This window comes from Pipra filicauda, unplaced genomic scaffold, assembly GCF_003945595.2.
Source record: "Pipra filicauda isolate LSUMZ 115617 unplaced genomic scaffold, ASM394559v2 scaffold132_size2486313_pilon, whole genome shotgun sequence".
In the NCBI taxonomy this organism is placed as follows: domain Eukaryota; kingdom Metazoa; phylum Chordata; class Aves; order Passeriformes; family Pipridae; genus Pipra; species Pipra filicauda.
The window spans coordinates 233,259-362,742 of record NW_024103796.1 but is presented as its reverse complement, the minus strand read 5'-3'; the positions used below and the strand labels follow the sequence as shown (position 1 = coordinate 362,742).

The window sequence follows — 129,484 nt, the reverse complement described above, 5'->3', positions numbered from 1 at the left end:
GCCCAGAAACCCTCATTAGTGACATGGAAGGTGACAAAGGGCACCCTCAGTGAGTTCCCCAGTGACACCAAACTGCTGTGAGCAGCTGATGTGCTGGAGGGCAGGACTGGCATTTGGAAGGACCCTTCCCCGGGATAGTCTGAGGAACTTGGCTGATGTGACCCCCTGGGACAGTAAAACACCAGCCTGGTGTCAGGAACACTAAGCCTCCATGCAGCAGCTCTGCAGAAGGGGATATGGGGCTGTCAGTGGACAAGAAGTTGAATAGGACTCAAGCTGAGCCCATGTGCAAAGAACATCACCCACCTACTGCAATGTGTTGGCAAGAGTGTCCTGAACAGGCCAAGAGAAGTTGTAACTCCCTTCTGCTTGGATCTTCTGAGAGCACATCTGGACACTGTGTCCAGCTTTGTGCTTCACAGGACAAGAAAGACACTGGAATGATGGAGTGAGTCCAGCAATTCCACCAAGGTGATGGGACAAAACAGGAGGCCAAGGTTGGGCAGAGTTGGGAACAACCTGGTCTGTGGAAGGTGTCCCTGCCCGTAGCAGGGAGTTAGAATTAGATGGTTTTTAAGGTCCGTTCTAGGACTGAAGGAGTGCATGATGTGAAGGGGGAGGATGAGAGCACCAGAACTGCTGAACCTGGAGGCCTTGGAAACATCCATATCTGTAACTACCTAAGGCATGGTGTAGGTCTGGTGTAGAGAGAGCCAGACTTCCCAGAAATGCTGGGCAGAGCACTAAGACATGGCAGATACAAGTGGCAGCATGAAAAATGCCATTTTGGTATTAGGAAAAAAAAATATTCATGATGATGATGATGGGAGACTGGGGTGTTAGAGGTGGAGGAACAGCCAACCCTGAGAATGTTCAAAATTCAGCCAAAAAATCTGATCTACTGAACCTGGCTGTGAGTGTGTGGTTGGACCAGAGAATCTCAAAAGTCCCTTTCAGCCTAGTTTATTCTGTGGTTTAGCAAAGGCAGCTTCTCCAAACGTTCTTGCACTCTCCTTGGCTCAGGTTCATGTACTATTTGAGATCCAGCTTAGTGCCAGTTTAATGTGATCCATCTTTTGCAGGCATTCGAACTGTTCCATCATCAGAGATGTTTCCTGGGATCTGATAGAATTCTCCACCTTTAATTATTTTAACCTTATTAGCTCTTCCCTTTTGTGATCACTGGATTCTCTTCTAAGAAAATTAAATATTCATTGATACATGTGAGACAGGTCTTAATAAATAATTTTTTTTCTTTTTCTGGGGTTTTGGATGATTTTTGGTGGGATTTGGAGGGGGAGTAGTTTTCTATTAGTTTGTCGTGGGTTTTTTTGAAAGAATGGACTGCTTTTTCTTTATTTGGGTCCATATCCCTTTGAAACAAGTCATTCTTCAAAGCACAGCAATCCAAGTTGCATTTCCAGGTACAGCCTCCAATGCAAAGGACTACACTGCACTTAACCTGGGTAATAAAGAAGCCCAGCTTTCTGGAGGATAAGAATTAGTCTCAGGGATAAGATTCACCTACAGCAGATCTCTCTGCTATTGCAGATATATTATCTAATTAGTCTTTCAGCCATCAACCACAGGTGGGAGAAAAAAAATCTGCAGAAATTGCTAAAAAGTGGGGTTTTTTTTCAATGTTTCTTGCTTTTAAAAGCATTTATTCTGTTGACAGTGGCTCTAGAGTGGATACATGGGTCTCCATGGGTTTAAATTACGAACTTGCGTCTCTTCAACATGAGATAAAACACAGTTGAGAAACATTATTACTTTACCAAGAGTCACACTCTTGGCAAATAGCAAATAACAGGTGCATTTATGAGGCCGAAGAGGAAAGCTCATGGCATCAGCAGAAGTTCAGAGGACAGGGTCTGAGCCATGAAGATCTGGTAACAGGATCAGGATGTCAGACCGGACAGACCTTGCTGGGAGTGGGTCCTCAGCTCCACACTTTGTTCAAACACCTGAGTGATGTCATTTGCTTTCTGTTTAGGAGGACAGTTGTACATGAGTTCAACATAATAAAACACGATGATGGACAGCACGTGGAGCATCTCTCAGGTTCTCTTAGGCTGCCCAGGGAAGTGGTGGAATCACCATCCCTTGAAATTTTCAAGGGATGTGGTACCTGGGGACATGGTTTAGTGGTTGACTTGGCAGTGCTGGGTGAATGGTTGGACTCGATGATCTCAGAGGTCTTTTCCAACCTTAACAATTCTATGATCCTTGGTGAGAGGGAGAGAGACAGGGACATGGTGATGCCTGTTTTTTATCCCTTCCCTTACACACCCTGTTGTCTCCCATCAGTCAGTTCTCAGAGTTCCTCAGTGTAATTGTACTGTGACAGCTCCCCTGGGATGCTGATAAATCCAGTGTGACTATAAAACATCCACTCACTGCAGGGAGCAGAGAAGCCCAGAGTGCTGGTTTTCATTTCCTAAAGAAAGGTAGGATTTGTCTTTCCTAAAATGAAACCAAGGGCTTGAGAAACCGAGGCAGAGAGGCCATTTCTGCCACATGCTGTTCAACACCCAGCTGTGGTCTATTGAGGCAACAACCCTGAATCACAGAATCATTTAGGTTGGAGAAGACCTCCAAGATCATCAGGTCCAACCTGTGACCCATCCCCACCTTGTCACCCAGCCCAGAGCACTGAGTGCCACGCCCAGTCGTTCCTTGAACACCTTCAGGGATGAGGACTCCACCACCTCCCTGGGCAGCCCCTTCCAGTGCTTAAAAACCTTTTCCATGAAAAAAATTCAACAGCCACATCTGAGTGTTTCAGACTGTGTGTAGCTGAGCTCCAGAAACAGGTCAGAAACACCCCTAGAATCTGAGGACTAAGCTGTTGTTTCTGATGGTAGCCAGGCACTTCCCAATAATATTGTTATAAAGATCCTGGGTTTTACGTGATCAGCATTGCCCTTTACTCACATTTCTGGCAATATCAGGGAAAATAACCCTGAGTTTCCTTTTGAGGTGAAGCTTGAAGTTTTATGTCCAACCTGATCTGCATGTTTGTGCCAGGAAACTGATAAACAGATGTGCTGTTTATCTTCTCTCTGATGACCAGTGATAGAACTCGAGGGAAGGGCATGAAGTTGTGTCAGGGGAGATTTAGGTTGGGTATCAGGAAAAGGTTCTTCCTCCAGAGGGTGGTTGGGCACTGAACAGGCTCCCCAGGGCAGCAGTCACGGCCCCAAGGCTGCCAGAGCTCAAGGAGTGTTTGGACAATGCTCTCAGGGACAGGGTGGGATTCTGGAGTTGTCTGTGCAGTCTGTGATTCTATGATTCTATTTCTCACATCAGACAGGGGAGACAGCACAGCAAGAATGGTTTGCCAAACTCAAACCTAGAACTGACACAATTGATTACACAAAAGGAACATGATGACAGGAAGAGATGTGTATCACAGGGATTAGGCCCGGGTTGAGCAGATGTTAACAATCCTTTTGTTTCCTCATGAGGACTGTCTGGTATTTCTGTGCCTTGCTTACATGATCACAGCCACACAAGGTGACTCCTCCACCTCCCACATCTCATTCCAGGGCTGTTTCCATCTCCAAGGAGGAAACTCAGACACTCAAGTAGTTGAGTTGAGATTTCCTAGGCTGGCTAACTCATATGCATCCATTGTCCTGAACAACCCAAGCTTTGCTTCCACGTCTTCCTCTCTGTGAAGGGGAACAAAGAAAGAGGCTGAGCAAAGTTCAGCATCCAGGAAGACAAACCAGCTGATTAGAGTGAGCAGCTGAAGAACTAGGAATATGCACAAAAATTAGGATCTGAGGCAAGACATGCCTAAAAACTGACACCCAAAGGCCAATTGCTGAGAGGTGAACCAAGAAAGACACCATGAGCTTTGAAGAGGTTTCAATGGGCAGTGGATGGATCTGGATTTGGCAGCTCAGAAGAACCTCATCACAGGTTCCAGCAACTGCAGGTGTTGGAATCTTTTTTTTTTCCCAGTTTCCATGCAAACCCTTTTTCCTCAGGACACCACCCAACTCTGCAAACTTCAGGGCATGGACCTCCTGAGCTCAGTGTGGGGTTATCCGTGTGTACAACGACATTTGCATCCTAGTTTTCCATTCATTGGAAGGCACAAGTAAATTTCCTCTACACCACCATCATTTCCCTGTTTTACAGTTGTAATAAAACATTTACTTGAGATTATTAAACCCTTGATATGCAACATTTGCTTCTTCCCTCAGTACAGATCTCATTTTTATTATGTTGTCAACATTTCTAGGCCCCTTTATACCATTTCTCTTTCCTTTCTGATGCCCTCAGCTCCTTACAAATGATAACCAATTTTGATTTTCATTGATGTGCCTTTTACAGTCTTAAAATACAGTAAATCAAAACAGGTTTCTCCACACTTCAACATGTATATTCTTTCTCACTTTTTCAGTGTTTATTACTGAATCTGTGGCCAGCACTTATTCAACCAACAATGTCTCTTTTTAAAATAATTTCAAATAATTTTCCAAGCCAAATTAAGCACTGTGTCAAATCTGATAACAGTAGAAGTCAAGTTTCTCTGGCATCGTTTGTTTCTTCGGCCTTTTCTCTACAATTCTGGTGCCATCCAACTGTGCATTTATTGTGCCTTAACATTTGCTCCATTGTATTAGAAGACATAATGTCTCACCTGGAGTGACTCTCTCCTTCTGGCCTTGAGTTATCAGTGATATTATCTCAGTCCTTTCTCTTTTATTCATCCCAGTTATCATCTTTGGGAAGTGATACACTTGGTTTCTCAGTTCATTCTCTGACATCCGACTTGTCAACACGATCAGCAAAGCTGATCTCTCTTCTTTCCATTTTTTTTCCAAGGATTCCTTCATTTGTTCTTTACCCATTACATTTTTTTTATATAGTGACTTCCTTCCTCACTTTAAATCCTGTCCAAACTACTCTTATAATTTTCTTCTTTAGGATAGGTTTTCTTGGTGGTTTTTTTTTTTTAAGGTGTTCAATAACTCGGCCAACTTTGAATTATTGTCCTCCTTTTAAAATTATTAATAATCCTGCTTTTTCCGCTACTTTTGCTTCATCCCCAAGATTTACATCCTTCCAACTTTTACTTGCTTTTGATTTAAGTTCATGTCAGCAGAACTCTGACCTCTCATCAAGGGCAGCACTGCTAATCCTGGTACCCCGGCCAAAGTCTAAATGTGGTGTTTTCTGCAATTTTCGCTTGCCTACACTTTTCACACAATGAGCTGTTCTTTCTTTTCCCATCTATTGAATCCCAGTGCCAGACTCTTGGATCAGATGAGCCAGCAGGACTCACAGGAGCTCCCAGGATCTCTTGGGATCAGCGCTTGCCGAACACCTGCTCCGTTCGGGCACTGGGCAGGAGCAGAAAGGACAATGCTTTCCCTCCTCCCCCAGCTGGGGGACAATGGTGGGTATTTCCTACACACACCCTCCTTCCCAGATGTTTTGGGGCTGTTCTGGAAGAACAAAGTGTTCAGCTGGGGTAGTACAGTCAGGTGGCCCCACAACTGCTCAACCCCCGACGGGGTTAGAGGGATCATGCGCAGCCAGGGAGGAGTGACGAGGATCAGCCAGTGCCTGGATATACCATGTGACACATCAATCCTAGCTGGGCAGGATACTTCAGGCTGGTTGTGGATGTCTGTAATGTCTCTGCTTGAGACAGTCACTTAAGCCCTCCTTCAGAGGCACCAGAAAAATAAAGCTCATTTAAAGCACATTTCATTCCAACCCCCTGCCATGGGCTGGGACACCCTCCACTAGCCCAGGTTGATCCAAGCCCTGTCCAACCTGGCCTTGGACACTTCCAGGGATCCAGGGGCAGCCACAGCTTCCCTGGGCAACCCGTGCCAGGGCCTCACCACCCTCCCAGCCAGGAATTCCTTCCCAATATCCCATCTAACCCTGTCCTCTGGCACTGGGAAGCCATTTCCCCTTGTCCTGTCCCTCCATCCCTTGTCCAAAGTCCCTCTCCAGCTCTTTAGGAGCCCCTTTAGGCTCTGGAAAGGGCTCTCAGGTCTCCCTGGAGCCTTCTCTTCTCCAGGTGAACACCCCCAGCTCTCCCAGCCTGGCTCCAGAGCAGAGGGGCTCCAGCGCTCAAAGCATCTCCGTGGCCTCCTCTGGACTCTCTCCAACAGCTCCACATTCTTAAACCTTAACTAGATGTCTCAAATGAACTGTATCTTAAAACTATTATTTCTTTTCCACTATCTGGGAAAAAAGCTCAAGGTGATGAACACAGACAGTGACAATAAGGCTGTTTCATCAGATGTGTCTCATTCCTTGTGACCTGGCTCTAAATTACCAAAAATGAAGACTTCAAGGGGAATCTCCTTGCTGACCTTTCAAATAGAATTTTTAAAAATATTTTTTAAAAACTGGTGTGGAAAAAATGCCAAAAAGGAATATCTGAAATACGGAAAAGAGAAAACCAACCAAACAAAGAAAACCAAAACCAAAGTCAAAAAGGAAAAAAAAAAGGCATTGCATTTTCTCCTGGGCTGACCCTTCAAATAGCATTCCTTTGATCGTTTTGAGAGATGAGAAAGTTAAAAAAAACAAAATTGAAATTAAATGAAAAATTTTGCTTTGCCTTAACTACTCTTTCCAAGGCAGCTAAAACTGAGACACTCAAAACTTCATGCACAGAATGGTTGATTTCCTTTAAAAGATTCCACATTTGAACTTGACATTTAAAAAACCCCAACCAGCTAAAAAAAGCCACCTCCTGCCCCTCCGCTACGTGAGCTGCAGTTGAGATCCAGCTCTCCTTCACAGCAACGGACACCACATTTTTTAGACTCATTTTGCTTTGCTGCCTTCGCCCCACACCTGATCTGAGTGTCCTGGTACTTCTTCCTCATCCTCGCCCTCTCTCCTGGTGACATCATTCTCTACACTCATGGTAGCAGCTGTTACTCTCCATTGCTGGGTGTCTCCTGTCCTTCCTGAGCTCTTTCCCAGCAGTTCTGACAACAGAACCACAGAATAGTTGGGGTTGGAAAGGACCTCTGACCATCATCCAGTCCAACCTCTCCGCCAGGGCAGGGTGACCTGGAACAGGTGACCCAGGAAAGCATCCAGGTGGGTTTGCAATGTCCCCAGAGAGGGAGACTCCACGAAATCCCTGAGCAGCCTTTTCTCATGGCTAAAAGAACACCTCCTTATCTCCCACCACAAACTCCTCCTCTTGCTGTGAATGACCCACACTCACATGACACTCAAACTCACCAGCCTACATGTCCTTCACACCAAACACCCACATCTGGATTGCTGCCAGATCTTACAGATTCTTGACTGCAATTGCTCCAAACTCTGCTGCCATCCCTTCCTGCTAAAACACTTGTTTCTGTGTTAGCTTATCTCAGCCTTTATAAACTTTACCAGCTTTCACAATATTAGGCAAGGACTATTCAAAATCCTGTCTGTAAATTCTTCTGCAGTCACAGAATCACAGGATCATTTAGGTTGGAAGAGGCCTCCAAGGTCATCAGGTCAAACCTGTGACCAATCCCCACCTTGTCACCCAGCCCAGAGCATTGAGTGCCATATCCAGGCATTCCTTGGACACTTCCAGGGATGGGGACCCCACCACCCCCCTGGGCAGCACCTTCCAATACTTAACCACCTGCTTTTTTTCATGTTTTCACATTTGCCTTTACCAACCTCAACAGATCTGAAGATCTCTTTTCTTGCTCCTGCCTCTCCTGAAGATTAAAGGTTGGTCAGTCCAGCTAACACCTCTCAATCCATGGAGCAAGAAGTGTTTATATACTCTGGGAACAGGCAACAAGTGAAAGTTTAGGGAGAGATTCAGTCCTACTTGCTGCCTTCCCTGGCTTCACACCCACCCTAAAAACATCAGTTTCTGAAATATGTAGGAGTTAATTCAAAGCTTATATAACACCACAGGGATCACTCGGCTCTTCACTACCACCACTTCCCAGCTTACATCTGATCCTGACCTGGATTCAACCGTGAACACTGTTCCATTTGTCCTGTCTCTCACTCAAAGGCAGATGTGATAAGAAATAGTAAGATTATTTATTAAGGAGCTTTGCATGCCTTTGAGGAAGCTTAAAGTGATAGTGTGTTGAAATGGGTAAGTGAATCCCCAACAAAACTGGAATAGGTCTGGAAAAGTACTGCAGAATACACCTGGAATTATCTGCACTGATTTTTTTTTCCATGGATTGGCCAAGTGCCACATTTTTCTGACTTCAGTGTTCACTTTGCCTGAACTTTAATGGCAAGGGCATGTGCCAAACGTGCTTGTGGGCTTGCTGAGGTGTTCGTGGAGGACAAGTCAGAACTCCCTCCCTGAGAGGCCTTGTGGCCAGATCTCAGTGACATGAGGTTGGCTTGTGCAGCCAAGAAATGAGGATGACACCAGGTGACTAAGCCTGGTCAGCTAATGCAGAAAGAATGCAAAATGCAAAAAAACCCTGTGAGCAGTTTGTATGGGACAGTTCCAAATAAACTTTGAGGCAGCTCTGAATGTTCCCACAAGTAGGACCAAAAAATTCCACCAAACTGGTGTAATTTATTGAGCCAAGTTACTCGGTGGCTCTCAGTTGCAGCCTATGTTTAGGATAGATCTCATTCTTAGGTGTACTTTTAGTACCAGAGGTTAAAGTAAATATGTTTCTTTCTAGTAAGGTTAGATCAAATATTCTACATTTATAATCACAGAAGCATTTACGTTGGAAAAGCCCTCTAAAATCACTGAGTCCAACCATCTCCCAGCACTGCCAAGGCCAGAACTCACTCATGTCCCCAAGTGCCACATCTACATGTCTTTTAAATCCCTCCAGGGATGGGGACTCCACCACTGCCCTGGGCAGCTGTGCCAGGGATAGACAACCCTTTGAGGGAAGAAATAATTCACAACATCCAATCTAAACCTACCCTGGAACAATGTGAGACACTTTCCTCATCTTACTGCTTGTTCCTCAGGAGAAGAGACCAACCTTCACATGGCTTCACCCTCCTGTCAGGGAGTTGCAGAGAGTGAGAAGGTCCCCCCTGAGCCTGCTTTTCTCCAGGCTGAGCCCCCCCAGATCCCTCAGCCACTCCTGGTATTCCAGACCCTTCATCAACTTAGAACTCTGCAGGTTATTTTTATTACCTGCCAGAGCCCCATTGCTTTCTGGGCTCTGGGACTTTCTCTGCTCTTCTGCCACTCCAAGTGCTACCCGGTAGAGAAGCTGGAGGTTAACTGGCCCCTGTACACATGATTCCATAAGGCATCAGAGCTCCACTGACAGCACCCGGCTAAAAGGTCTAAAAAATACATTTTTTTAAGGAGTTGAACTGGCACGACGTGGCTCTGGGACCTGCACCAAGTGTGTTGATCAAGCAGATATGATTTCTACAGATTTATTGCTCCTTTGGGTTCCAACAGTGCTCTGAGGCTGCTGTGAGGTGGCTGATGGTAAATGCACAGGTTGGGACACGGACAGCACCAGCCCAGACCTGCTGGCAGGAACAGCCTCACCCACCACCATGCTGGGATCAGGCAGGTGAGCACAGAGAGGTCACCTCTGCTCTCTGGGGGCTGTAATGTGAGCCAGTCTCTCTTAGCTGGGGAATATCCAGGTTGTCCTGCACGTGTCGTCACCAGATCAAAGAAACATAGAGTGGTTTTGGTTGGAAGTGACCTAAAAGATCATCTCAATCCACTCCCTGCCATGGGCAGGGACACCTTCACTAGCTTGAGTTGCTCCAAGCCTCGTCCAACCCGGCCTTGGACACTTCCAGGGATGGGGTAGCCACAGTTTCTCTGGGCAACCTGTGCCAGTTCTTGACCATCGCAGTTGAGAATTTATTCCTCATCTCCAGTCTAAATGTACCATCCTTTATCTTAAAGCCATTCCCCCTTGTCCTGTCCCTCCAGGCCCTTGTCCAAAGTCCCTCTCTGCAGCTCTCTTGGAGCCCTTCTAGGCACTGAAAGGGGTCCTATGGTCTCCCCAAAGCCTTCACTTCTCCAGGCTATCCAAGCTATCCATTCTCCAGCTATCCAAGCCTGTCTCCTTCCAAGCACCTTTTGGATGATGAGTCCCAGCACATGACACGGAGGGTGGGTTCAAAGGAGGCAGCTTGGGAAGACTTCAGAGCTTAGACTCTCTCCATCCCACAGTTGTGGAGGCACAAACCTAAGTGATAGTCACAGAATTACAGAATGGTTTGGGTTGGAAGGGACCTTAAAGACCATCCAGTTCCAACCCCTTGCTATGGGCAGGGACACCTTCCACCATCGCAGATTGCTCCAAACCCCATCCAGCCTGGTCTTGAACACTTCCAGGGATGGGGCTGCCACAACTTCCCCAGTTTCCAGAGCATAAGAAAGAAGAGACAGACAAATCCCAAAAGGAAAACTGAGGTTCTGACAGATCAAGTGAGTTGCCTGGTACTGCTTATTTGGTCATTGGGACAGAGCCTTTGTCTCCTTGGTCCTGATACTGTGATTTACACTTGTTTATTAAAATAAAGAGAAAGGGACAAAGGCAAAGTCTGACACAAGTGCATTGTTTCTGGGTGAGCTGCTCCCAAACAGGCACGGGAGGATTTGCCATCTCCAGAGCCTACCTCTCCTGCTAAGCCCTTAAGTACAGGCAGGATCTTTCTCACGCAATCCAGGGCACCAACGTCAGCGGAAACACCCAAAAAAGTAAGGCAACAAACTCACTCCCATGGCCTGCAGGAGGAGGGAGGCTGAGGGTAACTTTGGGCAACCACAGGCCTGCAGGATAACGACGATTCTGAGAGGTTTTGGAGACAAGGAGCAGGATGATTGAGCGGTTGGTGAGATGAAGGAGGGAGAAAACAAAATATTGAAAGCACTAAATACACATTGCTTGGCCAACCAATGCCTCAGGGAAAATAAAAGAGTTGGCAGGCAGGAGGGAGCCAAGAGCCAAGGAAAAAGTAGGATCTCCATTGTTAAAAACTCTCAGCCCTTGCAAATGAACAGTGAGCAATGACTGTGTTCCACGAGCCAGGAGACAAATCAGGCTGAGGAGAAGCTGAGGAGTGTGGGCACTACACAAAGAGATGAAATCCAGTCCTTTCGGAAATATTTCTGGCTCCAGCTGCACCTGGGTCTTGATTTTTTCCTGTGTTTTTCATTCTCTACATGATCAGAAATCTTAAGGTGCTAATTCTTCTTCTCAAGCGTGCAGAGGAACAGCTTAATGTAGAGCAAGGGGGTAAAAATAGATGTGATGGGATAAAACTGATGAAAGGACAAGGGAGGTCATTTAGATTGGAATAATCTTCAAGTGAAGTAGCAAAGCCCCCTCCCACAGGTTACTTAAAACTAGACTGGGTGGGGAAAAAAAGGTTGTTTTTCTTTCTTTCTTTTTTTTTTTTTTTTTTTTAAGAAAGAGTAGACTTTGGGGTAAAAGGATTGCACTGAGAAATGAAGAGATTAAGAGATCCACTGTTTATCTCTCCAAATGATTTTTAATATATTAAACCCACCTAAGCCTTATAAATGTCATTTTATACTTAAACGTGCAGTTTGTCCCTCTTCTACATTAATGGGCAAAAATTAACAGTGACAATTGAGAGCAATAAAACTCATCTATTGGCCAATTATTCATGTTTCTCCAAAGCACAGTAAGAATACAGCCATGATTACGTGGAAATGAATTAAAAGAGATCAGAAAGAGACTTATTGGAGCTCCAAAGGAGAGCCAAGGGAGACCCAGTGAAGCAGGAGTCAAAAAAACCCCCACAAGCAAAAAACCAGCAAGGGATGGAAACATTATCTTGTGCCCTTGGTTACTCTAAGGAGCAATTTGGGGGAGCAGAAGATAAATACCAATCAATCACCATCACAACCAGTAATTCATAGTGATTACAGACAGGCCAAGAACTTCCTGTATTTCAGATGTTCAAAAGCAAATACAAATCTTGATCCAAACAGTAGAAGAGTCACAGGGATGCAGAAATTCCCAGATCAGGAGTATGGCCACCAGACAAGATTTTTCCGTACTAGACAGAAGGATAGGTGGGTTTTTAGCAGAGGCAACTGTATATTCCAGGCTCCTCTCTTCAAAGGCTCGGTGGGATGCTGCCCTGTGACCTCCTGGTGAATTTATCAGTACTCCCTTTTCCTCCTGTATTCATTCAATTCCTACAGACATTTGGTCCTGACATGAGTTTCTTAACATGATGTATAAAGACCATAAATGAAAGAACAGGAGCTAGAGGATGAAATTCAATTCCATGTTGTATTCAAGGAGTCACATTTGATGATCTAAATGACCCTTATGTTATCAACTCTCTCTTCAGCCCAAGAAATGAATTCATTTTTTTATAGTAATTCACTGAAGAACTGTCACGGGTTAATGACCTGAGGGTTGTGTTGCCCAAAAAATACAATCTCCCTCTTCCAGCTTGTGCTTAGAGAGACTGAGGGGCTGCCAACAAAAGAAAAAGAAAGAGGAGGCGGGGGGGAGAGGCCTTGTGGTTATTCAGATCTTACAGAAAAAAATCGGAGCAGAAACACTGGGTTAGACTCCAGTTGGGATTGTGGTGACAGTCACAACTCTCCCATCAGCGACCAGTGTTGGAGCAAGCCTGAGACCAGCCTGGCTCCCTGCCTGCTTAAAACAGACAGGAGTCCCCTCTCCCTGCACAGGAACACATATCTGCTTATGGGATTGACCCACTCAATCTCCTGCTGGCCCTAAATAGAGCAGAGAATTTAAGTGGCCGCAGCAAGTTATATGAGGAAAGCTGGAATCCAGCTCTGCTCAGAAAGGAAACCTGTTTGCTTGGAAAATGCCTCAGTAGGGATGGACCCAGAGCCCACTGCAAAGCCTCCCAGGAAAACACAAACACAGCCCCTGGAAACCTTCCAGGGATAACACCTGCATTGCTCAACAGAGCAAAGTAGAGCCACCAGCTATGGCTTGTTCCCATCAGCAACCTTCCCCTACAAGCATAACTCCTATTTATCACAGGCACCTTTTTCTCCCACATGACCATTGACACCTCAATTTCCCAGTAAGAAATGAAGAAAAAAGGATGACAGAGCTACTGAAAAAACACAAGCAATGATTAGACTTCCTCCACACTCCAGTACCTCCCTTGTTACTCCTTTTCCCAGTATTGATTTAAAAAGTTTATAGAGGGACAGAGAGAAGAAGATTTCACTCACCACAGCAAAGGTAATCCAGGTACATCGCTTTGCCCAGGTCAATAATCCATCCCAGCTCAGGCCTTCCTTGAGCACTGACAGTGGAGATCAAAAGCCAAAAGCAGAGAAATATCCCTGGTTTACGTTCCTCACCCTACAAGGGAAGGATGGAACACTTCTGCTCACCCTCTGCTACACAGGGAGATGGGCCCCCACCTCCCTTCCTAAAACTTTACATCTCTCCCCTTCTTGCAGCTTTCCCCTCTGTAAGGTGCTCCCATGCTCCAGCACTTCTCCAGGAAACAAAGCAAACAGGCTCCTCTGCCAAGGGGAGCTGCTTGGAATGGGATTAGGATGAGCAGAAAGGAGCTTAGAGCCGGGCAGCATCTGCGGTGACGATGATTAACTAATGAGGTTTTAAAGATTTTTTTTTCCTCTTGTTCATCCTGCAGGTTTGATGACGGAGAATTTTGCATCAGTGTTTGCATCGTGGTCTCTGCTGCTTTCCCAGCCTGATCCAGTGCCTCCTGCTCCTCCTCTGTACATGTATTCCAGCCAGGAATGTATTCCACCAGGAGCTGGAGCAAAGGAAGAAAGCTGGCTCCTGGTGGCAAAGGCTTTCTTGCTTTGTCTGATCACAAAGCCCATGTTTTAAGTCTTCAGCCCCTGCTATGCAGTAATTAAATTAGACTAAATGATTGAAAAACCTCCTCCAACCTGAAAAAAAAAACCCTCATGGATAGCAAAAAGAAAAACTCAGAACCCTGAACAAATTTTCACATATTCCATCAGAGGATCTTAAAGTGTACCTAGAAATTATAAGGAGTGATAAAAATCACAACCCCAGAGAGGTGAGGGGAAATGTTATTCATCCTTTATTGGTTGGACAAGAGGCATCTTCAAATTCTGGTATTTTTTCCACAGTCAAACCAGGTACAGACCCCAAATGTCCTAATGCTGAGATCAGCACCCTCACCCCAGACCTGGCCTCCTTGCCAAAAGACTCTCATGTTTTCTTATATAAAAATGCTGCCAGACCTGCAAATTGTCTGTCCTCTGCAGTCCCTGTCAATGATCATTCACCACCAAACTTTCCAGCTTAGGCTCCATCCCCATTTCCTCAGCCAGGCTTCCTTTGGGTTACACCAAGAACATGTGGGGATGAAGGTGCCTGGTCGATTGTCACCCCAAACTTGTGCTGGGGCACGGCATGGGTGGAAATATCTGACCAAATGTAGGGGTCTACACTACAGGCCCTGTGTCAGCAGCCTACACTCCCTGCTCAGCATGTTCCTTGGGACACAGATCCTCACATCCTGTCGCTGACATCAGAAACAGGTCAGCTGATTCAACCTCAAAAGTGCCTTAGGCTCTCCAGGGAATAAGTGAAGTGTGAGATGTTAGCTCAGATGCTGACCTCAACCTCATAGACATCTGGAATTACACGAGAGGGTTGCCCACTCCTGTCACATATTGTACATGAAGATAAGCACTTCCAAAATCTTTCTGTATCCTAAAGTGAAAACTAACAGAATAACTATCATAGAATCCTAGAATGGTGTGGGTTGGAAGGGACCTTAAAGACCATCTTGTTCCAACCCCTTGCCATGGGGTAGACTAGACCAGGTCTCAGCCATCTAAGAATTGCTACTATTATTTCGGTGTTGATGAGGAATCCTAATTGCAAATATGGCTTATGTTTTGCCAACAAAAACTTTGGTGATGCCCACATTTTTCTCCTCAGTTAACAAGGTCAGATTCCTTCCCATCTCACCTTGGATGCAGATCAGCTTCAGCCCAGGAGAGTGAGAGCCAGTAAATCTCCAAGAGGGGTTCCATGCTCTGGGACAACTGAGCCTAACTTAGGTTTGTGCTGAAATTGTACTACCCCCCTTGGAAGTACTTTTATTTTCTTTTAGGGAGGGAAAAAATTAGGAAATAAATCTGCAAATTTTGGAATCTCACCTGGGGGAAGACAAGCACCTCTGGGATCTTCGCTTTAGAATGAGCTGAACCATTTTCCAGGCTCTGATGACTGTGCCTCATCCAAGAGGAACAACATCATGTGCTAAACACAGTAGAGACATAAACAACTCCATGTATCTGAGTTTACACAATGAATCTTATCACCCCACATGAGCTGTGGCCTTAAATAAGAACTCCCAGAAATTATTACTTACTTTCAGGTGCTTCTGTGTCTTCTACATGAAGAGAAACAGAGAGAGACCTCAATCAGCTCTGAAATATCCTTAAAGTGACTATTGCCCCATTGAGGACAGACCTGGGGCTGTTTGCAGTGTATTATTGAATGGTTATAACTGGAGAAAAATCTAATTCTGCGTGATTTGCCCAAAATAACACTCCAAAAGACAAGGCCACATGAAGAATGGTGTAAAAAGATTTTTCCCTTTGTGGGTTGCCCTCCTTCCTCACCCCGTCCCATCCGAGACTTAAATCACATCGGCAGCCGAAAACGGGTCTGAGAATTCCCCATTCCAAGTGTGAGAATTCCCACACGTTTCAGGCTGTAACTTCAAGCAGGTGTCATGTTAAATCTCCCAGGGGATTGTTTGCTGTTTATCATCAGAACGGGGGAATCTCCCCAGCTTTACCTCATGCAGTGGCCTCAGCAGTTAAAGCTGCACATGATCGGCTTGACCTCACGCTGCCGTTGTTGACTGGGGGCTTTTTTCCAAGAGAAGATTACACAGAGTTGCTCAGAGTGGGATTTCCAGCATTTTTCTCCTCCGAGATAGTCTTAATAATTAATTGTTTATTACAATTAATTGCATTTTGGCAGCCTCCCTGGCCTATTTTACCTGTAAATCTCTGTGTAACTTCAAGGCATTAATGAAAATAAACTCACCTGCAAAGGTGGCTGAGGATTTTTTGTTTTTCTTAAGTGTTAAAGGAGAGTGAAGGGGGAAAAGGCATTTTGGAAAATGTGCCAGGCTTGGAAAAACTCCTGCTGGGAACATTATTCAGATTCAAGGCTGAATCCTAGTTAAATCTACAGGGGAGAGAACACACCTGGAGTGGAAAACTATTAACTCAGACTCAGGCCTTTTTAATAAATTAAAGCTGTGGGTCCTCACTCCACATCACAGAGGCTGTTCTGACTCTGTTTCATTCCCAAATAAAGAGTTCCATAAGGTCTTCAGCCCAAAAGCAGCAATGATCATCTGCATGGACAGTGAGAGAGAGGCAGATGGAAAAGCACATTGAAGGTGACATCACAGCAGGTCATGCAACAAGCCCAGGGTCCCCTTTCCTAATCCCCTCCTCCATTAATAAACACCTATTGCCTCTCAGCGAGAAATTTAGCAGAAGACAGGAGAAATTTGCTGACTGACAGACAGGGAGAACCTTGGAGTATTATTAACACCTGTTTCTAATCCATTATTTTAAAGATTTTATGCTTAACAGCTGAAATTGCCAGGGGTGTCAGGTCTCACTCAGAAAATCTGAGTACAGCACAACTGGGGTTACTGTGGGCAAATCACTTACTCTCTGCTCACAAAGGAATAGAAGGGCAGCACCTCATTTCCAGGAGGTGCTTGGCCTCCCCCTATGTTTTCCCCTCCTGAATAGGAAGTTTTCTCTGTATAGAGTTATTTTACATATAGTGAAAGGATCTCAACCCTGACCTCCCACAGGTATTCAAGAGCTATTCATCAAGAGGTAATTGTGCTGCCCAAGAGAACAGAATGAGCATAGACCTCCCTGTCTCAGTTATCAGTTTCTCTCTCCCAAAATAATTCCCAGAACTAATGATGCTTATCACCCCCAGTGTGTTTGGTGATATGTCAATACTGTACAATTTTAGCCAGACTGTACTTAAGGATGGTTTGCTCTGATGAGTCCAACAGTGGATGACCAACTTCTAGGACAACTATGAAGCCTGGGTGTTGTCAAGACTATCCTGAGCTGGGTGAAGACATCCCTACTCATTGCAGGGGTTGGTCTAGATGACCTTTAAAGGTCCCTTCCAAATCAAATCATTCCATGATCCTATTCTATATATTCTATATGTAAGGAGAGTCTAGAAACTTAGGAAATACAGGTGCAGGCAGATGTCTGTCCTAGGTACAGCACTGAGACTGAATTTATTTCTTGGCCAAATCTCCCTTCCTCACTGAACACACATCCCACTTCAGCATTGCAGGATCACTTGAGAAAGCTCTCCATTTGCTCTGGAGTTTTGTAAAAATAGAAACACCTGAAAATCAAACAAGCCCGGAAACCCTGTCCTGTCCTGAAATTCAGCTGTAAAAATAAATGCATTAAAATATAAGGATAGTGAAAAAAGGGTGGTTGGGCACAGGCTCCCCAGGGAAGTGGGCACAGCCTCAGGGCTGCCAGAGCTCAAGGAGTGTTTGGACAATGCTCTCTGGCACATGGTGGGATTGTTGGGGTGTTCTGGGCAGGGCCAGGGATTGGACTGGATGATCCTTGTGAGTCTCTTCCAACTCTGGGTGTTCTATGATTCTATGAAGTTACTCAGTTAGCCTCTGCTCATTTTCCTACAAAGGCTCTGGTTTCCCACTGCTGGGGGTGGTGGAGGAGTTTAATGTTCAGCACCTGAAGGGATTGTCACTTTATCAATCCACGACAGGCAGAGAAAAAAAAAAAATTAAACTGTTAAAAAGGCAGAGGTGAAGTCAAGCACATTGGATGAAGTTTATTACAATGGTGTTGCTACTCCTGAGGTGGGAAACACCTTTCTGAAATCAGGTCACAGGCAGTGGCTACGCTGCCCAACAGCACCAGAAAGACCAGACCCATCAAGGTGGAGAGTGGTGAGGCCAAAACCACAGGTCGCAAAACACCAACTGCCTTGGGGGCGTTTGACTGACAGGATGGTGAGATCCCCTTGCTTTGGTCCATTACAGAGGTCAGAGGTGGCTGTGGGAGGCTCGAGCATCTCCCCAGACCTCACCTTCTGCCTCGGCCCCTCTTTAAGACCAACCCTATGACCACAGCAGGAGGTCTGAGCAGGACCCTCCAGCAGCAGCAGCAGCTCTTCTGGGTGAACCAAAAAGAGAGCTGGAGCTCTGCCAGGCTTTGCTGTGCTTATCTCAGCTGGAAAGCAGCCTCTGATGTACCTTCAGAGGTTCATCTCGTGGTGCTGAGACACGACCAGCAGATGCACAGGGTGATAGCCAACCCCCCTGCCCTCACCACGCTCTCTGGGAGGTGGGCTCTGAGATTAGGATCTCATGTTGCTGTTGGGAGGCAGCTGAAGTACCACAAGCCTTGCCGGGCTGAAGAGAAGCTCTCTGGCCTTACAACAGTTGCACCTGCCGTGGTCAGGGTTTTCAGAACTGGGTTTTTCACCTCTCGAGGATGCAGAAAGCAATGGGTGTGGTGCAGAACAAAAGTATAAGAGATGAGAGACCTTTTGGACTAATCCCCTTGTACCCAAAATCAGTATAAGAGAGAACTAAATGCCTTAGATGCCAAGGCATTATTGTATTAGCACTAAGAGCATTAGGGACTTGATTAGTTCTGCAACCTCACCACCCACCACGTCACCATGGCTTTAAAGGGCTCCATCCTGGCCAGGTCATGGTGCCTTCCAGCAGTCATTCCTCACCTTGTAGAATCATAGAATCGTGGAATGGTTTTGTTTGGAAAGGACCTTACAGATCATCCAGTTCCAAATCCCTGCCAGAGGCAGGGACACCTGCCACTGTCCCAGGTTGCTCCAAGCCCTGTCCAACCTGGCCTTGGACACTTGCAGGGATGGGGCAGCCACAGCTTCTCTGGGCAACCTGTGCCAGGACCTCACCACCCTCCCAGGGAAGAATTTTTTCCCAATATTCCATCTAACCCTACCCTCTGGCAGTGGGAAGCCATTCCCCCTTGTCTTGTCCCTCCATCCCTTGTCCCAAGTCCTTCTCCATCTTTCCTGTAGGTTCCCTTCAAGTACTGGAAGGCCTCAATTAGGTCACCCCTAACCTGCAGATTTACTAAAGTACAGCCACGTGCCAGGAACAGGCTTGATGTCCCCTGTTCTCCTCAGGTGATACAATCTCTCAGCAGGAAACAGCTGCTTTGCAAGCAGTTTTGGCTGATTCCTGTAGTCATACCACAATACTTCTACTCTTGAGATCTTGCCTTTAGCCCAGAAGTAGTTTCTGCAAAGCAGAGCTTTCCATGGCTAGTTTTTTTCCACATATTCAGCTGCACTGGCTTGAATTCACTCAGCCAAGCTGAGGGTATTTGCAGAGTAAATGCAGATCTTCCTCAGGAAAGATATTTGCTGGGAAGAATTCAGGCCATGCAGACAGGGAGAAACTGAGGGGAAAACATCCCCTGTGGAAATCTCTCTATTCTTAGGAGTGATGAATCTTCCCTAAATCTGAACCTGAAGAGTTGGCCCATCATATCAGCACCCCAGGAAATCTCTCCCCTTCATCCCAGGAGCTGTTTGTTACTTTGAACACTTTAAACTCCAAAACACGGTGAGGGAATTGATGAGGCTGAATAGGACACCAAAACCTCCAGTGCTCTCCTGGCTGTGCCACAGACTCGGGAAGCTCTGGCACATCCTCTGCAACTGGGAGATGGACTTTTATTCCACCTCACCTGGTTGGCAGCTGTGGTTAAATCAGAGGATGTAGGAACTGAACACACCAGGCAGCCTTTGGGTGGTTGCTGGAGCATGTCCTGTCACATGAAAGGGATTGTCACACAAAAGACCACAGGAGCAGCTGTCCTGATGGACACAGGGGCTGGGAAGGGAGAGGCACAGAAAGGTGGATGATAAGCTCAGACTTCTGATAAAACCACCACAGGTTGTTTGGTTTAGAGAGGAGGGGTGATGATAACCGGGATTTGCTCACTCCAACACTTTCATGCATCACTTTTTGGGAAGCAATGCAAGACTGGAAGGTGACAGCTTTACCAGGAAACCAGTGCTTCTAGTGATTTTCTGGTCCTGAGGACAATTGTCAGGAAATGTCCACAGTATTAAAGTTCCTCCACAACAAGGTCAGTGCTTCCTAATTGTGTGTGGGACCAGGGATGGCCTTTGGTACCTGTTATCCCCCGATCTGGGCCAGAATGGGACCGAGCTCTCTGTGTAACAGAGTGTACAGACCAGTTACCCCAGTGCCTGTGTCCCACTGCTCATTAATTTGTTCTTCTCAGCATAATCACTTTGTTGGATTCAGAGAGAAGAAAAAGCTGGAGACTTAAAGGGTGGAGAGGGTTGAACCTTGAGGAAGAGGAAATCTGGCTATGGCCAGGATCTCAAGTGCCAGAGGGGATGTGAATCAGGGCAGAGACGCTTCCCCAGGGAAATGACACTGCCTGTAAACTGGAGGTTCCTTGCCTACCCACCACCCAAGTTTGGTCTTCTCGGAAAAACTCTCAGGGGATGAGATTTAATCACAATTCTGAGACTTGGGACACTCGACACCTCCAGGGAAAGTGGTCTGGATTTTTCCTGGCCTTGCTGAAAAGGGAAACGCCCTAAAACTCCCCAACATTGCAGTGTGCACCATGTGTCCTTTTGGGATACAAAATCCACCCTCTCAACTATTTCGCTGAACTTCTGCTCTTCTCAGGCCCTCTTTCTTCCTTTTCTTGCATCCATTTTGCTTTCACCTTCAGGGATGAGTTTAATTTCTTTCTCCCTAGAAGTAGCCAACAGTGGGATCCAACAGTTTTCTAATGGGGCACCAGATCTTGGCTCTGGCTTCCCAAAAGCCTCTTGCAGAGCTCAAAGACCCCTCACAACCACAAAAGTAGCTATTGTAGAGGGATGGGGTGCCAGGTCTTCTGGGATATCCCAGGATGGAAGCCCTGCAAACAAATTTGAGATCTTTAGTGCTTTGCCCACCTGGATGACCTGGAAAACAGTAGTGAGGAAGATGGAGAAGTCTCTCGAGGAAATGGAGGACTGAGCTTGTGTGGTCCAGAATGAGCTGTTTGGCCACTGTGTCTCCCAAGGTGGGGGGAAGCAGGGAGAGGAGACCAACATCCCAAGACCAGCAGGAGAAAAAATAACCCAGATGGTGGACTTTTGATGCACAGTTTTCATCTGAGCACTCATCTGAGATGTTACACCTACAGCATGATGGCTAATGGAGCACATCCTGACTGTGGGATGGCCTCAGCTCAGATCCCTTTTGGGCCCAGCACCAGCAGTCTCCTCTAGCCCATCATGAGCCCCAGACTTGGGCTCCCTACAACAGCACCATCTGATCTCTGCAGCCTGGTCATCCCCAGGTTCATCCCACATATACTTAAGACCTTCCCAAGGGCTCTAAGTAAGGCCTTTCACAACCTCTGGGTCTTCCCTGCCTATATATAAGCAAATTCATTTAATTAAAAATTATACATCACATTGTCCTCTCTGCATCTCCTCCAACAGTTGTTTCTTCACCTCGTGAAAATCAAGCCACCATAAAAAAAAAATCTGAATTTTAAAAATAAAGTTTCCTCATCGTGATAGAAACCGACAATCAAAGCAATTTGAGCAGTACACAGATATTTGTATGTAATTATCTTCTTGTCTTTGTAATAAATATGATCAGAGAAAATAAAGATTCAAAGTCTGGCATTTCTAGGTGGTTTCTGAGAACTTGGAAGCCGAGCAAAGTTGCTTTAAGTTGATAAACCAGAAAAATCTGGGTCCTACTTCTTCCAGAGCAAGGTAACTGTCCCAAAGAGATGAAGTTTAACCTGTATATTTTGAAACTTGCCATTCTTTCATTTGGAGTTTCTTATTCTGCTTGTTTAGATTGAAATTAATCTACTTCAACTGAGATCAAGCCCTTGTGCACAGAAAGGGAATGAGTCTGTACTTACCTGTCAACCTGACACAACCAATTAAACAGGTGCATGCAAAATAAAGGAAAAGATGCCTCCAGAGGGGGTTTATGTTAAGAGTGTGGGATGGTTGGCTCAAAATCCAGGCCATGTTAGGTGGATGTCCATGGCAGGGTGGTTGGACTAGATGGTCTTCAAGGTTCCTTCCAACCCGTACCATTCTGTGTTGTTTTAGAGAGGGAGTTCAATTTAAATCATGTGTAAACACAGTCAGAAGAGTCCATGGTGTGCTGAGAGTTGCCCCAGGCTGGGAGAAGCCCAGGAGGGAAGGGTTTGTTGGAGCTGTGGTTGCTGGGGACACCGGGAGCAGTCATGCTCTGCTGTGCTCTGGGAGCGCAGCCTGGCAGAACGAGTCTGGTGGGGTTGCTGGTGTGACTGGTATGAAATCATGCCCTCACCCTGCCTCCCAGTGAGCTGCTGAAGAGCTTCCCTGTTTTGTAACAGAGATGACAACATCCTTCTGTCCCCTGCCAAGCAGGGATCCGAGTGCTGCAGGTAAACATACCTGTGGTCCCGAGGCCGGCAGGGAGGAGGGATCTGCCCACAGCTCCTGCTGACGTGGGGTGAGGTGCTGCTTACCTCTGTGGACCCATGGTTTGATGTAAGTGGCTCTACTGAACACATACACACTCAGGACATGGAGGTGTGTGAGGATTTGCTCCTGTGTAAGCCTGGCCCAAGGGGCGACTCTTTAGCTCTGACAACACGGCTTAGACCTCAGGTCCTGGGTTCTGCCCAGACCTTTTCCTTGTGCTGCCTTTGTCCCAGCCTTTCCAAGGTATATTTACACCACATCAGAAGCAAAAAGTTAAATAAAAAACTGAGACTTTGGTTCTTTGTATGGCAGCAAAAAAATACTAGTACTGACTTTACTTGTATCTCATATTGCTTTGGGCTTATATATGTTCTTGGGCATCAGGTCTAGATAGAGATTCCTCACCAAAGTGGTATTAATCTAATCAGATTAAACTGGAGAGAGCTACTATGGCTTTACACCATTGGAATGAATTCAAAATTCAACCCCTCGCTTGACTGATTATTCTATTCATGCTGGGCATGAAAATCTGGTCAGGAGTGAGAAATTGGCTCTACTGAATGGAGTTTGCAGAAACCTGGCTATACCACTGCTGGAAACACCAATGCAGATGGATTCCTCCCAGTGAACAAGGGGAGCCTTTACATTTTTCCTCTTCTCCATTTGCTAAGCCTCCCCCTGCTGCAGTAGACATGTCAGCTCCTTGTCCAGCTCTGAGTCTTCACTGAAGTGACCCCAATTCTTTAATGAGAAGATTCTTAATGGAGCATTTCCCACCCACTTCCAGCAGTGGAGTCCCCTGAGGATCATCAGGAACACACTGGTAAACATAAGGAATAAATCAAAGTGTGTCTGAGCCTGTGTATGGATAACCAGAGCACTCCCCTGAGCCACTGGGAACTTTGGCTACTGCAAAAAACAGTGTCAAATCCCTGGCACGGTTTCAGCATGATCTTGCACCACTCTGAGGAACAAATCCCAGGTGTGGATCGGGAGCCAGCACAGGTCCACCCTATTTCAAAGGCTGAATTTGACACTACGGACACGTCCCAACCTCATCAGGTGAATGAAGTTGCAGAGAACGGACAAGGAAATGTTTAATTTATAGATATAGCAATAAACTTCTTTTATGTTGCCTCTGCTGGTTGTGGCTTTGTTGAATAATAATATCTTAGATACAGACAGACATGAGCACCTCGAGGGCTTCACCCTGCAAGATCCCCAATTTGCATTGTGTTAGTGGTTTCAGAGCAGGTAAAACCCATTCAGTCGTTCGGTACTTTGAAGTATCTGCATTGTTATGGCCATTTATAAACATCATCTTCAGTTGGTTTCTTTCTCTCCTGCACTTGCTGCCAAGGCATAAATCAGAGTTAATACTTCCCTTGTTTGCCTATGAGATAACTGTGGCTTCACACTGCTGGGTGTGCCCCTTGTGTACCCAGCAGAGCTCTCCAGGGTGATGGGCAGCCTCCTCTGCCTGGGGAGCTTGGTGGGAACTTCCTTAAAGCTTCCCTTACCTCCAGTGTTGCCTCCAGAACACCTGCAGCTCGAGGCTTGTCCAGGTTCCTCACAGAATCAGGAGGTGAGGCAGTTCAGGAGGGACCTCAGGAGGTCTCTGATCCAACCTCCCCATTCAAAGTCAGATCCAAGTTCAAAGTTATATTGCTCTGGGTCATACTCAGCAATGTTTTGAGTATCTCCAGGAAAAGACCCCAACATCTCTGGGTACCCTCTCCAGATTTTTATTCTCTTCATGGTGGATTTCCCCTGTCCCCGTCCCCTGATGTCTGACTGGGATTTCTATTCTCCCAACTAAAGTCAATTGTCTCTTTATCTTTCACTTGGAGCACCCAGGGAGATTCTGACTCCACCTTCTCTATACCCTCCCATTAGCCGAAGGCAGCAATAAGATACCCCTTAGGCATCCCAGATCCCTCTGCTTCTAAATCCTGTCCTTTATCTCCCCAAACACATTGGTGACTTTCTGCCCAACTCTCTCCAGTTTGTCAACCTTCTCCTTGTGTAAAAGCTTAAAACTGAGAAGCCCCAAACCAGATACAGTATTCTGGATGTGTCTCACATGTAGCAAAGGCTTCCATAAAAAGAAAGAAAAGTTTTTTATTACACTACTGCGCTGTTCCATTACACTCTATTGCACTCCAGAAGGTATAATGAGGATTCTTCTCCTCTTGGAGTATTTTACATCCATCTCCTTGGAATTTTGAAATTCTTTCTTACTTCAATTGATGCATGTAAGGCAGGAATCAGATCTAAGCTAAAAGGGAGGCGAGGATGATCCCTTTCTCCTTCATGTTTTCATGGAGAATGAGAAGAACAAAGCAAGTGATGAGAGAAACCAGTAGCAAAGCCCCATCAACCCAGTTCAGCAGGAGATGTCCACAAAACAGCTGGGTGAAAAAACATCTCCTGCACTGAATGGAAAGGGAAGAGGGAATGGTATTACAGCACCAGGATATTTTGCATGATATGCTTTTGGTTTCACATCACACTCAACTTTTGGAGGTGGGAGATAAAGGTTTGTGCTGATGCTGGAGTAAACTTGTGCCCACCGGGATTTTTAGGATACCTCTGAAACAAAGTTAAGATGCCACTAATTTATAACTTGAGACAACTGGTGCCTGCACCTAAAAAAGTACTTGGATCCTCTACCCCATCAAACCATCAGATTGAAGGTGCAGAGCAGAGCTGAAGGGAATGTCCCAGACTGGATCAGCCCCTGCACAGGGAAACCAGAGAGATTAGATATTTTGGTGCTTACAAAGCTGTTTAATCATGAGATAACACACAGCCTATTCACACAAATTAGGGTGGGTCCCGTTTGCATAATGTTGATTTCAGAGTTGAATTAATCTCACAGACAACTTGTTTCTGCTGCAGGTTTTATCCATTCAGCACATTCGATATGGGATCAGGTCTCAGGCTGATGAAACTGTCACAGGGTGAATTTTGAGAGGGAGGAAAGAGAAAAAGGGAAGAACAACCAGAAAGGTAGATGGGCTTTACTGTCATAATTGCTCCTGGATTGCTGGGTTAAGGTAGAATTTAACCAAGGCTTTGTAACTTCACAGGGATCTTTGCTTCTTGCTGACCTTCCTAATCAGATGATGCTTAATAATCATTCATCCCTTATTTGTTTTACAAATAATACCACCTCAGTCATGGATCAAACATCCCCCCCCTCCAACCCTCCTGTGCTTCTTGCCCTCTTGATCTTACAATCCATACAAAAATGTGTCCATTCAGTACTTTCCCAACACTACACTGGAGCAGGGCACCGACTTTCAAGCATTCCCTTTGAAATAAAAATCTATTCAGGACATCCACTGCTTCTTGACAAATTAATTAAATTTTAATTAAACATCACTAAGAAGCTAAATTTCCCTTTGCAGTCAGCTGGGTCAGGAAGGGCCATGGGGCATTCTGACGGAGTTGCAGCTTTTCTTAGCTTTCCAAGGGGAGGGATCTGTGCTGATTCATTCACAATCAGCCCACTGAATAATGCATGACATGCTAATGACAGTCCAAAGTCCTGAGAAGGAGGCAGAATGTACTTCTAAAACTCCTTTCTTCTTGAGAGGAGGTGGGGAGAGGGGAATAATAATAAAAAAAAAAAAATCATTCAGTTTAGGAAGACAGGATGGAAATCATGGAAAACACAGCCTTGAGGACTTCGTGATTTCCTGACAAATATCTGCAGGCACTTTTTTTTTTTGGATGTTTCAGAAAGTGCCTTCTGGGCTCTCACTCTGTTACTACATTTTCTCCCACCTAATACTTGAAAATAAATCCTGAGGCAGCTTTTGCTGTCACACATTCCCCAAAAAACACAGGGACCAGTCAGGGATGCAACTGGAGATGCGGGATACTGAGAGAGAGAGAGAGAGCAGAACCTCTGGGGGGTCAGGAGCAAGGAAAATTGGGGTTGGAGGGTTCTGACAGGACTTGTTCCTATATTACCTTTACAAGCCTAGAAACTGTCCCTGATCAGAAAGGTTTTTTAACAGAAACCCTGAGTTTAGTGGCTGTAGCCACAGTGTATGGCTTTGGAATTTTAAGCCATACTAAATTATTTCATATTCAGAGAGCAGGAAGGCTCCTCCTGCCCTGTCCCAGTGCAGGACATCTCCAGTGAGGAGACAGAGGAGCAAAGTCAGGTGAAGCACAAGAAGCACTGAGCTTTCCAGCAGCCAATGTCTGAACTGGGATGAAAAAGCAAATGACTGAGTAGTGGAAACACAGTTTTCTGGTTCCTTTCCTGATCTGTATTGTCTTTCCGGAAAGAAAAGGCAGAATGAATTGTCTCTGGGATGGAGCTCATTGAGCTGTGTCTAGTTCTGGGGTCTTCAGCACAGGAAAGACATGGAGCTGTTGGAGCGAGTCCAGAGGAGGCCACGGAGATGCTCCCAGGGCTGGAGCCCCTCTGCTCTGGAGCCAGGTTGGGAGAGCTGGGGGGGTTCACCTGGAGAAGGTTCCAGGGAGACCTGAGAGCCCCTTCCAGTGCCTAAAGGGGCTCCAGGAGAACTGGAGAGGGACTTTGAACAAGGGATGGAGGGACAGGATAAGGGGAAATGGCTTCCCACTGCCAGAGGACAGGGTTAGATGGGATATTGGGAAGGAATTGTTGGCTGGGAGGGTGGTGAGGCCCTGGCAGAGGTTGCCCAGAGAAGCTGTGGCTGCCCCATCCCTGGGAGTGTCCAAGGCCAGGTTGGACAGGGCTTGGAACCACCTGGGCTAGTGGAAGGTGTCCCTGCCCATGGCAGGGGGTGGGGAGAGATGATCTTTACTGTCCGTTCACACCCAAACCATTCTGGGATTCCGTGACTCTGTGATAGGGCCTCACTCCAGCCACATCCTGCTTTCATGGAGTGCAATTGTTAACTCAGTATTTCAGCTTCCCGGATCCCCTCTTTTTGAAGCGCTTGGGGTGAAGGACTTTTGAGAACAGACTGATGGGGAGTGGTTGAGGGAGCTGGGGGGGCTCAGCCTGGAGAAAAGGAGGCTCAGGGGGGACCTTCTCACTTTCCACAACTCCCTGAGAGGAGGGTGGAGCCAGGTGGGGGTCAATCTCTGCTCCCAGGGAACAAGGGACAGGACAAGAAGAAACAGCCTCAAGTTGCACCAGGGGAGATTTGGTTGGATATTGGGAAAAATGTCTTCACAGAAAGGGTTGTCCAGCCCTGGCTCAGGCTGCCATGCTCTTCATGTATTGTTGGGATTCACTGAACTGTAGGAAACACTCTGGAGCCAGCTAAACCCAAACTCACTGTTCTTGCTTCCCTTTATACCTTCTGGAGAACACAATTCAAGAATGGAAATACAATTCCAGAATGGAGTAGAAATAAAATAAAACTGTTACAAAGGACAAGTTCTCTTATTTTAAAATGCAGGAATAAATTACTCTGACCACATCTGGAGGTTCTCAGTCCTCCTCTTTGTCTAGAGGAAACTTAACTCAGTCTTGGATTTTTAGGCTATGCTTCTTCCATCAAACTATGGAATTCCAAGGTCCCGGTGTTAGGGCATTGTTGTCCACTCTGACGGACAGCAAAGGCACTGGAATGGGTTTTTCTTGGCCAACCAGCACTGACCCGGGTGATCCCTGTGCACATTTTGAGAGTTTACACTGATTAGGGAGATTCCCAATTAACATTGTAGGTGTACCATGCTAAAAAGATTAATATTATGGTTATTTGGGCAGGGAATGAGCATAGTAATATCATAGAATCATGGAATCATAGACTCATAGAATGGTTTGGGTTGGAAGGGCCTTATAGATCATGCAATTGCAACTCCCCTGCTATGGACAGGGATATACGAGAATATTTAGATAACTAATAGAGATAAAACTCAGAGTGCTTTAATTTAGTTGGGATAAACAGCACCCTACATTTTAGTGTGTGATCACAGAATCCATAGAATATGAAGGCTGGAAAAGACCTCTAAGATCGAGTCCAACCATGATCCTAAGAGGGATGCTGAGGTTTATCCTGCCATTTTCACTACAAGGGCATTCACCAATGCTGCGCACAAATTAGAAGCAGTGAGTGGATCTCTGGCCTTCAAATACTCATGAATAATATCACTCCTTGTCTACCGAGGAATGTGTGCAAAGCTGCAGGATTTGAGACTTACATATTGCCAGTTTTTCACTGTATAATTGCACAAAGGCTGCAAACTCCACTTTCACACATGAACCTATAATTGCAAAAGGCTGGAGAGTGGTAGTCAGGCACTTTGCACAATAATAACCTGTTCCTCTTCATCTCACAGGATCCCTGAAAGATTTTTCATGCCTAGGCAGGATGAGGCGTACACAGTCAGCTCCTGGTCTCACCCCCTATCCCCATTCCCAAGCCATGACTCATTTTTGGACATCCAGCCTGAAGAAAGTCCGGGAGATGTGGCTCCAAGTGAAATCAGTGGGCATCAGGCTCCACATCCTCATGTAATTAAGCTCTGTCAGATATTCCCCACCAAAAAGTCATCAAGGGAATGTTGTGCTTAATCACCACATCAGTTTATCCAACAGTGTTTCTCCTCAGTTCCCCAACGGGCTTGGCTGTGCTTTTGCCATGTGTTTGCATGGATCTTCCCATGCAAAAAAATTATCTGCTAGCCAGATAATTCCATGCTAACAGTTTTGTGTCCCAAGGCTCAGCCTATTGCTACAGGCACTTCTCCCTGAAGACACCAAGCTCTCTCCAACTCATTAATGTCACCTTGGAGGAAACTAAAACCAGCGTGTGATCACCAGCTCTTTAGGAATTTGCAGAGAATAAGGATATTTCCAGATCCCTTAAGAGAGGAATTATCATCCTGGTACTGCTGACAGGTTACACAGAGCTCACTGAGGCAAAGAGACGCCCACACCTGATTTTTAGGAATATTCCCTAATTCTGTAGATGTCATTTTGCAGCTTGGCTGAAAGGGACAGGTAAAACCAGCAGTTTGAGAATCTGAATTGTTCTCTCGGTTTAGGTTTTCGTCATTCTTTCCTCAACAAAACATTGCCTTTCTGAAAACAAATAATTTCTTATAAGAATCCTAATTCTTTAGAGGGAAAATTTGTTTTCTTTGTTTAGGTTTATCTTTGTTTAACTGAGAATAGTAATCTATCAATCTTAAATATTTTACTTTTAGTCAATAAATATTAAATATTTATTTGTATTTATATTAATAAATTTAGTTCCATTTACTTATATTAATAAGTATTAAATATTTTACTTTTAGTCAATTAAAGGCATTCACCTGAATATAATTAATGTTGAAGTCGAGGGGGTTTAAATTACAAAATCACAGAATCATTTGGGTTGAAAAGGATCTTCAAAGATCATCCAGTCCAACCACTAAAATTAGGAGGTTTTCAAACTGTTAGAATTTGATGATGATGCTGAAGCTTAACTTGACTAAGAAGCTGTTAACAGAAAAAGAAATGGAATAAATACAAAGTACAGCAAATGGAAAGAAAGAAATACAGAACATGAAAAAAAATCTTGAATCTCCTATTTTCTATGGATATTTTGGGGGAATCTGGGTATTGCTATGAAAAACACTATTTAAAAAAGAATATGTGTTGTCATTTAAATAAATCAAACAATCTCACTCTTACTGGTCAGTCCTCACTTTTATTTTTCCTTCATTGAATGAAGGGCCATTAAAGAGGAGAGAAAGTTAAAAAGTTGCATAAAATGCCTTTTCTTTTTAAGGGAAACGAAGTTAAACCCAGAGTTCTCTTTGAGTTAATTTTTTTTTTCCCTTAGAAGGATGTTTTCTGCAAGGAAATCATCAATGGAAAATGTTTGACCAGCTGTACTCTTATCTTTCCATCTGGAAACACAGGCAATACATGGAAATCCCCACCTCACTCGAAGTTTCAAGGGGGTGACTGGTTTTTGTGCTCGTGCTTCTTTCGATATGAGTAAGTGCTTCAGCATTTGCTTTTGTTTGCCATCCATCCACTCCAAATCCAAGGAAAAATACAGGGAAGTTTCACCTTGTGCCATTCCAGGGCACGATCACGGCACAGGGACCTGCGGAGTCGGTGCTGGGTCAGTTTTGTGCAGTGCCCTGAGCAAGGTTTTGGTCTTGGTTCCTTCTGGAGTCTTCAGGGAATTTTAATCTGGAGATTGACTTCCAGCTTGCAGGAAATAACAGAGACAACCTGGATATATCTCAATATGGGCTGGACATGGGTCATTTGCACTGTTGGCTTGGATTTGGCTCGAGTTTGCTGGCGTGAACCCAAATGATCCCCAGCTGCGGGTCAGGAGTCAGCAGAGTCCACGGGCCACACTTGGTGGGTTGTTTAGATGCAGCCACCTTGTTCTGGAGAGAGTTTAAGTGGATGGACTTTACCAGACCAAGCCCACAGAGATGGGCACGGGTTCTGGTTCATCTAAGAAGCTGTGTCTGTCCCATCCCTGGAAGCGTTCAAGGCCAGGAAGGATGGGGCTTGGAGCAACCTGGGGTAGTGGAAGGTGTCCCTGCCCATGGCAGGGGGTTGGAATTGAAAGATCTTTAAGGTCCTTTCCAACCCAAACCATTCCATGATTCTATGATTCTAAGACTTGTCTTTGATATAAAGAGATCTAATTTTGTCTGCCATCCAGTCCTATCGAGTTTGGAATTCCTTTGTCCCTCTGTTTTGGTTTTTTTTTTTGCCAAGCTTTGAATGTGAGAACTGATCTATCACTGTTTCTCCTGTCTATGTTTTACAAGGTGACTGTAGATCAAAATCCTGCTAGTCTTCCAGGAGAACAGCAGCGAGAGTTAAAGTTGTTCAGCCTGGAGAAGAGAAGGGTCTGGAGAGTCTCATTCCAGGAGAACAGCAGGGATAGTTAAGCTTGTTCAGCCTGGGGAACAGAAGGCACTGGAGAGTCTTATTGCAGGAGAGCAACGCTGTTAGCAGGAGTGGTGGGTGCAGAAAGGCTGTAAAATTTGGCTTTTCTTCCTGCAGTCTGGACTGATTTGCCACCTCTGGTTTTACTTTGTATCCCAGCCATGAAGTGTTGATAACACTTGAGAAAAAAAAAGAAACCCCGAAAGGACAGACATACACACACACACACAGACACACACACGAAGACCTGCCCCAGCTTGCCTTACAGGTTCTCCGCCCGGGAGCAAATCACTTGGGAAATTTAATTAAACTTTAATGAGGCACTTTGATTGCTGGGCCGTGCGCCGAGTGGAATTAATGTACAGTGAAGGGGCGTCTCGTCATGCTGCTGGCAATGGCTGGCAGGTTCATGTAGAGCAGAGCATGTCATCCTAAATCACCTTTTGAACTCGGGAAAGCAGCAGGGAAGAACAACCGGGAAGCTCTAATGGGTCATTTAGTACGGCAGGTCCTTTCCCTGCGAATCCCGCATCTCGGAGAAATTCCCTCTGAGCCACTTCTGGGACTTTTCAGGAGGTTGGGGGGTGGATGGCAGGCAGGGTGGTGGTGATGGTGGTTTGGGTCGCGGGTTTCCTTCTCTTTCCCATGAGTAGGCAGGGCTGGAGGGAGTGCTGGTATGGGAGATCCTGGGAGAGCTGGGTGATGAGCAGGGACTTCCATGGATCCCCCATGGGACCGTGGTACAGAGAAAGGTACCCTTTTGTTGCTAGTGGAGATGTGGGTTCTGTTTCAAGTGAAGGGCCTCCAGGCCACCAGGGAAAGGCATTTTGTAATGCAATCCTTGTTTGGACATTCAACCTCAGGAGAATCCCACCTCCTTCTGCCTCAAAGCTGGGCCTCCATCTAGGAAAAGATCTGTCATAGATCCCATAGAGGATCTCCAGACATCCCTTAGAACATTTCTATGAGATGCTGCTGCACCAGGCCAGGTTTGACTGTCACCCACATTTGGCTTAGGGGATCCCAAAGGAATTGGGACACTGTGCATTCATCCAAGTAGGTCCCTAATGGAAAGGATCCCTTTATTTTCAGGGACAGCCCTCTCCAGGCATCCAGGAAGGTGAGTGCTACATATTGGGAGTGAAGAGAGGACAAATATCAGGAAGGCACTGCCACCCAGATCCTCTGCTTTTTCAGCAGGACATGCAGAGCAAACAGAAAACGAGGCCCAGAGCTGGGCATGGTGTGGAGAAGGAATGAATCCAGCAATTTCTCATTACCAAGGGGCTGTGCTGGAGGTTCAGCCAGTTAAATGATGGCTCTGCTGTGGTGTTCCAGCTGGGAGTTCTGCTACCCTGGGATCAGAGTGGAGACAGCTGGGCACGCCTAGGAAGCAAATCCCACTTTAAATCACTGATCAGACTTGCCCAGTGCAGTCACTGAAAGGGACCTGGCAGGCCCTGCTAAAATTAAATGTTGAGTGGATGCATCCAAATGTGTCTGTGAGCTGAGAGACCATGGTCCAAGGGGGGGGAAGAGTTCATCTGTAATCCTGTAATCACACAATCAGTGCCTTCCAAAGCGCTGTCACATCACAGGATCCCCTGTAACTCCAGCTCTCCTGCACACTCTGGCATCTGGAAGGAGGTTGCACAAACATGCTCCAGCCTGGCATTTCCTAATCCTGAAGTATTTGACTCTGCAACTGCAACATGTCCTCCATCTCCCTGTGCACAGGGGAGGGAAGTGGGAATGTCTTCTAAGCTTGTAAAAGCCCAACAGGCAAATCCATGCTCCAGAATTACCCAGAAGCCTCGGTCTGCATTTATATTTATCAAGGAATAAGACCAGGATCAGGGGCACAGACACCTGTGCAATGACCTTGCAGCTACTTGGTGTGATTGTGGCCCAGGTCGAGTGGCAAGGATGCAACCAATGCCCAGGGGAAGGGGCAAGGTGAGCAAAGGCCAGGGGTCCTTTACAGGAGGCTGTTTGGGTTCTGTCACATCCTCTTTTGGAAGGCTGGGAGGGATTAGTAGGATGGATGGACCACTTGGGCCCAGAGCTAATCTCTTCATTTTTTTCTGTATAGAGGCATCCATGAGAGCCATCAGAGCCTCGGAAGCATCAGACCACCAAGGCATAGTAGGAGGCTGTCACCACTCCCAGACCAGCACTGAAGAGAATCAGAATCACAAAATCATGGAATCATGGAATCACAGAATATCCTGAGTTGGAAGGGACCCACAAGGATCATCCAGTCCAACTCCTGGCCCTGCACAGGACAGCCCAACAATGCCACAATGTCCCTGAGAGCGTTGTCCAAACATTCCTTGAGCTCTGGCAGCCTTGGTGCTGTGACCACTGCCCTGGGGAGCCTGTTCAGTGCCCCTCCTCCCTCTGGGAGAAGAACCTTTTCCTGATATCCAACCTAAAAGGACACCTGGGACACGCACTCTGCTGAGACTTTCACCAGTCAGTGCTGACAGTTGTGGAATAGGAGACCACAGGATGTATGTGTGCATATATATATATATATAATATCACAGAATCATGGAATGGTTTGGATTGGAAGAGACCATAAAGCTCATCTCATTCCAACCCCCTGCCATGAGAAGGGACATCTTCCTCTATCCCAAGTTGCTCCAAGCCCCCTCCAACCTGGCCTTGGACACTTCCAGGGATGGGGCAGCCACAACTTCTCTGGACAACCTGTGCCAGGGCCTCAACACCCTCATCACAAGAAGTTTCATCCTGATATCAAGTCTAAATCTACCCTGGTTTAGTTTAAAACCATCACCTTTCTCCTATTGTGACAGGCTCTGCTAAAAAGTTTGAACCCATATTTCACACACACACACGTATATATATATATACACACACATATATATACACATATATATATACATGTATGTGTCATATCTCCTGTATGTGTGCATATATACTACAGATATCTATCTATCTATATCTACCTATCTATCTATCTAGCTATCTATCTATATGTATATTTTGTATCTCCAGTAAATAAAAGTGGTAGATTTGGGAATACCAACTACTTCAGAGCAGAGCTCATGGTGTTCCTGGGTTTAGAGACAAATTAAACCTCAGGCCTTTTCTACTCTGGGGGCTCAGAGTGGTGACAATCACAACCCTGTGATGCTCAGGACAAGAAGTGTGGCCCTGAGAGGACAAAATCAAACAGCTGGTCCCAGGTCAGGGGTGCTGAGTTTTAAACTAAGGTTTTTGGCATCCTCCCTGAATTTTGGCTGAGGCCCAAAAGGGCAGCGTGGAGACTCTTCACTTGCCAGGGAAGCAGATCCAGCCTTTTCCACTCAAAACTTCATGATAAAAACCCCACCTGAAAGCAGTGTTTTGTTTATCAAAACAAGAAAATAGGGTGGTGGTTGTGGACGAGGATTTTTGGTGCCCCAGCTGGTCAGGGATCAGTGGGACCTGCCATCCCTTGACAGCCGATCCCTGCTCCCTGGGATGCCAGGAGGGAGCAGCGGGATTGTGACTCAGCCCCCACGTGAGCCGGTTTCCTTCCTGCACCGCCAGCCTGGCCTTCTGATGTTTTGTTTGCCACTGAAGCTCTGGGGGCCAAGTGGGAGCTCCTGGAAATCAAAGGGAAAGAACAACATCTTGGGCTTGGCAAGGCGGGTCCCGCCTGGCTGGGGCGGGGGGGGCACTCGGGGTGCTGAGGAAAAGGGCTGGGAGAGACTGGCAGGAGGGCACAGGTCAGGCCTCCAGCATGAGCCTTGTTATCCCTAAACTCTCCCTGCGTTCAGCAGTGCTCCTTGGATGTCCTTCAGCTGCTGGTGGAACCCTCATGGGCTCCTCAAGCTCTGAGGAACAGGAAGGAAAGGGGTTCCCCGTCTCTCCTTTCTTCTCTGAGTGTCTTCCAGTCCTCTCTCTGACCCACCGTGTGGGAAATGGGACCCTCAGCAGTTCCTTCTGGATTTAAATGGGAGTTGGAGGTAGCTCAAAGATAAACCTAAACAGCTCTTTAGTAAATCACCCTGGGCAGGAGATTCCCAGATTTTCTCTGTTTTCAGACTTCACTCTGTTGACGCCAAAGTCAAAACCCTCAATCAAAAGTTGGTCGATGTTTGGCTCTGATGCCCCTTTGGTTGGTTTGGCCACATCCAAAACAGGTGGACAAATCCAAATCTTCACCTGGAATATTTTCACTACCCCTGTGCCGGGGTTGGGGCAGGACTTGCTGGCCTGGGCACTGCTGTGCTGGGCACTGGAGGAATTTCAGTGTGGATGGCATGCTTGAGGGCTGGGGATCTTCACTGTCCTGGTTTCTTGAGCAGTCTGAGTTTAGTGCAGGTCTCTCCATGTCCCTTCCAGCATCCAAAGATGACCCTGAACGTGCACCAGCCCTCAGACAGCGCAGAGGTTTTGGCTTGAGCCTTGTGGATCATCCCAGAAGGGTGCACAAACTGCATTTGAAAGAGGAGGGTCTGGCCAGCACTGGATTCTACTTATTTATTCCAAAAATATGGAGAAAATCCATTTTATCTCATTCCCTCCAAACCCACCGCACAACCCCTCCGTCCTCCCCAGCCAGCTGGGCACTGCTGGGCTGTTGGACCCAATTCCCCCCCCCCATCCACTCATTTTCAACATCTTTGTTTCCCTGGATAACAGAGATGGGCAGGAGCTCACCCTGGACCTACAGCTGGTGTGGGTGGTCTTGGCTCCTGCCTTGAAGGGGCTCATCTGAGCAAGCCCTAACTGGGGGCTGGATCTCCTCCAGGTGGGACATGCTGGGTTTGGCCAAGGTGACTCAGGATCGATGCTGAGCCTGATCCCACAGTGTTGATCCTACACTGTCCAGCCCCAGGCTCTTCTCCCTGTTTCCCCCTGCCTTTTGCCTTGGTTCCCTCCTGCCCCATCCCAGCGGGCAGGGAGAGACCCCAACCTGCCCATATCCCTCCTCCCCCATCACCCACCTCCATCCCCTCGCCTCTGTTTTCCCATTCCCAGCATTTACCCTCCCGCACGTAGCCCTGGGGGAGCCAGAAGATTGTACACAGGGAAGAGAAGTTATTTTTCCTTGACATAAACATCCAAGCCTTTCCTCGGCCCCTTCTCTTGAAACGTGGAGGTAGGACCTGGACTCATAACATCCGGCAGGAGGGGCTGGCCTTATCTGCCAGGAAACACTCAGCTCCGGATACATCCTCCCCTGCTCCCGGCACCCCGAGCAGCTCCCATTGGCAGTGCCGGGCAGGAAACCACTCAGCAGCTTGTCTCATTCCCTCCTCTGGAGAGACGGGAGGGAGGGCCCGGTCCAGCCCTCCCTGCGTGGCTCCCTGCGGGATTTGGAGTTAGGGTGGGATGGGGGGAAAAAAAGGGTTGGAGGGGGAAGGTGTTTACACGTGAGCAGAGAGGGATTGATGGGAGCAAAAGGGGATTTGGGGATTTGCTACTCAGCCAAGTCGCCTCATCCCCCTCTCAGCCTCTGCTTCCCTCCCTTGGTTCCACTTTGAAAAGCAGGGAAAAACATCGTCTTTCGGCTGATTTTGTTGTAGGATTCGCGTCCCTCGCATGGGGTAGGGACCCCTCTGCTAAGGGCAGCACAAGCATTTGGATCTGTTCAAACTCTTGGGAAGAGACAGGTCATGTCCCGACACTGGTCAGAGAAAGATGGAAGGGAAGGAAGTTTTATCTCTGTTTTACAAACAGGGAAACTGAGGCATGGAGCAGCCACGTGGCTGCTTGTCCTCGGGGTCCACCCCTGCCAGTGGTCGTGGGACAAGACGTGGCAAGAGAGGACAGAGAGGAGCCACCACCTGCTCAAGGAATGCAAAGGAAATCACCCAGGGCATGACACACACCAGAGCTCCAAGCCAGCCCAAATCCCAGCGCTATCCGGGAAGGTGACCTCATCCCTGCTCCTAGTGCCCGGCACTGTGACCTGCACAGCCACAGGGGCCAAGGACTGGCCTGGGCCACCGGACACCGGGGACAGAGGGTTCCCACCCTGGTCACCTCCCGGCAAGGAGACACCCTTGTCCTGGCCCAACCCAACACCCCCAAGCAGGAGCCCAAATGTGGTGTGAGGCCGTTTTATCCCTTCCTGCAGCCCTGATTTGATTTTCCTGCTGGTTCCCAGCCCATCCCAGCCTGGGGAAAGCAGGCCACAAACCACAAGGCTCCTTGGCATGCATGGAGACAGCCTTGGGCTCCTGGGTTTGGAATGGGGACGGAGGAGAAACATGCCCAGGACTGATGGAGAATGTGTCCTGCTTGGGGTAGAGACCCCCACAACCTCCATAAACCACCATGGCCATCAGTCTTCTGCTCAGAAGTCCTCTTTCCAAGAAAAAAGGCTCCTTCTCACCTCTGTCAGCTGCTTATTTTCCGGCTGGTCCCTGCAGCAATGCCCTGCATCCCAAAAAACTGCTGTGGGGAGTGGGTTGACCTGTAGCATTGCATTTTCCATCCCACCAGAGAAGGGGTGGATGGTTTTACTCCTGAATTCCATCCTGGTTGCCAGTGTCCTGGAGGTGGGAGCCGGCTGCTCCCGGCGCTGGGCGTGTGCCCGGATCCGGCCTCGGAGCCCTGGCTCCCAGGGAGCCGCACCTCGCCTTGGCTGCGGCTCCCAACGCCCTCGGGGGGCCCCGGCTCCCAGTTGGGGCCTGTAGCTGTTCCTGGCGTGCCGAGAGCACAGGGACACGCTCCCACCTCTCCTCACGTGGCTCCACGTTGAGCAAGTGGGGACAGGCTCGGCTGGAGGGACTCTCCGTTTATCCCAGGCTCCTCGGGGCTGGGATGCATGGAGAAACTCCTTTTCCTGGGGAAATCAGGCTCTGGGCACTGCTGGGAGTTCTTGGTGGGGGCTTTACCTCTGCCAACCATGAATGTAGTGAAGGGAAGGAAGGAGAGGGCTCATGGGGTGTTGCGGTTGATCCCATTGTTGCTGGGGGAATGGGAATAAAGGGAAGGACAAGTGGGACCAGCCAGTGTCCCAGAAGAGGGTCCCACTGGGGGGATGATGCAACAACCTAAATCAAGCTGGTGGCAATGCCCAGAGCTGTTTTTCTTGGGGAGCCAGGATGGCTGAGCCTCCTCCCCCGGGCAGTTTAAAACTCATTACACTGTTCTCAGCTGCCTCTTGAGGCTGGGACACCTCAGGGATCACAGGCAGAGGTGGAGGAGGGAGAAACAGGACTTCTCCAGCCCCTCTCCTGCTCCTGGCACGGTCCCATGTGAGTCAGTGCTGCTGGGCAGAGAGGCCAGACAGACTCACGGCACCTCCCTCCTTCCAGCCCCATCAGGCTGGCTTACAAATCCTCTTGGAAAAGTCACATTTGGGGTGAACCACCACAGCCAGGGAGCCACCACAGTGCCTGGGGCCAGCAGGACACCCAAAGGTATCCACTTCATTCCCCCTGAAAGGGAAACCAAGTGGCCAAGGGTGAGTTTGGATGCCTGAGTGATGGACGAAGGAAGAGGCTGCATGTGATGGGAGAGCTGGATCCAGGGGACACCAGTGGGGGACAAAGGAGCACCATAAGCACAGGACAGGGACATATTGATGTCACCCCAAATACACAGACTCCCACCTTCTGGGCCCATGGGCTCCCTGGGGCAGAGATAAGTCATTTATGGGAGGCAAACCAGCCCAGGTGGTTGGGTTGGGTTGGGGTGGGTGAGTGAGCTCTGGAGATCCCTTCCAGCCAACACAGAGATGGGCATCACAAAGTGTGCCAGAAAATTTGCTCCTCCAGCTTTTGGGGCCAAGCAGGAGGACACGGCCTGGGAGGACACTGCTTTGGGAGGTGTTTCCCCAGCCTTGGAAGGGAGGTTGGAATAGATGATATCCAGAGGTCCCTTCCAACCCTAACAATTCTGTGCACATGGTTTCATCTCAAGGTCTGGCAGGAGTAGGTTGGGATGTTTGTCCATAGACAACAAAACAGATGAAGCTTTTCTCTTTGCTGGCCAGACCTGAAGGCCATCAATCAACATCCACCTTGACACAGATCCCCAAATTTGACCCACACATTTCTCAGGTCTCATTGCCTTGATCAGCATCTGCACCAAGGACCCTTTATGTGACCCCTCACACCGTGGAGCACCTTAAATGGTGCATCAGCACAAACTGTGCAAGACAGACTTAAATGGGAATAAAAGCCACGTTCCAGGCACCAGCACTTGCTCCATAAGTTGGCAGTTTTTCTCACCAAGACACCAAAGGCAAAACTCTGCCTTAACTTCACTGTAATATTGACACAGGACCTGGTGTTAAAAGGTCATATTTGAGAGATGGGAAAAGCAGGATCAAGACCACCCCAAAACACACCAAAACACACTCATGAAAAGTGAAGGTAGGAACTCATTGTTCCTCGAGTCATTTTCTTAGAAAGCAATCCACAATTTGTAAAGATAACCACAGATCTTTGTTTTATTTAAAAAAAAAATGTAAGTAGAAAAACTTGGCTGAAAATATCAACAACAACAACAACATAATAATAATAGAAAAATAGCACTCGCATGGGAAATGTTTCTGTTTTGAAAACTTTTGTCAATAGCGACAGCAATTTAAATCATCGAACAATCATCATATAAAAACATATTTATTTAAATTAAATATTTTATGCAAACTCGTATCTACACTCATTCAAAATGCATAGAGTCACACAAAAGAGATGGAATGTATTAGCTTAAAAACTGGTGGAGTTGTGGTTGTTTTTTTTTTTTTAAAGTATTATTTGCAATTATTATTAATACATTTTGGGGACTGAAACCAGGAAATCATAACCACGCTACTAACTAATCATTACCAAGTGCCATACAGTAAACACTAAGATTAATCATGTCATATAACTGATTTAAAATAAAGCTTCATCTTTATGAAAAGGAAGAGAACTCGAGCAATACAAAAATCCGAGGGGGGGGGAATAATGGAAGGAATAAATCAATGTACAGCTTTATTACAAGCAATAATACGCCGGAGTTAGGACAGGAATTGGGCACTGCGGCTCCAAACGTGGGGCCTGAGCCTTCAAAGGATCTTTGCTAAAAAAAAGTGTCTGCTACATCATCACCTCTTGGCCAAAATGTTTATCCCAGGACCCGTTCTCAGGGGTGGATGCTGGATGGATCCTGCCTTTCCAAGCCCTGATCTTACCCTTTTCCAGAATGGAAACACCCTCAGGGCTGGCTGCCCCCTTCCTAGCTGGTGTCCCATCCCCTCTGGGGTTTCCTGAGGGATGAAGCCCCCAGTCCATGATCTGGGGGCAGTGGGAAGGGGGGTTTAATCCCTGCTAATGTCATTGGGCAGGTCAGGGCGGCTGCAGCAACGCCGACGCTGGAACCCAGGAACAGCTCACAGACCGTGCGCCCCTTCCCTAAAACCTTCCCTTTTCCTCCCATCCCTGCCTTCTCCCCTTCCAGGAGGGCTTCAAACCTGACATTTCTGGGATGCTGCCACACTTCTGGCTCCAAAACAGAGCTGGGGACGCCTCGAAACGAGGGGCAGCCTTCCTGTGCTCCCATGAGCATCTCTGCTTTGGAAGAGGGACTTGGCCAAAGGGCTTTGGCTTTGGAAGTGCCCCCTGGTCCCATTCAGAGGCTTTGCACCGGTGGTGACCCAACAACCAAAATCCTTTACCTACGGCACCGAGGAGCCTCCATGGCCCTGGCGGTTCGGACTCGGTCACCCTGAGGGGTGGTGAGCGACGGCCCTGGGGGACAACGCCCCGTAACACTGTGTGGGTCCTTCCAGGTGGCCCCAGCCCGGGCTCTTAGGACACGCTGTAGTTGTTGTAGTAGGTGGCCGTGGCGTCGGCCAGGACGGAGATGAGGCTGTTCTCAGAGGTGTGGGAGCTGCCGGACGCTGGGACTTGCCCGTTGACCAAGACCCCGCTGTGGTGGTCGCCGTGGTGGCCGGGGTTGTTGAGATACTGGTCGAACTCATTGCGGTCCATCTCCCCCAGCAGCTCCGCCTGGCTCAGCTGGTCCAAGGTGTCGAAGCCGTGGTGGTCGGGCGGTGGGGAGAGCTGGCCCAGGTGGGCATGGAGGCTGGGGGCGGGCAGGGAGGGGAAGGCGGGCGTGTAGTAGCTGGGAGGAGGAGGAGGAGGAGGAAGGGCAGGGCAGCTGGAGGCCGGGGAGATCATGCAGGTGGCCGGCTGCGACATGGGGCTGAGCGGGTGGTGGTTGCACGGGAGGGAGTTTCCGTACTCCGGGGAGTAGGTGGCTCCGGCAAGGTGGGAGCGGTGGTGCTCGTCGGGGCAGGGCGAGGAGAAGAAGCTCTGCTCGGGGTCTATGGCATCCAGCGGGGACATCTCCGGGGGGGTGGGAAGCCCATAGGGATAGGTGTCCACGCTGGCGCTGCTCCCGCTGCCCGGAGCCTCCCGGTAGCCCCGGACCGCCGGGAGCCCTGGGCGAGGCGGGTACTCACCCGGCCCCTCTTTGTCCCCCCCAGCCCTGCTGCAGGTCCTCTTCTCCGGCACCGTGTTCTGGTCCCGTGCCAGGCTGCCCAGCAAAAACCCCGGGTCCACCCTCTTGCCGATGCGCTTGACCTGCTTCTTCCTCCGGGGCCGGTATTTGTAGTTGGGATAGTCTTGCATGTGCTTCACCCGCAGCCGCTCGGCCTCCTCCACGTAGGGACGCTTCTGAGAGAGGCTCAGTGCCTTCCAGGACTTCCCTGAAATGGAGAACACATTCCCTTAGCACCCAGAGCTGCTCCTCAAAGCTTGCAGGTGCTCAATCCAAGGGCAAGGCGTGGGGTCCCAATATCCGAGCTGGCACACGTGGAGGACACATCCCACAAACCCCACAGGAGGAAAAAACAGCAATGGAGAAGGGGGGATTGAAGCCAGTGTAGGTTCTCCAACTCCATCCCAAGTCCTGAGCCAAGTGGCCTCAGGGTTAGTAAACAGTAAATAGTAAATAAATCCAGGCAGTTAAACTCTCCCAGTTCCATGGCCTGTGGAGCAGGGACAGCCAAAGCCCTGCCTGGCTGAGCAGGGGGGTCAGGACATGATGTCTTTTAATGTGCCCCAGCCTGTGCCCTGCCAGGACTTGCACCAGGGCGTAAGAAAACCTGGGCACTGTGATACCTGGTCTGAACAACCTGGTCTAGTGGAAGGTGTCCTTGCCTGTGGCAGGGGGGTTGGAATGAGCTGATCTTTAAAGGTCTCTTCCCACCCAAACCATTCCATGACTCTGTGATTCTGTGACCTCGCTGCTCCCTGTTTGAGATACACAAAACGTCACCAAAACACAGGAGAGAGAAGCAGCGCTGGGATGGGGGGTCGTATTCCAAGAAGAGGCTATCCCAGGCTGCTCCTCAGGGTAAGGGGGAGAAATGAGGATACAGATCAAAGCCTTTGATGCCTTCCCATGGCCTGAGACAGCAGAAATTACACTAACAAGCTGAGATGCTGCCTGGCAAAGCAGCGAGGAGAAAACCCAAACCACCAAAGAAAACACCACAGAACTGTCCAGGGAAACACAAACTTTGGATAAGAGGTTGGGCAGCAAAAAGCTGTGTTGCAATTCGGGCAGCACTTTCTCAGGCTGTCTGGGCTGGTTATTTTGGTTTGCCCTCTTGGTTTCACATCAAAATTGGGGATTGGGAGAAGGGAAAAATGGAGGATGGGGAGTGGGAAACAAATGTGTGCTCAAAATGGGATTTGATCCCCCAGTGAAACAGCAGAAATTCAAAATACACACACACACACACAGCCCGGCTGTGCAACACTGGGTGGGTGAGTGAGGTGGGGACAAAGTGGGACAGCAGAGACAGGTCAGGAAAATGTGGGGGTCCCTCCTGGCACGGCAAGGCAGCATCTGCAGGGTTTGTACCCGAGGGGTGGCAGGGTGTGCACAGGGTGTCTGTCCCCTGGGGTGCAGGACGCCATCAGGTTTTACACTCTCCAAGCATCCCAGAGGATATTGTCCCAGGATGCTGGACCTGGGCTGGCTTTGCACCCACAGCAGGGCCAGGTGGGTACAGGGGTGCCCACCTGCTGTGTGCCAGACCAGGTCCCCGTCTGGGCAGGGTTTGGACACCCAGGATGGCCGATGGAGCACAGGGTTCCCAATCCGGGGTACTGGATCTGAATAGGATTTGCACCCCTGAGAATGAGCAGGTGGGTGCCTGGGTTCCTACCCCAGGGCACTGGATTTGGATGGGATTTGCACCCCAGGGATAGCGGGTGGGTGCCTGTGTGCCCACCCCAAGGTACTGAATCCGGACGGGGCTTTCATTCCAGGGAAGGCTGGGTGGGTGCCTGAGTGTCCACCTGGGATACTGAATCCAGACAGGGTTTTCACTCCAGGGATGGTCGGTGAGTGCCTAAGTGCCCATCCCGGGGCACTGGATCCGGGCAGGATTTGTAGCCTGGGAATGCCCTGGTGGGCGCACGGGTGCCCACTGTAAGGTGCTGAATCCAGGCAGGATTTGCACCCCAGGGATTGCCGGTGGGTGCCTGGAGGCGCCCCGGGGCACTGGGTCCCGAGAGGGTTTGCTACCTGGATGGGTGCCTGAGTGCCCACCCCAGGGTAGTGAATCCGAACGGGATTTGGACTCCATGGAATGCCTGGGAGGGTGCCCACCCCCGGCCACAGGATTTGGGCAGGGTGTGCACCCCATGGAATTCCTGGGAGGGTGCCCACCCCCGGCCACAGGATCCGGGCAGAGTTTGTATCCCATGGGATGACTGGGTGGGTGCCCACCCCGGGGCACTGGATCCGGAAAGGATTTACACCCCATGGGATGCCTGGGTGGGTGCCTAACCCGGTGCACTGAATCCAAACGGGATTTGCACCCCATGAAATGCCTGGGTGGATGCCCACCCCGGGGCACCGGATCCGGGCAGCGTTTGCCCCCCGGGGGACGCCCGGGTGGGTACCCACCCTCCCACTCCCTCCTCTCCCCCAGCCCCCCAAAAAAACCCGCGCAGCCCCCGCTGCTCACCGAGCATCTTGCTGAGCTCCGCGTTGTGCAGGTCGGGGTTCTGCACCGCCAGCCGCTTCCTCTCGTCCTTCGCCCACACCATGAAGGCGTTCATGGGCCGGCGGATGCGGCTCTCGGAGCCCTTCTCGCCCTGCGGGGCCCGGGGGGGCGGCCCCGGGGACAGCCCCTCGCCCGCGTCCCCCTCCAGCCGCTCCGGCCAGGGGTACGTGCTGAGCAGCGCAGCCATGGCCCCCCCCGGGCCCCCCCAGCCCCCGCTGCGCTGCCCTCGGGGTCCCCGCGCAGTCCCAGCCTCCCGCCCGGCCTCTCCCGTATTTATGAGCTCCTTGGAAAAAGCCTCCTCCAATGACACCGAAGGGACTCCGCTGCTCCTCCTTGTTTGCAAACTCCTCAGCCCCGGCCGGGATGGTGCGGGGAGGAAAAACTTCTCCCCACCCCTCCGCCCGGCACCCCCCGGGGGAGGGGAGCACAACCCCAAGACCCCCCCCCTACTCCTTCCCGTCCCCCCTCCCCCCTTTATTATTGTTATTTTTCCTTATTTTGCCCGCTGAAAGGAGTAAGGAGGGAGCTGGAAATGTCCCTGTCCCCCCCGCCCCAACAGCCTCGCTGCCCGCGACACCTCAAACTTTAAAGGCTCGAGGGTAACGCAGAGACAGCAGATGAGGGCACTGAAAACTTGGGAATGAAAGGAAAATGGCCCCAAAAGAAGGTTCCCACGGGGTGAAAAATGTCTCCCCCAGAGCCCTCTCCAGGATTTGGGAGCTGCAGGGTCCCTCTTTGCCTGGGGAAATCCCACAGTCCCACAGGCAGGGACCCTTTTCCCCACTCCAGCTTTAACCACCAGTCCAGGCTGTGCTTTGCCACCCCATGTGGGTTTCCCCCCAAATTTCCAAGTCCCCTCCTGCGGGATGGAAACTGGGATGCAGTGAACCTGCTGGTGGGCGCTCGTTCAGCCTGGTTGGGCTCTTGAGAGAGCTTTTCAGGGGCAAACTAGGCAGGAATGGGGCTGGATACAGCCCAGAAGGGAGAGACAAAGGACACCCTTGGACACCCTTGGACACTGGGAGACAAAGGATCTTTTCCTTTCTGCTGCATTTTATGGAGTGCTGCCCCATCCTGCAAAGCTGCACCAGCCTGGATGGGATGGAAGCCCCAAAGCCACGCAGTGGCATCTCCCACTAACCCCAGTTTGGTGCTCATGAGGGTGGGAAAGTCATCCAAGCAGCTTTCCCCTCACTAGGACAAAGGATCTCCAGGAAGGCGATGGGACCGAAAATCCCCAGCTGGCTGCCCTTTCCCGGCTCATCCCTGCAAACCTGCCCTGAGGAATATATTTAGTCGCTGGATTCCTTTATGATTCTGACCCCCTGACATGGGCTGCAGTGGCTCCACTGTGACTGATGGTGGATTTCCTCTCCCTGCTGCCAGAAAACCAGTGGGACGGGGTGCGGGATGGGAAGGCGTTTCCTCGGGCTGGGTGCCGCTGCCCCATCCAACCCCAAAGAGGGGGGAAAACCCCGACGCTGATCCCAAGCCGGGGTGTTTGTGCAGCTTTCCCACGTGCCTGGGTGTTCCTATTGACTCTTGTGAGATTAGGAATGATGGAGAGAGCGGAGTGTAAATGTGAGCAGGATCCGCCTGGGCTTCCTGGTCTCTCCCTTCCCTTTGCACAGGAGCAGGATGGCTCCGGTTTCTCATGCATTACAGTGATTTTGGGGTCTGGAGAGCTGGGATCTGCCAACTTCCCTTGAAGCAGAAGCAGCAACTGCCCTTTCTGAGCTTTTCCCCGGGACCCAATCAAAACCCTGCGGAAGCAACAACATTTTCCAGAGGAACTGATTAAATCTATTAAGCTATTTACAAGTGGGCTCCATCAGAGCTGTGTTATCTGGGAATACAACAGGAAGGCAACTTCTCTTAAATCTAAAAGGCGCAGGAGATTTCCTGGTCTTGGGACAGATTTATAAACCCTTTACACACACACACAAGGCCTGCACAGAGCAACTGCTTTTTATCTGGGATTTGGAGCTGGGCACGCTCCTGGGGACAGCTTGTCCTGTCCCAGCGGCTCCAGTTCTCTCCCAAAGTCCCGTCTCACGCCTGGAAGTGCTGGGATGGGGCAGGGAGGGAGGATGCCAAAGCCTCCATCTTGCCCTGAACAGGTCTCCTGGGTGTATTTTGCAACTGGGATTTGCTGCAGAGCTTGGCAATGAGAAGTGGGGAAAAAAAACCTGTAACATCCCTAATCCTTTTGATTTTCCTTAGCTGAGGTTGAAGTGCCCTGAAAAAGAGGCTGCCTGGGGTTGCAAGGTTTTATTATGAATAGGGTGGTATTTTGGATATGGTGAATATGGTGCATGGCTCAGCCTTATATATGAACCCTCAGGATGCTCCAGGCCTGGATATCATTAATATAAAACCAGCACCTCTGTCGAGGCCCCAGAGGCCAGAAATTTTTAGTAGAACACCTCCCCTCTAGGGAAAAGGATAGGAATGGATGAATTTCACTCAATCCCTTTTACAGGACTGCCTCCACCCTGCCCCCTGTTTCCACATTTTGGAGGATGGGAGGAAAGGTTTAGGGGGGAGGATAAAACCCTGAGCAAGGACAGGACCTGCATCCACCTCCTGCCTCTGCTGCCAAAGCCTGGAGGCTCTCAGAGCACCTCACTGGGTGTTCCTGGTCCTCACCATTCCCTCCACATCCTAGGGGTGACATTTGATCTCCCACAGGTATTATAACGGTTAACTTAAGGCTTTTCAAAATTCCCTGAGACACAAACTGGGACTTCTGTGGGGTCAGAGTGCAAGGAAATCCAGCAAAATATTCATTGTTTGGATTTTCTCCTTTCCCAGGGCCCCCCTCCAAAATTTTAAGTGCAAACACTACTACTACTACTACTACTACTACTAATCACCTTTTTTTCCTCTTCTCCCCCTCTCCCACAGCACCTGGCATTCTGATTGCATTAGTAAGAAGGGTTTTATTCTGCACCCTGCCTAAAATGCTGGTTAAACCTGTCCTGGAGGAAGCTCCTGTGTTACATAAAGGGGTGAAAATGCCACCTCTTCATTGCCACCGTATCTGGGTAATTACCACCAGGCTGGAAAAACTCAGCATTACCTTTTCCACGCTCACCTTCCCTGCTCTGGTGAGAGGCTTCACCTGTATCTGGGGCACAGGAAGCAGCAGAGCTCTCCCAGGGCTTTGGGAACAGGGAAATTACGGCTAAAAGCTAAAATAGACGGAGCAGACAAAGGGGGGAAGAAAGCTTTGTTCTCCCCATTTTCACGGCTGGGGAACAGTGGCAGCAACTCCCCTGGGTCAGGTAGAGAATTAGTGACTGAACCCAGTACGGAATGAGCATCCTCACCCTTTAAAAATATCCCCCTTTTTTTGGGTGGATCCCACATCTGGCTTTTTACTTGGCTTGCAAAGTGCAGGTTTATTTTCACCACTTCCCCTCCCCCCCAAAATTCAGGGACATTAAAATGTGTGAGAAAGTGCAAATCCTAAATTAGCTCAATATTCACATGTTCCTTAATTATTGATGAAACTCTCAGGCTCCCAAGGGGAGTTTTTGCACAGACAGCTGGGGGTTCCCAGCAGAAGAGCTGCAGTTCCCAACCCTGCCCACTGCCCATCCTCCCTGATTCCACCAGGTTTTCCCCAGGGATCGCTACCTGCACCATTTATTTTCTAGGAAAAAGAACCAGAGCTTTCCCATTATACAAAAAAATGCAGACAAAAACCTCAAAGATGCTAAAATTTTCAGGAAGCACACATGGTGCTGAATATTTCTATTTTTAAAATGCAGCTTTAAGTTTAAAAAATATACATATTTTAGTGCCTTTAGGTCAAAAGGAACCATCAGGAGTTTCCCTCTTACAGTTTAAAATTTATAAAAATGGATTAAGATATGAATAAAAAAAAAAACAACTTTGAGTGACTCAGAAGCGAATTTTAAGTTCTGACTTGCTGAGAAATGGAGCTTCAATTTGTTTTTGTAACAATATTCCCGCTTCTGCCACCACAAAAATGTATATTTTTCCTCTATTTCCCAGTCTCACATCACTAAAAGTTTGCTGATCCAAGAAAAAGTTGGTTTATCCCTGGATGGGACAGGTACAGAGACAAAAGCCTTGGTTGCTGTCCCAAGTTCTCTGAGCTCTGATCCTTCCTGGAGGTTCCTGCCCAGGAATGAGGAATTAAGCAAAGAATGGCTTTGGATGTCCACCTTATGCTGCTCGAGGATACACAATTCCAAGATCTTTTTTTCCAGCTAGGCGTGATGCTGGGCAGTGCTTCCAAGAGACTTTGTGTGGTTTTCCTCTCTTCTTGGAGCTTCCTTCCTCCTCTTAGTGTTGGCAGGTTTGGAGGTTTCGTGACGTAAATGGTGCTTTTTGAAGGTGGATCCTGCAAGAAGTTCAGTCCCGTGTGTTTAAACAGGACAAACTCGGTTCATTCCATCGGAGCAAGAGGCTCATTTTTGTTGCTGAGCTGATGATGTGAAGGCAGTGAGAATCAGAGCTGCTTAAAGGGGAATTGCACCAAGGAACATGATGCTGAGCTGTTCCCAAATGCATTTCAGAGTCACAGAATCATTTAAGTTGGAAAAGCCCTCAAAGATCACCGAGTACAACCATTCCCCAGCACTGCCAAGGCCACCACTGACTCATGTCCCCAAGTGCCACATCCACACGGCTTTTAAATCCCTCCAGGGATGGGGACTCCACCCCTGCCCTGGGCAGCTGTGCCAGGGCTGGACAACCCTTTTGGTGAAGAAACTGTTCCCAATATCCAACCTAACCTGACCCTCCCCTGGCACAACTTGATGCCATTTCCTCTCGTCCTGTCCCTTGTTTCCAGCTGCTCCTGGTGCCCCATCCCCAGCTCCATTCCCTTCCCTGGACACGCTCCAGCCCCTTCAATTCACAGTTTCCAGCAGCATCTTGGATACCATCAAATGGACTCAAATTCACTTAAACCCAAGGGTAAGTGGCTCTGAAATCTTTAAAAGTGTCTTGCATTTATGTTTTAAACTCACCCTGGTTGCTACTACAGGGCACCTGAGGACATGGCTCAGTGGTGGCCCTTGGCAGTGCTGGGGGAACAGTTGGACTCGATGATCTCAGAGGGCTTTTCCAACCTTAAGAATTCCATGATTTTGATTTACACTGGCTGTGTGCAAAGCACTGGAGCTAGAACGTCTTGGAAGGAAATTCCAGGAATGGTGCCTGTTCCACAGATGGGGGTTGTCACAGAGTGCACCAGTGTGGAATCCCATCCTTGGCTCCAAGGAAAGCTCCACACTCAGACACACCAAGATCAAAACTCCTAAAGCCCATAAAGCTCATGCAGACTTTGGCCTAATGCTGGTACCAGGACTACTTTTCCATGGCCTCTGCTTCCCAGGATAGTTCAGTGCTTGCAGGATTTCCAAGCACCTTTGCTACTGCTGCTCTAACATCTCACTTGCAAACCACGTCAGCGGCCGTGGAGCCCACAGGGAATTCCGAGGATCAAAGCAAAGAACAACCCCTAAACCTGCAAAGAATGGAATAACTCACAAGAATCCATCATGTTGGAATGTTGCCAGTGCAAAAAGGAAAATCTTCTTCTCTGCCACTGGTGACCTGGGGTTACCAAAACTGAACACGTTTCGATATCTGTGCTGCGTGTGCATCGTCCTCCACTTGGGCGTGAAAGCAGAGCCCCATTTTGCTCAGTTTCTAGGTAATTCCACTTGGAGGAACATCATTTTGTGCTGCAATGTGGGAGTACAATGGATAAATTAGGGACAATGGAGAAATGTGTAACAAAAAACCCTGTAGTTTAAAAGTACGATTTTCGCAGAAATGAAACCAAGTCGTTCCTTTTGTGCTCACATTCTGCTAATTCCACCACTTGGGCAGTGATGTCATTCTTTTTCTTATGCTTTCTAAAAAAGACCTTCTTGCCAAACCAGGGTTTGGTTAAAACTGAACTCACAACCCACTACAAACAAAAAAAATAGATATAATTTATTACTTCGAAACGTGTTCCTGTTGTTCCAATTTCACTGGGCAGTATCTTGTAAGAAGAGCCTTTCATTTGAATAACACAGTGAGGGCTGACCACTAACACAGAGCAGGGCACTTAAACGAATTGCTTGTGTCAAATACAAGCAATTTATGATTTATGATTATTTATTTATTTATTAGGATTTTCCCCCCCTACAACCACACGCAGAGCTTGAGGCACATTACAATCCCACATTTCCTGGGATAAAGTGCCATGTATTTCTTGTAGAAAGAGAGAATCTTCCATTTGTAGCTCATACTTCCATCTGAGCCAGATTTAAATTCCTGGGTATACTGCACTTAACTGCAGTGACACCATAAATTTAAAGATTTATTCCCGGTTTTACTCTTTCTGTAACTGGTACTGGAATGTGGCCAAACACCCATAAGAATTAGCACACAGAAACTGGAAGATTAATAGAGGGAACAAACAAACAAGCCCAGCAGGATTTGGAGAAGGAAACCTTATTCCTTGACTAGCACCTTTTGCAATTGAAATCCCAGAGAGGATGTGAAGTTCAGCTGCATAAGAGTTAAAAAAAAAAAATTAATTAGACTTTTGGATTCTAATAAACAAAAATTCAAACGGTGAAGTTCAGCTGCTTAAGAGTTAAAAAAAATTGAAAACACTCAGACTTTTGCATTCTACTAATAAATAAAAATTCAAAGAGGTAACATAAAGATTATTTTTTCACCTCAGTCATGGAGTTTACTCCCAACTTCAGTGCAACCTGATGGCATTAAGTGGTAGTTCATTTAAGGAAGCCAGGAACAAGCAGGATTATATTGGATATTAATTGTATTTCTCCTGAAAAGGAGATGCTTTAAGGGTTAAAAACCACTGGCATGTGACATGAAACACAAAGAAAGGCATCTTGTTCTCCCATACAATAAGTAAAACTACAGTAATTTTGCAGCAATGAATGAGCATGTCCTGAGGGCAAAAAAAAAAAAAAAGGTGCACTGGAAAACAAGAGATCTTAAAAAAAGGAAGAGTTCAGCTGCAACTCAAACACCCAAAGCCATGTGGTCTGTGCTGCAGATGAAGTTCCTTCCACTGGACAATAAAGGCAGCTGAAGGAAATTTTTTTCATATTAACATCTGCATCTTGACAATGTTTCTCAAACCCTGTTAAGCAACTCCACTGAGCTAAGACAATATAAAAATGTACCCATTTTATTCAGCAGAGCAGCCAATGGGGTGTTTTAGATTTACACTGATGAGACACAGCCAGGCCTTAATGAAACGAGCAGCTAATGGATTTGAATTCTGGATTAGGCCAGGACAACTGGCTGGTTTTCAGGGATGTGCTGTCCATTTGCTGTGGCTGAAGGAATATCAGAGCAGGACACCAGGATGGTGAATCCTCCTTCCCATTCCACCACTTCCAAGCTCACCCATCTCTCCTGACAGCTCTTAACTGAGAGATATTAACACATCAAAATTCATGCTGACCGTTCAAGATCTCACACAAAACTTCTCCTGGCAGTGCTAAGTTCCAGCATTACTTATTTCCAGGCTCACAATTAGGAACAAGCTGTAATTTGGTTATAAATCTAAACTGCAAGTTTTCAACGTGGAAGTGGCAATACTAATGCATCTGACTGCTTTGAAAATCTACTGGTCTCCTAATTTCAGAAAAAAACTTGCTCTATCCAACTTCCTGAATGCCAGATGCATCACTGAAGAGACCATGAATATTGCCTGAGAATGACAGATTTAGATATGGTTAATAAATGATATGGTTAATGCACATCTAAATAAGAATATATGGTTAATACACAGTTCCTTTAGCTTTGGTGCAAAGTTACAGCTGTTTCACAACAGTAAAACAACTGGTCTGAAAACACAGGGAGGCATTTTTATTTCATCCTCTAGTACTGAAACTCAGCTGTAAACCTTTAATCAGGGTAAGTATTTTGGGAAGAAACAACATTCATTTTAGTTGTAAAAGGAGATCAATGAAAAAATTAGACACCACTTTGCAAAAATCAGTGAAAAAACACAAACAGCTTTGCAACCCCCCTCCTGTTTCCAGAAGCAGAGCTGGGCTCTCACAAGTGAAAACAACTTTAATAAAAAAGGCAGTAGTTTGGTGACTTTTTTTGTTATTTTTTCCTAGATTGGGAAAAACACAGTCAGTGTTAAGCAGCAGAAAGTAGTTCCCTGCCTTTCACAGTCTGAACCATGTGTTGGATCCCTTTTTAATGTGGCACTGAAGCTCATGTTGGTCCATCACCACGTTCTCCTTTGGAAGAGACACTTGAACCCAGGCCGTGGTCCCAGCTGGAGGTGGAGCACCATGTTCTATCCTGGGACACGACGTGTTTGCTGCTGAGCTTACACAGAGTCCTCCTCTAATTCACCTCAGAGCCCCAGCATGACTCTGAAATGGTCAAATGTGCTTGCAGTTCTTCTTTTTCTTCCTGGGGGCTCCTTCCACACACTCCTCCACCTCCTCCTTTTGCCTTTTGTGTTTCTTCTTATGGCGTTTCTTCTGCTTTTCCTCCTGGTCCCTTACACCAAGATCCTCCTCATCAGCTATTCCCACATAAATTTCTCCATAGCCCATATTTTCATCACAACTGGTGTTTTCTCCTTCATGCTGCTCTTTATGTTTCCTCTTCTTTTTCCCTCTGTGACATTCATTTAATGGAGTATCCAGTTCCTCTCCATCCAAACCACCAGTTTCAGGCTGTTTCTCGCAATGCTCTGTCCTTTCTGCCTCCTCATCTCTCTTCTGCTTCTTCTTTTTCTTCTTCACTTTGGTTTCCAGCTCTTCCACAAGATCCAAAGCTTCATCAGACGTTGGGCTGGAATTATCCACCTTTGTTTCTGGTTCCTTCTGAGATCCCTTCAGCTTTGCCATGCGCTTGGCAAAATATTCCTGCACAGTGAGAACGCTCTTCACTGTATTGGAACCATCTGCAGGGTCAGAGAGCCAATCCTTCTTGTCCCTGTCTTCCTGAGACTCAGGATCAGTAATATCCTCCTGCAAATGAACAAAGAGAAGCAGGAGTGAGAGTCAGGAATAATGGCTTTAAATATAAAGCTGATTTTTGCACACTAAGAAGAAAAATATTGAAATGTGGTGCTTTGAAAATTAACTGTAAAAGTTTAGACTTGGGTGGAAGTTAAGCAGCCCTTATGTAAAAGATGCTGTAGGTTTAGAGGTGGAAGGATGAAAGGCAGCAAGAGAATACAAAACAAGACAATTTTCAGTTGACTTGAATTCCTTATTTAACCTACTCCTGTGCAACTCACTGCAGATTGAGTTTACTACCTCCATACTCAGTGTATTACAAAAGCACGTCTCTAAAAGACATAAACCAACATGAAAAATAATCCAGCACAATCCCTTAGCCCGTGGCACAAAGGAAATCCCATGCCTGGAATCCCTCTCCAGCATAGGGCTCATGATCCAGGGAGCAATCCAGCACTGAGGCATCTCTTCCATCTTATCTGATCTTCAGAAATGTTTGTTTCGTAGCTGCTTCACTGTCATTGTGTCCCAGATGTTGTTATTTAAACAGGCTCCATTTGATCACAAGTTATCAGATGGCAAAAACGACATCACAGGTTACATCTTACAAGGCTTCTGCAGACATGAAATGAAGAGCTGCTCAGCGCTGGTTGCAGGTGAGGAGTTATTAAAAGAGTCTTGTATCTAGAAAGTAAATATACACCGAAAAGCAAAGTATAGCTATGGAGTGGATGTTTTGTATGGCACAAAGAGAAGTGACTCTGAAAAAGCAACAAATGCAACAAGTTGAAAATACATAATTTGCTAAATTGTCTGTGATTTGCAAAATAAACAAGCCAAACAGGCAGCTGAAATTAAGGCTTGTTCACATACATAGCAAAGCACCCAAAAAAAAGCCTCTGTGGCTTTTGCTTGGCAAAAGTAATAAATGACTCTTGGAAATGTCCCAGATTTTCAAAGAATCACAGGATCATTAAGGCTGGAAATGACCTCCAAGATCATCAGGTTCAACCTGTGACTGATCCCCACCTTGTCCCCCAGCCCAGAGCACTGAGTGCCACATCCAGTCATTCCTTGGACACCTCCAGGGATGGGGACTCCACCACCTCCCTGGGCAGCCCCTTCCAATGCTTGACAGCCCTTTCCACGAAGAAATTCCTCCTGATGTCCAACCTGAACCTCTCCTGGCACAGCTTGAGGCTGTTTCCTCTTGTCCTGTCCCTTGTTCTCTGGGAGCAGAGCCTGAACCCCTCTGGCTCCCCGCTCTGGTCAGGGAGTTGTGGAGAGCAAAAAGCTCCCTCCTGAGCCTCCTTTTCTCCAGGCTGAACCCCCCCAGCTCCCTCAGGTCATTAATTTATTTTAAAACCTTGTTCACACTGCAGGTAACCAAACACCCTCCTCTGGATGGGAAAAGCTGAGCCGGTCAGGATGGAGTACAATCCTCACCAACATCTGGCCTACAACCTGTTCTTGAAAGAGAGCTAAATCACAGCTATTACAGCCAAATATGGTGAGTATGACTGAGATAATTCCCTGTTTTTCCATTCATAAATGCACTGAGAGATAAGAGCATCCACTCTGTCCATGCAGCCTGAATGTGAACTGAAGGGACTATAAAACACCACCAAATCAGGGCAGTAATATTTCACAGCCACTTTTACTGCCATAAACTGATACCCAGGGAAGGCCAGCAGAGAACTGGGAGATATAAACCCACTTATCTCCACACTTTACAGTTATTGCACGATGGTGGAGATAAGTGATCTGGTTCTCTTTGGAGCATCGTTAAACTTGCTGCCTGAAGTGGGGTTTATCAGGGTTTGTGAGGAAGGTTTTCCTTCTGTATCCATAACCTTTGCTCACATGAGCAGGAATGCAAAAATTGGTGTCATTAGTGATGCATTACGAGTGGATTTCCTCATACATCTGCTTTCAGGAGAGCTGTTCCAGTGGAACGAAAGTAAGGCTGCACTTGAGATTCCAGGAATGTTTGTGTGGGCACTTACCAAAATCAGGTACTTTTCTTGTAGGAATATGTTGTAGTGTTCCTGCAGGTATATGGAGTAACTGAAACTATTTGACTTCTGGCAGAGAAGCCTGCAAAGAGGTTGTTGAACATGGGGAAAAACAGGATGTGTCCACACACATCCACATACAGGTGACATTTGAAAGGGGAGTTGCAGCAGAAGTTTGACAAGGCAAAATTTCCAGGATAAATGGATTGAGCTATGTTTACAGTAACACTGCTTTTAATAAGACCTACCTCCTAACCCAGCAAGCACAGAATCCCAGTGCATAACTGAATCATTAAGGGTGGAAAAGACCTCCAAGATCCTCGAGTCCAACCTGTGATTGATCCCCACCTTGTCCCCCAGCCCAGAGCACTGAGTGCCATGTCTAGTCGTTCCTTGGACACCTCCAGGGGTGGGGACTCCACCATCTCCCTGGGCAGCCCTTTCCAAAGCCTGACAACCCTTTCCAAGAAGAAATTCTTCCTGATGTCCAACCTGAACCTCCCCTGGCTCCCCCCTCCTGTCAGGGAATTGCAGAGCCAGAAGGTCTCCCCTGAGCCTCCTTTTCTCCAGGCTGAGCCCCCCCAGCTCCCTCAACCTCTCCTGGTGCTCCAGCCCCTTCCCCAGCTCCGTTCCCTTCCCTGGACATGCTCCAGCCCCTCCATGTCTCTCTTGTCTGAGGGGCCCAGAGCTTCCCCCAGCACTGGAGGTGCCCCAGCAGTGCCAACAGAGGGACAGGCACTGCCCTGATCCTGTGGCCACACCAGGGCTCATCCAAGTCAGGTGCCATTGGCCTCCTTGGCCAGCTGGGCACACCCTGTCTTGTGTTCAGCTGCTGTCAACCAGGACCCCCAGGTCCTTTTCCAGCTTTCCAGCCACTCTGCCCCAGCCTGGAGCTGCAGGGGGTTGTTTGTGACCAAGTGCAGGACCCGGCACTTGGCCCTGTTGACCCTCCCACCGTTGGCCTCAGCCCATGGATCCAGCAGATCCAAACCTGCTGCCCTGCAGCAGCACAGTGAAACAGGGCATTTTCCCCCTACCCACAGCAGGATTTTGACACCCTGGATTGCAAAAGGACAAACAGTCTCCCAGGTTTTCAGCCAGAACAGTTTCCCTCCCCACCCCAAGATGTAAAACGCACTTGGGACCAGAACACAGTCACCCCCTGGCCAACCAGGAAAGGATTTTCTTATTCCCTTGGTGACTTCAAGTCCTGACAACTTAATTACTGTAATTGAAGGCAAATATTACTTGAACTCTACACGTTTCTTTTTATAAAATACATTAGGCATAAAAACAAATGTTCCTTTGGTTAAGCAGAGGAGTTCAGAAGGTTTGCACGAGCCCAGAAAATAAGAACCTTGCTCAGAAACTCCTTTATTGATAAGAATTTTAATAACCACGGGCCACTGAGCACAGAACTAACAGGGCATGGAGACAAGCAAAAAGGTGCCAACCCTAGAAAACCTCTGGGTTTAGGAAAAGCTTATGTAAAACCATAAATCACCTGGAATGGCTGTTAAATGCCAAAGTGTTCCCTCTTCCGTGATGTACCTGTCCTAGTAGCCATGGGAACACTGCTGAACTCCAAACATGGGTTTTCTCTAACCTATCTCAGTTTATGCAATTCCTCCCCTCCTTGACCCAACACACACATAGAAAAAATTCAAACAAAAATAAGAAATGCATCCTTAAATGTGTATTGTGCTGCCGCAACTTCTGAAAAGCAATTTTTCACCAGATTAAAGACACTCCTACTCCTAAAAAATGATGATCATGTAAAAGGGAAAGAGCAATTGTGCTGTAAGTGGTGGAAAACCTGAATATTGGGCTTTGGAGTTCTATGAGTTCCAAAATTGCCAATGAAATAATTCTGGAAAGATGAATTAAAAGGAACTGGGAATCCTGGTCTCCGGGGAATTGGTAGGATGGTCCCGAGCAAGAGAAAACAACTGCTTGAAACACGGTGTTAAATGTGGAATGATTAAGAGGAAACAATAGGAAAATTCAAGGAGAGGTTGGGAAGGGCACAGGAAAAGATGAAGGTCAATCACAGCCAGAAGTCCCCTGTAAATATCATCTGTTTATGCAATTAAATGTATGGAAAATAATCTGAAGGACATAAAACACTTTATGTACTGCCGTGTTTTCTTCACTTGCTGATTAAATCATTAAGTTAGGACACTAAACTTATAGAGGGAAATCCTGGTTCCCTTGAATCCTGCAGGATCAGGATTGCATCTCTAAGGCATCACACTCTGACACTACCTTCCAGCCACAGTTACTTAGTGAAAGAAAAAACAGAGGATTATGGCTAATTATCAAAGCAAATTATCAAAGCATCATGAAAACACTCTGGCAAGAGCAGAAGCCTGAAGTGGAAAGGATTTAGACATCTCATGAAACCCAAACTGGTCTAGTGGAAGGTTCCCTGCTCATGGCAGGGGGTTGAAATTAGATGATCTTTAAGGTCCCTTCCAACCCAAAGTATTCTGTGATTCAATGATAATTAATATTCAAAAAGTAAAACTGCACCTGCACGTTACTCTGTGAGGAAAAGTGAGATATAACCAACCAGCAAAGCAAAGGGTGTCGGTACATGAGCAACAGAAGCAGCTTGGATTAATTCAGAGACTCTTCAGAATGCAAGTATGTCTTTTTTAGCACTTAAAAGCTTAGAACAGGGGAATAAAAAATCTCCTATACAGTCTCAGATCTGCCACATATGAACAACTGTTATTTAAGCTTTTGCTTCCTCATTTGGAAAGGAAGGGGTACTAATTCACACCAGTTTTGTGAGTTCCAATTCACAAAAACGACACGAAAGGCAAAGGCAGAATAAATCTAAACTCTAATTTCAGTAGATTCTCACTTAAGTGGTTTGGATGAAGAACATGGAGCCTGAGTTACATGGAAAACACATCATCATTCATAGCTTTAAAATGCAACCACCCCTTCCTGGCTGAACCACGGCCATCACCTACTTTCTGGTTGAGAAAGTGTAACAATAAGATTAAGATAATCCAGTTCTGTTCCTGCTGCTTCAGATCCTCACCCAGAGGTGCTTTGGGATGACCCCCATGCAGTGCAAAAGACCAAACAGAACTGAGGGCATCCCTGTATCCTTCTAACCCAGAAAAGCTGCAGATTATTCCTGGAGAGCCACTCTGGAGCTTTGCAGACATCAGTGAGGACAGAGCCTTGCTTGAAGGAGCTGACAACTTCAAGTTAAGTATGAGCATAAACATTTGGACTGGGATCAAACAGGCAAGAGAATGAACAAAGACTTGTAGTACGATGAGTTTAAGCAGGATTAAAATAAATACATGCATAAATAAGGCCACATACCATCAGTTCTGAACTCAATGCTGGCTCCAGAGCAGGTACTCAGGAGGCTCTGATGTTTTTAACTTACCTGCAGACAGCATTTTATGAAGAACTAATGATAACAGGCTTCCAGTATAGGAAGAGCTGATGCAAAGGGAAAATGGGACAATCTTCCTGGTGCTCATGAGGAAAAGGACAAACAGCAGCAGATGTAAATCACCCACATGGAACTTCAGTAGGAGAAATCAGCACATATGTGAAGCCTCAACAACCACTGGGAGTCTCAACCTTTGAAAACAACTAGAAACAACTCTCAGGAAAGCATTAGGTGGAGTTAATCCTTGCTTGGAATGGAAAATGGAGGATCCCCAGAAGCATCTCCCAGCCCTGTAATGCTTTAAAAACTTAAACAGGGATCCAATTTGACCTCCAGCTAATCACAGAATTGTTGAGGTTGGAAAAGTCCTCTAGCTGAAACATTCCCCTGAACTGCCAAGGCCACCACTAACCCATGTCCTCAAGTGCCACATCTTTTAAACCCCTCTTAGATGGGGACTCGACCACTTCCATGGGCAGCCTGTTATAATAAATGAGGGTTTAATGAAAGAGATGAGAAGCAGGAATACTCAACCTAGGGAAAAAAAAAAAAAGGTAAAAATTCAGTCCACTTGCAATTTCTGCTTTTTGTTGACTGGTATTTTAACCACCAGGGCACCTCACAGAGCCATAGCAAGGTGTCCTTTCACTACTGTTTATCCTGAGTGCCAATAAAGCAATGAATCCACACAGGGGAAATGGAATGAAAATCCTGAGTGTCTAATGCCTGTATGACATGAAACACTTTTAAAAAGGACAAGTTCCAATTACTACAGAGATGCACTTTCCTGACTCCATTACAGTAAGATCTGTGTGAGAATACACTGAAAAATCAGCTGCTGTCTTGCAGTTGATAGCAACTGCTACACTCCACAGGAACTATCAGCTCTGTCTCCAACCCAGCAAGGACAAGGAGAGAGGTTAGAAAGTAATTAATGGAAAAGGGACAAGGAAAAACTTCTTTAAAAAATCCAACTGTTCTTCAATGGAATTAAGAAGATCCATTTTTGCTACACCTGCAGCTCCAAAAGACAGAAAAAATAGGTTTTTCCTCTTGCAATTAAAAAGCAAAGGAATTTTATTATAGCAAATCTTTGCATAGAATAATTTTGGGGTTATTAATAGAATCCTTGACGTCTGGAGGTCTCCAGGAGAGAGAGAGGCTGGAGCAGTACTATTGTCAGCACTAGACCAGGTCAGTTTTTGTAGTGGAATCATGGAAATCTCCAAAGACAGATGTCCCACCATCCTTCAGGACACCCAAATTCTGATCATGGAACTGCAGAATGGTTTGGATTGGAAGGGACCCTAAAGTTTATTTCATTCCAACCCCCTGCCATGGGCAGGGACACCTTCCACTATCCCAGGTTGTTCCAACCTGGCCTTGGATGTGGCACCATATCCTAGTGAGGAGGTTTTATTGCCACATAACAGCACCCATTTCATTCCACTGTATAAATCTATAGGTGCTCGGTTTCTAAGTACATTTACATTGTACTTGCTGATTCCATTTTTAATTTCAGTTTTAAATTCTGTGGTGATGAATTTCTTTTAGAACTACATTCAAATTCTCCCCAGGTTGTCTTGTAATTCTATTTCACATTTTTGCCAAAAGCTCATCCTGTACCTCAGAAAGTGGCCAATTTTAGCATTTTCCTTCATTCTTATAATTCACCCAATAGAAAGCCAGCATCTTTCTTGCTGAATGCAATCTCTTGATATCCAAAATGCCATTTGTTTGTCATCTAAACAACACATTTTTAGTGTTTTAGGATGTGTTGGATCCCAGCCTGTTCCCATCAATGAAACAGGAGCTGTAACACTCAGCCAGGTTTTGCCTTCAGCCTGCAAACAACAGGGGAACAGGAAACAACAGGGTTGCAAAAGTGCAAGGGATTAAATTTTGGCCAGAGCCTTGATTACAACGACAGCCATGGGGATTCATTCCAGCTGTCATTAGCAGATCCTGGGCAGTCCACAGCACCTGTACTTCCAGTGGCAGCTTGGGAACCCTGTGTTGCACAGACTTCCTTCTACTGTTCTTCCACTTTTCAGGAAAAAAAAAAAGCATTTATTGAAGTTTTAGCACAACAAAGTCCAGGAGCTGAGGAGAAGGGGGAACACACACCGTGAGGCACCAAGAGGTGCAGAAGGCTGAAGGAACGTGGGGAGAGAGTCAAAAGCTCAGCACAGGGCAGAGAAAATCCTTTTCATATCTTGAGAGCCCCTTAGATATCCTTGTGTGCCATCTCATGTCCCTGCACCACACTGCTGAGCCCAGCAAAACCTCCGTTCCTCTGCATTTCCTCGCAAATTACATCTGTGCCTTCCACTGAGCATAAACAAACCTAAAGGAAGAGATTTCCCCAAGGATCTCTCTATTGGCACAGCACAGAGATCCAAACACAGTGACTTCATCTTCCCAGAAGCACCTAAATCAGTTCTAACCGTCCTGTTCTCACCTTGAATAACAGAGGAAGTAAGTCCAGCAAAGCGAGCACGGGACTGGGAAGGTCACGTTTCCCAAGTTCTCTTCCTGGCTGGTGGGAAAGCCTGGAGAAGTTATTCCCTCCAGCTCTGGCACAGGTTATCAAAGCACAGAACATGCCTGATCAACTGGATGAAACTTGCAGCAGAGCTCAAGAGTTTCATTAAGTGTTTGGGAAGTGCTTTGAGATCCTTCAGAGAGGGATCCCAGATGGATTCCAAAGGCACCGGGCAAGGATGGAATAACCCTGTTGTTCCTCTCATATGGCTCTGCCACGGGGCTGGGACACCCACCAGAGAACACACACAGCACCACTCTTCTGTTCTGTGATCTACCTGTATAGAATCAAATCATCAAGAGACTCTCAAATATAGTATTTCAAAGGGTTGGGCAGGAGTCTAATCATGGAATCAAAGAATGGTTTGGGTTGGAAGGGATCTTCAGGATCGTCTTGTTCCAACCTCCTGCCATGGGCACCTTCCACTAGCCCAGGTTGATCCAAGCCCCGTCCAACCTGGCCTTGGACACTTCCAGGGATCCAGGGGCAGCCACAGCTTTTCTGGGTAACCTGTGCCAGGGCCTCACCACCCTCACAGCCAACAATTCCTTCCCAATATCCCATCTAACCCTGCCCTCTGGCAGTGGAAAGCCATTCCCCCTTGTGCTGTCCCTCCATCCCTTGTCCAAAGTCCTTCTTAAGCTCTCCTGGAGCTCCTTTAGGCACTGGAAGGGGCTTTAAGGTCTCCCCGAATCCTTCTCTTCTCCACGTGAACCCCCCCAGCTCTCCCAGCCTGGCTCCAGAGCAGAGGGGCTCCAGCCCTTGGAGCATCTCCGGGGCCTCCTCTGGACTCGCTCCAGCAGCTCCACATCCTTGTGCTGTTGTTCCCCAGGGCTGGAGGCAGCTCTGCAGGGGGGGTCTCACCTGAGGGGGCAGAGGGGCAGAATGCCCCCCTCCCCTGCTGCCCACGCTGTGGGATGAGCCCACAGCTGTGGGATGAATCCAGGATGTAAATCAGTGCAGAGGGGTCTTTTTATCCGGTAGGCAGCTGCTAATCAGGATTTGGAAGACAAACCCCTCCTTGATTCTTGAGTTCGGGATTTTTAACTGCTCCACAGATACAGATAAACTGAATGAACCACAAGAGAACTTGGGCAGCCAAACTGTGAATACAAGCAAAGGGCTCTGAAGATTTCAGATGCCAAGATAAGCCAAGAGAAAGGATGCAATAAAAACCACTGGAAGTAACCAGAGAAGAGAAAGGAGTTCTGGTATCAATTCCAAGAGCAAGCACAGGAGAATCCCAGCCTGGCTTCTGGCAGAGGAAACCACAAGTGCTTTGAAATCTGAAAATAACACCTGCCCATGCAAAACTCCTCTTCCAGCTCTTTTCTAATAATAAATGTAGAAAAGCAGATTTGTGTATAAATAAAGTACTTCTAGGAGCATTCAAGCAGATAATTTAAACCAAACCTTCCCCTTCCCCTTAGAAAATGCTTCTCAAAAGGAAAATACACACTTGAAACTCTTTTGTTTCTCTGCTCTGAGAGGGTGAAATGCTGCAGAGCTGATCCAAGTATCAAAACCAACTCAGAGTTCTGGGCAAGGGGACAGACATTTCCTGTTTTTCAGCCCCAGCAGTGGCTGAGGAGCTGCTGAGAAATACCTTGTGTCACTTTTTATCCCTTTTTAGTGTGCCTTGGTTCCTTTTCTCTGAGCAGGTGTGAAGGGGCATTCACAGCACAGGAAAATGAATCAGAACATCACAATTTGGAGCAGCACAGACCACAAATACCAGCAGGCCCCTCCTGTGCAGACTAAAGGACAGATGCAGAAACACAAGACAAACAGCAAGAGGGAGAATTAGATTCGAAATACAACAGCATGGATGTGTATACACATTTTTTACTTCTCTCCCATCTATAAGGGTATGAAAAAAGCAGTTTGTGTGAGGAAAGGGTTTTATTTTTCAAGGAATATCGCTCCTGCAGTGCACCTACAGTTCATATGGATCTCATCCTTGTTTTCAAGGATTCACACAGTACAGCCCCTATGTGACTATAATCCAGCCAGGTACAATCTCCCTGCAGCCTTTTTTTCATAAATTCTTGCATTTCTTCTTCATTTCTGCCTTTAGTTTTGGTGCTTCCTTAAACAACTACTCTGACAGGTCAGATCCTCAGATCAACTCCAATTAGGACTCATCCTCTCCCCCAAAACCAGCCCAGCTCTTCTCCTCCAAGTTTCCTAATGCTGCTCCTGTGTTTCACTAACCACGTTCCCCGTGTCCTACCTTACCCTCTTCCCATCTGAGATGTGTAACATCCTGCCCTTGTTCTGTCCATCATTCCATTGGAAGCTCTCTGGGGAAGCAATTAGCCCACTTGTGAGCACTCTATAGCATAATTAACAAATAATAACCACTGAGAAATGTAGGCCAAAAAAGCAAAGCTATCACAGCACCATTTCTGCAGAGACTTGTATTGTTCTGTGCTCACTTGCAGCTTCCAAGTTCCTGGAGGCAAATTTTAAACTCCCAAGCAGCACAAAAGCAAAAGGTGAACACTGTGCTTTAAAGAAGACATAAAATGTTCTGACTTTATTTGGATTTACAGGCTTTGCTGCTTTTCCACACTCATTAACACCACCAGCTCCAAGTATTTACACAGAACACTACAATAAATTTCAGAACTGGAGGTGAAAGGCTCATAATTTGAGTCTAAATTAACTTTGGCAAGGAGAGTATCAAAGGAAGGAAAGACAGGATGACTGCAACCATGAGCAAGATGCAACACAAACGTTGTAATGACATCATTTAGAGTGAAAAAACTACTGAAGGAGGCATAGACAGAACCTCCCTGTTGGGTATTCATCCACACACTCCACAACAGCCAGTAAGGAATGGCAACAGTTGTCAGGGAAAGCCTAAAAACTCCCTCTTATTTCAGCAGGAAACAAAATATTTCCAATTCCTGAGGCTTCCTACTGCAAAACAGCTCTTCCAGCCTCTTGCACACTTGCTAGAAAGTGTAACGAGTCCTGGGTATCCCTTTAATGTTGCCTCTGTCCCCTTGATACTGAAAAACAAGTCTGGTTGTTAAGGTGCCAAAGCAACTACATAAAGGTTTCTAATACAGTTGAAGTAGAATTCCCACTTCATGGGGAGCTGGGGAGCTAAGGAAGAATAAAGGAGGATGAAAAAAGAGGAGAAAAGGATAGACTGGCGTGGTTACTGGATGAAGAAAGGTGGCACTTGGAACGTACAGAGGAAGAATAATGTGATTACATCTCCACATTTCTCATCCTTGAATATGTCAGCAACGGTGACCTTACTCTGAAATACTGATTTTAGATCCAGCCATCACTGATCCTCTCCTGAAACTCGACATTAAGGTGGTCCCTGCTGAGAGCAGGATAATGAACAGAACATTTGGGCCACAGAGCAGGTGGAAAATCTGTCATGGAGCAGTTGGCACTAATTTTTGGGCAATCCCTGGAGACTACAAGTGCCAGCACAACTCTGTAGCCTGAGCACGATGGGACACGTTTGCTGTGCCTTGTGACAAGGACTTTTGATGGTCAGTTTGTGAAATCTGCAATTTCTGGCAGAACTTTGGCTCTGTCAACCTGTGGAACAACTCACCTGGTTTAACCCAAGCAAGCAGGTCATTTGAGGAGAGAACAGCTCAGATCAGCACGTGCAGTGCCTACATTTCCAAGCCTGTTCTGATTGCAAAGAATGTCTTAATTATCCAAGAGAAGACAGGTCTTGTCCTTCAAAACTGATGGCAGAGGGGTGGTAACTAGACAATCTTTAAGGTCCCTTCCAACCCAAACTATTCTGTGATTTGATGATCCATTAACACTGAGACAGTTTGTAGCCTCACAGTCCGTTTCTTAGCTCAGCTTTTCTGCTCATGGGTAATCCAGCCCTGATCTCCCAAGCATTAGAGGTGGAAACATTTGGTTTATTTGTCTTTCACATCCATATCTGTCCAGACTGCTCTGGAGTTTACATCAATTTCCTCTCCTGGGAGTAAAGAGCCTGATTTTCCACCTTCAAACCCATCCTTGGACTGTATTTCCTTTGGCTTTCTTTTCAAGCCCAACCTTTGTGCTTCTGCTCTGCTTTTAACAGAATCATGGAAAGGTTTGGGTTAGAAGGGACCTTAAAGCTCAGCTCATTCCAACCCCTTGCCACGGGAAGGGACACCTCTCACTATCCCAGGTTGCTCCAAGCCCTGTCCAACCTGGCCTTGAACACTTCCAGGGATGGGGCAGGGATGCTTCCCTTCTTTCTTCCCTTCCTTTCCTTTTTTTTTTTTAAATTTTGGTGATGACTGCTTCCTGGGTGAGTTTTAAAGATACACATCTTTCATTACACTAAGTATTATCTTTGTGCTACTGCATAAAGATTTAGCAGCAACTCAAAAAAAAATGGCAATGAGAAAATCCCCGTGCCTGTAATTCCAAATAGATTTCCTAGGATTTTATTATTAACACTTTCCTTAATGCCTTAAGGGGAGAGAAGTGCTCTGTGGTTGCCCAGTGAACCACACAAAGCACACAACCTGTGCCCCAAGGGACTTACAGGTTAAAACCCTGAGTGGGTACAAAACAACCCAAATAATTGCCAGGAAGGCAATCCCACAGGCAGCCTGGGTGTTCCAAGCTGGAACGTCTCCTGGCACAGGAGCTTTGAAAAAGGAGTGGGAATGGGATGCTTATTTCAGCTTAACAGCAAAGTGCTCCAGGAATAGGCAGGAAAATAAAGACTCAAGAGGAAGTGTCAGATTAAAGGAAAGACCAATTTGTTCCCAGTGTCTCGCTTGCTCCTGTTGCTCTGTGGTTTACAGGGAAGCAAAGGCAGAGAAACACAGATTGATTAAGGTTGGAAAAGCCCTCTAGGATCATCAAATCCAACCATTCCCCCAGCACTGCCAAGGCCACCACTAAGTCATGTCCCCAAGTGCCACATCCACATGGCTTTTAAATCCCTCCAGGGATGGGGACTCCACCCCTGCCCTGGGCAGCTGTGCCAGGGCTGGTGAAGAAATTGTTCCCAATATCCAACCTAAACCTTCCCTGCAACTTGAGGCCATTTCCTCTGGTCCTGTCACTTTTTAGATGGGAGAAAAGTCTGACCCCCACCTGACTCCAGTCTCCTGTCAGGGACTGTAACAGCCTCACACAGCTGCCATCTCCAGTCCCTCAGCCATGTCATGGGAAGCTGTTCTGTGGAGAGGGATGTGGTGTTGGCTGGGATCTCAAATCCTTAGTGGAAAGGCTTGGAGTAGTTCACTGAGATGTCCTAAGTCTACTGAAGCAGAGAGGAAATACAGCAAAGAAATTCTTGCTTAAAGCTGAGCATTAAAAGGGTGTAGAGAAAAGAGGAGAAAAGAACCACAGAATGGTTAAAGGACCTTAAAAAACACCCAGTTCCAACCCTCTACCATGGGTAGAGACACCTTCCTCTAGACCAGGTTGCTCAGAGCCCCATCCAAGCTGGTCTTGGACACCTCCAGGGATGGGGATTGTCTCCTCATTCAACAGGCCCAACTTTCAGCAAGAGCACAGAAGCTTTAAGAGATGATGTTTAGCCCAAATTAGTCTCCACAATCCACCTTAAAATCTGCTTTCCACCTTTACTTTACCTCCTTTCAGTTAATCTTCCTCTACCCTGCTCTTTCATGAGGTGAGCCCTCTGCTAATCCCCCCTGCTGCCACCAGAGCTGGGTGGTCCCTCCACCTGGAGCTGAGCTCCACCACCAAGTCAAATCCCTGCAGTGACTCAGCAGTGCCAGCTCAGGTTTAGTTCTTCCCTTCATTACCCCACACTTAATGCCCTAAGAAAAGCAGGAGGGTGGAGCCAGGGAAGTTCTTAAAGATGTCATTCCAAGGACACGTGAAGGTCGTGGATCTCCAAGGTGTGAGCTGTGATTTTCATTCAAAAAAGGACAGTTGTAGTAACTCCAAGCAAAGGAACTTCACTTCCTGTGGCTTTGCATCTCGTGGCTGGATGACCCCGTACCTGTTTGGTGCAAGTTCTGACAGAAGCTGTTCCTGTGGTCACAGGGTTTGTAACGACTTTGCTCTGTGTGGACTCTCTGATGTCTAATTATACAGTTGGGCCCAGCTGGGAAAACAATTTGTCTTTCCTTTTCATGACACCATTTATTTTCACAAAGAGTAGGAACTTCATATCTGTAAGGCTTCTGTCTGCCTGTGTAATGTGGTGGAAATCAGTGAGAGGGGATGGAATAGATAAAATGAAATAGTGGAATCGTTAAGGTTGGAAAAGACCTTTAAGATCATCAAGTCCAGCACCACCACGTTTACCACTAAACGACGTGCTCAAGTGCCACAACCACGTGTCTTCTGAACACCTTCAGGGATGGTGAGTGTCAAAAATAAAAAATAATCATTAATGCTTTAATTGACCTGGAAACCAGGCTAAAAATGAAACAATCCTTTACGTAGTTGAAGTACTAACAAAATTAATTCAGTGTTGACAAATACAAAGAAATTCACTTGAAGAATAGAACCTAACATTAAATAGAATAAAAATTAGGAAGTCAGGACATACTTCATCAGTTCATCCTGTTACTGGATGCCAGTGATGGTTCTGCATGTCTAAAATATCAAATACATTAGTAGTTGGACAACTTACAAAGCAGCATAACACACAGATAGAGGTTAAGAAGAAATTCAGGTAATAATAATTACTCCAAAGTCAAGTGTGCCAGAACTACTCACTGTTAATCCATATTGCCCTTAATGTGCTTTCTCAGATACATCTCATCCCCTCCATGAGAACATGATTTGTGCTAAAAGTAGGTGTTGATTTAAGGTGGAAATGAGGCTCAATGACAAATAGGCAAACAATGACAGTAAAAATGACCACTAAAGACCACTTGGAGTAATATTTTGTGCTGAAGCAGAGGAGAAGCAGCCACAGAGCCCATTCCAGAGAGCAAATCACCTCTGGAAAAGCGGCAATAACAAAAAAGTGGAAGCAGTGAGGGGAAGGTGCAGATGGCAACCATTAACACGACTATTTTTGCAGCAATCAACACCTCTTGAAGGAAGGAGAAAGAATCCATGCTAAGTCATAGGTGGGAAGAAGCCAACACATCAGTGAAGAGGAGGAATTCTCCAATTATTATTCTGCAAAAGGCACTGACATCCATGTTACAACCTGTTATCAACCGCAGCATGTCGAAGGGATTAAAAGCTAATGACAAACCACAATTCCTCCTGAAATCCTGCGCCAGGCCAGGGTCTCCCACTTTCTCAGCCTAAATATCCACAGTTGCAACATCAGAGCAATGTTGTTTTGTTCCCAAGGAAGGAGGTGATTCACTTTCTTCCACCTTAAAATGTTGATTAAAGCTCGAACCGCCCCCAAAATTTACAGCAGAGGGAAAAAGAATACAAAGTGAGGCGTAAAAGGAGATGGGAGTCGAGGGGAAAATCAAAGCAGGGAATTCACCAGGAGGTAGAGATTTTATCAAAGTGATTGGTTCATTAGGCAGAAGATTTGACTGTGCATTAACATGGTACAATTGTGTTTTTTGTTAGCGAGCTCTTCAGGGCAGACACCTTTGTCTTTCTTCTTGTAAAACACCAATTAGTACCTCGGGCAGACTACAAACAAATCAACATTAAAACAAAGCAGAGAAATAGAACCATTTGTATCTCCTGTTCTGCCTGGAGTCACTAGGACAGACTCAACTCTCTGGAGAGAGACCACATTCTTTATTCTCTAATAGTCTGTAGGAGTTAAAAAGCACAAACTTGGATTTCTCTCTCTGCTTTGGTTCAGAGGGAGTTCACCACAGGATGTTGCTCTGGGAATTCTTCTTACACATTCCATATATATGTACTGAAGGTGGTTTTAAATTAGTAATGGTATAATTGTTGCAAAGCCCACCCAACGTTGCACAAGCCAGGCTTTCCCAGCATGGAAGTACCTGTTACACATCCTCTGAAGGGCCATTTTTGGGAATTAAAAGACTGCTGGAATGGTACTGGAAGACTACACGGGGTGGAAGGAGCCAGACTTGGTTCAGTCTTGTCCACGTGGCTGGGCTGGGAAGGGTTCCTGGCACCATCTCCAGAAGTTCAAAGGGGGTTTGTCTTGGAGGGAAGCAGCTCATTCACCTCAAAGCAGAGTTTGGGAGGGAATTTACTTCCAGTATCCAGGAGGGAAAAGGAGGACCATGTTCTATCAGCAAAGGTATACACAGTAAACCAAGAGAACTTAATCCAAAGCCACCACCAGCTTCCTTTCATGGAATCACAGAATTGTTAAGGTCGGAAAAGACTTTTAAGATCAAGTCCGACCATCAACTCAGCACTGCCGCCGTGTTCAACACTAAACCACGTCCTCAAGTGCCACATCCACACATTTTTGAACACTTCCACGGATGGTGATTCCACCACTGCCCTGGGCAGCTTGTTCCAGGGCTGGACAACCCTTTCAGTGAAGGAATTGTTCTCAATATCCAACCTAAACCTCCCCTGGTGCAACTTGAGGCCGTTTCCCCTCATCCTGTCCCTTGTTCCCTGGGAGCAGAGCCTGAACCCCCCCGACTTCCCCTCCTGTCAGGGAGTTGTGGAGAGTGAGAAGGTCCCCCCTGAGCCTCCTTTTCCCCAGGCTGAGCCCCCCCCAGCTCCCTCAGCTGCTCCTGGTGCTCCAGACTCTTCACCTTTCAACCTGCTCTACTCAACCAGCATCATCCCCCATTTCCCATGCACACATTTTAAACAATATTAAATGTCTTTTCTGGTTTATCTCCCTAAGATATGTTCAGAGGAAAGGTCAGACACAGCAGAAATCTGTTGGTTTGGGGTCACAGTAATGGTTAAGATATCAAACCACAAATCCAGAGTCTGAGCCTTCCATGACTCACACCAAGGGCTGATCACGTTGTACTTGCTCTAAGTAGAAAAATAATAATTTATCCTTGATTGAAAAAACCTGAAAATCTGCCAGTCACATCTCTGCCTAACATATCAGAAAGCACTAAAACCCTAACCAAGGCTACAGTAAGGAATGAATAATTTGGAGTTTATGATTCCTAGAGCAACACTGATGTCAAAGGTTGGGAGAGAACAAGGGTCTTCTGCTCTCTATGGAAAAGAAATAATGATCTTAAACAGCAGTGACAGACATCCATTTTTTAAGAGCTGGAAAAGCCATTCCATGTTTAGTCAAGCCCACAACAGGCTGTGCAGACTTTGTGGGGTTCATGTAAGAGAGAACTCAGTGTTTTTCAAACACATCTGTCAAGACTCACGTGAGCAGAGCAAAGGTGATGGATTTGATGAGCACTTCAGTTCCTTTATTAACTTACCTCCTATGAAAAGAAACCGGGAGAGCAGCTTGGAAACAGAAAAGGGTGAGATTTAGAGATCTCGTGAAAGGGTTAAACATTCAAACAGGTAATATCTGAATTTTGAAAGAATTTGGCCACCAGAGCTCCTTCCCTGCAACAGTTCCGAGAAGCCGCTGCCAACGTTAACATCGGGAGGCAGATACCGACAGGACTTTTTTGCCCAGTCAGATGCTGGTATTGACACTCATTCAGACAAGCCAGTACAAACAGGAATAAAAGGCCACCTTTCTATGGCAACGCTCCTCAAGGAACTGAGGAATTCACCGAGAGCCATGAAATCTCTGGCAGGCGCTGGGGTTCACTTCCCAAATGTCCCGGGGCACGGAAAAGCTGACGCGCCTCACGTAACAACGGTTCCTACCACACTGAGATCTAGAGATGAGTGACAGGCCCTGCAATATCCAGCAGGAATTCAGACAGTGGCCAAGGATGGGGGATAAATTCCAGCTGCAGGTCAGGCTCCTCCTGGGAGGACAGAAATTCTTGCAGAACCAAGTGCTACTTGAAGTTTTCTTCAGGCTCGAAAGCAAATGGCAAGTTTCTTACACAAATGTCACTGGCCAGGTTGGACAGGGCTTGGAGCAACCTGGGATAGTGGAAGGTGTCCTTGCCCATGGCAGGGGGTTGGGATTAGATCATCTTTAAGGTTCCTTCCAACCCAAACCACCTATAATTCTAATTACCATCCAAATTTCTGCCTCTGCATTTTGTACCCAGTTCACACTAACTAGACAACTCGGTGCTGGTGCTGAAGGTAGAACTGATTCAGAGGGAGGAAGCTGAGCTCATTTTCCCAAGTCCAGGGGAAGGGTGAGCTGTGCTCGAGGCACAGAATGTTCCCTCACAGCCTGGGATCTTCACATCCAGTGCTCAGACCAGATTCCAGTTTTCCTGCCTTGAAGACAGGGGATGTGGGTGTAAGCCTGGCACTCCCAGATCCAGCTGCTCTGCTTCTCAGAAAAACTGCCATCAGCATCCCTACACTTGGGTTTTGAATCCAAAATTTAGGCCTTTAGTCCATCACTAGTTTTAAGGCTGCAGAAAAACCTTGATCTCAACAAATTTAATTTGGTCTCAGCAGCACTTTAGGAGAAGGTTTGGCACCTTTTCCCAGCAGTTTTGCTTTGTTTTTAAAGCCAAGTTGACAATAATATGGATGGATCTTGGAGAGCTGAGAGCCATGGACAAACAATGTAAAGGTTTCAAGGTGATTTTTGGAATACCAGAAGGTCTGGATAGGTAGCTGAGAGCCTGCTATTGATGACAGATCAGCCAATTTGCATCTGATTCACAGAGACTGGAAGAGAACCGGGAAGTTGAGATTACAATGGGATTAATCACTCCAGGGATCCCATTCATCCCACTCCTGATGGGTCCTAGAGCTGCTCTGTGCTGTCTGAGCTGCATTTAGGAAGTTATTTGGGGTTTGCTGGGACAGGGGTATCAGATTAGAAGGAGGGAAGAGATAAAGATTAGCTAGTTTTCCACTCAAAGCTGTATCAAAGTTACGTGACCACGAGCCAAGATTAAGGACTGTATTAAACCACAAATTCCAGGCTGGAGCTGAAAACCTTTTGAGATTTAATGCTGCTAATTCCTACAGCTCTCACATGTACTAGGAGTGACTGTTAAGAAAAAAAAATAAAACAAATCAATCATTGTGGAGGAACTGTTCTGCATCCTGAAACAAAGGGAAAGGATGAGATCATACCTATTTCTTCAGCCCTGCCGAGGTCTCAAAGTTAACACATGAAGCAGATGAGGAGACTTGCCTCAGCAAGGCCTGCCAATGTCAGAGCAATAAATAAATGTTCAAATAATAAGGCTGCACCTTCAGCTGATGTGGCAGCACTGCTGTCAAATGCAGGCAACCTGTGGAATCCCGGGATCTCTGGGTAATTGGAGATCCAGCACCTCGTTTATCTGAAGGGAGACGCCGGAGCACAGCCACCATGGAAAGGATTGGGCTGCCAGGCAGGCAGTTAATTAGGTGGGAAACACTTCCAAAGTCTCTTTCCCACTGTGATCTTGTGTGTTGAACTTGGCATTCCCATGGAGTTCTTGGGCTGTGCTACCAACAGGGACACCAAGGCCCAGGGAGCAGTGAAGCAGTTTGTCCCGAACTGTTCAGCATCAATGTTTGATGTGAGACTCCTGGTTTTGCTCCTGGATTTCTCTTCCTGAGCTTTGGCCACTGAGATATATTTCCAGAAAAGCTGCAAGCTGGAGCTTCTTGTGGCAGAAATCAGGAATAAACTCTAAATATTATCAAATGCAACAAATGAGCTGGTCAAACCAATTCATCGCTGTGTTTATATTTTTCCAAGAATTGGTTCCTAACTCAGAGTCACAGCCCAGACCCTGGCACAGCTCCTGAGGTCCAGGCATTCCTGGTGAAAGGTTCTCTTTGCTCCAATTCCCATTCCCTTTGCCTTAGACCCTTCATTTCTAGGTCACATGAAGACAATACATAAAAGAAAACCTCTGATGTTCGTCTGTAACGACACGCACTGTCCAAATAACCCCTTCTTTGAGGCCAGTTTTTGTCTGACCTTTGTTCTGAATCCGATAGCAAAACTCTGATTTTTATAAAACTCTCTTCGAAAAAAAACAGTTAAAACTTTTTTTTTTTTCCTTTCTGTTTTTAAACTTAATTCACCTTCTGGGAAAAGTCTAAACAATTTGGAGTCATGATGAATTTATGTCCTTTTGGGAAAAAACCCTCCAGAAAACACTCCAATATCTACAGAGATGCCTACTGACCCAGCAGTTATCAGCAATGTGGTGAGTTTTTTTTTTGCTTTCTGGCACAAAAACAGCTTTCTAAACACCAGTGACCCACTTTCACCTAGCTGGCCTCTGAAGTTGAGAGAAGATTCATACCCTGTAGACGTTGGAGGCTCTGTTTGAAGTCACTGCTGTCAGGAGATGGTCAGTTTACGTCTCCTGTCCTAGGACAGGAAAAGGATGCACTCTCAGCTCCATGTGTTGCAGGGAGATAAGCACAAAGATTTCTGTCCTATGCCCTTATCAGCTTTTCCTGCTACTCTCCAGAACAGACACCACCAAGACTGGCAGTAAAAATTAAACTTAAGCAAAAGGAAAAAAAAAAAGTCAAAAAAAGAGACCCAAGTATTTCTCATAAGAGTAATTCAAAAGGTTGAAGTCTTGGGGAAAAAAAAATTCATGCTGGGATTTTTAGTTCTGAAAATGACCTAAAATCTTGTGTATCCTCAGTGTGAACTGATCTCCTTCTCTGACAGAGCCAGGGTGATTTAGGGTTCAAAATATTGAAACAGTCACCTTGCAAATAAAACCAATTAGCTGGTAAAAGGACATTCCCTGTATATGCAAAAACATCAGAATCACAGTATGGATTGGGTTGGAAGGGACCTTAAAGATCAGCTTCTTCCAACCCCCTGCCATGGACAGGGACAGGGACTTCCACTAGACCAGTTGCTCATTCTAGATATTAATATTTTTATTTCCTGGTTTCCTTTGCTTTTCATTCTCTCTTTGCTGCTCCCTCCTTCTCTTTATGCTACTTCAGCCCTTCCACCTCACTGTCTTAGTGTGCAGAGGACAGGCCAGACAGAGCAGAGTCTCCAAGGGTTTTGGTTTATCTCCCATCTTTCCCTCTCCTGCCCACACAGGATTTAATTTATGGGTTCTTCAGCCTCCACCCTCTATAAAACTGGTGTTACTTCTTGTTAAAACATTGCCATCCACAAGTGAGATGGACTCAACATCATTTCAGGAGGCATCTTCAAGTAAGACTTGAACACAGAGGTGATAAATAAACATTCCAGATGGAAACCAATGTATAAAAACCCAAAAACCACTTAGCATAACCCCACATATATTAGAAACCTCAGCAATTGCTCTTCTGCTCCTCCTCAGCCCTCAATATATCAAAATTACAACTCCTGACCATCTCCTAACTGCCTTTCTGAAGCACCAAAACCTACAGAAAAGAAATAAATCGGCGCGAATAATTTATATATGGAAACAATTTTAGAAAGTACCCCCCATATAATTGTAGCAGCTATTAAATACATCATAGAAGTGACAGGGTGCCAAAAAATGGGGGGAGAACTTTATGGATCCTTAAGGTATCACTGAAGGGCCACAGGAAAGTTCTTGAGTAGGTCAAGACTCATGACTTTTAGACTCACTTCTGCTCCTATTTTCTTCCAGGACAAGGTATATTGGGTAAAATTTAAAAGAACAGTCCAATGTCATTTTTAAAAGCACACAAAATCCTGAAATATATTAACTTTCCAGGTGACTGAAAGACCTACCTACATATCTACACAGAAGAACATCTGTAGACCCAAAATGAACCTATAATCCATGCACTTGTTTTTTAGGCAAAGCAGAACTTCCCTTTTAGAAGTTCCTGTTCTTCCTCCTCCTTAAAAGAAGCTTCTAAAATTTTGCTTTTAAAATTAATGTGTTCCTGATATGTTTTACCCTTAAACCTGACTAACCTCATTAAAGCAAAAAACCACTTCCCTGCATCCATGGAATACCAAAACTTTAGTTTGATATTCTTACTGTTATTGAGTATTCAAAAGGAAAACCATGATATATCAGCATTTCTCCAAGTCATTCTGCCATTTCTCTTTAAGTTCTACTACAATAAAGAAAAATTTACTCCCTCAAATCCCTTGCAATAATAAGAAAACATGGAAATGATGATGAAATGCTGCTTGGGCAAGACAAGAACTATGGTGATGGCATCAAAACCGTCAAATATTCCTTCAAATTGGAATAAAACAAGTATTTTAAGACCAAGATCACATGAAAGAACAAGAGCATTAAGCCCAGCATTCTGGATAAAACAGCCTGTGTGTGGATGTGTCCGGGTGTGTTTATCCCTAGATATCAGACAGGACAGGAAAGGAAGAGTTGAAACACTTGTCCAGAAAATGCTCAAAAAGAAAACACAGCCAGGACAAATTTAGAAGCTGCACCGAGCTGGGATATCAAAGGCAGAGCTGACTGGAAAAGCAACCACCTCTCAAGAATGGCAAAATAAACTTCCACGAGTCTCGGGAGGAAAACACGGATCAGAGGCTGGATATTGTTCCCTGCTCGTGTTTTGGTTAAGCGAGGTCCTTTTTGACACAGCTCAGATAATCTTGTCAAAGAACAACAAAAATGAAAAGCAAAAAAATAAAAAAAAAAAGGAGAGAAAAAGACACCAGGCAGTTCAGGGGGAATCTGTTTGGCAAAGGGGCTTTGAGGTGGTGTCTGAAGGAACAAAACGCAGAATGAACTTCCTAAAATATTTCCTTTTTTTTTTTTTCTTTTGGTCTCCTTTGGAAAAGCAAATTTCAATGGGCTGATTGGCAACTCATTTCCTGATCAAAGCTAAAGTCTGAAACACATCTGAAATAGATTTTCTGTAAAAAAGCAGGAGAAAAAAAAGCATTTCAAGCTCAATTCAGAAGGAAGTTTCCCAAGCAGAAAGTAGGCTATTTGAATTTGATTTTTTTTTTAGAAAAAGGAGGTTTCCATCAACTCAAATGAGCCAAAAGTGACATATTTTAATACTTTCTGTCTTAAAGACACACAGACCTATTACCTGGATATGACACCAGTGGATATGACACCATCAGGGTTTGAAACTGTGACTTCCTATACAGTGTTGATTAATTTGCTGATATTACACAGAAGAGGATTTACTTCAGGCTTAGAAAAACATCTGGATTCTTCTCTTATAATCAGCATTTTATGCTCAGAGATTTTTTAGTCACCATAATTTTTTATTTACCGTAATCACAATGTTATGCTCAGAAATAGTGTGGTTTTAGATGGGAGGGTGGCATCACTGCTAAAAAAAAAAAGAAGGAAAAGGAAAAAAAAAAAAGAAAAACCTGAACTTTTCCAACTGCTGCCTCTTCATCTGGGGAAGTCTTGCTGGAGGATTTAGTGAAGCAAATGTGTCAACATGATCTATACCATCCAATGGATAAAACTGGCTGCAGAATTCACCTTCCAAGTGCCAAACTCCTTGATATTCCCAAATTGAAGTGATGTCAAGCAATTTCCCTTGGCTTTAAGTCCTGCCAGCAGACAGACACTCTGACGCCGGGAGAGGATGATGGGGAGATAGGGAGTCCCTCTCATTTGCACAAGAACTCCAGGGAACTGCTCCCATATCTTGTGAAGAATTAATCAAGATAAGTTAATGTGTGATAACATGTATCTGAGGAGCTCAGAAAGGGAGAAAACCTGGGCAGCTTCTGGCTCTCCAGGATTAACTTGAACAGCTCTCCAAGAAACACAAAGCTTTCCTTTTCGGCCCTGATCCAGTCCAAAGGCAGAGTTCAGGCTGGAGAGTGGGAAATGAGGATGAGAAGATAAGGGATTTCACAGGAATGTGACATGATGGAGAAGAATCTCATAATATTGACATATTATCGATGCTTTTACACCCCGGCACAAGAAGCTTTTACCTGACCTGCAAATACTCCTCCTGTTGCTATTCTTAGAATACTCCACAGTAATAAAACATAAATGATTTCTCCATCCACAAACATGGACATTTTGAGGTATTTCAGTGAGGTCCAAGCTCCGTTTTGTTGCTACATTACCATTGTGACAAGTTTTATATGAAATGAAAACATCAGAAACTACTGGGATATTTGAATTGTGGGGAAGGTGGGAAACTGGAAAAAGGTTTGGGTTTGACAATCATGTAAACTGGAGTGTAAGGGGACCACTGTGCAAACACTCACATGCATTTTTCTCTCTGTAACCCAAGTGCACCAGTCAAGCTGCTTGTTGTCTTCTCAGCCAGTCCTGACTTCCAAATCATACAATCATGGAATCATGGAATGCTTTGGGTTAGAAGGGACCTTAAAGCTCATCTAGTTCCAACCCTCTGCCATGGCCAGGGACACCTTCCACTAGCCCAGGTTGCTCCAAGCCCTGTCCAGCCTGGCCTTGGACACTTCCAGGGATCCAGGGGCAGCCAAGTTTCTCTGGGCAACCTGTGCCAGGGACTCACCACCCTCACAGTCAAGAATTTTTTCCTAATATCCAATCTAAACCTACTCTCTGTCAGCTCCAAGTCATTCCCCCTTGTCCTATCACTCCAGGCCCTTGTAAATAGTCTCTCTCCACCTTTCTTGTAGGTCCCTTCAGGTCCTGGAAGGTCACAATTAGGTTACTCTGAAGCTTCCCTTCTCCAGGCTGAACAATCCCAATTCTCTCAGCCTTTCCTCACAGCAGAGCTGCTCCATCCCTCTGGTCATCTTGGTGTCTCCTCTGGACTCTCTCCAACAGCTCCATGTCCTTCCTGTGCTGGGGACCCCAGAGCTGGAGGCAGTGCTGGAGGTGGAGTCTCACCAGAGCAGAGCAGAGGGGCAGAATCCCCCCTTCGATGTGCTGCCCACAATATGATATTCCTTTTGATTCTTCAAAGAGCTCTTCTCATGAAAACAGAATGAGCTTGACTTCTGCAAGTGTCCAAGGCCAGGTCGGACAGGGCTTGGAGCAAACTGGTCTAAGGGAAGGTGTCCCTGCCCATGGCAGGGGCTTGGAATGAGATGGTTTTTAAGATCCCTTCCAACCCAAACCATTCTGTGATGCTGATCTGTGGGCCATGGGATGATTGCAAACCCCTCCATAAAATCAGTTCACCCTCAGCTGATGGGGATGAGCCACCTTGTGCAGGCAGACACAGACAAGAACCAATTCCCCACCGTATCCAATTAAAAAGCCAACAGAAACATTAAAATGAGGGTTTTGTAGGATAATACATTTTTGCTTATTTCAATACAAACTACTTTGGTCCCTCTCTCCCCCAACAGCTGCCAAACCTTTGGAGGTGGGACAGTGTGCAGGATGCTGCTCTCCGAGGGGCCGTGGGCCTTTGATGAAGAGCTGGAGCTGCTCCGTCCTCCCCAGTGGAACACAGCAATTAACACAGTTCTCCACCAGCTCTCAGGGTCTAAACACTCTCTGAGTACCTTGATCCATCCCAAATGAGGTATTTTGCAGACTCAAAGTCTTCCAGCCACATGACAGCAAGGAACGCACCAGGAATCACACGCCAGCAAGCAAATCTCTGCATGGAGCGCTTTGAAGTGTTCACAGGGAATTCCCAATGAGTGCAATCAATTAGGTCTAATTAATAAACCATGCCAGCAAGACAGGGGCTGCCTATTTGTGCTCACTGTCACTTCCAGGCACATCCAGGCACACAGACATGTGTACATTATACACAGGGACAGCACATATAGAGCCAGGCAGCCAAAGGATATAAAAATATCTAAAAATATCACGTGGGATTTTTACAGAAAACACTGTTTGAATGGAAAGCTCTTGTGCTCCATTTTCTCACCTGCACTGCTCACAAGGTGACATATATAAGCACATCCCTGATGGCATGGATTAATAGAGCAACTCCAGAGGCTCAGTTCCCAGCCAGGTATTTATATCCCCTCCCATTGTGAGCTGACTCTACTTATATAAGAAGCTGCAACCCAAAAAAAAGGCAGAAGTGTCAATACATCAAAAAAATTAAATTCAACAGGAAAAAAAAGTTCCAAATTTGTCTGTTTTGTTTGCTGACATGTTGGATATGGAATAGCCTTTTAAATGAAAGGTGATGTGACCTGCATATTTCCCTGAGGCATAATTTGCCTCTCTAATAAAGCAATAACTTCCCACTGTGCTGTCATGAATAATATCACCTAAAATAATGCTTATTTCTTTAATCCAGGAGTATATGGAAGAATGAGAAAAGCACTCCCATGTATAACAAATGAACACCAAAGCAGCAGGGTTGACATCAAAAACTGTCTCTTCTTCAGTAGTTCTGAGTTATCTAATAGTGAAGAACCAAAATCTTCCAGCTCCAGGTGTGTGAACCTGAGTTCAAACTCAATCATCTGAAGCAAAATAAAAACAAAAAGAGCTGAGGTCTTGGGTATCTCAACCTGCAAACCCCAAATCAGTAGATATCTATAGTGCCTTGTACAAAATGAGGCAGCTGCACCCAAATTACCTCCTAAGAAGAGATCCTGGTATGTGCTAATTTCCTGAAACAGGACAGGGTATTGTATGGAACCATCATTTGGCCAGGGACTGTGTTTCTAGTGTAACAGCATGGAGAATCATAAGCCAGTCAGCTTCTAAGTTTACTATTAAAAAATACAGCTTTTGAGCCTTGTTGTCCATCAGAAGGTTGGGATTGTGTCCTCTCCATCTCATAGCAACTTTATGAGGACTGGAATAGGCAAGGGAGGAACTCTCCTTGCTTAGAAGACTCCAGATTTTAACTTGCTATTGAGGACCCAACAAATTGTCCCCTACAAGTATCTGATCCCTTCCCCAGACCATACAGGAAACACAGAAAAGAAGGGATGTGAATACTACTGCAGCAAACAACACAGAAAGCCAGCAAGAAAATTCACAGTTCTGTCTTCAGAGCAGCATTTGAATTGTATGTAGTAAATAAAGACTAAAGACCAAGGACACACCCTAAATAAAAACAAAATACTGAATAGCTGTTCATTATGTGAGTGCCATTTCCAGAGAAATGAGCAGTACATAATTATGCAATTACCAATTATGATTGTCTAAATAATCTCATTGTAGGACTGGAGCGAGTCGAGTTACATGATCAATCTCAGATTCTGCATTTCTAGTTTTTGCAGCCCTTACACAAATTGGTATTTGAATTGGGTTCAGTATAATATACTCTGTATTGACAAACGTTATTATATAGTGCAGGAAAAGGAGGAAATAAACTCCTGACTGTACAAGAAGTGCATTATATAAAGGTCTGTAGGAGACACTGCCTGAACCACTTCAACCAACTACAGCCCCATCCACACTCAGCAGCCAACCCCAAATCTCTGTTAGAACATGCAATCCCAATGTAAGTGCAAGCCTTAAATTCTCATGACAGCTTAAACATTCCTTGTGTGAAATCCTCATGAGTCCTATGGAGAGAAAACCCCCCCAAAAATTCATAGATTTTTTTTTTTTTATTGGTGTTCAAGGCCTGGTGGATGAGGCTCTGAGCAACCTGGGCCAGTGGAAGGTGTCCCAGCCCATGGCAGGGGATGGAATGAGATGAGCTTTAAGGTCCCTTCCAACCCAAACCATTCCATGATTCTATGATTCTGTTTATTCAGGTATTTTCAAGACAGACTAGATGTAAACTTTTTAAGGAGTAGATGTAAACTTTTTTAAGACATGAGAGAAAACTCTTTCAAAACCTTGCATTAAAAACCCAAGGGCAACATCCTCTCCCTCAAACAAATAATTTTCAAATACAGTGCTTATGACACCAGGTAGTAACTGTGAAACATTTGAGAATTTTGAGTTCCACCATAACTCAAACATACATTTTACTAAAGACTAATGGGAAAAAAGTTGCACTGGAATGTTTGACTCTTCCCACTGTGAAGCTCACTTACTTCAAATACACAGAGGGTAAGAGAAGAAGTTCAAATACAGAGAAGGTAAGATGGTAAATACCCACAATATTTCAGCCTGCACTGAAATTTAGGAAGCCATCCTATATATGCTGTGGTTTAGATTAGATATTAGGTTTAGGCTAGCTATTAGGAAGGAATTCTTCCCTGTGAGGGTGGTGAGGTGCTGGCACAGGTTGCCCAGAGAAGCTGTGGCTGCCCCATCCCTGGAGGTGTCCAAGAACAGGTTGGGCTGGGGTTTGGAGCAACCTGGGCTAGTGGAAGGTGTCCCTGCCCATGGCAGGAGGGTGGAACTGGATGATCTTTAAGTTCCCTTCCACCCCAAACCATTCTGTGATTCTAATATTTTATGTTAAAGCAATAATGATTTTTACAAGGAACTATTTCACTGTTTGCCTCACAAATGGATTCATCAAATGCCCCTTTAAGAATTTTCTGAAGGCAATAAAATTTTTATTCTCGTGGTTTTCACTGTGGAGTGGACAACCCCCAACTTTTCCTTCGGATAAAGCTCCAGCTATTCCTCCAGGTGCTGACATTCCCTCTGAACCAACCAGCCAGGAGCTGAAATCAGTGTTGCAGGGCTTGCAAAACAGAAAGTCACTTCCCACTCAGACGGTTCAAACCTGTCTGTGGCCTGTTGGACTCCCGGGAGCAACTGGATGCTCCAATAGTTTTGGCAATGCATGTTCCCATTTTCTCTGGGGTTGGCCAGAACAAGACCAGACCACATTCCTGTTGGCCAGCAGGTAAGCTGTGCTTGTGTAAGCTCAGGTACAAAGGCAGAAGTTTATCTCCGTGTCTGAGTGCAGCCAGCTCGCTCTGCAGAACCACCCGCAGTGAAAACAACAGCTCAAGAACAGATCTCCAGAAAATAGCAGCTCCCTGAGACAAGGTCTTTACTACAATAAGATCCTGGGAATGGAATCCATCCATCCAGGAAAACACAACCGCATGCAGTTCCCAGAAAACCACTTGCACTTTCCAACAGCTCAGTGGTCTGTTTGCCCATCACCAGGTGAAACAGGTACAGCAAGAGAATAAGTTATTCCTTCTCATTTAATGAGGAAGAAGAATTAAAACTGTATTTAAAAGCTTTTAAAGTGTTTAAGAATGGTTTTAACAAGAATTAGGGGGGCCCTCCAGCTTTTGGAAGTTGATTTGTCCTCCATCCAGCAAACAGGTGCTGGGAGGTATCAATCCAACCCCAGTAATCTTCGGGATAGAAAGTTAACCAATAATAAAATCAATGGCTTGGGTTGGAAGGGACCTTCAAGACCACCTTGTCCCACCCCCTGCCATGGGCAGGGACATCTTCCACTATCCCAGGTTGCTCCAAGCCCCATCCAACCTGGCCTTGGACACTTCCAGGGATCCAGGGGCAGCCACAGCTTCTCTGGGCCTCACCATCCTCTGAGTGATATTATTAGATAATATTGAATAAGATAATAATATTAGAATAAGATGTAGCAAATCCTATTAGTGCTTTTTAATGTGCCTTTTTGTTCATGTATATGAAAGTTGACTGAACAGCCTGGGTCCTTCCCAGCTGGCTACAGGGGAGGGGTACAGAGCAATATTCAACATCAAACTTTCTCCCCAGCAATTACAAAAACAATAAGGATATTTTTGTTCTAATTAAAGCCAGAATGTCCATCTTTCTAAACAATTACTTTAGAGATGTTGTTCTTGGTTTAGAAGACACAGTCTCATGTTATGAGCTTTGAATCACTCTCACATCTCTTCTCTCAAACGCCTGCCATTCAGATCAGCCTTGGGAATCCCATGGGAATTAAACCAGTGTGTCTCAGCTTCCCAGAATAGAGAACCAGCAAGTGTATTACAGGGCTATAAAGAGTTAATTAGGTAGTGCTTTGTGCATCACAGCTTCACTGTTTCAGCAAGTCTCTGGTAACACCTAATTAACAAATCTCTGATGAGCTGTTTCTTAGAGAGTTCAGCATTGGTGTTCCATGGAAATCTTTACCAGGCCAGCCCTGCTGCCACTCTGCCCCTCAGTGAGGGTATATCCTGATCCTTCTGGCTGGATTTAAGCTGTCACTCATGCCCCCCTCTCAATAAAAGTTTATTTACTAAACTTTGGAGCATTTCATACAAAGCAAAAAACAGCCAGCTACATCAAAGCCTCCCTATTATCACTCCCTAGTGAACTGTGAAAATATAAATTCAAAGCTGACAAGCTAGTTAGACTTTTAACTAAAATCTGAGGGCAATTAACTTTAACCATGCCACTCTCTACTGTACTGCTGGCACCAACTTTGAGAAGTGGCCCAAATTCTTCTGAGGAACAGAAAGACCATTTATCTCCTGTATTTATTCAGGGCAAACCTCCTCCTCTGTGTCAAGCTGGGAATGCAGCAGTGCTGACTGTGACTGGCAGTGATAAAGGAGCTGGTATGATTTTCAAATGAGTAGCATGTCCTGCTTTCCCAAATGTTGGAGAAAAGTGAATAATATGCCCACCTAAATAAGAGCCAGGTACTGATTCCAAGCTGCTCACCGGGGAAAAAGTGCCTATATATTCCTGAGCATATAAAGCCACTGCCTTAGGAAGGATTTCTGCTTGGATCTCCTATATAAAGGTGTTTTTATTTGCAGAAGTTGATACAGGAAAGTGATCAGTAGGGATAGAGGGCATATTTATCTATGGAAAAGTTACGAAGTGGCATTAATTTGCAGAATGAATTGTATTCATGTGGTCCCTTCCAAGATTCTTGAGGTCCTTTCTGTGTACCAAATGAATCCTTTTAGTAGCACCAAAAATGGGTGTCCCTGCCCATGGCAGGAGGGTAGGAACTAGAGGATATTTAAGGTCCCTTCCAACCCAAACCATTCTGTGATTCTATCCTATGAAAAATATAAGGCAGAAACTGTCAAACCCATAATGCCTTATTTAAGCATCCATATGGAAAGAAAAATAATATAAAGCTTTCATATATCTGCAATATCTGCATGTAGACCAAGAGCTTTGTACCTAAAGCTCAAACCAAATATTTATATTTAGTGGAAGCTTTAAATTTGCAGTCCCAAACCATCATATTCAATGGAGAGAGGTGACTCTGAAATGCACAGGTCACACCTTAAGCAGGTTAAATGGCCCTTCACTTGGGCTTTTCTCTTCCTCTGCTTCTGAGATGTTACATCACTATATTTAACCTTTCAGCCAGGATTAATCTCCCTCTGCTTTAGGCATTAAGCTTAACTCTGAAACAACTGGAGAATATTGCCTTGAATCCATCAGAATCAGCAGATCTCCACAGCAACAAGATATCCTGAAGGATAGAACAAGAAAGATAAGTGGGCACCTCTTGGATGACACTGAAGATGATTGAGTGTCAGGGCCCCAAAATGGTGTTAAACCCCATGACTGTCCCTTGAGTGCAATCTCAAGTTTTCTTTCAAGGACTTCAGACCCAGGAAAACAGGGAATTCTCCTACCAGCCCGACAGTTACAGGTACCACAGAAATTGGTCACTAATTAGGACAAAAGAGTTTTGCAGCTTTCCGTTCAAAACTTTTAACCATAAAAGCTTCTTGGAAAAATAGGAACAAAACGTCATGGCAAAATTCTAATGTTCTGTGGCCTGATATCAACTTGAGATACCTTTTCCTAGTTCCCAACCCTGCAGGTTTCCTCTGAGAGTGTGACCAGCTCCCACCCTTCAGCCATTCCGTGCTCAGGTGAAGAGCACTTTGCTCTGCTAATACAGGGAAGAAAGAAGCTTCAAGACTAAATGACCTTTAATTCTGTGACTGGAACAGTATCTGCCACAGCCCTGCAAGGCTTTCGGTGTGATCACACCTGTGGAGGCCCAGAAGGAGCAGAGGGACCCTACAAACCACGTTGTGAGTGGGTTAAAGCTGAGGGGCAGCATCTCCACTGGAAGATTCCCAGAAAGCAAGCACAAGGACTGGGCACGGAGCCCTTTATTGTTATCAGTGTTTTTGTAAAGCCAGTTGCCAGGAGTGACAAACCTCTGTGTTCTAGTAGCAAGTGTTAAAATCAGAACAGCCAGGCTCCTGTTGCTGAAGAGCGAGGGCTCTGCCGACGGGCGTCTCTTGGAGACGCCCATTTCCCTACGACAACGCAGGAAAAAGGAACAGGCCACATTTCGTGCCTTTGGATGGGATCCATCCCAGTTGCTACACAGAGCATTCCTTTGCCATTTGGTAACCGACAAACACCGGGCTTATTAAAAAAAAAACAAAACCCGACCAACCCCAAAGTGCTCCGGTTGGTAAGGCCTGGACAGGGAGGTCTGGAATGAAGGGATGTCACGGAATCAGCAGCCCAAGTGATACATTAAGTCCTGGCTGTCAAAACAAGGGCTGCTGCTCCACTTGACCACTTATACAAACACTCCTGCAGGTAAAGACACTTCTTCACTTCTTGCTTGACCTCTCCTTCCCAAGATCCACAAATCTTCAGGGTTCCCCATCCCCACCCTCGGCCGTGCCCTCAGGTAATGCTCTGGAGCACATCCCCCCCATCCAGGTTTTATGTAAACAGCTTTGCTTTTCCAGGGATTTCAGGAAAGCTGGAGACAGTCACGCTCCAGGAATCTCTGAAAGTTTAATTAAGTTACAATGTCTTAAAACCACAATATAGGCACCACGGCTGAGAAGTTCAAAAGGTAAAAGAGGGAAGCACATATAGAACATTTCAAGTAGCTTTTCCAGCTCTCCAGAAATAACAATCAGGAGAAACTAAACCAGTGTGAGGCACTTTGCACTTCAAAATTCTCAATTATCACCTAAATATTTCAGTGCACTTCAGGAATGACTACATATTTAACATAAATTAGGCTGATACCACTTACAGGGGGTGAATCATACCCATCAATCCCCAGATTTAATGACTGGGAAATTGGGATGCAGGGAAGTAACTTGACTCAAGGCTGCTCAGTACGTGGTGAAAGGGAACCGAAGAGCCTTGACTCCAGACTGGCTGTGCCTCACCTGAGCCACATTCCTGGGATTCACTGCAGGGTGATGTCCTCCACAAATAAATCACATGCTCAAATCCAGAGTCTGAGTTTAAAAGCAGTGATTAATTGAAGGCTTAACAAGGCAGAAGTTAAAACAGGGACATTGTGCCTCCTCAGTGTGCAAGTTCCAACAAAAAACTTCCTCTTCCAGTCGCTTGCTGACGTGTAGGATTACACAATCCTCTCTCATCACCTCCAAGGCTGGCCCATCATTCTCACTGCTTTTAAGATGAAATGTAAATGAATGCCTAAGCTCCCATCCAGCACAGTCACAGGTATCAAAAGGCTGAATTCAGGTCACTTTGGCCAACACTGAATCGCTCCCCACAGAACGTTCATCCTTCAATTCATGAGGAGAAACCTTTTTTAGGTAGAAGCAAATTCGAGAACTGGATAACCCCAGAGTCACGTGTTTCATTATATCACTGCTCCAGATTCAGGTTGAGTGGCCCCAAAAGGTTTATATAAGCAACTGTTCTGGTGGTCTTCATGGAACAATCTGAGTTTTGAACTGGTGCCATCACTGGACAGATTCGAGTCCATGGAAAAGGAAGATATTTAGAGAACTTAATGACCCACTGGGCAAAATGTGTTGTTTACAAACTGATGAAGGACCTGACACTGGGATAGCTGAGCCAGGCAAGTGAATAAAGATTTGGAGCTCTAAAATAATTTGGGAATTGTTGGGAGGAAGCAGCTTTTGTTTGGATGCAGGGACACAGAGAGTCAGTAGCCCCTGAAATGCTGTGCACCAAACCAGAATTCAGGACATTGTCTCTGATATCTTTCACACCAAATTTCTTAGTGTCTTAACACATTAGTAGCTGCAGAGAAATGCCACATCCACTGATACCCAGGGGGCTTTACAGCCATTTTCCTAATCCTAGGAAGTGTTCCAGGCACTTTGGAGTGCTTGGTAGAGACTAAGGTGTTCCTTTAATATAGTTAAGAGTTAAAGGAATAAACAAAAACCTTCTGCATAATTACTTAACATTGTCCCCCTTTTTTTCCACTAAATATAAAAGACATATTGATATTATGAAGCATCAAACAAATATATTATTTGAAATAATAAATAAAATTGCTTGATTTTTTTTCTCATCTAAGACTTTTTACTCCATTATGAGACATAGTGGTTTAATGAATAATAATAATAATAAAAAAGCACCTGCAAGCTTGGACTTGACCACAGCAAGATGTTTGTAGCAATTACTATTTTTCTAACAGCAAACATTCACTGCAAAATATAAAGTTGAGTATTTGAAATGAAAATTTAATTTTTTTAGAAATTAAAGAAAAATTGATGGTATTTTCTGTGAACTAGAAAACATTTCCTAATTAGCATTAGCCTTTGACTACCATGTACTCCAGTAACTTTCTTCTACTCCCAAGATCAGATATTTCTTTCTAAAAAAAAAAGTATTGAGAATAAATAATTTTCTTTCAAGTATTGAAGCACTGAGTGACATTTAAATTCTTCAATATTCTGGAAAACAGGATTTTAGGGCAGACAATATTTTTGATCTTCTCTTCATTTGTTAAAAAAACAACCTGTAACACACAGGTGATCAAGTCAGCCTAAGCTGGGTTAGATTCTGCTGTCAAAAACACATCCCAGCACTTGGGAAAAGTTGGTTCTTGGTGAGAACATCTAAAATAAATCCCAGTAAACCAGAAATAATAAGAATGAATTAAATCAGGACTGTTGAATGCTGTGGACAGACACATCTCGTTCTCTGTCCACTCCACTGTCCGTGGTCAAATCATTCCTGGTCCTGCCCTTTTCATGGGAGCTTAAAGTTCATCCAACAAAGTGTTAGTGCTTAACTTCAGCTGAGGTAGCTCCAGGCTGGTCACCAAACAGCCCTGGTCATTCTGGATCCTGAGGGGCAAACTCATCAAGGTAGAACCTCCTCGAGGTCCATCAGAGACTGCAACAAACTTCCATGGGAATTAATTATCTTAGCATCAACTTCTGCTCCAAAGCCAGACCACACTTCAGGTTGGGTTCACTGACACCCCCTGGGTTCGTGTCACTGAGACTCTGCCAAAGCCAAACACCTGAAAGCAAAACCAATTTCCCCTGAGGAGAGAAAGAACAAACTGAGCACCACAGACAGAGGTCACATTCCTCATTTCAATGCAGGGAAGAGCTCAGAGCTCCATGCACTGTCACATGCATGGAAATTTGGGAATCTGCTCAGTTCAATCTGAATCAGTTCAATCTGTTCAAATCAAACTCTTTCCCACGCAGCAAAACTCAGATTTGCTTGACCTCCCCTTCACTGCCATTTCTGTTGCTTATTTCAGCTGCTGTCATAGAATGGTTTGGGTTGGAAGGGACCTTGAAGATTATTGTGTTCCACTATCCCAGGTTGCCCCAAGCCCCATCCAACTTGGCCTTGGACACTTCCAGAGATGGGGCAGCCACAGCTTCTCTGGGAAACCTGTGCCAGGGCCTCCCCACCCTCACAGGGAAGAATTCCTTCCCAATATTCCATCTAACCCTGCCCTCCGGCAGTGGGAAGCCGTTCCCTTCTCAAGCCTGTCACTCGAGGCCCTTGTCCCTCTCCAGCTCTCCTGGAGCACTGGAAGGGCTGTAAGGTGTACCTGGATCTTTCCCTTCTCCAGGTGAACACCTCCAGCTCTCCCAGCCTGTCTCCAGAGCAGAGGGGCTCCAGCCCTTGGAGCATCTTCATGGTCCTCCTCTGGTCCCATTCTAACAGGTCCACAGGTCCTTGCTGCCTTGCTCTCTCCTCTCAACAAATCTAAACTGGCCAATATTCATCCTTAACACTAAATCTTTCCAGAAAGTATTCCGTGAGGGGGAACAATAAACCATCATCATCAAGATAATTTAAACTGACACATAATTTTAAAGGTGATGCCAAAGCCAAGAGAGCACAGAAGGTACCAACTATCCCACTGCATGACCATCTTCCCCATCATACTCTTCCTCTTTTCTCAGCTGAGGGACTACCTTGGACACTGATGGGGCAGTTCACCACTAAGTCACACTCCAGCCCTGATTTCTCCTGCTTGGAGAGGACAAGAAGCAAAGGGTCCCTGCTGAAGAACTATCAAGTAGAGAAGCTGAAAGACTGGAATGGGAGTGGAAAAGCTCGTTTCTTTGATTTTAAGCACTTTCTCAGGCTGAATCATTTCTTTTGCTCCAGCTTCTGGTTTGCTTCACCCACCTGAACCAACCAGCAGTTTCATAACCAGTGGGATGAGCCTTGGAGAAATCACCCTTGGAGAAAGGTTAGACACTGTTTAATAACACCAAGTCAGCAAAAATCCAACTGTGCTGTGAACACCCAGTGCTTCTGCAGGGAGTGGATCCAGCAGCCACCTCAGAGGGTAATAACATATTCTGTTCCCTGATTTCTGAGAGACAACACATGGTGCTATTTCCCTCCTATTCCCACAGCAGTATTATCCCTACAAGATGTCAATCCCAAATAGCACCTTATCCAGACAGAGGAATAAGCTCCTCTGGGCACAGGACCGTCCCCTTGGCTCTGAGGTCCAGCAGCAGAAGCACATTCCTGCAGCAGGGAAATGAGGGCAGGTACAAGCCTGAGACATCAACTCCTCATCAAGAACTTGCCCACCTGGCTTTCAAATCAACAGGAAACCACCTGCTTAGTTCACACTTCCATATAAAAATCCTGTTATGATAGGATCAAAAAAAAAAAGCACTTTTCCTTGTTTTGAACTGCTGCTGCACTGGAATTTTTTTCTTTAAAAAAAAAAAAAAGCAAGCTCTTTGATCAGACAAATATTTTTAAAAGGAAAAACAAACCAAGGCTGGTCTCTAAAGCACAGACCCACGGCAGGGGCTGCTTGGGAGGAAGGGATTCCACATGACAAAAATTAGGTGAAGTTTATTCCCCAGTAGCCAAACCCACATTCTTAGGTACTGGTGTGTTATTTTCTCCCAGTATACACAGGTTAAAAAAGACCAAAAAAAAGAAAAAAGCAAGAAAATGAAAAAAGGAAAAAATTTAGAAAAAAGCAAGAAAATGAAAAAAAGGAAAAAAAAGTTAGAAAAAAGCAAGAGAAAAAAACCAACAAAAAAAAAAGGCAAAAAAAAGAAAAAAAGCAAGAAAAAAATTAGGAAAAAGCAAGAAATAAGCAGGAAAAAAGCAAGAAAAGGCAAAAAAAAAAAGGCAAGAAAAAGAGCAAGGAAAAAGCAACAAAAAAGCAAGAAAAAAAGCAGGAAAAAAAAGAAAAAAGTCAAGAAAAAAGGCAAGGAAAAAGTAAGAAAAAAGTAGGGGAAAAGCAAGAAAAAGAGCAAAGAAAAAGCACAATTGGGATTTGAGTTGAGCACCCAGTTAAGCTGCTATGCCAAACATCATTGTTTTATGGTTCCTTCCATGATTATTCTGCTTTAGCCTCATTTACCCCATGTTTAAGAGTGTTTCTAGATCAAATTTTTATGCAATTCAATTTAGAGTGGGATTTCCTCCCTTTTTAATTTTATTTAATTTTATTATTTTTTATTTAATTTTATTTTTCCCCCCTCTTCTTTTCTTTACCTCTCAGTGAAGATCCCACAGTGGAACCATCTGTGCTGGATAAGGTGTTATAAAATATCCAGCTGAAGAGGTCCAGCAACTGGATGCCAAAAGCTACTAAATCAGGTGAGTTAAAGCCTTTTACCACACAAACCTGCATCTTCCTCCATACATTTTCCCCAATTATTTCATTTATGGATGTCAGCTTTGTCCATGAAGTGCCTGACAACTGGATATGACCCACTGAGCAGCCTCGGGATATTTAAAGGACAAAAAGCTGATTACAGACTCACTCCATCTCAACACAAAGCCATCGTTTCCCTCTCTTTGTGAGGAACAAAAATCCTTGAGGGTTTTTTTTCCACTTCTGGAGACAGAATTGGAATTGTAACAAAGTTCTGATTGGCCTCTTCCTCTTGAAAACTTTAAAAGCTCCCACAATGCAAAAAAAAGCAAAGGCAGCAAAAATCCACCTCCAAAAACACAGCACAGCTTTCACACCAAGTGGAGTTAAAAAATGACTAAGTTTTCTTGATATATGAATTTGTGGGTAAACCATTTATCAATGACCTGTTTACCTGTGCAGCAGAGTCCCTCAAGCCGAGGGCCATGTCATTCCCCTTTGACTGATTAATTAGCCAATCAAGGGGTATTTTTCACTGTGAGGAATGAAGGTTTATTCCAGCTAATTCCTGGTCTCTAATGGTAACACATTAAAGCCAACTCGGCTCTTTAAGCCTCTGGAAGTGACCAAAAGGGAAGGAGAGAAGATAAATCAAAAGAGTTCCCCCCCAGTTTTGTTTCTGTTCCTAACAACCCCCCCAAGGAACAAGACTCTTCTCCAATGAAGAGAGAAGAAAAAAGCAGCATTTCTTCCAAACTGGGAGATGTCTCCTCCTCTCCCTCTCTGCTGGTACCTGAGCAGCAATAATTTATCCTCCAGTTGATTAACAAGGTGCTTATAGAACAGGCAACAAAACATCAATACCTGGCTCTTCCTCCTTTTATCAAAAGGACACCATGCTGGGGAAAGGAATTTTCCCAGTGTTCCTGAAACAACCTCATCTGCATGGAGAAATATTAGAAATATGGTCCAAATTAACACCTTGAGCCTAATTAATTTTCTGACTCACTATATATGGCTTTAGATCCACTTGACACTGGTCTGTGCTGCCAGGTTTGCTCTACCTGTACCACTTGTGCACACTGAAGATGCAGGGGGTTGGAACCAGATGAGCTTTAAGTCCCTTCCAGCCCAAACTGTTCTGTGATTCCATGATTTATTTAGCCCTTCAGCTGCCTTGTCATGTTGCCCTCCTTGTGAGTTTGTGTCACCAGCCTGTCCTGGTTGCTCCTCAGGCAAAGGTCTTGTCCTGTAAATTGCTGGCAGAATCTGGTTTTGAGGGGTTTTTTCCCTCCTTTTTCTTCTGGGAATCATCCTTCTAGTTGTTCACAGCCCATGGCTGCAGAGCAAAACTGGAGAGGAAAAAGTGCCTGCAGTATTAAGAGATGTTGTAAAAAGCCTTTGCTAATTAATATAGAATTATGGAATTGTTTGTGTTGGAAGGGACCTTAAAGCTCACCCATTGGCAGGGACACCTTCCACTAGCCCAGGTTGCTCCAAGCCCTGTCCAACCTGGCCTTGAACACTTCCAGGGATGGGGCAGCCACAGCTTCTCTGGGCAAGCTGTGCCAGGGCCTCCCCACCCTCACAGGGAAGAATTTCTTCCCAGTATCCAATCTAAACCCACAGTCCCTCCTCTCAAGATCATTCTCCCTTGTCCTATCACTCCATGCCCTTGTGAAAAGTCTCTCTCCAATAATAATTCTCCCAAGGGGAACTAAGCCACTGTAACCTGAGTGTTATAACTTCCACAAGTCTAAAAATCCATACTGAGTATGACACTCAGGTCAAAGGAGTAGTGAACCAGAGGCTGAGAGAAATCTCTCTACTCAGGAGCAAGTTGGGAATACAAAATGCATAAAAGCACCATTAGATTGTCTTGCAGACTCTGCCTTAGGTCACCAGCCTCTTCCCACTAAGCAAAAGTAAGAACAATTTTAAAAATGCAGCTTTCACAGGAACAGAATAGGCCCAGAGAGCTGAGGATAATCAAGTGCTTACAAGACCATGGTGAGCTTTTGCACTGTAACAGAATATGTTCAGAATAGAACTTCTTGGATAGGATTCACCTGACTGTTGGATGTCCTCTGTGATTAGTGAAGAGCCACTAATCTCTAGGAAGGGTTTGGTTTCATGTGGAATCACAGAATCATTAAGGGTGGAAAAGACTTCCAAGATCATCAAGTCCAACCTGTGCCCAATCCCCCCCTTGTCACCCAGCCCAGAGCACTGAGTGCCATGGCCAGTCATTTCCTGGACACCTCCAGGGATGGGGACTCCACCACCTCCCTGGGCAGCCCCTTGCAATGCCTGACCACCCTTTCCATGAAGAAATTCTTCCTGATGTCTAATCTGAGCCTCTCCTTTCCCATCTCTGGAGACAGCTGATGCACCTCTTTGGGCACCTGTGTCTCATCACTTTGAGGGGAGCTTGGAGAAGATGTCTAGATCTTCTACCAAATCCCACCTTTTTGACACCTGTGTTCTCCTTTGCCTTGATTCTTGGAAAACACTATATTCCCTCTTCCAATGAAATGTGCTAAAATGGTCAAGTCACATATAGGAATGAGCAGCTCTCAATTTTAACCCCAAATCTGACAAACCTTGAGCCTGGGGATAATTATAAAACCCAGCATAAGATAATTCCTCTAAAAAGGCAATTATTCTCTTTCTGACGTTAAGTGTATAATTTAAAAAGAAGGGCCATGTTAAAGGACTATCTCAGTGTTTCCCTACTGTCTTCCTCTGGAACACACTGACAGCAGTCACATTTTTACTTGGATTTCTTAAGGAAGCAAATTTTCCATGTCTGCCTTGACATTTGTTTACATCACACACCCCTTTCTCTCCAGCAACTTTTTAATCCAACCCAGCAGAAGCTTAAGATATTAATATGCTAAAATATTCCATGGAAACAGGCAGCTGGATGGGGAAGGCCAACACATCCACGTGCACATGGACAGGGATCCACCTCCTTCAGCCACAGAGAATCCAAGCACAACACAACCACAGGGAAGCAACCTGCAGTAGTGGAGCCCTCACGGAATGACTTGGTGGGAGACCTTTTATTAACCCAATTTATCTCTGCCTTCTCCAACGGGGCTAAAAGTGTTAAATTCATGGTTTTTTCTTGGCATCACTTACTGAGGAGCTGGGATTTCCCTCAAGAGACTCCTCCAGTGCCCTGCTGACATCACTGCGAGGAAGCCTGCGAGGAGTGAGTTTGTGTCTTCCTCTTTCTAATTGAAGTTCTCACCCCCTAGAACCATTCCTGGCTTTTGCCTGCTCTGATTACTGTCCCTTCCCTTCCTCTGCTCCTCCCTCCCTGCGACCCCCAGATATTTATAGGCAGAGAGGTCACCTTTTTCTGCCTCTTTTCTGAGATCAACGTATCCAGTTCCTCCACTCTCTCCTTCTAGGACATGCCCTCTAACCCTGTCACCCATTTTACTAAATCCTTTTGGACTCTCTCCAGGTTTTTGATGTCCTTTTTTTTCTGTTCTGCCTCTCAGTCCCAAAAACCTTACGCTGGCTGTGGTTTCCAAAGCAGAACAGTGAAAAATCTATGTTAATTTGTAACTCATTTTTATTCTTCTGCAGTTTTTTTTCTTCCCTGAAAAAAAAGGACAGCAAAATAATTTATGTGTGACTCCTGCAACAGAAACTTTGGTCACAGGTACAAAAACCCCTAAGATTAAAGTTGTAACTTGCCTAAAAATCACAACTGTGATCAATCTAAATATCAATATAAAAACTGGCATTTTGCAGAGAGAAAGTCGAAGTGTCAAGAATGTTTAGTTCACCCATAACTTCAGGGAGCCCATGGCAGAGCCAGATTTTAATGGATTTTCAGTCGTTCCTTAAGGTTTGCCAACATGCTTTTCTGATAAGTGCTGGGAAATATAAGTCAGTTGAGGAAGTTCTGCAAAATGTGTCAGAAGACAATTTCCTGATTAAAAAAAGAAAAGTGAAAAAGCAAAGGGGTGTATCACTCCATTTTTTAATGACTAACAAGGAAGAGATCACTGGAAACTCGAGACTTTCAGGCTACTTGGATTTGGTGGTTTAAGGGAACTTACGTGGGTTTTACATCCAAGTTACACAAATTTGGAGGAAGCAGATTACTCATGGAATGGCCTGAGACATGGATGTGAGGTGGATGCAAAACATTCAGGTTTTTATGCACCTTAAACAGAGTTGGAGCAAATCAGAGCTACTCCCCCAGCCCCCAGAGCGAAATCAGTGCCAGAATCATGTTGTTCAGCAACCAAGTTGGGACCGTCTGTAACTCATTCCCAAATCCTCAGTCTCACTCAGGAGCATTTTCTCCAGTGATAAGGCTTCATCAGGAAACACAGCTGGATGGAGGAAGGAAATTCTGAGAAGCAAAAAAAAAAAAAATAGTGGGGGTTCCAGGAAGTTCAACCAGATAGGAACTAATGGAATTTGTTTTTCTGTCTCCCCAGCTCCCAGTGTTCCTGAGCGAGTGAGAAAATCAGAGGGAAAGTGGGGGGCAAAAAACAGTGTGGCAAGATCCTACCCTGCAAAACAGGTCCTCTCTGCAGGTCTCCAGAGAGCATCATAATTACAATTCAATATTTTCGATCACTTGCTGCTCTCCCTGGGAAAAACTGCAGATGTTTTCAATTTAGGTCCACTCTGAAGCCCAGCCATTGTTTTCTTCCCCTCTCGTTTTTTTGACTTGTATTTTTTTTTCTTTTTAAACAAAGGTCCCTGTATAGTTTATTAAGGAGGTTTGAGTTGGGCACATGATTTATCAAAAATAATTAAAAAAAAAGACTGCTGTGTTTGACATTCAGAATTAAGGGTTGCAAGTGCCTCTGATTAGTAACACATATCCCAGAACCATCAAAACAACAGCTTCAACTTGTATCTTGGTTTTATTACTTCTAGAGAAACTCCTTTTGACCCTCAGGGGCAAACAGCATTTCCTTCCATACCCTTTGCAATTCCACTCTTTTGCAATCTTTACAATCCTCCAGCCAACTCCCTCTTCCTTTGATAAGGTAGATAATCCAAGTTTCAACATTCCCCACTTACTGCAGCAGTGCTGGTGTGAAACAAGAGAAAGGATCCATCACTCAGATCACTCCTTAGCCACTGAGTGAAAAACTGAGTCCGAGATCAACTCTACAGTTAAGGCAGCTCAGATTAAGCTCATACAAAACATCTCCTGCCAAAGGCTACTCCACAGGTCAAGATCATAAAATGACTGCTAATGACCACACTGGAAAAGCCTGGGTAGGGCTAATTGGAACAGTGGCTTTGTGACACATCTGATGTGCTGGGACACTTTATCACAGCACCAGTTCAGAGGTGACTATTTTTGACAAGCACTTCAGAAGACTCAGATTATCTTGCTTGTCCAGAGATCATGTCACTGAGCCTTGAGTCCTTCCACTAATTTCCCTTTGACCACAGATGGAATTCCCTGGGTTTTGCTTTTTTCCTCCTTTTTCCTAATCTTCAAGTCTGGTGTGATCCAATCAACCAGCCAGACTTAGGACGACACTAGGGAGGTTTAGACCGGATATTGGGAACAATTTCTTCATGGAAGGTGTTGTCAAGCACTGTCACAGGCTGCTCAGGGAAGCAGTGGAGTCACCATCCCTGGAAATGTTCACAAAAGTGTGGATATGGACATGGTTTAGTGATGAACATGGTTGTGGTGCTGGCTGATGTTTGGATTTCATGATCCTAAAGGCCTTTTCCAACCTTAATGATTCTATGATCTTCTCCTCCTTAAGGGATCTCTTCCATCCATCCACTGAATTTTGTCACAGGCTTAAACTGGAGGCTTTAAGGAAGGCTGACAATCAAAACTCAGCTGGACAAACTCCTGAATATCCTGCCAGAGCTGACCCTGCTTTGAGCAGTGACTGATCCAGAAACCTTCAAGACTCCTCCAATCTCAGCAATTCTGTCACTGTGAAAAGCAGTTCCTGCATCTTTCCATGAAGTTACACCCAAGATTGTTCTGATCCCGGATTGAAACAACTAGAAATATGGGAAAAAGAATTCTGCTGAATGTCTTCGTCAAAAGATCAAGAGTGGAATGACAACTGTTGTGAGCTGAGGATTGGTCATTCAGTCCAAATCAAATGTGTGCTGGAGGCTTCTCAAAGTGCACCTCTGAACAAAGAGGAGGGATCTGATATCTTGGAAAGAGCCTTAAAGACAGGACTTCAAGCTATAGAATCACGGAATGGTTTGGGATGGAAGGGACCTTAAAGGCCATCCAGTTCCACCCCCTGCCATGAGCAGGGACACCTTCCATTATCCCAGGTTGCTCCAAGCCCTGTCCAACCTGGCCTTGAACACTTCCAGGGATGGGGCAGCCACAGCTGCTCTGGGCAACCTGTGCCAGGGCCTCCCCACCCTCACAGGGAAGAATTCCTTCCCAATATCCCATCCCACCCTGCCCTCTGTCAGTGGGAAGCCATTCCCACTTGTCCTGTCCCTCCAGGCCCTTGCAAATTGTCTCTCTCCATCTTTCCTGTAGGCCCTACCCAGGGCTCTGCTGGACACCAGGACTCTTCCTACATTATCTGTACACAGGAACAGGCAGGAACAACTCACTTCCAGGAGAATGACAGCACTTTCCTGCTCCTGTAGTGAGCTCTCTGCCACGCCAGGGAAGTGCCCACAGCTCAGGGATTTCAAACCAGAAAGCAAACAGAGAACTCCTGCAAATCCTCGCAGTTCCATTTGTGCCACCTTAAGGACTAGGCTCTGGAACATGATGGAAAGGGATCATGAGAGTTCATGGGTGCAGTGAAATGAAATTGCTCAGAGCTGGAGGGCCTGAGCAGTGCATTTTTTGTTGTGTGCAAACTCCACAGATCTCTGACCCATGAAGAAAAGGAGAAAGGGAGGCTGGGGGAAGCAATTGTGCTGCCTCTGGCTCTTCCTCCCTGTGGCTGCTCAGCAGCAGACAGTAGCCAGAGGATGACAATGCAGCTCCAAATGACATTATCTCCTGCCTGGATTTGCATGTGGAAATCTGGATGCTTAAGAGGGAACAGCCTGTGACTTTTTTTGCCAGAAGCTTGAACCCTTTCAGCGAGGGGAAAAAGGAAATCTGCACAAGAGCCACCAGTCAACCACTGGGATTAGCAAAAACATGCACAGTTATACACCCTTCATAAGCAGCCTCAAATCCACGTCATATGCAGTGTCTATCCATTAAAAAATTAAGTGTTCTCCAGGATAAAGCCCCAGAAGCAGCACTTTCCAAACCTGAGTTCCAACAGATATGGAACATGTGGAGAAAACAAGACCAGCTATCTGGGACGACTCATGGGTGGGGTAAAACCCCCTCCCTTAACCACAGCACTGCTGAGTTGCTTTGAATCCCAGATTGTCCTGCTTCATCTTGCTCTGACAGCAAGGGAGCCAAGCAGCAGATCCATGGCATATTTAGGGGATCAGAAGTGTTAACCAACAGGGCTCCAGGGGAAAAAGAAAATGGAAGAGAATCCAAACATGGATCCATCTGGAGCTGGGCCAGCCCACGGTGAGGTGGGGAGCACAGCAGAGCATCCTGTGCCCCAAGAGCCTGCTCAGAAAACACTTGAACACCAAGTGACAAGCAGGCCTGAGACCTCCTGCAAACCAGAGGAGGATTCTTGTGTGTGTGAATCAACTCCCTTAACCACAGCCCTGTGGAGTTGCTTCAAATCCCAGATTGTCCTGCTTCATCTTGCTCTGACAGCAAGGGAGCCAAGCAGTGGATCCATGGCATATTCAGAAGTGTTAACCAACAGGGCTCCCCTTGGTGCAAGTTCACCCACAGCATTTGAGAGCTCCAACAGCTCTCAGGGATTTGAAGTCCCCAAATTCTTATTTCAAGACAGTAATAAGCTAAGATGGGTTCTGTGGTGGCTGATGGCCTGGTCCCAAGCTCTTACCTTTGAAACCCATGTGACTTGTAACAAAGGTTCCCACTGTTTTTTGCAGTGGCAGACAAGACAGGGCAGTTCTTAGTTTGTTTAACTTTCTTCCAGCCTCCTGGTTTAATTAGCTGTCAGTGTATTTTACAGAGAACTCAGGAACAGACTTGACATCTTTCTCTGTCACCAATAAACTTACCAACCACTTCAAAATCTACAGCAGATTCACTGGAAATATAACACTATATGTGATAATGGCACAAATCCTTCAAACTGTTCAAGTGAAGATACACCATTGAAGTATTCTTTATTTTACAGAGGTTTTTCCAGGGAACAATCCCCAGTGGATCACTATTCCTTCTTCACCAGCTCCCCTGTCATTCTACAGGTAAAAAACCTTGTATTATTTCCACTACTATCCCAGACCTCTCAGCACATTCTCCCCTTATTCCTCTCCTCCCAAAGCTCCCAGAGGCCTGATGTGAAGTTCCAGAACAATTTCCAAGAGTACTGCATGAGAAGCAAGGTGTCAAACACATACAGGGTATTCCAGAAACTTCCACTTAATTTCAAGCCCCTCCTTTCCCTCTAAACAAGAGATTTCAGACAACTTGGAACCAATTCTTGCAACATATTCATTTGTGCTTTTCCAGGTGTTGTTTTTTCCACAGGATTTTTCTGGATTTTTCATGTTACAGTGTCTGTTATTTTATACACAGATACAGCAGGTCTGTTCTCTGCAAGTGCAAAATGCTAATGAGCACATAAATAAAATAAAAACCAGTCCAAACCTTGCTCTCATTACACAAAGTCAGGGGAAAGGTCTTCTCATTAAATATTTATCAGTGTTCAAGCCACCTTTGAATCCTTTGCAGCTGCTCAGCCTTTCCCAATTTTTGTGAGAATAAGGGCAGTTTGTTGAGATTGCCCAGTTGCTACTGAATATCCAATTTTATTTTGGATATTTATGGATCTTTCACGGAATCATTTAGGTTGGAAAAGACCTCTTAGATCATTGAGTCCAACCTTTGACCTTTCAGATGAAGCAAAATTCTCCTTGGTGATGTGCATTTCCTAACAACTGTAAAATAAAAATACTGGAGTTTCCTAACTCCAAAGAAGTTACATCACAATAATTCACAAAATATGGATTAAATTCACTCTTATTTCCTCACAGTTCAAGCACAGCCTTTCTAGTAGAAACAAATTAGCAGCAAAACGTTTAAATACTGTTTTGTTATGAGGGATAATAAGCATGGAAACAAGAGAAAGGTGAAGCTTCTTGTTTACCTGTGTCTTCCCACTCTTCTGTCTCCTCCCAAATATGCAGGACAGATCATGTTCACTGCAGGATGAGAGGTCCTTACCTGGAGGGGGTAAAGAGAGGGAAAAAAATCCCAAACCTTCACATCTGGTGATGACAGGGACATTTTGGTAACACAAACTGACCCACAGAGACAGAGGAATTGCTTTTGGAGGTGAACAACAATCAGGAGGTGAATAAAAATCAGGAACTCCAGGCTGGATAGGGCTTGGAGCAACCTGGTCTAGTGGAAGGTATCCCTGCCCATGGTAGGGGGTTGGAACTAATGATCATTAAGGTCCTTCCAACCCACACCATTCTGTGATTCTGTGATGAAGACACTAAATGAAGGTACTCATGAGGAAATGTGTGTATGTGTAGGATCTCTGGATTCTCAGGAGGATTCCCTGTCTCTGACAGAATTAGGGAGTTGTAGGTCCTCCATACAATGAAAAAAAAAATTCCATCTTTACTCCGTGGGGACTTTGATTCCTGATGTTGCTTCTGAAAAGCAAAACCTCCATCTCTCCAACACTGGATTATTCCAACTCAAAACAATTTTGAGGGTGAAGCAAAGATTCCCAGCAGGACCATTATTCCCATCTCGTTGTTGTGTGGCTAACTGGACATCAGACATGGAGCAGGGAGGGGGAAGCAGAAGGGTGTGATGTGATGTGATATTCAGAGTTTCGAGCAAAAGTTTTGCCAATTCCACAGTGCAGGAACCTTTATATTGGGTTTTCCACAGTTTCTCTCAGAAAAACCTCTTAAAAAAGCTCAGCAAAAGTTAAAGATTTAAACAAAATTAGTCCAGACAGCTCAACTAATTAGGAGTCTGCTGGGGTCTTAATCACTTGATTTTCTGATTCCAAAATCAGTGACCTCAAAATGAATCTTGTAGTGGACAAAAAAACCCAAACAACCCAAAATCTGACTATTTAACCTGTTTCTTTTCCTCGGGATCCTGAACTGCCTACAGAGGGCAAACACACACATCAACCTAGAGGAGAAAGTGTGACCCAGCTTCCTGGTGCCTCACTGCACAGCCTCTAAATGTCCTTACCCAAGCAAGCTGGATGAGACTGGTGGTTGTTTTCAGCTTTATCTTGGCCAAGGCTTGGAAAACGACACCTAAAATCCTCCTGCTCCTCCTCTTACCCTACACTGTCTGCCCGTGCCTTCCCCTGCTCCTCTCTCTCTAACAGAAAACCAACTCAGCTGACATTCATAACCTCCAGCAGCATCCCAGTGGAACAGCTGCTAGAAAAGCAGCTGCAGTCAGTGTTTTAATCTCAGACTGGTGTGTATTCCCAGACCCAAGGGTTGTGTGTGCTCCCTGTGTCTCTCCAGCCCCGCAAACGGAAGCCGCATTTTGTGCCGTCGCTGTTCCCTTCTCCAGCTTTTGTGTGAGCTTGTCTTGTTTAGTCTGAAAGGAAGCAGGATCAGGCTTGAACAACAAGGGCCACAACAACACCAGCCCTTCTCAAATAACTTTTCCTCTTTCCCTGAAAAAGGACAATTTCCCTGGTTTAGACCACAGAGGGTGCAAGCAAACAAGGGGCTGCCTTGTGGAAACACGACCAAATAAATAAGAGGTATTGTGAATATGAAAGCCTTCATCTGTATTTTACATGCTCAAAAGACACTTCTTTTTTCCTCTATATTTAGCAAAAGGTTAAATCCAAATCAAAATAAATCCTCTTTGCCACTCCCTCAAACAGGCCATGGCCTCTGCACTTGCAAGCCCTGAACCAATTTAATTGTTTAATGTCATAAAGTGGCAGGGTCGAGTTAACAGGTTTGACTTCAAGGCCAATTTATTTAATCAAAAATCCCAAACCCCAACATAAAAAATTTGGCCTCCATTCAGACATCAATTAGCTCTGTTTTAGCAGAGGCATTTGCTGTCCAAAAACATTGCACAGAGCTTTCAGTTTAATAAATCAGCCATTAGTGGAACTGATCCTATCCATACCCTGAAACAGGTACACACACCATGTGCATGTGGGTGTGTGAAAGGGGAGCAGAGGAACAGAGAAAGGATTCTAGAATTGTCAGGAGCCAAACCCAGGGATGACTGAAATAATGTAATTGCTCTAAGGAAGAAATTACTAAACTCCATGAGTTTTTGATAGTTTTTCTGGCCACCAACCACTGTCCTAATTTATCCCATAAAGTATCTGGTGGACGTAAGAGGGCTTTCCTGCCTTCCTTCAGGTTTAATCTGATCCCTGATCCCATCCTCATGATCTCTGAGCAGGGTTACTGGAGATCTCAGGGGATAGTGCCACGCAGATCCTAAGTCACTCCATCATCATCTTTCCCCCCTCCCATTCCCTGCTCACGCACCCACAACTTGGAATATTCGCTGTTCCTTTACCCAGTTGGTGGCTCCTTCAGGTAGGAACTGTTTTATTCAACTAATCAGCCTAAAGCCATCCAAAATTACCCAAAATAAAGAGAGATAGTACATTATAGCTCTAAGCAAGTTTCTGCAGGGGGTATTCCTAAACCAAGATTTAACTTCAGAAGGCAACAAATCACCCTGAAAGGGTTTGTTCTAAGCTTGGCCAGAGCTTATGAAACAACAAAACCCCTCTTACCTTTGGCAAACTTCATATAATGGACACGTTTCTTGGAAGATTTGGATTTTTCTTCGAGGCTGAATGTCTTTTTCTGATTTTTCACTGAGGGCTCTAAAAAAAAAAAATCCAAGGAAACAGGTTCCAACCCTGTTAGAGGCACTTTAACCACCACATTCAAACACCAGTGTATTTAACTTTCTCTCTCAAAACCCAGTCTCAACAAAATATCACAATATATTACTGAAGGAAGCATGGCAAGTTTTGTCTGAGACATGTCACTGCTTGATTTTTTTTTGCCACATCTCTTTCCCTTCCTGTTTCCAATCCAATGTAGTTTGAAAAGGCAGATACAGGCACTCCAGGTCTAAGGCAGATCCATCTCTGTGGTTAGAAAAGAGTAACAGGTCAGGGTTTATTGTGCCGTTTGTTACAAAATATCCCCAGTGCCAAAGTCTGAGAAAGATATAAGAAATAGTGCAAAATAAAATACTTAACCTGCCTGGGTAGAGAAAGGGAGGGAAATTACAGGATTTCCACTTCTAACCCTACACAAAATACCTTTATTTGGACATAAGCTGATCCATCTGTGTAAGGAAACTGAATGGTGGCAAAGCTTTTCTGTCCCTCAGGCCAGCTAGAACAAACTGCCACATCCATATCATTTCATTTTCCTAGTTTCCAGGAGAGGGATTGCATCTAAACTGTCCAGTAGGAATGGCCTCTGGGCTTGGCTGAGTTCCAAATTCACTCAGAAGTTTGGGAGATTGGCAGCAGCTTAAAGCCACATGAAGGATTAGTCCCATGATTTAACAGTAGAGACATCACGTTCCTGAGCTGTGGCAGGTTATTTTAGGGGTACAAACCTTCTCTTTGCACCCACAGAGCCTGTTATTTCCCCCCCCCAGAAAAATCTCAGAAGGAGTGAATCAACCTGCTGTACAGTTAATAAGTACTTTATTAGTTTTGTCCTGAAAATAGGCACCACAGGATTCTCTGCTCCGTAACTCCACGAAAAGGTTACTCTGATGAGATGTTTTTTTCCTTCCAGTGGCAACTGGGAATGGGTAAGGAAATGAACCCATGCCCTGAGGGCCAAGTTGAGTCATCTTTTTTACATGATCCCACCCTGGAAAGCTTTTCAGCCCAAGCTTTTCTGACACTGGAATTCCAGCACTTCCCTGTTTGTTAGGTAGTGCCACCTGACGATGGAATCACTGACCTAAACCTGAAATCCTCAGCCTGCAGTGGAAGAGCTGAGTGCCAAAAAGCTGAGATCCACTCTCCCACACTAAGCCCTAATGGGAAGAGAGGACCAGCAAACCCAATTTTTAACAGAAATTCCCCAATAAAAACGTTCTGTGGGGAAAACAAGCATCACAACTTAAATATCCTGAACAGAGACACGACACTTCAAGCCTATTCTCCAAGCTACTTGTACCAAAAGGAGCATTACACAGCAAAGGGTTCCCACAGCGCTTCCTTCTCCACATTATTCTTCCAGGGAAAGGCGCAGCAGCACCGCCTTGTGCCTGCAGGGAGGAATTTCACTCCCAGAACGTGCTGGCACTTGCAATGGGCAGGGAAGTGCATCCCTATGTCTGCCAGGGATTGGAAAAAAAATCCTCTGACAAACTGAGTGAGCACTGCAGGAATATTATTGTGCTTTTTAAAACCATTTAGTCCAAGCAAGAAAGTCAAATGTTATTTCTACAGATGGATATTCCAAGGCACATCACAGACGCAGCCAGGATGATGTTTCTGCATCTTAAGATGGGAAAGGGACACAGATTTCATCACTGAGTATCCCAGCAAAAGAGCCAGGAATCATAGGATGGTTTGGGTGGGAAAGACCATGTAGTTCCAACCCTGTTCCACTATCCCATGTTGCTCCAAGCCCTGTCCAACCTGGCCTTGAACACTTCCAGGGATCCAGGGACAGCCACAGCTTCTCTGGGCAACCTGTGCCAGGGCCTCATCACCCTCACAATAAATAATTTCTTCCTAACATCTAATCTAATTAAACCTGCCCTCACTGGGTGCTCACCTAGAAAAAAGGAAAAGAAAGGTAAAACTACACAGAGGGTACTTGAATGTTGGCAAATCAACCCCCACAGGGCCTTTCCCTTCCGACCTCTAATTGCAACCCAGCTCTGGCAACTCCAGCAGCTCTTTAAGAACAATGAAGTTTTTCAGCTGACTTTTAATGCAGTTTGAAACTGGCTGATGGCCAGTAATGTAACATTTGATCCTGCAGCACAGCTGCAGGCAGAGTTTGCCGGATGAGTTTTGCCAGCTTAAGCAAACTGCCAAAAAAACAAGTTTTAGAGCTTTGTGCTTTCTGTAAATCACCCAAGGGGATTGTGACCAGGAATTTTCAATGTGCACCCAAATTTGTTCTCAGTGATTGAAAACTTAAAATAACTGAGTAAAGCAGGGAGAAATACAGCTTTCATGGAGCATTTTGCATCAGTGACCCAGGCAACAGCTTTAGGAACAAGACAGCCTTGCTCAATGAACCTGCCTCTGTGCTGACTCACTGTGTCCCTGGGCAAGTCACTTCAACTCTCTGCCCAGCACTTTGCAGGTTTTCCCACCAGCTACACCTTCCTCATCTTCCCATGGCTCAAGTTGGAACTTGGGTAGGATTTAGTTACAAAGGCAGAAAGGAACTTTTGGAATTTCCCTGTGATATGCTCTTCTACCTCTTGAGGACTTGAAGGACAGCCCCAAGTGCTGTGTGGCCTCAGACCATTATCAGGGCTCCAGGGCACAAGGAGAACTTACACAGCAGTTTAAAAAAGGTGTTTTTAAATACCAGGTTCAAAATTTTAACCCCAGTTGTCTAGGATTAGAAAACCTTCTTGCTAACTGATTTTCCTCCTCACCTTTCTGCATTTCCTCTCCTAGAAAACCTTCAGTGCTCAAGGGTTAAGAATAAATGAACGAAGAGTTGCTAAATTCACTAAGCTCCAGAGAGTTGTTCAGATGTATGATCTGACTTAAACCTGAGTCTAACTAAAGGAGAGGTGATAAACCATTGGATAAACCCATTCTTTCTGTAAGCTCACACCCACCACAACTTCATTTTTACAAACCAAAGTCAAGCTGTACAAAGCTTTTCAAAAATAAAAGGACTTTATAAATAGCCCTTTTGGGAAAGTTGTGGTTTCCCCACTTGTGTGCTCAACACGAGGGCTACAAAAATCACATTACAGCACACTCAAAGCAGAGATGCATAACCCTGAGTCAAAAGCTATGGAGCAACTCTCCAAGGACAGGAAAAGGAGGTATTTAAGAAACCAGTGGAACATGGAAGCCAGGAGTGACAATTCACTATTAAAAGGAAGACAAAACATTGCAACTGTGAGTGATTGTTGTGAGCCTTCAGACAGACTCTGGATAAAGAAACAAGTGTTGCTGTAGTACAGCCCAGAAAAAGGTCCCAAATATTGTGATCCTGGTTAAAATAAACAACAAAAAGCCTTTATTTCAGTCCTGAGAGCAAAACTGATCCACTGAGATATCTACATATCCAGGCAGAGAAACTTCAGCATGGTCATGGACGGCAACACATCCTTTGGCTCTCACTGATTTTGAGGGAGAAGGAGGAGTTGTCAACCTCAGCAAGGAGCCCAAATTGGGCCTCAGCTCATCTTTTAAGACACAGAATGGAAACTCTGCTAAGTTTCCAGCATCTGATTGAGCAAAGCATGAACCTACCTGTTTCACCCTGTCCATGGCAACTATTCAGTTCAGCCAGGAGCTGGTTGAAGTCATCCTGATGAGCAATCCAGTTGTCCTGTAAACATCACCCACATGAATACAAGGCAAAAGTCTTCAGAACTAACACAAATTCTGCTAAAACAGATATTAAGTAATAACTTAATTGGGTATATTCAATCCTTGTTGGTGGGAGGGACCCTGGGAAGCTCCACAGGGGGATAACACCAACAGCTCGCACAGTCACTCCAAAGTCAGATAAAATTATAAGGGTTGAGTTTGTAAGTCATAAACAATCCTGTTTGGTACATTCTACCACCAGATGTGACAACAGATTTCACTAATATTCTATTTAAAAATTTGTGTTTTAGCTGAAAGGAGCCATTCCCTCACCTGGGTCTAGTTCTCACCTCGTTGTTGATGTTTGCTCCTAATCCCAGCGTGTTGTTTTTCACCTTCACCCTGATATGTTCTGGATTTCCTTGTTCCTGAGCCCCAAGACCCTAAGGAGGATTTAAAGGTAAAAAGTAAGGATTTTACAGCAGTGACTGAGCAATCAGAGCTTTTGTACTTTAAGAATTTGCAATGAAATACGACAAGAAATCACAACTTACTATTTATTTTCCTGCCTGAACTGAATTCATTCACAGGCTTTAGCACACGAGATACTCAGTTTTTAAAATTTACTACTTAAGCCTCCAGCAAAGTATTATAAACACTAAAATAGCAACAACATTAAGCAGTTGGGTGATTAATCAGGAAGTCACCTGACATTCCTAAGCAAGCCCAGAGTGTTTACTGTTTTAAACCAAGACACTACATATACAGAAGAGGTCCCTACCGTAAAATACCTCTGTCACTGGGAAGGCAGATCCACATGGACAGTATAATCCTAAAGAAGTTTATAAGGGAGGGAAACAGAGGAGGGGTAGGGGAGAATCAGGATATTAACAACTTTTTCTACCCCGTTCACACTCATAATTTGATGGAAATATTGGAGCAAACAACTATGGGAATTCTCTATCCTAAAACCCACAGTCATTCAAATCTGGGAAGCAATTCTCAGGTCCAGTGTTATCTTTCTTAACTATATGATCAGGGTTAAAAAAATAAAAGACAAAACATTTGGTTTATAACTTTATTCCTGGTATTCACCTACTTTTTGCCTAATTTGTCACCAGTAACAAATTATCAGCCAAGTGTGTTGGCTTTAATGAACATGGATGTGGTGTAGCAATGGGGAAAAGCCCTGTGGAGAGATCCTGGGATATCTAATATTTAAAGGAATGAGACATATTGAAAAAAGGCTGTTGCTATTACAAATCCACTTGAGTTCATTTGGTCCCTGGGGTGGAAAATTTGCCTTGAAACTCCTGCTACCCAAAAAAAAGTGTGGAAGCAAACAGGCCACTCAGCCACACATCCTGCCCTGACCCAATTCCAATACAACTGATGACAGGACTAGTGTAAGCAGCTTAACTGCACTGCAGAGATGGGCTTTTGCCCATTAATTTGGTCAAGGTGAGGTTGCATTTGTTTGAGTTTGTAGTGGAATGGAGAGAGAAATCCTTCTTGCACAGCTGTAACCGTTGGAAAGGAAGATCCAGCAGCTCAAGTGGGAAACTTGTGAGGCAACTGAAGCAACAGCAGCTACACTGAGAAATGTGAGAACAGGCTTTAAAGCATTCACAGGACGGAGAATGATCCTAATTTTATTTCTGTTAAAGAAAGTCTGGGTGAGAAAATATAGGAGGAGAATTAAATAAAGGTAGTGGGGGTTTTGTGGGCATCCTTAGCACTAAACACGCTGATGTGCAGGCCCAAATCTCAGCTTTGCTGAGGCATCTCTGTGGAATTAAAAGTGGTTTTAAGGGGCAGCTGAGCAGTTTGCAGGATAACCCAGAGGTTATTCTTAGTGCCAGAAACCAGTGCCCTCACCCACAGGTACCTGTTGGAGCTGGGAAGGGATTCAGCTCCCAGAATGCTGCATTTTGGGGCTTCAAGGAACAGATCAGACCACTTAAAAATGGGTGAAAGATTAAAGCAGGTCCTGGAGTTGCTTTAAATCAAAAGTAGGGAGAAAACTGAGAGCATAACAGTAACTTAAAAGACTTTAACCATTGCCTAATTAAATGTGCCAACTCTTGCTCCTATTTGGGGACATTAACTTGCCAAACAAGGGAGAAAAACTGGAAAGCAGGAGAGTCAAAAACAGGCCTTTGCAACAAAGCATAGAAATCCAACATTGCTCAAATTCTCTGTGCACTTAAGAGAATAAATCAGAGCTCCCTGGCAGTTTTAGACCCTTCAGATACAGAACTCTCCTTTGGATCCTACCTTTCCTTTGGACCAGCCCATCTTTTCCAGCATCTTCTGGCCGAATTTAGAGTCATCTTTACTCCAAGCGCTGTTTCGTGGATCCACGGACCACTTCTGCTTTCTCCGGGCTGGGACAGGGAGGAAAAGTTCAAACAGGCTCTACTGACATTTCCACAGTATTGAATCAGTTCAACTCCAGCTCTCCATTGCCAAAAAAACCCCCCAGAACTTAGAGCAGGCCGAATATATTTGGGGGGTTAAGTTTACTTAACAGAAAACCCAACAATAACAAAAAAAGGGCGGTGAAAATATTAATTATTAATGTGAAGAATGCCAAAGTAAAATTGATATCATAGAACCACAGAATGGTTTGGGTTGGAAGGGGACCTTGAAGATCACTAGTTCCAAACACCAAAGTTGGAAGCTGTTGTCCCTAGGGATAAGCTGCAATTCAGGGAAGGCTTCAAGGATTACCATGTAAGTGTACAGGCCTAAAATCCATATTTGCTCCAATTCTGGAAATCTACGGGGGAGGTGATTACAGTGCTGCTTTCCCAGTTCTGGACAAAATCCATTATCCAGTCTCCCTTTTAACCACAACACAGAAGTTTTAATACTTGCCTTCACAAAAAAAAAAAAAAAAAAAAAAAAAACAAATCAAAAATGAAATACAAATGCCCAGAGATGACAGAACACAAACCAGTGAGATTTCAGCTTCTGGATTTGCCAAGAATGGTTTACTAGGAAACTTATTGGGAAATTTATTGGGAAAAGCCACCAGAAACTATTGCAGGAGTTAAGAGATCCAAAGGAGAATCAAAGCTCCTTTGTCCTATGCAGATTCCTAAAGAAACTCCAGTCCCCGAGGCCCACGTGCGTGTTCTTGCCTCTCCCACCAGGAATAGCTTCCTGGAAATCAAGGAGGAAAAGCCAGCTCAGTTAACAAGGCACTTCAAGTGTGCACCTAAGCACAGGCAGGAAGAGAACCTAAATAAACAAGACAAACAAAGGATGGGAGACAGGAAGATCACAAACTTCATTAACCACCATGGGAAACGGGGGATCAAAAATGACCCGTTCACCCAAGGCCACACAAAGTCAGGGAGAAGCCAAACTCACTGAGGTGTTTTCAACGTAATCAGGAAGTCATCGTTCCCTAAAACACCAGATTTGGGATCTGGGCCAGAGGGACTGAATACTACGGGGATGTTTGACTCATTTTGTGCCCTGTTTAGTTTTGCTCTTAAAGAACCAGCACTGTCAGATGCACAGTGGGGGCTTTTTTTTAACAAACTTCCAAAGCTTTGAAGCTCAAAAAGATCCATAAAAAGATTTTACAGCGGATTAAATGAACAAGAGCTGTGAGAGGAGTTAACAAGGCCTTTGCTTCTGCACAGGAAACAACTTATTAACCTTAAAGGCTGTGGCTGCCCCATCCCTGGAAGTGTTCAAGGTCAGGCTGGACAGGGCTTGGAGCAACCTGGGATAGTGGAAGGTGTCCCTGCCCATGGCAGGGGGTTGGAATGAGATGATCTTTAAGGTCCTTTCAACCAAACCATTCTGGGATTCTATGATTATTCCCACCAGGCAGCCTTCAGAGCAGCATCTACTCCAAGTCCTGCCTGTGCTGCCAACAAAACGTGGGGAAGCAACAAATGAAGCAACTCCACAGGCTTGGAGCAGCCCTGGTGTGGCAGTAGGGCCAAGGAGGCGCTTGTCCCTGTGCTGGCACTGCTGGGGCACCTCCAGCCCTGGGGGCAGCTCTGGGCCCCTCAGACAAGAGAGACATGGAGGGGCTGGAGCATGTCCAGGGAAGGGAACAGAGCTGGGAAAGGGGCTGGAGCAGCAGGAGTGGCTGAGGGAGCTGGGGGGGCTCAGCCTGGAGAAAAGGAGGCTCAGGGGGGACCTTCTGGCTCTCTGCAACTCCCTGACAGAAGGGGGAAGCTGGGGGGGGGTGGGGTGGGTCGGGCTCTGCTCCCAGGGAACAAGGGGCAGGACCAGAGGAAACAGCCTCAAGTTGTGGCAGGGGAGGTTCAGGTTGGATATTAAGGAAAAACATCTTCATGGAAAGGATTGTCCAGCCCTGGCACAGCTGCCCAGGGCATTGGTGGAGTCCCCATCCCTGGAGGGATTTCAAAGCCATGTGGATATGGCACTTGGGGACGTGGGTCACTGGTGGCCTGGGCAGTGATGGAGAATGGCTGGACTCAATGATCTTAGAGCTCTTTTCCATTCTTAATGACTCTGATTCCAGGATTCTACCAGAGGTCATGCTGCCCAGCTGAGCAGCTGCCCTCCTTTCCAATCATATTTCTTCATCTCTACCTCTAAAATCTCTCAATTAACATCAACTTTCCCTCACTCAGCCATCAAAAACTATTCAATGCCTTTTTTTAATTTTAACAACATTTTAAGGATGGCCATACTCTCTTACACTCTCTGTTACCAGTTCCCTGGGTGGTGACTTTGCAGATCCCAACTCCTACAGTTGTCAAACCACTGCATCTTTCTAATGATTTGTCTGCACAGTGAAGTGACCCATGACAACTGAATGGTTGAATTTAAATTAACTTCCAAATTGAGTTGTTTGAGGTAGTCCAGCTAATCCACTTTAAAATTCACTTTCTATTATTTTTCCTGAATATTCCCCTGTGCAGAACCCCCTGAGATGTTTCACTCCCAAGACATTTGTAACAAAAAACACAAGGGCACCTGTAATAAATATTTCTTAAGCTTGAAATTAAGAGACCTTCCCTTTCCCAGCACTTGCAATCCATGTATTTCAAACTTCTTAACTACCACTGTGGGATTAATCGTCATATTTCTACAAGGTTGACATACTCTTATTTTTACACAGGATAAGACAAATGCAGGAAAAACCCCCAAACAAACTTGCTTACACCTATAGAGAAGAATTTAAGGAAGTTGGAAATAGCTCCATGCCACCTACAGGAACCATAAAATCATCCTCCCTTTCCAAGAAAACAACAAGAAACACTGTTTAGTCAATAATTTATCAGAAATGTTTGTTCACCGATGTCTTGAGAGCAAGAAAGGAAACAAGGCACTAACTTCCAGCTAAAAGATTCAGCTCATAATTTAACACCAACCTTCTGGGCTGCTTGTAAAGTGATGCAACTCCGGGCGAGCAGCACCATCCAGTGGAGAAAACTGTCATTTCTTTATAGAACCACAGAATCATTCAGGCTGGAAAAACCCTCTGAGATCATCGAGTCCAACCGTTCCCCAGCACTGCCAAGGCCGCCACTAACCCACACCCCCAAGTGCCACATCCACATGGCTTTTAAATTCCTCCAGGGATGGGGACTCCACCCCTGCCCTGGGCAGCTGTGCCAGGGCTGGACAACTCAACCCCTTCACTCAGATATCCTACAATTTGAAAAAGTTCCATTATTAAACCCTTTTACCATGACTAATTCTGGGCCTGGAGCGTGTTCTTAACTATAATTTCTGAAAGCTCCCATCCAAACCCCTGCTGTGTGCCCATGGATGGTCGGGGCAAGGAAAGACAAGGCTCTGGAGACAGGCTGGGAGAGCTGGGGGTGTTCACCTGGAGAAGGATCCCAGGAGACCTCAGAGCCCCTTCCAGAGCCTAAAGAGGCTCCAAGAGAGCTGGAGAGGGACTTGGGATAAGGGCCTGGAGGGACAGGACAATGAGAATGGCTTCCCACTGAGAGAGGGCAGGGTTAGATGGGATACAGGGAAGGAGTCCTTCCCTGTGAGAGTGGTGAGGCCCTGACACAGGTTGCCCGGAGCAGCTGTGGCTGCCCCATCCCTGAAGTGTCCAAGACCAGGTTGGACAGGGCTTGGAGCAACCTGGGATAGTGGAAGGTGTCCCTGCACATGGCAGGGGGTGGACTGAGATGAGCTTTAAATGTCCCTTTCACCCCACATTACTCTACGATTACTGACATGTGCAGTGTTCAATTAAAATAATGAACAAATCCTGAAAAAATGGCACCAAAGTTTACACCTAAAATAACCAGAAAATCACATATGCAAACGTAATTTTGTTTTCCTCACTTCACACCCGTATTTTCCAGTGGAAACTATAATTTTTAACTCCTCATTATAGTCCCTATTTCCTGCAGTCAAGCAAACAAATTCACCAGACTCTGTGCTCTCATTTTAAGGGTGTTTTGACAGCAGTAAGTCTACTGAAAGCACCTAAGAATCTTAACAATACTGAGGGATGAGAATATTAGTCCTGTTACATAAAAATCCAGTTGAGTCGTGTTTTTACTCATACAGAGTTTTACATTTAACAGAAAAGACTACTTGGAATGCACTTTGAACTTGGCAGCAAACGTTTGTAGTTCCTACTCTGGACAGCCCTGAGAGATTCTGTTTCCTGAACTTCAGAGACAAGAGTTATCTTTATATTCTTTCTCTTTATCTCTACACCTGGGAGCTACCAGACAGGATATTCATCCAATATTTCCTCTACCCTGGGACCCCCTGGACCCCATTCCTGGCTTTTGCAGCCCCTTGACCTGCTGTTCTTCAACACGGGAGACCCCCTGAACCCTGTCCTGGCCATGCCAGGTCTCCCAGACCCCAGACTCTCCTTTCCCAGACGCTGGGAATGCCTGGACCCCCATTCTTGCCTTTCCCAGACCCTAGACCCCCTGAACCCCATTCCCAGCCACTTTGGGTCTCCCAGACCCCAACCATCCAACCATCCATTTCCTTGATCCTGGGACCCCTACATCCTCATTCCTGTCTTTCCCAGACCCCAGATCTCCTTTTTCCTTAAGACTGGGACCACTTGGACCCTCATTCCCGCCTTTCCCAAACCCCAGACAACAGGTTTTTCAACACCAGGGACGCCCTGAACCCCCTTCTCGCCCAGCCCGGGCTCTCCCCACCCCACGACCCTCCTTTCCCCAACACAGGGACCCTCTGCACTCCCATTCCCGCCTTTCCCAGCCTCCAGACCCCCGTTCTTCAATACCAAGGGCCTCCTGAATCCCCTTCCCAGCCATCTCGAGTCTCCCAGACCCGAACCCTACACTTCCTTGATTCTAAGACTCCCTGGACCCCCATTCCTGCCTTTCCCACCCTCCAGGCCCCCCCGTTCTTCAACACCTGAACCCCTTTCCCCACCATCCCGGATCTCTCCGCCCCATGACCCGCCTTTCCCCAACACTGCGGACCCCGAGACCCCATTTCCCGGGCACAGGGACCCCCCATCCCGCCTCTCCCAGCCCCTGCACCCCCTTCCCTTGACTCTGGGACCCCCCCCGAGCCCCCTTATCCGGCACCGCGACCCCCCCGCACCCCTCGGGAGGGGCAGCGCGGCCCGGGCCCCTCAGCGAGGGCTGTGGGGAGGGTCTGGAGCCGCTCCCCGTCCCCACTCCCGGGACATTCCCGGGACATTCCCGCCGGGATCGCCACTCACGCTCCGCCAGCATCGCCATCTTGGGGGCCTTCCTCCCTCCACGGGGACTTTTGTCATCTCCGGCGCGCAAAAAGGGCGTCTCATTAGAGAGTTTTTAAAACAGGCGAGCGCAGCGGGCACCAAAATGAAAACAAGAGGGTGTAAACTTGCTAAAATTTTAATAAATGCGTTAAAACACGGCTCAGTTGCGTGTCGGGTGTTCCCGCGGCCAGGGGGAGGGGATGAGCAGCGCTCGGTGCGTGGTCGAAAATATGAGACACGGACAGTCTGAATATTCCAGGGAATTGAGGGTGTGAATGTCCCTGAATTTCCCCAAATCTTCCTGTCCTGGGAGGGAATGCGAAAGGGGACACACGCACACCGAGGGCGCCCTGTGCAGCATCCTCTGCCCGCCCTGCTGTGATAAAGCTCAACTTGCCATCGCTGAACTCCTTAAAGTTGTCAAAGAGCATCAACTTCACAAAGTCATGGAATGGTTTGGTTTGGAAGGGACATGAAAGATCACCCAGATCAGCCCCCTGCCATGGGCAGGGACACCTTCCACTATCTCAGCTTGCTCCAAGTCCCATCCAACCTGGCCTTGGACACTTCTAGGGATGGGACAGCCACAGCTTCTCTGGGAATTCCATCCCAGCCCCTCACCACCCTCACAGGGAACAATTTCTCACCAATATCCCATCTAACCCTGCCCTCTGGCAGTTTTAAGCTATTCCCCCTTGTCCTGTCGCTCCAGGCCCTTGTAAAAGTCCCTCTCCAAACTGAAGTATCCTCAGGCAAATTACATCTTTAGTCTCATTTTCAAAGTGTTTAAAGATCCTGCTATGAACACAGATATTCCCTCCTACAATATTGCCTCAGTGCTTCCTGTCTTACCCACCTCTGATGTGGAAAAAGAGGATTTTTTCCTTTCTGCAACAAATTGTATTTGAAGACTGAACCAACCCCTCTTTGATTACTCACTAAACCAAACCACTGCTATTCAGCAATCTTTTCATGCAGATCTTATTTTTGAGATCTTTGCCCCTCCTTCGTCATTCATATTTTCAGGTTTTTAGCTACTCCTCAGTTTGTTTTCTTAGAAGAACAGCACCCAAAACCTGCCACTCACTGCTGAGTTCTCCAGAGCACTTAACTGGAGTTGCAGGCAGATTCCTGTGTTTTCTCTTTGGCTACATTTTGTATCCAAGTGTAATATTTTGTTCTTTAATATCCCTTTCAGAGAAGGGGTAGTTTATATTCCGTTCCTATTAAACTGGCTGCTCTGGCTGCCCCACTCCCTTCTTTAAAGAAGGGTATCAATCTGGTGCTTTCATGCTCTTCTAAGGCCATATCCAGCTGTCAGGAATCCTCACAGTGTTTGTTCTCCGTACTGTTTATTGCCAGTTCTCTGCACTTTCAGGTCAGATTCATCAGGCTTGACTGATGTGGAAACAAATAAATACCTCCCAGTCCTTCATGGCCTGAGAGACAAGTCTTTTCCCTTTCAAAAGTTTCACTTAATGTTTTCCACCAGGAGGAAATCCCTGGAGATCAGAATCAACTATGGAAGAGCCTTCTTTGGTTTCTTTTTGTCCTGTCCTGACAAAATTCATATCCAGCAGAGACCTGCTTGGGCACTCTAGGACAGGGTTCACTCTACCTCCCTTATCTGCTCTGTAACCTGAATTCCCGGTGCCCATCTTCTAGCCCAGAGGGGGTTTTGGAGCCCAGCTGATTCTCTGGATAACCCTAGTGGAATCCCATCAGCCCTGCTGTCTTCCTAAGGGATGAACTCTCATCTCACCACTAGCTCTGTGTCACCTTGTCCTCTTTCTAGTGCTCACAGGTCACCCACAGGGATCTTCACAGACTTATTAAGGTTGGGAAACCCCTCTGAGATCATCCCTCAGCACTCCAAGGCCGTCACTGACCCATGTCCCCAAGTGCCACACGTGGCTTTTGAATCCCTCCAGGGATGGGGACTCCACCCTGGGCAGCTGTGCCAGGGCTGGACAATCCTTTCAGTGAAGAAATTTTCCCTAATATCCAATCTAACTCTCCCTTGGCACAACTTGAGGCAGTTTCCTTGTGCCCTATCACTTGTTCTCTGGGAGCAAATCCTGACCCCCACCTGGTTCCAAACTCCTGTCAGGGAATTATAGGAAGTCTCCTCCTCCCCTTCCATCACCACCCAGGGATTCTCAGCAGTGGCCATTCTTTGCTGTCATCTGTATCTGAAACAGGAGGTGATGGATCCTCCTCTCCCTCATCCTTCTACCTGTATTCCCCGATCAAATTGCCCCTCCTGGCATTAACATCCATTTCCATGAATTTCATTTCCATTTTTCCTCCAAGGTATCTTTTACATCTACTAAATTATATTGTCACCTGTCCATCGAGTGTTTGAATGGTCACTTGTGTGAGCCACTTCACATCAGCCAAATTCTGCTCCATTTTTTTATTTTGGAGAGGTTTAAGTCTTCTAGCTGAGAGTTGAGTGTTATATTTGATCATTCCAATAGGTAGCAGCATTCCACACGTTTGGATCAGCTTTGCTGTTCTATAAAGACATCACTGGAGGTGGAAAATCTGAAGTAATTTCTGTTAAAGGATGCCCTGAGGTTCAGATTCATGTCTTGTTTGGTTTTGAAACTTAATATTCAACTGCATCAGAGCATTTCTAGTTCCAAAGCTCTTACTCCTACCTTGCAAAGAACCACAACTCAAAACACAAAGGAGATTGTACCTGCTTTAATTATAATTTAATATTTGCTTAACAGGAGGCTTGAGGTCAAGGTCCAAATTGTTTTACACAGAGGTAAACACAGTTCTTGCAAATTAATAGTTTAAAACACATTTAAGTCCATGAATATGCACAGGGGCAGTGAAATTAGGCAATGTGTGTAAAGGGAAACGTTCCATCCAGGGGCAATTGTTGTGTTTCCTAATTACACTCCTGAGTAAAAGTTGGTGTCACAGGAAAGAAAAATATGTGGATGAATATATATATGTTTGTTTATGTATTTTCTTCCAAGAGAAATAACAGCTGCTATGGGTGAGTACAACCGTCTGAGAAAATGGCCTGAAATCCTGTTTCCAGTGCACTTGGAGAGCTTGAAATGTAGCTCCTCTCTGAAAAAAATAAAGGGATAAAGATGCCTGGTGGGCATTTCATTCAGAGCTCTCCAGAGATTCCTCCCAAGGGTCTTACTTGAAAAGAAGTGTTTCCCGACAGCCAGCCCTGCAAAGATCACTCAGGGCTCAGGGCATTTTCCTCCTGGCACGTCACTATCGATCCCTGATCTGTCAGCATCAGCTCCAGAGTCCCCACAGGCTTTGGGGAATTCCTTTGATGCCACTCGCAGGTTGAAGTGTCAGGATCTCAGGGAAAGATCCAGCTGGGATGAACAGAGACAACAACGCAGGGGAATTGAAACAGCAGGTAAATGGAGGAGGGCTGGAAGCTCATCTGAGCCTGATACTCACCTTGACAACCCCATTCCACCTGGAGGAGACCCGTGGAAGGAAGGCAGAAGGGACAGAACTGTTTCCCAGCTGACAGGCAGCTCCTGTGCCACCAGCAGTGGGCCAGTGCCACTAAAAGCTCTACACCAGTCTCTGACTACCTGAGGACACTGGTGTGGGATCCATGGACATGTTATAATTCCTTTGGAGTTGTTGGGAAGACAGGCACTGACAGGTGGGGCTCAGGTCTGCTAAGACTAGAGCCTGCAAGAGGTGTCTGGACCAGAGTGCACCGCCCCGAGTTCAAATGAGGAGCAAACAGCACCAATCAAAACGCATTTTCTTCTCTCTGTGCCCCTTTCAAATGCCCCATCAACCGGGGGGATGTGAGGATGTCACATCCTCAGGGATGGGAGAGGCAGGAGGCAGAGGAGGGGCGACCGGGAAAAGAGAAGTGGGGGGGAAAAGGAGGAGAAAAACAAGTAAAGAAATAAGATGTGAATCTTGGCCGTGCAACAAGTCATTTGTGAGGCAAATAAGCCTCTGTTGTGTGATAAATGACCTGAGGCCAGGCTAAAAATTCTTATTGAGGGAGTCCTGGGAGAGGTGTGATGGAAGCACTAGGGACAAGGACTGCCTGGAGAACTTAAAAGGAAAAGACAGGTTTGATTTAGGACGCTGATTCGAGGGAGCACTCGGATTAGAGGTGAGCTCTGGTATGAGGCTGTGAGAGCCGAGCAGAGGAGCCGCCCATCAAGTGCCAGGCAGGGAGTGAGAGATTAACAACGTCTGACCCACGGAGCAAAGGATGTCAGAACGAGAGCCCGCAGCCAGGAGACGAGGGGTTCAGAGAACAGCCACTGGGGCAGGCGAGGAGCACAACCAGGCTCCAGGCGAGGGGCTGCTGCTCCTAGAAACGCTGCCAGCGAAGGGCTCGGCGGTGCTGTGCAGTGGCTGGCAGGCAACGCTGGAGGGAGTGTGGGCAAAGGAGGCAGCAGATGGAAATTCAGATAATTTTCCTTCTATTCCGTGAGTGCAGTGTGTTTTCATTATTGTTGTTGCTCTTGTTGTCGTTATTTCATCAGCCTGGGCTCTGTGGGATCAGAGAGCCACAGAATCATAGAATGGTTTGTGGTGGAAGGACCTTAAAGACCATCTCATTCCAACCCCCTACCATGGGCAGGGACATGTTCCACTATTCCAGATTGCTCCAAGCCCTGTCCAGTCCTGCCTTGAACACTTCCAGGGATGTGACACTGAAGTCCTGTTGTAAGCAGTTTGTTATCCAAACAGAGAAAGGAGGTAGGAAGGAGATGGAAGAGCAGCAATGGTTTATAGAATTAATTATAGAATTCCAGAATGGTTTGGATTGGAAGGGACCTTAAAGCTCATGTCATTCCACCCCCTGCCATGGGTAGGGACACCTTCCACTATCCCAAGTTGCTCCAAGCCCCGTCCAACCTGGCCTTGAACGCTTCCAGGGATGGGGCAGCCACAGTTTCTCTGGTCACCAAGAGAGGCAAAATGAGGCACAGGCATGGTGTGAAAGTCAAGGCACTAACAGCTTGTGTTTCTCGTGAAGATATTTTCAGATATTAAGGAGTGCTGAAGAGTTGAGTGCTACTGAGAGGCTCGACATCAGTGGGCACAGTGTGGATGTTCTCTTTGCTGTGACTGGTGTGTTGGTGATCAGATTTCCTGGCTGGGCTATGTGGAAATTGTGTTGGAATCATTGCTCTGAGCTTTCGTCATGGCCAGGCACCAGTGGATCCCAGACAGACCAGTACAAAGGTCAGGAAGCCAAAGAGTGGGAGCCAGCAGGCGTGAAAGGTAACCCAGGGTATAATTCTCAGGTGGGGTGAAAATGAGGATCCCAAGGACATGGACAGCAGCTCAGGGCTTGGCAACAGCCTTGGGCAGGTTCATTTAAGAGACAGTGGAGGCAGGCTTAGAAATCCTTAAGGATCAGTCTATCCTGAGAGGAGATGAGATTGGGGAAGGGACTGGAAACCAAGACATGGAGCAGAACTGCAAAATCTATAAACTGGCCAAGAGTCTTTGCACTGATGAAGATGAAATCCATCAAAGAGTGCAACTGCCAGCAAACAGAGGTTCTGTAAATACTTTGCAGGAGAGGTAAGAGGAAAGTGGGACAGTCTTGGCCAGTTCTGAATCAAAGAATTACTGAATGGTTTAGGCTGGAAGATCATCTCATTCCACCCCCTGCCATGGGCAGGGACACCTTCCACTATCCCAGGTTGCTCCAAGCCCCATCCAGCCTGGCCTTGATCTCACCTTGATGTAGGTGAGGTGGTAACAAGCCCATAAGAAGCACTGTCAGGACACCAAAGGATTTGCATGTTTCTTCAATCTTACCCCAAATCCTGATCGAATATTCAGCTCCATTTAACGGTGCAGGCTTGGGGGTAGGAAGAGGGGGCTGACGTGTCCACTTTGTAACTTGGGAAAAGCTCAGCCTGGAAATTTTGTGAAATGTCAGGAAACAGCCCTTGAATCACTAATGAATATTGTGGGAGAGAGAGGAGAGTGGTGGAGTCAGAGAATCATGGATGAGTTACCTTGCCTCCAGTCCCTGAGAAAACCCTGCAGAAGTTTTTACATAACTGGTTCAATATTTGGCCACTGGAGGACAACAGAGTGATGAAAACCCACCTAAATGACTCACTGGGAACAATTCTCCACAAACCAACCCAATTTTTGTCTCTGCTCATGAAGTTGGCTTTGGTGACTAAGGGAGCAAGACTTTTCATCCAGCCAACAGCTGCGAGGGGAAAGTGGGAATGACCAGAAGGCACCAACACTGAGGAGTAAATAAAATAGGAGGAAGGAATAAAGCTAGAAAATAACAATTGAAATGAGAACCTATAGTAAAAATACGGTTCAAAAGGACAAATTTCTTTCTGGACCACATTACCTGTGATGGAAGAGGATAATTTCTTCCAGCCTGGAGATGGAAAAGCCATGTGTGTAATTCCATGTCCATATCTGGCACTGCACTTAAGGAAATCAGGGATGAACCAGATATGGAGCAGAGTGGAGAGGAAGAGACACAGCCAGATGATTAGGAGACAGTCTGAGGAAGGGTTTGGAGGAACTGGACTTGTTTGGTCCAGAAATGAAAAGCCTACAGGAACTCCAGTGCAGGCTCCTAGGGATGGGGGCAAGCAATTGGTTTCCTTGTCCACTGCCAGAGGGAAAAGCAGAAATCAACATAATTTCCTGGAAAAGCAGAAATCAACATAATTTAGCTTGTTGGAGAACATGCAGGGACGGTCCCAGAACACCTGGGACTGGCTGATGGGTGGTGGGATTGTCTGTTTTGATGGTCAAATTTGTCATAGATGGACAGTTTGACCTGACCACAGCATGGGGAAAGGAGATAGGTGGCTTTCCAAAGGCTCTTCCAGTTCGTCCAGTTCTTCATGTCTTATCACTTTATGGATCAATTTAGGAAGCCCTCTGAGAAGGCGTCTTCCCTCAGGTCTGATGCAGTGACAACCACAGAACCAACTCTGTGCTATTTACTCTTCTGGAAAGTGCAGTTCACTCTGCAAATTAAAGTGTCCCATTTAATCCCATGAAACATTCACTTGCTTTGGTCAAATTGAGATGGAAAGGAAAAAAAAAAAGAAAAGGGTTTCCTGCAGGTGCTGGTTCAGATTTAAAAATTAATCCCCTCCACCATAGTTGTGTTCTTTTTTTGAGAAGCATCTGGGCAGCAAATTTCATGGACACAAGATGTTTACTGCTGGGCAGGTTCAAGTGTTATTTACCACACATGTAAGATAAGAAGAAAATGGCACTTTTGGAGATACAGGAATCACTCCTCTGGTCACAAAACAAGAAAAGAAGTAGCTGAGCAGCACAAATGGCTCAGCTCAACAGGACCCACAAAAAATTTCAGGAAGAAACTGATATTGAACAAAACATTCCTGCCCCAGATACCAAATATTTTTGGATTTGCAAATGGTTGCAAGGAAAGTTCATCGCTCTCCACAAGGAGGAAATGCCAGGCCCAGTGGAGCGTGTTTGATATATTATTCATAAGAAATTATATGCTGAAGACTCATCGGAATCAGCAGCAGCAAACACAGGTCAGCAGTGAAAAAAGCAAATAAACCTGCAATGGGTTTGAAACTGTTTTAATGCATCCAGTTTAGAGCCCAGTTTATTCATTAGCCCTGGTTGTCTGGGACATTCTTATGGCAGGATCGAGGTTACTTCTGAAGATTTCAAACCAACATTGCTCACGGTCTCAGCAGGGTTCAGCTTTGTAAACACAGCAAATTAGATTTAGGGCTTTTGAACAGAAATAAAAAGGGAAACCCACAAGGACATTGCTCACTTTTCAAAGTGTAGCTGCACTTTCAAGGCTGACCCAGTACTGTCATTTCGGGGCTGTTTGAGCAACCACTGGAAAATAAAAGAGCACTAAAAATAGCCAGCACGGGCTCATTAGCTCTTTAATTACACATTGGTTTTCCTTTCTCTCATCTGCACTTGCAACTTTGTCCTGTGATCCCTCCACTGACATTGACTGGGGAATGCCAGGAGCTGCTTTGGGCTGGGGAACACTCCTGTGATTCACTGCCGGTCCATCTTCCCATCCTTTCCTTTTCCAGGGATTGGAAGAACTAGAATCCCCCATGAAGCCCATGGTAAGACAAGAATCAAGGAATGACCAGCTGAGAGATTTTGGACTGTTCAACCTGGAGAAGACAAGGCTCCAGGGAGACCTTAGAGCCCCTTCCAGTGCCTGAAGGAGCTCCAGGAGAGCTGGAGAGGGACTTGGGACAAGGACCTGAAGGGACAGGACAAGGGGGAAAGGCTTCAAACTGACAGAGGGCAGGGTTATATAGGATATTAGGAAGAAATCCTTCCCTGTGAGGTCTTGAAGCACTGGCAGGGGTTGCCTGGAGAAACCATGGCTGCCCCATCCCTGGAAGTGTCCAAGGCCAGGTTGGATGGGGCTTGGAGGAACCTGGGCTAGTGGAAGGTGTCCTGCCCATGGCAGGGGTTTGGAACTAGATAAGCTTTAAGGTCCCTTCCAACCCAAACTGTTCTATGATTCTATGATTCTGTGAATGGAAAATGCAGGGAAAACAGAATGGGAGGTGACAGTAACAGCCTCTGAAGTGCTCAGAGCCTGTGAGGCACATGAAATCCAGGTGTGCCTTCAATAGAAGGCCTGTGATAAAGAAAAAACATAAGTCCAGCTAAAGAGACATCAATGATTTATCAGTGTGCCCAGGTGGCCAAGAAGACCAGTGGCATCCCAGCTTGTATCAGCAATAGTGTGGCCAGGACCGTCCCCTGTGCTGGCGCTGCTGGGGCACCTCCAGTCCTGGAGGCAGTTCTGGGCCCCTCAGGACAAGAAAGACATTGAGGGAGCTGGGGAGGCTCAGCCTGGAGAAAAGGAGGCTCAGGGGAGACCTTCTCACTCTCTGCAATTCCCTGACAGGAGGGGGGAGCCGGGGGGCCCTTGGGCTCTGCTCTCAGCGAACAAGGGCCAGAGGAAGTGGACACAGTCTCAAGATGTGCCAGGGGAGGTTCAGGTTGGACAAGGAACTACAGGAGGTGTTCAAGGAACTACAGGACGTGGCACTCAGTGCTCTGGGCTGGGGGACAAGGTGGGGATCAGGCACAGGTTGGACTCGATGCTTGGAGGTCTTTTCCAACCTCAGTGATTCTGATTCTGTAAGACTTCTGTCAACCTCCCAGTTCCTTTCTCTTTACAGGACCTGTTTTCCACCATTCCCTGCCACATCACAACTCCTCTTACAGTTGGACTTGATGATCTTAAAGGTCTTTTCTAACCTAAAAGAGTCTGTGATTCATAGAGTCGTTTCTCTATGCTCCATTGTGGTGCTCCTTGCTGCAGAATGCTGTGGAAAGATGCAGGAGCTGGAAAGAGATCAGACATATGGCTGAAGGGTGACATTAAACACAATGGTCCAGCTCAGGAAGTCCTAAAGGACATGATTATAGCAGGTGTGTAAAATAGAAAGGTCACTCCAGACTCACCATGTCTCTTTTCCTGCACATCAGCTCTTGGCCACTGTCTCAGACCATGTGCTGTGCTAGGTACACCTTCAATTTAATTTAACATGGTCCTTCTTCTTTTCAAATGTTACTGAATAGAGGTTAATGGTGCTTTTTGTGGAGTTCAGAGACAATAAACCAGTTGGTTTTCACAGCATGTTTGGCTGCTCGGGTCCATGACAGTTCACTCCACACACAGATGCTCTGCCACTGCTCTGTGCCTCAGTGGGGTGGCAAAGGGGGATGAACAGCATCTCTGAGCTGCAACAGGACAAATAAAACAAATGATCGACTCATCTCATGTTCTTGTGGCTTCTGAGCAGTCAGAAAACACTCAGTCACACCACGTTGTTCCAGGTATGTTTTGAACACTGGGAAGTTTTGGATTTCCAGATGCTCCTTGTAAGGCAGGAGCTGAGCTGGAGCTTTTGTTCCCTCATTGTGGAGTCAATGAGCCAGGGAATGTATCGTGGCCACTTATCCCACAGACACCTTTAAATCCACAGCTAAAGCAGCAGCAGCACTAATAGTGCTTGTAAATACCATTGTTTGCTTCATGTTCTCTGAAGCACTTGGGAAAGTGCTCGGCTTGGAAAGCAAATCTCTTTAATGCAGCATCCAGGTCCTGATTTGTTCTAGGGAGAGAGAGAGAGATTTACAAACAGGTAAAATGCACATGCACACGTGGCCAGATGGTTTGTTAAGCTTTAGGCAAGGAATTGTAAAAGTCAGTTTAATCTATTGAAGTGTAGCTCTAACAAACCCCGGAGTAGTGTCCACCTTCCAGTGGTACTTGGAAAGTGGGGGTTCCCAGAGGTGCTTGGAAAGTGGGTGTTCCCAGAGGGCAGGGCAGCATCAGTGCTGCCCAAACCAGTCCTGCTAAATCATGTCTAACCCTTTCTTCATCTCCACTTGGGAATGCTCAGCTCCCATCCAGGTAACCCACTCAGTGTCCACTTATCCTACCAGCAAGAAGTTGCTCCTGGTGTGTCACCTCATGCTCCTTTTCAGCCCAAAGTCCATTTCCCCACTTTTTCCTTGTTTGTTTTCTAGTCCCAACATGCAGTTTGAGGGTGGCCATGTCGACCCTCTCCATGGGCCTTCCTACAGAACCAGAGATTGGGAAAGTCTCCACAAAATTCCCATTGAATATCTGGTCTAGATGGAGGCAACCACTACCTACCTTGTGCTGTAAGGTGACAGGAGTTCCCTCTGCAAGTGAGGAACAGCACAAAAAGCAGTCAGGTTGAAGACTGAGCTGAAGTTTTCCTCTCCAGAAGTTGTTCGTTAGTAGCAAACCAGGGAAGAGTATGAAGGAAAGTGTTAAAAGGGAACTTGACAGATTGATGAAAGGGAATAGGGAGCCTGTTTTGTCACAAGGATGTTCTGGAATGGGTATTAGGAGGAAAAAAATAATTGCTGTGTAAGCAATTTCTTCACTTGTTTGTTCCCCACCCTGATAGATAAAAGATGGTCTCTTCAGGATTGCTGCTCTAGCCCTGGTGTGGGTAAAAATCCCTTGGAATTCTTCCCTTAGCATTTATTTCTGCCTCACTTTCCACCCTCAAAGGTGTCCTGGCTGTTTTTTGGTTCCCTTGGATTCCTTCTCAGCTTCTCCCACTTTCCTGAGATTTCTGCAGCCTCATCCCAATATCCTACTCCTTTTCTCTCCCTTTCTCTCCACATCCCAGCCCCAAAGGCACATTGCTAAAGCATTTGCCTGGTGCTTGTGACCCAGATTTGCCATTATACGTGGAAAAGTGCAGGAATCTCATTGCTCTTGACACATCTGGGGAGTCAAGAGGGGCGAGAATTTTGCATCTCAGGGCTGATTCCTCAAGCCTAAGAGAGCAGTTTGGTAGCTCCCAACCCACACTACAGTCTCATGGTGCACCAAGGCCATCATCCCTTTGATCCTGGGGTAAGGAAGGAATGGTCCATCCCCCTTCTGCAGAAGTGTCTTTCTGCCCCTGGTAGAACAGGTGAGGCTGCAGCGAGTGAGGCACAGAGTACAGTGGTCAGGAGGGTAAAGGTGTTCACATGAACTCAGGGCAGTGGTGGGAAAGGTTGTCATGGATGCCATTCCCAGTCCTCCTGTGCTGAAAATCCCACTTCTCTCTTGGTGGGAGGCAGAGGAAGGTGCCCCACAATAGCCAGAGGATGCTGTGCTGAGTTCCATCCACCCGAGGGGAAACAGTCTCCCTGTAAGAGGAGGTCTCCCTAGATCTCTCCTAGAAGTCAGCTTCTCCTGGACAAATCCTCTCTGGCCATGACCTATCTCCTCTGACTCTAAAGGACTCCAGCACACCTGGCAACCCCCTTTTGGGAGAGCAATCTGTACAACTCCTTCTTCTGTCTTAGAGTCATGAAGAGGGTGGACTCCAACTGAGCAACCTGGTCCAGTGGAAGGTATCCCTGCTCACTGCAGGGGGATTGCAGTAGATGACCTTTGAAGGTCCCTTCCAACCCAACCCACTCCATGATTACAGGGCTACCCTCAGCTCATGCCATCTTTCCAAGTGGAAATTTCTCTATTCTTTAGGGAGAAGTGGATGTAAAATAGAAAGGGCTTGTCCCTGACTGGTTCACAGAGACATATGAATTACAGAATCACAGGATCACTGAGGTTGGAAAAGGCCTTCAATATCATTGAGTCCAATCTGTTACCAATCCCCACCTTTTCACCCAGCCCAGAGCACTGAGTGCCATGTCCAGTCATTCCTCAGACACCTACAGGGGTAGGGACTCCACCACTTCCCTGGGCAGCCCCTTCCAAAGACTGAACATCCTGTTCTTAAAGAAATTCTTCCCGATGTTCAACCTAAACCTCCCCTGGTGCAGCTTAAGATCATGTCCTCTTGTCCTGTCCCTTGTTCCCTGGGAGCAGAGCCCGACCCCCCTCTGGCTCCCCCCTCCTGTCAGGGAGTTGCAGAGCCAGAAGATCCCCCCTGAGCCTCCTTTTCTCCAGGCTGAGCCCCCCCAGCTTCCTCAGCTGCTTCTGGTGCTCCAACCCCTTCCCCAGCTCTGTTCCCTTCCCTGGACACGCTCCAGCCCCTCAATATCTGAAGGGCCTAGAACTGCCCCCAGGATTTGAGGTGCCCCAGCAGTGCTGAGTACAGAAGAACAATCACTTCCCTGGTCCTGCTGCCACACTGTTCCTGGTGCAGGCCAGGTGCCCTTGGCCTTCTTACCCATCTGGGCATATCTGGCTCATGTTCAGCCACTCTTGACCAGCACCCTCAGGTCCTTTTCCAGCTTTTCCACTGTGCCCCAGCCTGGAGCTGCAGAGAGTTGTTGTGACAACCTCAGGGAGAGTAAGTGGAATCAGAATAAAGGACACTGTCTGCAGTGGGTGCCCACGGTCATCTGGATTTCTTCCTGATCCCTCTCCATAACCCACGTGCTCTCTTCTCTGCTGTCCCTTAGGTGTGATACTGAGGCTGCACAGCCTCCCACCTGCTTCTCTTTCCTTTCCCATTCAATATCTCCCAGACCTGCCTTCCAGTCAAACTTTGGCAGTCTTCTGAAATCCAGATCCTGTCCAGAGCATTTGGGAGGCACAGGAATGCTTGGTTTGAGCTCCTGCTCTGTATGAGACACCTCTTTTCCTACTCTTTCCTCTTTGATATGCAGTGTAATGCTGGACCTTCACAGCTGCATAGGGCTCCCTTTGGGGTCCTGTCTGCAGCAAAATGGGACAGATCAGGCCCAAAAAGTTACTGGCCTTGTGTTGTAGGGAGTTTCTTAAGATGAAGCTGAGAACTTCTGGAGGAAACCACCAAGATTTTGGGACGCTGCTGTACCAGAAGTCCACTTTCACCATCACCTCCCAAGGGTGAAGTATTTGACAACAGAATTGGTACCAAACTGGTAAATCTGAGGAGGAACCTTTCTGGAGTCTGTCTGTACTGAGTGCTCAATCTACTTTTAAATATGGGGGTGGAGAAATTGCAGATTCAGATTCCCACTCCTATAAAAACCTTCTCCAGAGGGAAGAGAACAGCAGTTTCTTGAGGGGAACAGCTCTGTATGTCAGTCATGGGGAATATTATCTGCTTTTCCTGATAATACCCAGAGGCTGTCACCAGAAATCAGCACCCAGAGGGCCTCTGCAATGAGTGTCACTTGTTGTGAGTGTGCTTTGCAATCCAGCAGGTTGGTATGATGGCCCTCACTGTTATATCTGTAGCAATAAACAACTCCTGGATAGGTTTACAAGCACACTCCTGAGTATAATTTTGGACTAGGTCAGCTGGAAATGTCTCCAGTATCCCTTGGACTTGCCTCAGGAGTTAGAACAGACCATTCCCAAATGTTGGTTTGGATTTAACCCCTCCCTCCTCTACAATTTGGTAGCATGGACTTGGCCAGATATTGCCTTAGAGCCCAGGATGGAATCAGCATTTCAGGCACTAACTGAGGCCCGAAAACCAGAGCAGAGAATCCCAGTATCACAGAAGGGTTTGGGTTGGAAAGAACCTTAAAGACCATCTAATCCCACCCCCCTGCCATGGGCAGGGACACCCTCCACTACCCCAGGTTGCTCCAAGCCCCATCCAGTCTGGCCTTGCACACTTCCAGGGATGGGGCAGCCACAGCTTCTCTGGGCAACCTGTGCCAGGGCCTCCCCACCCTTAGAGGGAAGAATTTCTTCCTAACATCTAACCTAATTCTCCCATCTTTTAGTTTTAAACTGTTCCCCCTTGTCCTGTCACTATCTGCCTGTGTAAAAAGTCTCTCTCTCTCTTTTTTTATAAGCCCTCTTTAAGTACTGGAAGGGCACAGTGAAGTCTCTCCAGAGTGTTCTCCAGGTGAACACCCTCAGCTCTCCCAGCCTGGCTCCAGAACAGAGGGGCTCCAGCCCTTGGAGCATCTCCGGGGCCTCCTCTGGACTCGCTCCAGCAGCTCCACGTCCTTGTGCTGTTGGACCCCAGGGCTGGAGGCAGCTCTGCAGGGGGGTCTCACCTGAGGGGTCAGAGGGGCAGAATTCCCCCCTCCCCTGCTGCCCACGCTGTGGGATGAGCCCAGGACACGGGGGGTTTCTGGGCTGGGAGCGCCCACAGATGGGGCATGTCCAGCCTCTCACCCACAAGAACCCAAAGTCCTTTTCCCCAGGGCTGCCTTCAATGAGTTCTTCTCCCAGGCCGTTCTCATGTTTGTGGTTGCCCCAACACAGCACAAAGCAGAGAAGCCAAAGCACAGCTCAGCAGCAGCAGCTGAGACGTGTCCCTTCATGAGTGTGAGAGGTTTATCCACCACCCTGGGCAGGGATGTGGAGGAGCAGAGGGTGACAAAGAAGGTGAATGAAAAAAATCCAGAATTGGAGTTGAATTTGATGGGGAAGAGAGTCAATCCTTACTTAGGGATTGAGGGAGTGGGGAGAGGACAGGTGGCAGACAGTCCCTGTGGGAGTTGCTCACCTGGGGGTCTCAGTTCAGGGACCACACCACTGCCAGAGGATGCAAACTACTTCCCTTGGAGTGGGAGACATGGGGTGGTTGTGCCATTCCCTATCTGGGGGTTCCACAGGGGGTCACATCACCCAGAGTCAGCAGCAGGCAGTTGGATTTCCAGCTGTGTGGTGGTTTCCTCTAAGCCTGGACCATCCTTACCCCCAGATCCTCTGCTCTCCCAGGCTACCTCATCCCATTGTTTGACCCAGTGCCCCTTTGTTTTTCCTGGAGCATCCTGCTAAGGACACACTCTTGCTCTGGTTTAAAAGAAACTCAGGATTGCCAAGATCTGAAAAATTTCAGATCTGCTTTTGGTTTCATAGGATTAGTGTCCAGTGTGGAGTAGAAAGGAAAGAATAAAAAGACACAGCACACTGCAGACATGTTATTAAAATGAACTGTTTATATTATCTCAGTTGAGTCAATACATTATAATGTATTAAAA

The 129,484-nt window shown here is 46.1% G+C and overlaps 2 protein-coding genes across 2 annotated transcripts; both read right to left on the bottom strand.

Annotated features, from left to right (window-relative positions):
- Positions 1 to 39,809: 39,809 nt before the first annotated feature.
- On the bottom strand, positions 39,810 to 44,598 carry SOX7 (SRY-box transcription factor 7). The gene is made up of 2 exons (XM_027742743.2): positions 44,339 to 44,598; positions 39,810 to 42,061 (listed from the first exon to the last, which is right to left on the bottom strand). Exons 1-2 carry the CDS (start codon positions 44,562 to 44,564, stop codon positions 41,160 to 41,162), a joined length of 1,128 nt encoding a protein of 375 aa, XP_027598544.1. The 5' UTR covers positions 44,565 to 44,598; the 3' UTR covers positions 39,810 to 41,159.
- A 5,746-nt stretch (positions 44,599 to 50,344) lies between these two features.
- Positions 50,345 to 114,102, bottom strand: PINX1 (PIN2 (TERF1) interacting telomerase inhibitor 1). Its single transcript, XM_027742510.2, has 7 exons — positions 114,080 to 114,102; positions 108,676 to 108,785; positions 106,749 to 106,841; positions 106,339 to 106,417; positions 102,637 to 102,729; positions 100,021 to 100,097; positions 50,345 to 53,391 (listed from the first exon to the last, which is right to left on the bottom strand). The coding sequence occupies exons 1-7, from the start codon at positions 114,096 to 114,098 to the stop codon at positions 52,795 to 52,797; spliced, it is 1,068 nt and encodes a 355-aa protein (XP_027598311.2). The 5' UTR covers positions 114,099 to 114,102; the 3' UTR covers positions 50,345 to 52,794.
- Between the last annotated feature and the right edge of the window lie 15,382 nt (positions 114,103 to 129,484).

Bases quoted from the DNA above. Each gene is read 5' to 3' on its own strand.
- SOX7 (XM_027742743.2), bottom strand. From the start codon at position 44,564: ATGGCTGCGCTGCTCAGCACGTACCCCTGGCCGGAGCGGCTGGAGGGG. The intron at 42,062-44,338 runs GTGAGCAGCGGG...TCTCCATTTCAG, and splicing joins GGAGCTCAGCAAGATGCTCG to GGAAGTCCTGGAAGGCACTG.
- PINX1 (XM_027742510.2), bottom strand. The intron at 106,418-106,748 runs GTGAGAACTAGA...TGATGTTTACAG, and splicing joins GAGCAAACATCAACAACGAG to GACAACTGGATTGCTCATCA. The intron at 53,392-100,020 runs GTAAACAAGAAG...GTTCATTTGCAG, and splicing joins AGAAGAGTGGGAAGACACAG to GAGGATATTACTGATCCTGA.